The following is a 136,932-nucleotide window of genomic DNA, read 5'->3' as shown; positions in this document are numbered from 1 at the left end:
CCAGTACATTTGATATCGTGCTCCATCTAAGTAAGACCTTAGGGCTTAGAATGGAACATGTTCTGTCAAATTTACTGTAATTCAGACATAATTATGCAAAGTAGGCTTTTTTTTTTTTTTCTTTTTGGTTCAGTGTGAGCTTTGTTGACTCACTCTGTTCTGTTTCACACGCAATTCTTTGTTCGCTTAGATAGACTGAGAAATGAGATTGATTTTCCCTCCTCCCATTTTCTCTATCTTATTAGGTAGTTTTAGCAGGGTTTTTCAGGATCTCAGAAACAATCCATAGGTGAATGAAACTGACCTCTATTTGTAGGTAATAAACTACTTCCTTGCTATCTTATTCTGAGCCTTTCCAAATCTGTGGCAAGATCTGTAACACCGGTAACTGAAGAAAGAAATCACCACTGCTATTAAAAGTATATTCTAGTAATTGTGGAAATACACAGTCTGTGTTTACTTGTGCTGCAATACAAAGAACAAGTATACTGTACAGCATGAAATAAACTAGTTGCTGTTCCCCCAAGCTTATACCTAGCTGTGCAGGTTGAAAGCATAATTCATAGGGAATGGGGTTCCTCACTGCAAAAGCAAAGGCAGTGCCAGTGTCTACCAGTACACTTGCTGAGAGATTAAACAGCACTCTATCAATACCAAGTGCAAAATGTAATATATAAGCAATACAGCAATATTAAAAATAAAATAAAATAAAATAAAATAAAATAAAATAAAATAAAATAAAATAAAATAAAATAAAATAAAATAAAATAAAATAAAATAAAATAAAATAAAATAACAAACTGTTTGTGTGGCACAACAGGATGCTTTACTTACCATATTAACACAATTACAAATGTTAGCAAGATGTGTAGCAACTGGAAGTGAATGAATTACAAAAAGTGATTTTTATCTCAATCCAGTTATTATGTACCAGAGGAAGACTCTGTTTGGTGTCTTTACAGTGATTGTTTCTTGTTGATTGTAATTTAGAGGCCTATTATCACTGATACTAGTGTTCAGCATTGATGTGTTTTCTGCATCTTGGTGCAAGAACTAGAAATAGGTAAGTTAAGCACTACAGCACACTGACCTGTGAGTTGGAAAACTTGAACTTGTATCTTCCCATGTGTTTTCATTCCATGCAATGCACTAATAATTTCTAAATATTTATTAATTTTAAAATAGTGGAAAGTTATTTTGTTTGTTTGTTAAATTATTTCCTTTGAAGAAATTAGGTCTTTTCAAGCTGGTTTACTCCATCTGAATCAATAAAGTCCAGAAACAAAAGAAGAAGGTAATAATTTAAACTGAATGAGAATATGTGTTGAATGTCAAAACACAGATAAAAAAGGTCATGTGGCTATTCTTCCAATTTATGACAATTCCACTTTAAAAGAATTAAAAATCAAGGTCTGAAACCTTGAAGATTCAGTTCCCCAGCAGAATTTACTTTTCCAGGGACATGAAGAAACTAGGTGATATTTCAGATATTTTAATCTAATATAATCAAAACCAGGACATTTTAATAAAGTCTCATACTTTAAAATAAGACCTCCCAGCTACACTCTTTGATCTGTGTTACCATTGTAATTGTGTTAATATATTGCTCGTAATTCATCCAAAAGTCTTGGATATTAAGCAACCCCATCCACCCAACTGTTGGCAACTGGAACACAAAGTGCCCTTTTTAAATTTGTTTCGTCACATATGGATGACCACACTTGCCTAAATAAGCTATAGAGAAAATAATGACATTTTTTAAATGAACAATCGTAGGAAGGTCTTAAAAGCATTTGTTAAGGAAATTACAACCTTGTTCTTTTAACTATCCCATATAATCTAAGAGAAAATTGTATTATTCCTATAAAATGCAATAAAATACCTTGATAAGAATGTGGAAGATACATTAATCTCTATTCAGTCCTGGAGGTATAGAAATGCAATTTCTATGATGTTCTCTAGTTAGTGCTGTTAAATTCTATGGTGCTTTTCCTTTAGGGAAAATGACACTGAATATTGGAGAAAGCCTTCTAAAGGTGAAATGTCTGTGGCAGAATTCCCCTTACCTAAGAAATGTAGCTGAGATCAGATAAATATTCCTGTGTTGGTGTGTACTAGGAACCAAGCACACAGGACTCTTTCATTTCATATCATCAGCTCTAACATTCTACATATTCCAAGTCTATGCAAATTTAACCACATATTAAACAACAACCAAAATTCAAATGATGAAACTCAATGATAATCAAGCCTAGGAGAGGAGTAGGTGGCACAAACACATTAACAGACCACTGGTTTGTTGTACAAGGTTTACTAAGCTGATTATATTTTTCTTTCCTAATGTTAACATGACTTGCTGACAGAAGCACTGCCAACAAGTGACATCCTTAGGATGACAGAGGCTGTTGCTGGTTAACTCGGGCAGAACAGACCACAGAGCATACAGGAATATAGTTTCCATGTTGCATACCTAATTATTTCCCTGAAACCATTCTGTGAAGCAACTGGGCAAAAACCAAAAAGGTATAAACAATACTGTTCTCCTCACCAAAATGCCAAGACAAAAATGACAGGATAGATCCCAGAAAAAACACTGGGATCTGAATCAGCAAAATGACTGTGATTTAAAACATGAAGTGAGACCTTCTGGGTCAGAGTCACAGAAGTGGAGTTGACGTCACTAGATCCTCCTCAACATCTTTTATCCCGTTCAGAAATAAGGCCTGAGCTAAATTCTACTGAAACCAGTTTGCACAGCAAGATGAAGGCTTTCATTAGCAATTCTGCCTCTGTGGGACAACCCTCCAGCTCACTAGTTCTAAAATACTAGTTGTAGTAAAAAATTAACTTAGTCAGTTTAATAAAGATGATCAGTAAAGCCAGAGGTGGTCTTTTTGCATGGAAAAAGGGCCTTTTCCATATTCAGTGCTTAGGGTAGGAGCAAACTACTATTTTCCCAGATTCCTGCTGCCCCATCTGCTCAAAAGCAAAGTCCATGAATGCAATAAAATATAAACGTTCAAGTAATGTAATATCCACATTTTGAAAAAAGTATTTTCATTTCTCAGTTCAGGTTTTCTAGGTAACCAACAATATTTCTAGAACTGATCTTTCTATAATCCACAACAGGTTAATGTGTTCTGACATAACAATAAAACTAATGGTAGAACTAGAACAAGTTTACATTTTTGACAATGCATTTTTACAAGTATACTTTAAAAACACAGTGTATTAGAAAAATACTGCTGCCAACTTAATGGAGGCCTTCACCTGGTTTGAAATGAGAATTTATGAAGGGTATTTTGGTAAGTTTTATAAACATCATTTTATCCCTTTTACAGAGGATAAGAATTTCTTTATCTTATCAGAGAGATTTGCTGAGGATCATAAGCTGCAAAAAGACTAAAAAGGCAGAAAATTTCTCAGAAATAATTGCAGCAAAACAGCCTGAGTTCCACGAGATACAAATGGCACTCTGTGTCCTAAATAAAATAAGAAATTAGGAGGAATCTGAAATCTGCAGCACTATTTCAGTTGAGTGGACAGCTGGAAAAACAACAGCAACTACAACACCCAAATCTGTAAGGAAATGGCTGTCTGATATTTGCCCTCTATTCTAATATGCTCATTCTCTGCTTTCTGCAGCCCCCCCTTTCTTCAGCTATGCAAGATAACAATTTCCAAGAACCATAAAAGAGAACAGAACCACATGCATTTAATTGTGTTATAAATTGAATTATGATTTATGACAGGTTTTACATTTCATAAGTAAGATATTATGCAAATTCTCAGCAGACCCTTGCATTTAAAAGCTTGCACAAAATATTTTTGGTAGCTTCCCACTTGATTTTATTTCTGAAATAGACAAAGTGAATACGTGCACCTGTGTCTCAAAGACCAGACAGTAGATTCTTAATTATGTTCAAAAATCTTATCCCTGAATTATGGAATGTGACATAATTCATTTCTACATTAGCAAAAGTATGCTTTAGAAGTGACGAAGCATCCCTTACCATATGCTTTATGGTTCTTGCATTTGCATTTACAAAGAAGGAACAACCATCTTGAATATTTTAATAGCTGGATATATAGCCACAAAATGTTTTTCTTTCTTATCAACCCTTCTAGGTCACTTCAAATATAATCTAATTCGTTTACTGTACCTGCTAACGTGTAAAAAGAAAGGTGCATTAAAATACTTATGCTGAAAAAAGTTGTCAATATACAAGAACTAATCAGAGCAAAGCTCCAGCTGCCCAAGCATTTTGTTTCTGACAATGTCCACTAACTCTGAAATGCTCAAGAAGAAAGGGCAAAGACAAGGCAAATACTGAGTTATACTTCCTTCTGCCATACTCTGAAACCTTAGAGCTTTCATCTGCATAATTAAAACCCCTCTTAACATTAGCCCAGTGTTCTGAATTAATTGTAAAATGTCACATCAATTAATTTCCACCCACCTGGGCTGTGTTGTGCATTGATCCCCTGAAATAGGAGGCTCAGTATCAGGATTTTAAACAGAGGAGTGATAGAGTTGGCACACAGATTGCTGTTTCATAGCCGCATCTTTTGGTGTAAGAGGAAATGATACAGTGCAAATAGCACTGAAAGGCACAGTGAGATAAGTGCTTATAAGAAAAAGATTGTGGAATAGCAATGCCAGAGGTGAACAAAATAGTAAGGAAATCTATCGCAAAATATCCTGGTATCCTGAGGTTGAAATGCATTTCCTGCGTTCAATCCATGCGTATTCACTATGCCTGACTCACATCCATGGAGGTTTGTTGAAGATAAGCCTCCTGGACGATATTAAGCAAATGTATTTGGGGGTGTTGAAAGTGGAAATATAAGCCTCTTCCTTTTCCCACACATCTCTGTTTAAGAAAAAAAGATCAAGTAGTTGTTTTTTTTCACAATTAAATCACCATATTGTGGAATACAATATGATGAGGGCTGGGATGCTACTTTGGCAAGCAGACCAATTCAAACTTCTGGAAGAACCACTCCAGAGCAGCATTTATCCCTCAGTGTGCATGAAATTCACTCCACGGCAGCATGCTGGCAACAAACTAGGAAAGGAGATGCCTTTTAAACTTTGTTAGTGGGATGTAAGCAAATCACCGCTTTTTATACTGCCTCTTCCATGATGTGCTTTATCATGTCCATGGGTGTGAGGCAGAATGACAGATAAAGACAGAGAGATCAGAAGAAGAATGATGGATTGGTGACATTCTTCAGAGCCTGAGCTATCATTTCACAATGTGATGTTTCCAGATTTTTTTAGGGATTTTCCATTCTAGGCACACTGTTCTTCAAAATTACAATCCATCAATTAGAGTATTGTATGGTGGTGGAAAGCAAAATCAGAGAAAAGAATTTTCAAGAAATGCCCTTGGCACATTAGAGCTATTGAGGACCACAGAGATGATGCTAATTTCCAAACCCAGCTAGGAAGAATATTAAGGTCACACAGCTGTGTCCATCTATACAAGACTACACATGTTCCCCGTGTTGCAATTACATCACCAGCACCTCTGGCACTGACCGTGCATGATGAAAACAGACCAGAGCACTGAGCAAGTGCAGGAGGGAGCCATATGAAATGTGATTAGCCAAAGCCTCAGTAATAATACAAGATCACAGGAAAGCACTGCTCCCAGTACTTCCTGGAATGGTGCTTGACATAGCTGATGCTTGTCTAAATTTGCCTTTAATCAAACTCAGCATCAGACTAGTGTTTCCTCTGCTGTCCCCGTTGCCCGAAACAGATGATTTCCATAGAAAACAGACCAGACTTCCGAATCAGGGTCTGGCTGCCTGAAAGCTGCTGAATGTTTGTAGAGGCACATAGCTGGATTCACTGCTTCAGTAGTCAATGCCTGGTAGGGAGAAATGTGTGCACAGTTTTGACACTGTCCCATGCCAAAATGAGAATTGGATAAGTGCTGAATCTTTCCATTTACCCTCAGCTACGTCACTGAATTTAGGAACTTCAAAAGGCCTGAACAAATCAGGACTTTGAGAATCTCGGCCTGGAATGAAAGGTGGTCATTAAAAATTAAGTTATATTCCCAATTAAGAACATCCTTGTCTTCTCATTTCCTATGAACACAACCTTCGGCATGTGTTTGGAGAGTCTGATGTACAAACCAGTGCCTTACCACAGGAGCAGCAGTGACAGAACAGTAGGGATGTGTGTTGGAGACCAGCATCCACAAAATACATCTTTTCTTTCAATATTTTTCATGGACAACATATTGACACAATATTTTCATACTATCATGACTAGTATCAAATGCTGTTCCCAGACATTATTTGAATTAAAAATAAAAAAGTGAACTTCTATTAATACCATATGGAATCAGATTAGCCCTGCTGCTAAAATATTCATGAAGAAGGGAAATCCTTCCATCTTCCCCTGTTCAAAGCAATAGCAAAATAGACATAAGCTGTGTGATTACCAGCTTGTGGGTGATAGCATTCAAGGTCATGTTGAATTACTAATCATCTAACCATCCCTTGGAAACACACAGCCACATGCAAAACCCACTCCACCAGGTTGTGTTACAACAAAATAGCAGTAACAGGGAAGAAAAGGCATTTCTTAAATTACTAATGATTTTGTTTGTTTGTTTCCAGAGTTCACATGATATTTACCCCACAATTATAAGCATAGCTTAACTCTTTTTTTTTTTTTTTTTTTGTCTTTTGTCTTCAGAATCAAAACTCTGCTACAATCAAATGGAGGTTTAAGCAACCACAATTAAATAGTGTGATTCAATGTTTTCAAATTCTTAAGTGTGATGCTGCAGGGCATGTCTCAGGATTAAAACAGAGGAGAGGAACTCAGTGGTAATTGCTCATTTATTCCTGTCTTCGCTGCCAGGCAGAAGAAATAATGCTCAGTAAATTCATGACTTTTCCTTGCCACTGGATCACATGGGGTTAGAGCTTCACTCTCAAATCCTCTGACACCAATTGCATAGCTCATCAGAGTCATCTTTTTGTGCAGAAGAGCATGGGAGCACATTTTCTAGGCAGCTGGGCTTTCTCTTAATATTTGGGACTTTAACTGTCTAAGATAAATGAAGTTCCTAGTCTACCAGGATTTGTAAGTAGACCTATTGCTAGTGAGATGGGGCAGTTTGTAGGAAAGGTTTTAAGGAACTTCTGTAGCATACGGTGCTGCATAGAACTGCTCTGGTTTTATCACCTTTCAGGCATACACGCCTGCAAAAAGGAGTAAGAGTTTGAGTTCCAATTAACAGCTAACACCAAGCACTTGGGCTGACCCACATACATCCTATGGTTCCACAGGCCAAGCATTTTCCAAAATTAATTTCCCTTTTAAAAAAGTAGTTCTAGTCCTTCAAAGATTATAAGAAAAAAAAAAAAAAAAAAGAAAAAAAAAAAAGTGTTAGTTTTCATATTCTCTAAACTGCCCAAATGAACCCCAATATAGAGGCTGTTGACGTTTTTTGAATTGAACCATTTTTTTCCAGAATCTGAACCTTTCTTGACTTGAATGCATTTTTGAGACTTCAGTCCCCCCAGAGTTCCATAAGAAATGGCATTTTTATTTTATAATCAGATTTTTTAATGACATATTTTGGATATGTTTCCAAATACCTGTGCTTAGCATTGATAATGTTATTGGATTACTAACAGTATTGACATTTTTAATTGCATCATTAGGTTTCAGAGCACACAGTTGAATTGCTATGCTTTTCAGTAGGCCTGCCTGTCTGTGCTGCTTGTCCTACAGTTCCACATGCCTCCAAACTCTGTCTATTCACAAGAAAAATGGACACACCTAAGAAAACAACGAAATAGCCTACAGAAGTTATCAATATAAAAATCCACCAAATAATGAAATACTGAAATTGTGGACAAAAAATATATTAAAAAAAAATAAGAAAAAGAAAAAGAAAGAAAAAGTTAAATTAAATATAAAGGCAGTATATGTACTACCTCATTCAACTACCCTCTGTAAGTGTCTCTGTTTTAACTATACATTGAGCTGCTATACAATTTCCTTTTTCCCAGACCAGATTGTGAAAGAACATCTAAATTCTGCAAAATTTATGTTTCACTCTGCTGCAGATCATGAAGAGCTTTAATGCACAACACACGAATTGTCATGTTCTTGTCTGGAGAGCAATCTTGAAATCATTAGTCAGTTTGCCAGCATAAGGAACATAACAGAATCTGTGAGATGCATATGGTAGCAACTTTAAGTCTTATGACCAATCTGTTTTTTATAACAGTTTGTGAATACCTTTTAAGTAAATTAGATCTATTAATCTGTCTCTGGTTTTGCATGGGATCTTTGTCTCATGTCAATTGTTTCTTTGCAAATTTTGATGTTTCCTGTTTCAGACATATGTGCTGATATTAGAATACCAGAGTAGAAAGGGATCATTAAAATAACATTTATCATCTTAAACACTTATTGTTGGTTTAGGAAGATATCTGGTCCTTTTAATATCTTCTCCTCAAACAGAAATAAATGACTTCATTTTCCTGGGAAAGTCCAATCTGTTTTTTACAAAGTTTTGCTGTAAAGCTGCCTATACTCTCTGCTTGGTTCTCATAATGCTTTTTATTGGTGTTTTTTTGTTGTTGTTGTTGTTGTTGTTGTTGTTGTTGTTGTTGTTATTGTTGTTATTGGTGGTGGTGGTTGTTGGATATCTTTTCTTTTCTTTTCTTTTCTTTTCTTTTCTTTTCTTTTCTTTTCTTTTCTTTTCTTTTCTTTTCTTTTCTTTTCTTTTCTTTTCTTTTCTTTTCTTTTCTTTTCTTTTCTTTTCTTTTCTTCTTTACTTTTCTTTTTCTTTTCTCAACAGCCAACTCCAGAAAGTCAATTTAGCCTGTGTAACAAGACTGACATGCTGCAGGGAAACACACCTTGTCAGAAAACCCTAGCTTAACAGGAAAAATAGTTTGTCTAAAAGTGTGCAACACAACTTTTGTTTGCTCTAGTTAAAACGTAAATGTCTCTGTTCTAAGGTTCTTTAAATTAAACTTATTAAGCTATATACCGCATCCTGGAATGTAATTAATGTGTGGCTAAGCTTTCCATTTCCTTTCCAATCCCACAGGGGATACATTTGATATAAAGTTATTTAATATTTTAACAGAAGGTACAAAAACTAAGATAAAGGAAGTTTATTATAAATTAAAAATTATATAGAGCTCTGTGAATCAACTTTATTTTATTTTATTTTAATTTTTTTCTGGCAAGAGCAATTTCTTCTGCATGTTACACTCCTTCTGCCTATAACTTACGTTTCAAGATCCTACTCCCTAATATCAAGGACTTATACACAGTTCACCTGATTTATGGGCACAATCATTTCTGTCTGTAATTACATGACCAATAACATTCACACAAGGGCCATGGGAGGTTATTTAAATTACACAAATGTCATGCCCGATGTAAATGGATGCCCAGATTCTGATTTCATTGCACAGGTTGTACTGTGCATTAATCTGTCAGTTGAGCTGCTGGAATCAAGGACTTTACTCCAAACGCAAGGTTTAACTTCATCAGAAGAAGTGTCAGGTCCCAGAAATTCTGTAGGGTATTTTATGCTAAGGGGCTAAGTAAGAAGACTCTTAGAGCAGTTTTATGGCAGGATGATGCAAGTGCTTATAGGGTAACATGCCATGAAACACTTTCATTAAAAATAAAAGGTAAGGACAAATGCCAAGCTGTAGCATTCCAGCTTGGGCTATATCTCTCCCAGAGTTCACAGTGTAAGCTGTATCACGCTGGAAACAGAGTTAATAGCCACAAGTGCTGGAATCCAAGTCCCTCACTCATATGAACAAGCAGGTCTACAGGGTTGTTCCTTTGGACCTCCAGCAGCTTTGAGAAAATCAAATTGTCTCACAAATCATAGGACAGAAATTCCTTACTGCCAACACCATGCTCTATTACTTGCAAAGCTTTAAATCAAAAAAGGAAGCAACAGTCAAGGTAAGGGAACTTTTTTGCTTACTTCTCATGCTTAGAGTTTTAAGGCTGGAAAGAGAACTACAAGGAAAACAGGCATCTTAACATTTCTGCCTGGATACAAACTTCTGGCAACATCATAAAGAAGTAAATATTGTATGGCTGTCACTTTCCATGAGACTTGCAGCTATACAACGGTTCGATCTGAGTAATTCTTTTGATTGCGTGGGATTGTTCTCATGAATAAACAACTTGGGGCAAAAACAAATAATTTCATTTTTCACTTTCATAGTAGGAGTTTATTGCAAAGACCAGCCCATGACACAGCTCAGCAGAGCTTTACAGGGCTCAGAGAGCTGCATACACCGGACTGAATTGTGCTCTGCCTTTTCCAACATTGCCTGTTCACTAAGCCAGCAGTTCATTGCTCCTGAAACAAAGTGCTGGAGTTCATAGGCAAGAACTTGAATCCAACAAATGGCAAAATTCCATCGTCTTCAGTGAGGCCAAGAGTTTGTCTGTTCATCTCACCCCTTTCAGTGAGGTTTTGTGTTGACAGAGGTTTGATCTACCCTTGCCTCCCAGCAGGTAAGGCCAATGCTTGGCAAACATGAAAGATAATTTAGGTTGATGTCTTGGATAAATAACGTGGAAACACAGAATTACATAATGCATAGAATACGAATAGAATGAGCCTAAGTACCCAGACAGTAGCAAATGTATTAAATTGTCTGCACATTGCCCAGTGTCCAAGTAGATCACAGCAAGATGAAAACTTTTCTAGAAAACAGAAGTTCCGCTTTCTTTGTTTCAGGATTTCCAGGATTTTCAATATGTGGATGTTAAAAGGACGGATACATGTCCAGCATAGAGGGGATAACCAATTGCACAATCTAAAAAACAAACCAATTGAACAAAATAAACATCATTTGAATTTGCCTTTGTAAAAAAAGATAGGTTTACAATGCTGAGAATTTCAGATTGCATTTCTTAAAGTATCTTCTCTGCTTCACGCTAGTATTATGTGAAATTCTGCAATTCTTGCCTAATGAGCAAGTGTTCATTAGTGTGTGTTTTAAAGCCATATGCTGATGCAAGACCTTCTCATTGTAAGGAATGAGTAAAATGAACAGTAAAATGAGACTGAGGTACTGAATTTAATTTAAATCACAAAGACAGCAACACTAGCTAGTGCAACAGACTTGCGAGACAGAAAAAAGCACTAAAGCTGTACAAAAATTAAAAAAAAAAAAATCATAACGTTACTAAACTATTAGGATCTCTTCCTTATTTACTTCCATATTTTTGCTTCTCTGTTCCCACACTCTTAGCACACAGTATATTTGGCTGTTGACTGTGTGGCATTGAGGTATTCCAGCTATCAAGCCTTACTTAGTTGAATTCCTCGTTTCCGTTAATGACACTGCTTGCACCTAGAAAAACATTCGGTCTCTGAGTCACACAAGTAACCCTTAGTTTCACAAAGAATCCTGTCTGTCTCAGTGCGATTTCTTGTATTAATATGAATTACACAGCTGGCCTCCTCCACTGAATATTATTTTACATCCACGTGTAGGAGGCAGCAAGGTCAGACAGCTGGGGCACAGGGGGACGTGTGGGAAAAGGGAGCTCTAATTCATGGCTCAGCTCTTGGCCAGGCTCCTGAACAAAGATCCCAGAGGCAGAAACAGCAGAGAGGGATGGAGTGATTTGCCCACCTTGCCTCTAAGATAATCAGGGAGCATCACGCCTGTTCATAGCAGGTACATGCAGCACAATATAATTCATTTTATTCTAAGTCTGCTCCATTGATGAGTAAAAGGTTGTTTTGTTCTACTCTTTCAGGCGTTTAATATATGGCCAGAAATGAAACACAGATTATTTTATCAGCAATAATACTTCGATAGATTCTATTCATGAATCCAGTTTCCCTAAGAAGATGATGCATAATTAATTTCCACCTAGATAAATAAGTTTAGCTATGGATCTACAGAAGAGCGCAAAGACAATTTAATCAAGGAAAGCCATCAGTTGTATGGACAGAAAAGATCTGAGATGTTGAGGCAAACACAGCACTGGTGCAAAGAACGAGTGCAAAATAAATAAAAGATCTAAGATGCAAAGGTAAATACAGTATGGGTGCAAAGATTTCTGGCTAATCACTATCTCCCTAACTTAAATATGTAATGAAAATGAGTTTAGGGTCTACAGAACTAGATTCTATCATCAGTTATGTCATCTCTGGTACATTTCTGAGAAAAAAACAAACAGTTCTTTAATAAAAGCTTGATAAACCCTAAATATGAGGAATGCAGAGACAGTGATCTTGTTGTATTACTGTCTTATCTGAAAAAAAAAAAAAAAAAAAAAAACACATCTACCCAGACATAAATTTGGCTTCGACACACAAAAGCACAAAGTCAAAAAATATTTCTTTCACTCCAGTGGAATTACATCTGACCAGCATTTCCAGAAACGTCCTACAAAAATCCCCCTAATAAACTCAGTGGGTTATGAAGTAATGTTGGACAGCAGACACAGAGCAGCAAGAGGTAATAATATATGTTGTTGGTTTTATTTACTTACTTATGACACAAGATTACTGCTGGAATACATGCTGGAAGGAGAAAATGCATGGACATACAAAGACATTGCTTTTCTACCTTTTGGATCACCTTAGAACAAATTGGAAGAATAAATGGGAGCTCTAAGAGCGTGAAAGTGACTTCCTTTTGTGGAGTACATTCTGTGAGAATGGGTGTTGGAAGACAGCAAATACATTTTTATTGCACTGTTCAGTGAGTATTAGTAGTATTGGATAAATGCTTAAAAAGATATTTCGCAATTTTATTAGAGCTAAGACAGACATCCCTCTATCAAACAGTAAAAAATATAAATCAAAATTAAGATTTTTTTTTTCCATACAAATCAAGGTGCTATGTTCAATGAGGTACTGTGGAAGAAACATGAAATCTGGCCCTCCCAGCCCTGCCCATGCACTTTTTCCTGGCAATAGACAATATACTGTTCCTGTTGTCAAACAGAAAAAGAAATTTATGTGGAGTGAATAGACAGCCTTAAATACCTCCAGCAAGCTGTTATGAAGTTATTGATAACCTATCCTACCTATTTAAGTATATCATCATTAATCTATCTAATCTGCTATTTATTTAACCCTCATCTCAATTTCCCAGATGCTTTGTCATTTTTCAACAAAGAACAGATTTTATATATATATATATAATTCCTGTGCATATCTTCCTGGCCTTTATGTAGCTATAAACGATGTTAGTGTCAATGAGAAGACTTCAGCTGACATCAGTCAGAGATGCTCTGTGCTTTTGATCCTTAAACTTTTCATTATTTATTTGTAAGCATTTTTTTTTTCCCAAGGAAAAGGTTTTTGTTAGTGGTGAGTTCAAACAACTTGTTACATTTCAAAACCAAACAGAATGCTTGGTGTTGTTATGCTGAATGGGAGTGGAAAGAAGGAAGAGAATTCATGGGAAAGGGTCAAGAGCTACAGATGAAGCCAAAGCAAAAATGCAGCAGGAATCGTGGAAATCACCACTGATAGAATGCAATAAACTTCCCTGAAACAGCATGGGCTACTCCTAGTTCTCACCCTGCTGACGGGAACAACACACTGGTTCAGAGAATCTGAGGAGCAAAATGCTGTCACAACTAACTCTGCAGCCCCACCTAGTCACCGAACATACCCCGCAGGATGTCAAAGCAGGCCCAGTGAGTTTTGTGCAGAGCCAGAGCCATCGATGTCTTATCTTTTTTCAAATCGCCCTTCAGGCATCACTTTTTCCACGTCCACAGACCATTGCCAGCAAGGATGCCACTGAGTAACGATTCAGAACTGCAAATGTGTGACGATTTAAGACCTGGCTCTCCCATGGGTTTCACAAGGCTGTCAATGTCTGATTTGTGATGGTGGTTTCTGAGGAGCAGGACTGAGCCTTCCTTTTTCCTGCCTGGTGCTGAGAACATGCTTGGCACTTAACCAAGATGCAGAAAAGTTGCTTAGGTGGACAATAATTTTGGAGAGGCAGATGAACGAGGATATACGTCACTCTGAAAATTCCGTGGCATGGTATTTCTGATCGACTTTATAATCCTTTGCTGCATGAGCTAGCATAGTTTTATGTCCAATGGAAACATTAGGCCAGTTCTCTACAGAGATGGAGAAAAAAAAATGAGCTGTTGCATTGCTTGCTACTCCCTGTTAACATTAATCTGTGGGTGGACCTGGACATCTGAGCCCACGCTGACATGAGCTGGGGCAGATGTGTGCCTATAATAAAATTGGCATACATTCATTTTACTGAAAAGTGAGGGAATGGACTCAGCTACACCAGAAGGGTCTGTTAGCAACTGCTCAGCAAACTGATTTGCTGTTCAGGTCCACTGGGAGAATTCTAAGCACCCATAAAATACAGTATTTATCTCAATATCCACCAAAGATTGAATCCAAAATGGTGATCTTTTGCCACAGGTTGGCAGTATATTTAGAGCTTTGTGTTCCAACTGCACAGACTCCAGTGTGGAGGTCACTGCTAAATGAACCCATTTCTGCTGTGGGCTTTGGCTTTTAGGCTGCAGAGGGATTTCCTCTCAGAAAACCCAATATTTTCCTGAAGATTTGAAGAAGAAATTCCAAATGCAAAAGCAATAACTGGATGTTTAACCGAATCCCACTTGGTAAGGCTGTTATTATTTTGCAGCAAATGTTTACAGCACACAGCAGCCAGCTCACTGAGATGTGAGGGAAACAATGGTCCTTGCTCTATGGAGCCTGAAACTCGACTGACAAGCCACAGCACAGAGGTGAGACAAATCTGTGGGATGAGGTGGGAGGCAGGCACGATGGGACTCCAAAAAATCTCAAAGAAACCCCAGTCACGGAATCTGCTTCCCAAATATTTATTATGGTTTTCAAAGCTTCAAAGATAAAAAAATAATTCCAAACCTAAACTCTCATCCCACACAGACAATGCTTGTACTTACATGCTGTTGTCTCAGCGAGCTTTTGTTTCCAGCAGAAAACCGTATTGCATTTGAATATAGTTGCCAGGAGTTGAGTTAGCAGACATGATGTTGACAGCAGAGAAGGGATGCATGTAGAAGATCACAATTAATTTACCAAAAGGCTGAGCATGGCTTGTTCTAGCCTGTATGGCTTAGGGTCAGAGTCAAAGAAAAAAGCAAAAATAACTTCACCATTACGTTCACCATCAATGTATTTTTGAGAGGAGTTCGACCTTAAGGGACATACTTTCCAGACAATTTCAATGCAATACTTTCTTTTACAGAGATTTTAAGCAAACCTTGAAGGATTTTTCCACTCACCAATAATTGACAGAAACACTAGCAGATAGTACAGATCAGCCAACAGGAGCTTGTTACCTCTGATAACTCTCTTTGGAAACCTGAGCCTTCAGTTTCACTTTTTTTTTTTTTTTCATTTATAATGTATTCCTAAACTTCTTGGACTCTAAAGAAATAGCTTTATGTGATATTTTTTTTCTTTCTATTTAGCATATTTTTTCCCTTTCCAGTTACACTGTTTGTACTGTTTGAATTATTCATCTATGTAGGATCCAAACACTCCCTACAAGTTTCTCTATCCTTAACTCACAGTTGTGTGTGGCTTTTATATCGCTAAGTGTAAAAGACCAAGTTTTTCTTTATGCAAATCCATGATATTTTCTCAGCTGGCTTTGCTAATTATTTCTCTGTCTATTCACACAAATTTATTACTACAGGGATGCTGTTAGTGCTTTTATTTCTGTTAAGCTGAAAAAAAAAATCATGAGCTTCCAACACAAGGGTATTATCTAGGAGCAATTCTTCCCTAATATCCCAATTACCTGCTAAAATGTAGTGTTGGGAATTGGCATAATTGTTCGATCTAAGCTTGCTTTAAGCAACCAGGGGTAGGCCTCAGAAATCTCAGGGCCTGCTGTAGCTGAGCAAACCAAGCTGCCAGAGTAACTGTGAGAAGCTCCCACTGCAATGACTCCCACATCACCCAATTAAGGAACTCAGAAAATATTGTTACCAGCAGCTGGCCTCAAGGACTAGGTCTACGTGACCGCTAATCACAAAGGGGGTTGTTTTCCTAACTTCTAATCAAAAGGGGGGTTCTTTTCTTGCAGGTGGTGTTATTTTCTTAACGGTTTGTCTGAGTGCTTTTGACCAATAATCTTGTGTGAAACACTGTCCACCCCTGTAAAATTCACTATAAAAGTTGGGCTATACGGGCAATAAAATGGGGAAGCATGATCTGACTCGGCTGGTGTCTGTCGTGCTTTCGTCCGTGCTTCGCAACAAATGGCGCCCGAACAGGCTGAGACCTGAACTGGACCTGAACAGGACATCGCAGCGGGAGACCTGAACAGGGCCTGAACAGGACATCGCAGCGGGACAGACATCGCACCGGAGCAGGACATCGCAGCACCGGAGCAGACATCGCAGCCGAGCACGGACATCGCAGCGGCGCCGGGGCGAACATCGCAGTGCAGCGGGACACCAGCGCAGCGGGACACCAGCGGCGCCGGCACATCCGAACGCAGGCAGAGCAGGAGACCAGCGGCGCCGGGCGCCGGGACATCGGCGCGGCGCCGGGACCAGTGCCGCCGGGGACCAGCGGCGCCGCGACATCACAGCGCCGAGACTGAGACATCGGAGCGGCGCGGGACATCGGAGTGGACATCGGAGCGGACATCGCACCGGCGCTGCACCTGACCAGACACCGAGCCGCACACACTGTACAAAGGACTCACGGTAAGACACGGGGAAAGGAAACCGTGGGGAGCGTGGGAAAAGATCCGCGGGGAAGCGCGGGAAACGGAACCGCGCAGGGACGCGGGAAAAGGAGCCGCGGAAAACGCGGGACATTGAAATAATCACGGTGCGATGCGGGACATCCGAGATGGAGTTGCTACGGGAGACCAGAGGCGTCAGTGGACAACGGTAGTCGACTCTCACCGTGTGGCGAGTCGGCACAGAGCAGAGGGACGGACATCAGGACCCTGCAGCCTGTCTGACGTAACCATGGAGGCAGCAGCGGCTGTGCAGCTTCTCTCTAGCATTCCTTTTCTAAGAGGTTTACCTTGCAATGCAAAAAAGACTATTCGTCCCCAGATCGGTGTTATAACTATGTTTCTGGATAACATTCCGTGGGGTTGCCACATTCTACAGACTATTAATGACGAATTAGCTCTATTGCGGGGCAGGAGTGCAGAGACGCAGATTACACTGCCAAATGACCACCGGCAGGCTGTTTCACAAACAGCTTCTAAGGTTGCAGCTGGCACTGCCTGCAGCCGTATAGCAGACGTTACACTCTCTTTCCTAACTAGTAATCATGTGTCTCATCCATTTGTGGTGAATGGTCAGTGGCAAAAAGAAAAGGGGGAGAGTAAGGGGCGACAAAGACAGAAACGGTACCAGGAGGATGCCACTGACACTAACAGCACGGGTAATAGGAGTAGTATAAGTGACACAGGTGTGGGGCGGTGGCGGGCGCTGCCGCGCTGCGGGGCACTCTGCCTGCTGCTCGCCCTCGCCGGCCTGTGCACTGCTGCCGACAGTGTTAGAGCAAAATGTGAAGACTGCTCAGATGGCAGTGATGAGAGTGCTTGTGTGAAGAAGACGTGTGCTGAATCTGACTTTGTGTGCAACAGTGGTCAGTGTGCGCCAAACAGACGGCAGTGTGATGGGGATCCAGACTGTGAAGATGGGTCTGACGAAAGTGCTGAGCTGTGTCATATGAGAGCATGCCGGGTAAATGAAATCAGCTGTGGTCCTCAGTCAACCCAGTGTATCCCAGTGTCCTGGAAATGTGATGGTGAAAAAGACTGTGACAGAGATCCTGATTGCAAGGATGGAAGTGATGAAATTAACTGCCTTTCTGAGACCTGCAGGCCAGACCAGTTCAGATGTGAAGATGGGAACTGTGTCCATAGGAGTAGGCAGTGCAGTGGTGTGAGAGACTGTCTGGATGGCACTGATGAAGCAAACTGTAACAATGTTATTCAGTGCTCTGGACCTGGCAAATTCAAGTGCAGAAGTGGAGAATGCATAGATATCAATAAAGTGTGTAACCAGCAGAGAGACTGCAAGGACTGGGGTGATGAGCCCCTGAAGGAATGCATCATAAATGAATGTGACTGTCCAGCTGGGTTTGAGTTTGTAGACAAGAGAAACTGTGGAGATATTGATGAATGTCAAAACCCTGGTATCTGTAGTCAAATCTGTATCAACCTGAAAGGTGGCTACGAATGTGAATGTAGCCGTGGATATCAGATGAATTCTGCTACAGGAACCTGGAAAGGGCCATACAGGTATAGAAATACAAATAACACCTGTGATTACAATGACGCTGCTAAGCAGGGTTTAGGGGCTTATAGCATGGAGACAAGGGGTAACAACTACAGTGTTTGGAACAATTGTACAGCTTTGGCCTTACCTCCTGATGTTTTTCTGATTTGTGGTGATAGGGCCTGGCAAGGTATTGCTGCAAATGCTATCAGATGTCCATGTTACTTAGATAAACTCATTGTATTTGCTCCTAGCTTGTTACAGTTGTGTGAGATCACCAGACATAAATGGGCATTGCTTGCATTGGATTGCAATGATAATGTTGAATTGTGTGGGGTTGCAGCTAGAGCGGCATTGGCAATTTTAGTGCCTGGAGTGGCATCTGCAGCCGCACGTAACAACTGCTTGGCTGTGGGGATCGGCTGTGGTGTGGACACCCCTAGGTGCACCCTGAGCGTTTTGTTCGGAGGGGACTCCACTCTCAGCCGCTCACCACAGGAGCAAAGATCTCCTGAAACTGCAGACAAACAGTATGTTTTCAGCTGCTGGAGGGATACTAACTGGAGTGTTAATAATTGTATGTGTTATTCTTAAATGTCCAGGTATTTTGTGTTGAAAGTATTTGTGTAAGGGTAAGGTTTTAAAACAAAGTGTTGCAAGTCATTTCACGAGGAACACAATGAGAGACAATACTTGTTTGTTTGCTTATCATTCTAAATTATGTTCTTGTGGTATGATTGAGAGTGAGATGTGCCAGAGGCCTCTGGGTGTGCGATTGTGCTCTGTATGTGTGATTGTGCTGTGTACTGTGTGAATGAGAGCGCGCTTTTGCCACAGTGCAGGTTATTGCCTTAGTGCAGGTTTGCCATAGTGCAGGTTATTGCCTTAGTGCAGGTTTGCCACAGTGCAGGTTATTGCCTTAGTGCAGGTTATTGCCATAGTGCAGGATTCCGGAATATGGCCCTAGTACAGGTTATCATTGCCATAGTGCAGGATTCCGGGATATTGCCATAGTACAGGTTATTATTGCCATAGTGCAGGATTCTGGGATATTGCCATAGTGCAAGCCAAAAGCATAGGAAATTGGTGCCGGCAAAAAATCATAGAGAAATGGATTTATTACAGCGCTTTTTAGAAAAAACGGGGAATCAATTGTAAGCAACTAGCAGAACGAGTTGCGATCGGTCGAGCAAAATCAAGTTTCACTAGTACGGAGTCATTGTTTGAAGTAGCCACTTGGAGAAATTTAAGGGAATGTACTGTTTAGACCTTTTCAACTCACAAATTCATTACTTTCCTGAAAGAGCACATGAGAAAGAGTCAATATGGTATCAATCCTTTCAATCAATGGTTCACTGATTTGTTTGAAACAATGCATAGATGGTTACTGGGATTAGTCAAAGGGGGATTAAGGATTCTGTTCATTGTGGTGTCAATCATCATTACACATAGTATTATGTTAAATGTGGTTAAAGGGTTACTTGCAAAATGTTATAGGGATTTTGAAGTGGTGCCGGGAACAGGTACCCAGTGGATCACTGCAAAGTGGACTGAAGCAGTTTTAGAATCTGCACACGCTGAAGACGACCATGAAGAGGTTCCTGATAATCATTCTGACAATGACGTGGGCTGTGACACCCTTTGATCACCATCAAGTGATTAGGTTTAAGTGTGTTACTATTAGATTGTGTTACCATTAAGTGCTTACAGTAATTGTAGTGTTATTAGGGTTAAGTTATATAGTTGTGTTATGTTATGTATTTGACATCTGCTGTAAAACCAAGTACTGCTTGTACAAAAAGAAAACGGGGGAATTGTTGGGAATTGGCATAATTGTTCGATCTAAGCTTGCTTTAAGCAACCAGGGGTAGGCCTCAGAAATCTCAGGGCCTGCTGTAGCTGAGCAAACCAAGCTGCCAGAGTAACTGTGAGAAGCTCCCACTGCAATGACTCCCACATCACCCAATTAAGGAACTCAGAAAATATTGTTACCAGCAGCTGGCCTCAAGGACTAGGTCTACGTGACCGCTAATCACAAAGGGGGTTGTTTTCCTAACTTCTAATCAAAAGGGGGGTTCTTTTCTTGCAGGTGGTGTTATTTTCTTAACGGTTTGTCTGAGTGCTTTTGACCAATAATCTTGTGTGAAACACTGTCCACCCCTGTAAAATTCACTATAAAAGTTGGGCTATACGGGCAATAAAATGGGGAAGCATGATCTGACTCGGCTGGTGTCTGTCGTGCTTTCGTCCGTGCTTCGCAACAATGTAGTTTATATCCATTCTGAAATCTAAGCTTCAGAGCCTCCTGGCTCACTGGTTCAAAGCCCAGATCCTACTGATCATTACTAATAATAGCAGCAGGCTCATTAAGAGGTTTTGTTGTACTTCGATTAACTTCACAAGGGGAAAATTACAACACAATTGCCAAAGTTTTTTGCTCGTCTTTTTTATTATTATGTTTTATCTTTTATTAAGGAAAAATATTAATGGAAACAGAAAATGCAGGTACTCCATTTTCCATGGTGCTAAAGGTCTCCTGAGAAAGACAAGTGCATATTTTGTACTTTCACATCCATTTCTAGTTTCTGGTAGATGGGAGACCTAAACCACACCTACCAGGTCTACAATGTAAAGGCAATGAGAGAAACAGAAAACATTTTGCAATGAAGACAGAAAGGACGACCAATTCCCAAATTCTGTGGTTTTTAAGCCCTTGGTAAAATTTGAGTTTATAGCTGTAACAACAGAAAATAAATAAAAGGAGCAAAGAACAGATGAGGAATTAGAGCCAGTAGTCGCTATTGGGAATGTTAAGTCAGATGTTGTTAAAGCACAAGCATGTTATGGTATTACACTGATGTCTGAGTGAGCCAAACCTACAGCAAATGAAAATTTAAGAAATTGTGCACACTGCCATGAGCAGAGTTCCTTGTCAGTTATTCAAACATTTGTTGGTTTGATATCTTATCTTAATTCTGGAAAAAATATGCTAAAAGAATACTGTTAAATCCTAAATGCCTTATATTCATGAGACTAAGGCATGGACTCAGAGCACATAACTGGATGTTCATTAGTTTTCAAACATTTAATTTTCATTCAGAGGAAGAAATCAGAAGCTTCCTACAACTGACATTATGTTGTTTCTTTTCTAGATATACAAACAGTGCATCATCTGCAAAATGACTGGTCGCCTAGCTTAGTTCACTATAGGTTTTAGTTCCTTCCAAGTGAGTAACAGTCAGCTTTGCTTTCTTGAATAGGCATCACCAAGAACCAATTCCTGCTTAAAAACAACCATTCCTTGCCCTACAACTGCACTGCAACAGAATTAATAGCATGGACATTACTGGACAAAGGCATTAGCACTTTACTGATCCTTCTGAGTAAAGCTGACAACAAATTTTTCTACTGCATAGAAAATACAGTGGGACTAATTCAGGGAAATATTAGAACAACAACAACAAAGCTGAATCTCAAAGTGTAAGGGAATTTCAGCACCAAAATCCAGTTTCAGATTTTGCCTTCTTCCTTGATCACTGAAAATTAAGCCCTGTCAAAAGCCTGGGTATCAGTGCAAGTCTTTATGGTAATCAGATATTTCAAGTTACCATATTCCCAGGTGCACTAGGATTTACTTCCACCTGCTGCTGAAATAAGCACTGTGCAGCAGTGAGCTTCAGCCTACATTTCTGCAGTCTGTTCAGTTTTCTCCATCTTCGGGCTCAGCTGCATTCCCTTCCTTTTTCAGGCTCTTCCACTCATCCCCAAACAGCTGCTCACAACCCACTCCTTCCTTTCTTGTTCCAACGAGGTCCTTTTAAGATTCATATTCTTTTTGATCTCTGGGCTCTCAGACTTGGCAAGCCAGCTGTGCAACTGCCTGGGGCCTGAAAAATAGCATTTTCCCAACTGATTATTGAGTTTTTGTTATTTTAACTCCCTTGAAGTTGTTTACCCCAGGTATCATGTCTCAGCTGCTCTTTTGTTGCCCATTGGTTTCCATCTTCACCCAGACTAAACAGCTTTCTTGTACTTAATTCTATAAATAATCTTCACACGCACAGACTGATGCATATAGGCTCTTCATGAAAGCGGTATACTTAATTCCCCCAGTTCTCCAAACCACAGCAATTAAGATTAGCTACCTAGAACACTATGCTAACGATTCCCAGATTTATAGGTTAGATCACTGGTGGAAAAGACTTTTGTCCTGCAGGCTCTCTGACTCTTGAATTTGCTTTCCTTTGTCAGTCTTCTCTGCTCTCTGTTATTCGTATGAATAAAGGAGTGAGGGGTAGGCAAGTCATCACCTGGGGTATTGTCTAGGTGGATAACTTCTTTAAAAATAAAGATCATAGCAACCAGAGCCTTCATACTTTGGAAATTCACCTGCCAGATTTCCCCTTTGTTCAGCATTTTCTAGTTTTCCAGCACTTGTTTCTCTGTCTTTCTTCCCACACCCCTCCCAAACAGATAATATTCTCATAGCGTTTCTTTTTACAAACCATTTTATACCAAGAATATTTTCCCAAGAAATTCTGAGGTTTCTTACTTTTTTTTATTTATTTAATAATTTCTTTAAATTAAAATCATGAGAATGAAAGAGAAGATAGGGCTGCAACAACTGCTGTCATTAACTTTATCCTGATTGGGTCTATGTAATACTATATTAAAATCTTTTGTGTCTTTTGATGACACAAATACGGCTCTGTCCTCAGTCACTGCTAAGAAGGTGGCACACTTCAACAGAAGCAGTGAGGGGAAAGCATAAAAGCCTTCCTAAAGTCAACTGGATCCTTGTATAAACTAGAATAAACTTATTTTGTTAATGCCCAGCACTCTCTTTTCACTCAGTGCCAATCTCAACCGTTTTCTCCTAATTCAGCACCAAGGTAGAAGTGAAACAGCTGGAATAGCAAATGCAGGATTTTTATGGTACTTTATAAGAAACTGTTGGAGCCATTGCCAAATCCACCCAGACAAAACATCCAACTGTTCTATAAAATGCACTATCTCACTGCAGAATTAGGAAATGTTCCTTTGCAATGCAGGAAAACTATTCAACTTGCTGGTATTTATAAATAGCCACGTATTGCAGTCATGAGCTTCTGAAGAACACATTCTTTCCAAGAAGAATGTCAATGTTAATCCACTGAAGAGTGAGTGGGTGAGTGCGAGAGACAGTGTGAACGTGTGAGCACAGCGGAGCAGGGTGCCTGGCAGGAGCCATGCTAGAAGAAATGAAGTGCGGCTCTTGCCTCAGCCAGCTGCCAGGGCTTGCTCACCTCCTGCCCCCGTGCAGTCCCCCAGCTGGATCCTCCAGCCTCCTGGCACCGGCATGGTTTTAAGCCTTGTGCATTTCACAAGCTGCACTATCTTGAGAGATGAAGATAAGAAAGAGAGAGATGGGAATGTAGCACATCAGGAATAGCTTCCGTTGCATCATGGACCGTATCTGTGCACTGACACTATGGCAGGAAGAAAGGCCTTTTCCCACCTTTGAAGGCTTTCTGTTGAGCTGCTCTTGGAGTAGGATATGGAAGCAGATTGTGGGATGGCCTTGAGAAGTCTGTCCTAGTCTTCATATTCTTCTAGACAAGGGGACTCCTTGTAGGAAGTCATGATCTTCTCCTTAGCAAGAAAGGAAAAGATCCATCAGCATGGTCTGAGTAGCAAAAAGAAGTAAGAGTTGTTATCCATGCGTGAGGCTTCTTATAAAGGACAGGACAACCTCCCTTCTTAGTTGAGCCATTAATAAGAAAGTCTGCAAAGGGATTCCCATGAAATGGACGATTTCCACCAGTCACACTGGTATGGTTACTCCCTCATTCTTATCTTATCTAGATTTTTTTCTGCGTTTTCATTATACTAAAATGTCTAGCAGTGTTAAATAAGTAGCAAACCTCATTTATTTTTTTAAAATGAGAAAAGAAGTTGCAGGTTACTAAAAATATTGAAAGCTCAAAACCCTAAAACCCATTATATTACAATAACAAGGCTGAGGTCTAGAGGGAATTTTTTTTCTGGGCTTTCAATTTGTGGCAGAGATTTTAAAACTATTTTAGTAAAGGAAAAATAATCCTCATATGAGAAAAAATTAAGAGAAATTAGTTCAGCACTGGACCTTTCACAGACACTTGGTCATAAAACAACAAACAACTCGTCATTCTTAATGTTATTCTTCTCTAGGGAGCTGAGAGTTTTGTTTGCTGTAATAAAGTTTTATAATTGAGCTCAACTTTACTGGAGCAGAGCTTTTTTCTTAAGCAGCTGAGAAATTGAGATATTCTGATTTAAAACTATGCTTGCAGCAGAATAAACATGCATGTGGTATAACCAGGTCCTTCTCTTTGGAAAATGAAAAATGAAATTCTGTTGCTTTTATTTTATAGTTTCTCTTTCAAGGAAAGGCATTTTATTTTCATTCCTAATATATACCGGGCAGAGAAGATCAGATGGTGGATATTACAATGAAGCCTTCTTTGTTTACAGAAAAATTGTGCCCATGATCTGCTTAGAATGTCTAACAGTTTGATCATAAAGAAATGGAGGTCTCAGGTGAAATTGTTGTTAGTTGTGCCCAAGGTTGATTTATTTTCTCTCCAAACTGAGCTGATTTTATTGGAACTAGTAACTGAAACTTATCTTGCATCTTTTGCTATGGCAGTGCAATGAAAGAAATCCTAATGCACTGTTGTGTCTCAGAAAACTCCCCATCAGAATGCAGTCTTTCCCTCCCATGCCTGTTAATTTTTGGGACTATAATGTTTTATTAGGAGCTACAGGTAGCAAGATACAGACATCTCTTCTTAACCTTTACAACTACCTTTCTCATCAGAGCTGCTCATTTGTACCAAATCAAGAATCCACTTACAGCACAGACCAATACATAACAGATACAAAGGCAGAATAAAAGTCTTATTTATGCAGCTTGATCTCGGGACCATAGTGAGGTTTGTGGTGTGGCTGGGTAATCAGCCCACAGGTGCAATTTAAATACCATCTTACCCAGTACATCAGATAGAAAACCTCAGAGATAATCGTTCTTGTCTAAATTGGGCTTGGCATGCTGTTTTACAGCACCCGTTGGAAATCACAGAGGATAAGCCTGGAAAATGACTTTGTCTAATGAAAAAAACATGGCATATAAGTGCTGCTTTTATACAATCAAAAAATGCTCTGTTGAAAGAAAAGCACTGCGACAGCTAAAGACGTGAACCTCCCAAAGCCCATCACCTACTGGCTCACTAACCAAAGGCCAGTTCCTAGCTTAACCTCACTTCCAGAGGAGCATCAGCCCCACTGAAGTGCACTGCAAAACAACCTGTGAGTTTGGGGTATATGATTTTTTCCATGATTGGGGTATATGATTTTTTTTTGAATCCCAGCTATGCTTTTTACAACAGCAAAGGAAATCTGGGGACTTGAGGCCTGATTATCATTTATACAGTGGTTTGCTTCTAAGCACAAATCAAAACCTCAGCAGGAAACGGTGTGCACCTTCTCCTCCTGTTTCTGCTAAAGGCAAAGTATGTAAAAACCATGCCATTTTCCCACTGAAAATAATTCTTTTTTTTTTTTTGAAAGTAAGTTTGAATGGAGACAGAATAAGAGTATTCTCCAGTAGACATGAGTTAATATGACTGATTTCCTATTCCCATCACTACTCATGCAACATGAAGTTGTCTCTGTACAAAAGAGAATCATAACTTCCCTCAGACATTTCTATCTTTTCTTAACTCATATCCAACCAATCATCTTTTCTACCTTACTTTATGCTCAGCTAAACAGAACAACAGCCTTATTTTTAATTCACTTTTGGAAATGCATTCAGACTACTCTTCAACCCAACAGCTTGTATCTATTCCTTTTGACAATGGCAAAGAGTGGAAGGTTTATGTTCTTTTAAGACATTTTTCCTGCAATTCTCTGAACTACAGCAAGATGTCTGCCTCATGCACAGAAACCCCAAAGCATATATGGCAGAAAGACATGATTTGACCTCTAGAAGAGAAATCTTCCACTTGGCATGACAAACCAATTCATGTTCCAAGTCCATATTTTCTTTCTGGTTCTTGCAGTCAGAAACATCTTGTGATACTGAGTAACAACAACATAATCTGAAAATTATGCACAGATGAATGAGCTCGCTCATAGCTGTTATTCCTCAATCTATGACTTACACATTCCACGTATTATGCATTTTTTACCTGCATACTGTTCCAAGGGATACACATGTGGGCACGTTTTTGAAGGGACCCTGGGGTAATGTATGATCCTACTACCCGCAAGTCTTATGATCCATCCTGTAAAGGCCTATTTTTGGTTTGAGATTTTCTCCATATCTTAAGAAAATCTAACTTCTTATAATTGTTTCTTGATTAAATTTTGTTTTCTAGGCATATTAATACATATATTTTAGGTGCTGCTTAACATAAAGTGTTAAGAACAGATTTGCACCCAATATTAACCACTTGTTGTATCCAGACATTAGCTAATAAGCCAAAATTCATGTGTTGCAACAGGTTATAGTAGTCTGTGGCTGCCCTCAGAGGCCAGCTGAAATGAACGGAAGACTCTTTCCCCTCACTGTTACCTGAAGTAAATCCTGGGCTCACCAACCTTCCCAGAGCAACCACAAAATGAACCACAGCCATTTAGTCTCACTTCCACTAAAAAAAATGAGAACATCAGTTTCTGCAAAGCAGCAAGATGTATTTGCTTACACGAGTGCTCGCTTATCTCTTTGCTCAATGCTCTCAGCCCTGAGATATTAAAAGGAGCAATCCAATTCTTTTGAGGAGAAAGACTGAGCTACCAAGATAACTCGCAGGTGTTCCTTTTTATCATTTGATACTAGATTCTTTAACAAATTGCTTGCATGAAACCACCACTACCAGTGCCAGCCAGTCTTGAAGAAAATTATGAACCCTCAGAACTGAATCCTCTCTCATCCCTGCTGTTCTAGGTTAGGTCAGAAGAATGCTAATGGGACAGCACGAGCACAGCAGCATTGCATTTGTCTTTCTTCTGGCTGCATTTGCAGCCCGATTGCTTTCTCTGCTATTGCACTTCTTTTGACCCAGACTGTTGAGTGTGCGACATCAACTCTAAAGAGAATAAGAGTAACGATGCACAGATAAGGAGCTCATCAGATTGTACATTTTCCCAAAGACACAGGAGGAAGAGAAGGAAATATTTCTCAGAAAAGATCATGCCATTTTTGTTCCCCTGGATTCTTTTGGGAACTGGCTACATAAAAATAAATTGTCTTACACTTTTGAATTTTCCATACCAAAGGAAACCTGATAGGTAAAATTAATTCTATTCACATGGGAAATGAACTTTATTATCTCCCACTACAAATGCCACTCTCCTCTGTTCTTCTTCAGGCCTCCAAGTAGCTCCTATCTCTTGTTGAACTTGACCACCTCAAGTTCTCATCCCCATGCTGCCAAAATCCAAACAACTCTACTTAAATTATCATTCATGCTATGATTAGCTCTGGTCCTCAAGTCAAAAATACCTTCAAACTGAACACATAAGCCTTCAGAGCCTGAAGTCAACCACTTGCCCCCAAAAAACAAACAGCAAGATCCAAATCCAAAATGTGTTTGGAGAAAAGACATTCTCTGATCTCATAGACAATCAGGGCTGTCTGCATACTTTTCTGTTCACATCATCTTCTTTCCTCAGTAACGCTCTGTGCTTTTCTTTCTCCCATGCTGAAATATAAAACCATAGCTTCCCACATCTCTGTAGTACATCCTCTCAATGCATGCCTTTGCCAAACTAAAGGCTCATTAGGACTAGTGCTGCCTTTTCGTCACCTGCGAAGTGCCAAATATATTTTTGGTCACAAGAACTACAATTTTTGTAAAACGGTCTTAAAAGTTTTAAGCTAGACCCAATTCAAGTTCTACAATCCCTGTCTCAGTTTTACTTGGGACATAACTGGATTTTTCCAGGAAGATTTCCCCCTCATTCTTGACTTTAGAGAGATGATTATTCATGAAGAGTGACAAAGTAAAGTAAAAGCTGAACTCAGGACTTTACAAAGAAAATGTTCTGGATGAAAATTTGTAGACTAAATATGTATATATGTTTTGTAGCAAGTCAATAAGAGTATCAGCACTGAGAGAACAAAAGAATAAAAACAGAAACAGAATATAGTACACTACACAATCTGCTAATTTAAGAAAAAAATATAAGCTAATTAAGATAATGATCCCCACAGATAATTTCCCAATGAAATTAGAAAACATGTCCCTAATTCAAATACGATTCTTCAGTGATGTACTCGGGTACTTGATTCCCTTTGCTCATCTCCACAAGCTGTAGTATCTCCAATGGAACAGGATTAAATCAATTTGAGAAAGACTTGAGAATGTCCTTCTAGATGGGACAGCAATGACTCGTGTGCATTCACTTTTAAAGGGTCTTCCTATGGAGACGTATTCTAGAAATTCATCTGAAAATACTAAAGCTTCATACTTAAAGCAGATTCCTAAAAATTGCATTCCTGTTTAGCTTGTAGTTATACACTGTTGTTGAAAATTAAGGTGTTCTTCATTCAGTTTAAACAATTTCAGAATAATAGCAAACTGATTATCAGCATTATAGTTACACATGGGTGTGCACCCCACACTTTTAAACACAGTTTAGTTATGATAACTGTTTCATTAGCATGATATGCAAATCTGATCTCATGCATCAAGGTATTAATGTCCTCACTCTTAATATGAAAATATCTATCTTTTATAACCACTTTTCTTCTAGGACACAATACAAGGCTGATTTTCCCCCAGTTACTATCAGAAGATGATGTGTAGTAGGGATGTCTTTGTAGAGTGCTCCATTTCTCCAGGTCACAGTTAGCAGCTGACTGCCAAGCCAGCTGAAAGATAATGAAGAGAGAGAAGATTTCAAATTGGATATACATCATTTACTTAAATAAGGAAAATGGATGATGTTTTGCTTTACTGTTTGGAAGAAGGCACAGAAGAGCCTCATTCTCTGAAGGTTCAAAGTGACTTGAACAGGCTTTTCTGCATCTTCCTTCCCATTTTTCTATTCTCTACCTGAAATGGGAGGGACAAGATGACCTTCCTGCTAACACTGGCCTCCAGTTCAGCTGCCCACGACCTTTTCTCTGCCCTACAATACCTAGCACAAGTTACCTCCAACTATTGGTAGGGCTGTTAAATGCAGCCACAACAAACGTGCCCTGTACTGTCACACTGAGGAATTGAATGAAGGAATATTCAGTCTGCTCCCAAATTCTTTTAAACTTATGGAGTCTGTTTTTGACACAACTATGTTGCTACTATATAAATCCTGATATATTTATGAGATATATATATTTAGAGAGAGAGAGAGAGAGTGATGGGTACGATAAACAAATCCATACGTGAACTAGTTTACTTTCCTCATAGACAGGCACTCTCTGGCTCTCTTCACCATTGTATAGCCAGAGTCAATTATAAGCCTTTTATGTTTCCCTAGCAGGAAGGTTAAAATTCAATTCTCTTTTATTGCAGTTTGCAAATATAATATACTTTCCAGCTGGCTTGGAAAAGCTTTTTAGTTAAATCATCTTGTGCTACACTGCTTCTTAGGTGCTGGTACTTTCCTATTCAACAACAAACTGACAGCCCTGCACTTCCAGGGTATTTATTGGTCTGTTCCTTAAATATAATAGTTATTTTACAACTTTTTTTTTTTTTTTTTTTTTTTTTAACTGGGAGGAGGGTGGGGGGAAAGCATGCAACCGTGCTTTTAGATTTAAAATGTCTCTTAAAGATGGTAAATGCTGTCCTTTGTGCCTCTCCCCAGTAAATCAGTTGCTTGATTCTTTTTGTTTTCAGGGTTTAAAATACTGCTACTAACAGAAAGTAAAGTGATGTGTTAGCACAGCAGAGCTTGCTGTGTTATTGAGCTGAGGCAAGGAGCCCAGAAAACCAGATGAAAATGATCCACTGAAATCTATAATCCTTCCTTCTACCCTCACCACAGCTCCATAGCATGAGATTATTCTGCTTGTTAGAATAACCACTTATCTACCCATGGCCAGTTCTGGTGTCTACTGGAATGTTAAAAAGGTTCACTCCTAATTACTGTGCTGACTCAATTCCTTTTGTCCAACTCCAACTTCAAAGAAATTCATTATAACTTATCCCCCAACCAAGGGAAGTAAATGGACTTATTGGAAGGATGAATATGCTCCAAAAGTGTGAGAGAGAAATAAAGAGGAGAAATTGAGGGCCTTTCTATAGGGTCTTATAAAAGCTGAGAGCCCTGACGATGAGTTAATTATTTCTGCTACCAATGCTGCAGCTCACAAACCCAGTCAGCTTTTCCTGATCTTCTTGCAACAAAGCTGTCATCTGGCAATCCTGTTTGTTAAAGGTCTGAATAATTTTGTCTGATGTTGACTGCATAACTGCTTGGGACACAGACTGATTCTTCTCTACATTTTAAGAGTTAAATGAGAAGCACCCAGTACATAAATACTATGTACAATAAACTTAACATTCAAGGCACCTTTGTTGGTTCTTATTTTCTATGACTCAACAAATTTGAGGTGCTGAACACAGCTATGAGCACAAGAGAAAAAAAAAAAAAAAAAAAAAAGGTCAGTTTTTCTGTTATAGGACTGTCTTCCCATTTTGTAGGAACCCACTGATGCTGACACCAATATACTGTGCGTAGGTTTCCCCTCTCCTCCAAGATGCTATTTTTGTGAAAGTGCAAACCACCACCCTTCCAGCAACATCTGTGGGCTAGAAAGACTGAGCATCTTTGGCATTTTTACAAGCAGAAATGTACTGCCCTGAAAATGATACCAACAGCATTAATGATGCTGAGGGGTATTGTAGAAAGTTGCATTAATACAGTAACTCCAGAAAAAAAAAAAAAGAAAAAAAAAAAAAAGAAAAAAAAATGAAGTCCAGCTAATAAAACACTTTCTGTAGGAAAAAAATGTGACATGCACTTTCCAGATGCCTGTCCTTGCCTGCCCTTTTCCTAAACGGTCCAGTTAATCTTCCTACAAAGTTTATTATGTACACAAAATCTCCCCTGCCCAAGAGTCTTAGTGGGATGATTAAATCAACATCTTACACAATGTCTCATTTTAGGAAATCTTAATTAATGATTGCCGTGTTACATATTAGGGCACCTAGGTGGAGAAAACATCACATTTTTACCTTCAGGGCTGTTATGTGTTTCTTTTCACAGATTCGCCACACATGGTTAGGCACAATTAGCACCAGCAGGTCACAGGAGGCCTGGGTAACAAGCAAGCACAGCACCGAAATGGGTCTTTTCTCCTGAGAGTCCCTCTGAAGGTCAGCGTTGGAGTGGGCAGCAGAGAGGCCTCACAAAACTGCCCATCCGTACACCTCCCTCAAGCTGGATATGAGGAAAGTGAGTGCAATTCCCCAGTAGCTTCCCCAATGGCCAAATATATTACTGTAGGATCCCTGATGAGGAATTTCTTGCTGCAGCTCTTCCTCTTTCTGCCTCTTTATTATTACTGTTTGTTATTTCTGCCACATCAGCACGCTGTAGGGCCAGTCCCTACATTTTCCCCCTAACAGACACCCTACAGACAACTGCCAAGGGTGAGTAGAACAGTTCTTGGGGTGTGTTAAATCTGAAATGTTAATCCATGAAGCTTTAGGGAGCTACTTTCTGACCGTATCCTTTCTGTAAGCACAGCTGGTAAGCTCCATGTCAGAGCTGGGACACCCCCTGCCCCCCTTTCACTTCTACTTCTGAAAAACAGAAGATTAAGCTCAGCTGAAAGAGTTCGTTCCTCAACATTGAAAAATGCATTAGCTTGAATTTGTAACAGAAATTCAAATCTCTCTGAAACATAAAAATAGCGCTCAGCTGTGAATTCAACTGCAAGTTACCAAACAGAAGAACTTGCACTATAACCAACTACAGCACGAGATGAAGGCATCCCCGGCCCCTTTGCCTTTAAAATGCCCTGGAAGCAGTGGCTTTCGGCAGAACACCTTATCTGCTCTCGAGAGCTGTGACTCTTCATCCTTTCGTTATGAAGACCCAGGGGATTGCTTACTTAGCATACACCAGAGGCAATGGATAGGGTGAGCAGTCACTGCAGCCAGAAAACCCCAGCACGGAGCAGAGGCAATTACCCTCCGCACGCAGAGACCGTGGAGCTGAATCGTGCTGAATAGAGAACCCCTCCAGCTGGCAGAGCCATGTGTGGCTGGGAAGAGCAGCCACTTTCGCTCCGTTGAGAAGCAATGCAGTAAGTGACTCTGATATTGCAGCAGGCACTGGTTCCCGAGGTTAATAAGGAGCCGAAGCCTTGCAGCTTTTGCTGCGTGAGAGACAACCTCCGGTCCAGGACCAGTGTCAGAGCCACACGGTTTTTGTTGCTGTTGTTTCTAAATTGAGTGAAGGAATCGAGCCGATGTGCAGTGACACTAAGCGAATAATTTTGCATTGTGTGCATGTGTGTGTATTGCAGGGGAGTGCTTGCTGTACAGTCCTGTGCCGAAGTAGTACTGCTAGGTTCGTGGCTTTTTCTATAGTCATGTTTGACAGCATTTAAACAGGGATGCTGCTTAATAACTTATTGTCAGTGTGTGTTTCTGTGTTCTTTAACTATACAGCATGATTCCTGTGCTTGGGTGCAAACTATTTTCTGTACTATTATGCTAGATTTGCTGAGACTGTGTCACTGAATAATGAAAAATCAGAGATTGCAACTATGAGAGTGAGTGCCTTGGTGAAAATAATACTTTAATTTTACTTCATCAGATACAACTAACTTCTAGTTTGAGGTAAATACTTCAGTGTGGTTTGAAACTGCAGATGCTTTTTTTTAAGATAAATGTTTATAAGCAGTACTTTATCATAGCATAGCTGTGGGTTTCTACAGATTCAAGCGTTGTGTTTCTGTACCCTGCAGTAGCACAGCTTTCTAGCTGTAACGTGTAGTAAAGAGAAGGCATGATTTAAAGTTTGGTTTATTAGAAGAGAGGTTTTTACATAGCTTGAAAGTGTTTGTCAAGTAAGAGTTTGGGAAATAATTGCAGGCCTTTGGAAGAAAACATAGAGCATTTAAATCAAATTTGACTGTGCAGTTTTCACTGTTAATTTTGGGACAGAGCAAGAAAAGAAACCAGATGAACATAGCTTAATGTTCATCTGGTTTCTTAATACAGCTCTTTCAGTGACTTACAAGACTGGTTTAGACTAACTGCCTGTTTTGAGAATAAGTGCCATTTTCAGCTTCGGACACATTTAACTACTTGAGGTAAAGCATTCTCTATTATTTCAGAGGGCAGTACATGCAAGTCCCAAAAATTAGGTATTCTTTTTCGCTGTTAAGTCAAATGTCAATATTAAATAGTTATCGATCTCTTGAAAGGGCACTCATGAAAGTAGTCTTTAATTCTGCAACTCAGTTTTTGCCTAAAAATTGGAGCTCATTTAGTTACTGTCAACTACTAGGAAATATACAGGAAGTGCTCACATTTTGAAGAAAATCCATCTTGATATATCCTTGTCAATTAAGTTTTGCACAAAATTTGGTGTGTCATGTTATTAGAAGGGATACTTCTTGCAAATAAGACAACTGAAGCTCAGTTTCTGCTAACAGAGTTTTTGCAGGGATGCTGCTAAAGATGTGTAATATTTAGTCCCAGGCACAGCTAAAGACACTGAGGAATTAATACCCAGGAATTACAGCTATGAGTTACTACACCTTTCTACTCATATGCAACATGCATGTCTTAAAGACTTCACTCCTTGAGAGAGAGGGACACAGGTGCTGATCATGGCTATTTCCCCTGACAATGCAGTCGAGAATTTTCTCCTTTCTGCCTAAGACAATCCTTGTGACTTATGGTGCTATTAAGCTGTAATCATTAAAATAATGAACAGTTAGTAAGTGATAAATATTCTGCACTATTTGTACAACTTTGAAGATGGACAAATCTACAAGGAAGGTGAATTGTGTCTGACTCTGATCTGCTCGCCTCTTCCGTTTCTCTCCTATCTCAACTTTTCCCATTTCCTTTCTGCGTGCAAGCATTTGGTAGGTGTTAGAGCTGCTTACAATTCAGGACCTTAACCCATGATCTGTGCTTTTTTTCCAGCAGCAGGTCCATGATCAGCATGTCATCTACCTCTGTCTTCTTCATCCAGATATCTAGCTAAACCAATAAGGAATTTGGAACATATGAGGATTTATTATAAGATAGTTCTGAATGAGATGTATAAACCTGGTGTTGATTATCATAAGGAAATAGCGGAGATTTTACCTGTAATCAGGATGTACGCAGAACATGCAGTTGAGATGATATTATCATCAGACATTTTCAGGTAAACTAATCCTGGTAATTTAACAAGTCACTGTTTTCAAATGATTTTCTCACAGGAAAAAATATACAAATGAGGAGGAAAGAAAATGCAAATAGGAGTTGATGTTGGATTCATAATAATAATCACAAGAGGAAAAGAAAGATTATAGCTGTTTTTATGCCTTCATGCAATTCTGAGTCCCTAATCAAAATGTGTTCCCTGAACTGGAAACTTAGTTATTTACCAGATATTATTGTTCATGTCAAAATTAAAATGGGAAAACATTAAGCATGTAATCTAATATCTCAGCCGTCTAGAATAAGTATATTAGTAAACAAATGTTTTCACTTCTTCATCCTGCCTTTTAAGTTATCCTGGCAAGAGCCTTGCCTCATAAGTCAAGTTCACTTCATTGCACTGAAACCTTAGAGAGGCGCACACAAAGAAAAGTTTACTAATTTTAACTTACACTGTCAGTAATCAATTGCAACCCAATTTAATTAACGTTTAGAGTAATTCATGTCACTATCTTGCTACCACTTTTTCACTTGTAGAAGCACCGACAATTCTTTACAGTATGAAATATGACTGCACCATCTTGACATCTAAGCATCAGAGACAAAGCTTCTAGTACAAAGCTGTAATGAAGAATATACCATAGGCAGATGAACACGCTCCATAATTTCAACGCACAGTGAAAATGAGTCAGTTGCAACAGGAACCAATGGTGCAGACAATGTTAAATTAAAAGACACGACATTCAGCACATTCTCATAGAGAAAAAACTTAAAGATATTTGAGCAAGAGCAGTGAATTTTTCTACCATGCTTAGTAGAGCTGTCATGTTTATAAAGAAAAATATCTTACAGCTAGTGAAATCCAAAATGTGCCACATATAGTCAATACTTTGTTTCTGACTACAGAAGAAAGAACACTTTCTTCCCTTTCTGTTATCCAAGGGTAGACTTTCTGATGGCGTCTAACTACTTAGGTATGCTACATAATAATTATTTTATTCATATGTATGAAAGCAAATTACTTAGAATCTTTGTTATACTTATCTGCTGTGAGCATCAAGATTGAATTTAATTGGGATTTTCAGATATATGCTTAGACAATCTATTTTCAACAACAAAATGAATATGCTAAGTATTACTTGCTGGCATTTCTTACCAAAGGCAATTGTTTAATGCTCTGCAATAGTTACAATTCAGAATACTTTCCTTGCCGCGGTGACTATCTGTACTTTCCACACCCACACAAGTCCACAGAAGCTCCTGTGCATAAAGCAGCAGTGCAGTAGTGTTCAAGGAGGATTAAAGGACTAAGATCAAGTACCTCCTAAATACTGCTGCCTGAGCTATTGTTTTAAGCAAGAACAAAAATAATATACCTGCCTCTTCCAAATGCTGTGCAAAAGGAACAGATATGCATCCAAAATACACCTGAAATTAGAAAGACCATGCTCTACATTTTGCAAAGTACCTTCAAAGCATACCTAGAAGGCAGTTTGACCTTCAGAAGATACAGAAGAATTAGTACAACGATTCCTCCACCTCTTGTACATGTTCGCTAGAGCTTTAGGAAAGAATTCTGGCATCTGTCTTTCTGGAGGATAGTTCAAGAGAATGAACTTTAAAACAAGTCTGTGAAGTGCATATCCTAATAAACTAGATGATCAGTGACAGACTGCTAATCAGACATCTGATTTGCACAGAAACATCTGGAGGAAAATTAAATGCTGTATGCTCAGTTTTGAATCTTTATGAGTTAGTTCATGGAATCTTTAACGATCTTTTCATCCCTTTTGAACATAAACAGAAAGGAAAGAGAATGTCAACTGGACAAGGGTTTACTTGAACAATAGCCACAGAGATAAGTACACTTTCCCAACATTATTTTAGCATTTAAATTTCAAAACCATTTCACCTAGCCCTGGCAAGACTAAGCCTCTGGGGGTCCTATCCACAGATACTCCGAATCCACAGCAGTCAGCGAGGGAAAGATTCCTAGACAGGAAAAACATCATATTCCCAGTGTGTCAGTCAGTACTTTGTTCAGAGGGAAAGGAGGAAACAAGACAGAAGGCTGCTGAAAACACAGATGCTCACATTTCTTCCGCTAGAAACAGAACAAAAATTTATTTCATTTTATGATAAATCACAGGTTCTCTCTTAATGTCATGCTTTAGACTTTCAGTCAGGGCCAACGGCAATAAAGAACCACATGCTCAAGTAAATATAAACTATCTGGTGGAAAAGCCTTTCTTCCCCTTTCTGCTCCTGCCCCTTCTGATTGATTTCATGATTTTTGGAAGAATTTGCTGCCTTATACCTTTAGCCTGCATTATAAATGGATCCAAAGTAAGCTGATGTCACCCATCCAGTATTACTTTTTTTCTCATGTTCATATTCAAGCTCCCATGGCCTCTGCCAACATCACCAATCTATCTACAACTCCTTACCAGATAACCATATCACACTGTACATTGCAGAACTATTCTGGATTTTCATCAGCCTAGTTTAAACTTCAGCCCTCAGTCTGAGCATAATCCACCTAGGAGACCAGCTAAGAGATATAATAATAGATCCTTTTCTTCTACCTTCTTTGGAGGCACTAAGTATTTGTCATACTTAGCTTTGCCATATTGATTCCTTGACCTCCACTCTAAAAATGGAGCGTGTTGTCAGTTGCTCTGCCCAAGTCATTTTGTGATTTTTTTTTTAATGGGGAAAATCAAGGAAAAGAACATGTTATATCAATGTGGAATATCAACATAACACAAGGACTATAACACAAGGAAGTGTCTATAATGGAGCCGTGCCATGGAATTAGATCAAAGGTGAGCTTATACACATGTACCAAGTGACCCATTTCCTGTTAGATTTCCAGAGAAGTTCAGGAAGAACTGGAAATAGGTTGGGAAGGGAGGTCATTCCAAGCTGACAACTTGTCAGGAAAGTATCTCCCATTATAAGAAGTCCAAATAAAGACAAAACATAATTATCCAAGTTTCATGACTTTGAGTAATCCAAAAATAAAAAGACTGAACTCTGAAAAAAAAATACTGCATTCTTTTTGTCTTCCATTTTCTGGAATATTTTATGATTCATGCTTCAAAAATGTTCACCTACAAGCACATGAGAGATTTTCACACAATATGATCACAGCTTCAAAAGCATCACCTCAAATAAAAATCATACAACTTCAAAGTTAGGTAACCTCTACATTTAGCAGCACAAATTCACAAAACATTTTTTCATTTCTGTCCTTACCATTTTACATCCCTGTCTCTGTGTCTTGCAGCCAGTGGAAATGTTTCCTAAGGAAAGAAAGTGAAGGATTTTCTAATGCCTGCATCTGCAAATCACCAGAAAATATTGTTTTCTTGATCACATTCTGCTACTGAGTTCAATCTATCATCACTGAATTTTGCAAATTGTAAGCAAAAGGCAGCAGGAAAGGAAATATTCATTAACACATACTGATGCAGCTCTTGTTCAGTTGCAACAAACCTCTATTCCAACAAACCTCTCCATTCTCTTCTCACATGCTGTATTTGATCAGCACATTGAAGATGACTAGCATTATATTCTCTCACCATTCAGACTGTCACACCACTACAGCATTTACAATTCTCATCTTCACATTCACCATGGGTATATTCTGGAAAGAAGCAAACTCTCCTGTTCAGAAAACACCTGCTCTCACTTCATAACATTTTCCTGCTGCCATACATAAGTAGCAATCTCTTTTAAGAGTTGCCTGAAGAACAGGAACAGGTTGGTAATCACATTCGAGCAAGTGGAAAAAAAAAAAAAAAAAATGAACCCATAATTGCACCTGTAAAGGAGTTTTCCTTCACCATTCTTTTGCTTTGGGTTTTGATCCCAAATCATCAGGCAGCAATGAGGAGACTCATTTGGATCAGAGCATAACAGACTTCTAATAAAGGTAGCTTGAGAATATTTTAATAACCAACAGCTACTCACATTTGCAAAATCCTGGTTGTAGCACAATAAAAAAATTTAAAAATGAGAGAAAAAAAAAAGTACAAAAAGATCCTGACCTTGCAAACACTCACCTTTGTGAGCAGTTCTCTCTTTCATAAATAGCCAGCCTTTCATCAGTGGTTTTATTTGCTTAAGTCCTTGCACATGCATTAAAAATTTATAACAGCCGTTACAGACAATGAAGTTATGTGTCACCCTAGTGTTTTCTAATAGTGGTTTGATTTAAATTGTGGTAAATGAAGGAAATAATAAATTAAAAGAGAAATGAAAACAATGCTACCACAAAAACTTTGGTTACACGTGAAATTTAAGTAGATGGAATAACTTTTCTCATGAAGAAATACCATGCCTCAATAATGCTTTGTATCTGTACTCCCCAGCCTGGGACTTGATGTCAGCTGCCCTTTAGACACCCTTGGTTCTCAGAATGTAGGCTGCTGGAGCAAGCCAGCAAGGGGATCTCTTTTTTTTTTCTAGCATTTATTTCATATAATCTTCATAAAACTGATATTTTTTAAGAAACAGTAAGTGCATAAAAATGAAGCAGTCTTTAAAAGAAACAACACACACAATAAAAGCAATAAATCAAGGTCTGGAAAAAAAATGAAAGCAGAAGATATTCCTTAAGTTTCCTTAAACACTATTTAGTACTAAGGCATTTATTATCTTTAATCTGTAAGAAAAAAAGCAAACCTGTAAGAAAAAAAGCAATGTGCCACCCAAATGGTTCCCACCTGGATATACCCATCTCCTGATGAAAGCAGCTAACCATTTCAACAGCAGCTAAGGGGATGCTGTGACCAATTCAAAAGGATGCTGCCTAGTTGTTAGGAAGCACAGCCCACGCAGATACTTCATTGTCCATAACAGCAAGAGGTTAAATGTCAGTAACATACAGCTGGAGCATTTTATATCTAAGTGTGTACATGTACACACAAACAGAAATGTAAACCTTAGGGTTCATCCTTGGTCCTTTCCACCAGCCACCCATTAAAATCACTGCTAAGAAGGACTTGAGAACCACTGGAGCTCACAAGCAACATGATTTTTCTAACTCTTATCCACAGTATGGTAGGAATATACTAAGTTTCTTATGAACCAAAGAACATTCAAAGCTTTTCTATTGTCCCTTTTTAACACTTGGCTGCAGATGTGGCATCTCTGAGCATTTTTCCTTGAGCTGCTGCAGGACTGGAGAAGTAGTACCTTACAGGCACCACTCCCACCCCTGCCGCAGGTGAGGGAAGTGAGATTAAATTCAGCAGAGGCTGAACCAAACGAAGAAGTGCAATTTGAGTCAACAGAACAGTTTTCTTTTGATTGCCCCACAGCTAGGATTTTGCTCCAAAAGTGATGTGTTTTCAGGTGATAGTTAATCAAATAGTCACTTGTTCATTAGAAAACACCTGAACTGTCTGCTAGGCTTTTTATTTTTTGGCCACTGAAGTATAAACATACCAAGCACAGAAGAGACACTTCGCACCTGCACAGCCTCATCTCCCAGTTGTAGGAGGGCAAATTGCTCCCCTTACTTACAGTCACTGAGATCTCATCAAAGCACTTGAACACCATACTTGGTTTAAAAAGCCCCAGCAGCACAGGTGAGGAGAAAGGCTTCTTCATCACTTCAGGCACAGATCTTCTTGCTACCTCTTGTCCTTTGCACCCAAGAGATCACTGATGTAGACAGCACAGTCAGTTTTTGTCAGATCTACACAAAACAATGTCATTGACATTGTAATTCTCTCACGCTTTCCCTCTTTGGCAAGGCTCCCTTTTTTCCTCCCTCTGCTGCTATTTATATAGAAAGTTGTCATTCCTGTAAGCAATATGCTCCTTTGTCATTCTCCAGCCTCATGGGAAGGACTTGTGGTTTCATGGACATTTTGGTATTTTAATAGCAGTCATTCCTGCTCCAGAGTCCACCCTGCAATGGGTGCTTCTCTGTATCCACATGAAATGGTCACAACTGGGCTGGTGACCAGGTTGGGGGACAGATCTGGGTTAAAACTAAGCTGAAAAATATGGTTTGCTTTATCCCAGATCCATACCCTGATCCACCCAGTTTGGTGTGTGGTCTCATAACTGTTTTGGCCATCCCAAGTGAGGGATAAGGCATAGACAGTAATGAATAGTTCCTGACAGGTGAAGAGACTGGACTGCTGCACAGGGTTAAACCCCACTATCAGCAGTCTTCCTTCCCATAAAATTCCTGGCTCAGCTCTTCCCTCACCTGCTCCTCTCTGAGATTTGCATGCTGTTTACAGTCAGATTAATGAAAAACACAGCTTTTAAAGCATCTGTGATATTTTCCTCTGTTTCAAATATCTGGACTTGTATATGCAGTAGCTAAAACCTATCAGCCTGTGCTTTGCTTCCAAACAGGAAGGATTGTCTTCCCATTTACGTACAATAGATGTGCACAATAGCACCATTGCTATCATAGCAATCTTGTCCCATGGATTCAAAATTAAAATGCATGTACAAATACACTGCTCTCAAGACCATTTATATATGCTCCAGTGGCATCACTGGGCAGCTTGATAACAGAAAGCCTCACTGAATTTTCTTAGCTAAAATTCACAGAAGTTACAGTTTAAAACTAAATTTGCAAGACTCTGTAAAGGAAATGCAGGTGCAGTCAGCCTAGGTTGAGATTTTTAAAAATTCTTTATATATTTATTTTTTAGGAAGTCTGATTTACTGGTTTAGACTTACTTGGTTTTCTCATATGGGCTAAGAGCACCCAGGCAGTCCATTACTTTGTCTCAGCTGACAGAAGGTAACTTCTAAAGATTCATTACCCCCATTGCTGGCTGCCTTGAAAACATAACCCTACCATATTACAAGTATTAGACTATAAAAAGTTCCCTACCATACCTGCAGTTATTGCCATGATATGTATTATGGGATAGTAACAGCTGAAAGATATCAACATGAAGTTTGCTAGAAACAGCTCTAACACAGCTTTGTAAGCTACTTATTCAGGTGAATGAAGAGCTTATGCTTGAAACTTTCAATCTTCCTATGTCCAGGAAAGTCTTTCTAGTGCACTTCAAAGCCTTGGCCAACTGGAAACAGACTCTACAGGAAACTGCTGTAGGATCCACTTGGAAGCCAACTCCAGCTCAAGAATTCAAAGAAATTAATTTGGCATCTATAGAGAGAGTAGAGTCAACACTTTCTAAGCATGGGACAGAGAAAGATTTGGCAAGGCTTGTGCATATTTTATTGACATTTTACATCAGAAAGGGGCAATCCCAGATCTTCCAACTCTGTAAACCAGCTCGGTTTGTAGTGGTCTTGAAGGACCCCTTCCTCAGATGTATGGTCTGTGTAGCTTAGGCCACAGTCTCTGTGGGTAACTGAGTGGTAGAGACCATCAGAAAACAGACAGGCGCCAAAAAAAATTATCATTTTCCATGAACCCATGCTTTTCTGCACTCTCCACTACCCACCAACCAAAGATAAAGCTTTTATATGGACAGTTGTCAGAGAATTAGCATGGGAATGTAGAGAAAGGGAATAATTACGCCTGCTTCAGGTTATTCAAACTGAAACACTTTTTAGAGGAATCTTTGGGAAATAGAAATCAACAGTGGTTGGCATCATGCTCAGAACATTGCCTTGGGACAATGAAGCACACAAATGCTTTGCTGATATTTTGGATGCAGCACAGGAGAATTTTCCAAGTGATTTTTCATCTCACAGCAAGAAAAATGTTACTTCAGCTTTAAACATTTTCTTATTTACTTGTGGACATGTATTTGCAGCTTAAGCAAGCATCTGCAAAACATGAATGCCTACAGCACTTTTTAAAATTAATAGCAGAGGAGGAAATAACACTGCTACTCTAAGCAAAATTTTATCTATTGGATTTGGTAAGAATGGGATGCTCTGTATAAACAAAGTCTTGTTTCCTTATTTGTGTAGGGATCAGAATGGCTGTCTTCAGCTTGCTTTTCTCCTGAAAATTCATTCCTGTAATCTCCTTATGCTCCTACATTAAAACCTAGGGCTCAATTGAGAGGTCACTTAACTGACAATTTACTTTATCTGTAAGTTAACCATACAGAATGCAGTGTAGCAAGCCACCCCACAAGCAAAGAAAAACAATAAACAATAGCAAATCTGTACTACCTCACCTACTACCTCATTCCTTTAAAAAAAACAAACAAACAAAAACAAACAAACAAAAAAAAAAACCACTATTTGTTACTATGTCTTCTTTCTCTGTTCCCTTGCAAGTTACATGTTTATACTGAGTTGCTGATATGCCAAACAGTTTGCTCAACAACCATGTCTGTTTTGAAGAGATCCTTGTTACTTTACAGTGGTGAGCACATAACTGCACGAATAACTGCATGACTGGAGGATGGTGAGAGTCTAGGCACATCCAGGAAGAACCAAAGCAAAGATCTGAGAGAGGCCCCTGCCCTGTTTCAGAGCACACAGGATTCCTCCAAATGGCTCAGCATCAACAGAAAGGGTCTTTTTCAGTGCAAGGCAGATGGTGTCACAAAACCTTATCTGAGAAATCACACAACAGGTAGCTCTAGGTAACTCCTCAGAAATAGGGACACCATTTACCACAGTAGGAAATCTTCATATTGAGTCAGACAGATGTAACTGCAACTAACAGCACTGGCTTCTCTGAAACACTGACCAAACAGGATATTCTGGGCACATGGAGATGCTCAGAAAGGAGTAGTTCTTGCCATGAGCTCATCTGTCGGCATAGGCAGCTGGACAGCTATTAGAGGAAGGAATAACTACAGGAAATTTCTTTCAGCTACAGGGAATTTCAGTCAATGATTCTTCATGAAAAACTGGGCAATGCAGTCCTGTGTATTGTACAGGGCATTTTTGCTCCAAAAAAGGCAGTTATGGAGTCATTCCCCAAAGACTACGAGGCAACATGACAGCTTGATCATCTCAAAGAAGTGCAGAATTCTTCATTCTCTTTCTCTCCCCTCACAACTGATATTCAATACAAAGCATTCTCCTGTTGCACTACCAGCTGCACCAAAATAGAATCCCAAGAAAATAGTCACTTCCCCAAAATTCCCATCTCAGTCACTGTTATGAGCTTGGAGGCAGAGAACTGAAAACCTCTGAAAGGATTTTGCTATCACTGTTTCCCTGGACAAAGATCACAGACAATAACCACTACAATTAGTGTTTCAAATCTGTTTTCTGGGAAAAAAAAAAAATGAAGAAGAAAAAAAGACTTTGCATCTAAAAATAATCTCGTGATAAACAATCTCTTTTTCAAAAAGGTTAAAAACATTTGTTATTTTGCCTTTCTTTCCATTAAAAAAACAACCCACAACTTCTGGATAATCTGTTTCAGTGCCTCACTACCCTCAGAGTAAAGAATTTCTTTCTAACATCTAACCTAAATCCTTCCTCTTTTAGATTAAAACCTTTCCCCCTTGTCCTATCTCTATCTGCAAGTGTATATAGATTTTGTACTGAAAATTTTAACAGAGTTGAAAACTTCTTGTCCCATCAGTACAGTAAGTCTCATTCTAGCAGAGCAAAATTCAACCTGACCCAATTTCACGAGATTGTGCCTCAACCTGGTGGTGCAACCCTAGCTCCTAAGTGACCTCAGACAGGAAGAGGCTGCAGTGGAAGGAATTCTTCTGAAGAAGCAAACTAGAGCTGCACCTACCCCGCTCTCCCATATCCCTGTCTTTTCCCCCTCTTTATTATAGGATACAACACAGTGTCTCACCCACCAAAAGTTTGGAAAATATAAGTTTGATCAGGAAAATAAAAGTTTATCCAAGAGCTCTACTAAATTCACTGGGTTTGCTGAGAGAACAGGATCTTCAAACAGCAATGGGATATGATTGCAAGCAGACATTAATTTTATTATCCAATTGCCCAATTTTACTTTCCTGAAATATCTGATTCTACTACACAGAGAAAGTCAGCATTTTTAGAGCAGTTTAAGCCATAAAATAGACTAATAGCATCAGAGGGAAAAAAAAAAAAAAAAAAAGAATACCTGTTCCTTCAAAATATTTGAGTGATTAGACTCAATTTCAATCTTTCAAACACATGATCTATTATTTAATCTCCCCCCTTACTTGATAGTGGCAAACAACATCTTTTTACTGTAAACTTTTGTTTTCCTCCGTTATTGATGCATTTCTCTCAACAATAATGGATTTTTGCAAAATGCTTCTGTGAGAGATAAGAAAACAGGAGCACTTGCAAGCAAGGCTTCAGATGGCTGCGCTAGTTCTCCCCAGTGCAATGTCATGTCACTGCTATTAAGCATATTCCCGCCTTGAAAGCCAAATCAAAGAGAATTTTAAAACAATGAATAAAATTATGAGGCCAAAAATGTAAGGGTGAGGAAGGCCAGATATGATCCAATACTCACTAGGATAAATGAAATCAAAATTAGGCTCTCTTCACTGTGATATTAGGATCAGGATGTTCTTTCCCATATTTTTATTATCATTAAATAAAGGATCTCTAACTACAAACTTTTGTCAGAGGAAAATGAAGGTAGTGCTTGGATAGTCAAAGTTGTACAATTTTTTGGCTTTTCTCATAGGATACATGGGATAACGATTGCTTCTTTTTTCCACTTGGCCTCTTTGTAAGATTATCTTCATGAGCTCCTGCTAGGATTTGATGAACTGAATAAAAAAAGAATGGTCTGCACAGAGTTCCTGGGCAAAACTGATTTCTTATAGTCTTTTCTGGTTGTTTTAGCATTTTCTCTTTTCCATACAACTCTGCCTAATATAAATTTGTACTTGAGTCATGTATCATTCAATGAGCACATGAAAAAATTGGCACATAAGTTATTCAATAACCAGTAAAGTTCTTGTAAAAAACAAATTTGGCAAGTAAGAAAGCTACGTCATGTTTGAATAATTACTATGTCTTCAAAATAGCAAAGATAATTCTACAAATTTCTTTTTTTAGATTTTTAGTTCTCAGTAACTTTCTGAGAAGCTATTATTTAAAAAAATGTGAGATTAGTGTGAGTACAGAACAGAAAATATTATCTGGGGTCCTTTTCTTGCAATTATTCTCAAGTATGCTGCATGTGCTTATACAGCATAATAACTGCTATGACTCTGAGAGGGTGCTGTGAAAATCACTGGTCCATAAATCCTTGCTGGTTACTGTTTAGAAAATGAGTTTGTGAAGGAATAAAAGCACTTTTTTCACCAGATTACAAAAAAAGTAGGAAGAAGAAATAGTTTCCAATCAAAAAAAAAAAAAAAAAAAAAAAAAAAAAAAAAAAAGAGGTTTTAAATCAGGTTTAGCAGGCTTCAGCAAGGCCAGGCCTGCCTGCAGGCACCATGCCTCATGGCGACATGGGGCTTTGCCTTGCAGGCCTGAGCAGGCTGTGGCTGCCATCAGGCCACCCACCCCCTGGCAGGGCAGGACCCTGGGAAATTCAGGCTCCCTCAGGGCTCTCCAGGCTTTAGGGCTCAGATAAAAGCTCCTGGCCGGCTGGGGACCATGAGTACAACCTGTGGCAAACAGGTTGGCCTACCCGAGGCCCCACATAACTGACATGAAGCCAAGGTGCCCCTCAGCAAATCGGACTGGAAATAGCTCTGGTGCCAGGTCCTGTGTACTTGGCCACACAATTGTCAGCTCCCCTCTCCTCTTCTACACCATCTGCATTTTTATACAGCATGAGGAAATATGTAGAAACATTTTTTGTTTGTCTAATAGTGGTTCCTGACATATTTCCTTGCAGGCTGATGTTGTTTCCCCTGCTTGAGTGGCATAGCAACAATAAATACATCTATTATTCATTAAATGACATCAAAGTACATTAATATGCATCAGCATTTCTGAATGACATCCACATTGCAACGATACACAACACTTCTCACCTCATTTGCCTTATTAACAGCTAAACATTATAGTTTGTGGTTTAAAGTTTGAGTGTTGGAAGGGGAGGCAATTTGTTTCACTGTGCATTGCAAATGAGATACAATTGGAGAGCTCATGATAGCAGGAGAGCAAAAGCTTGTGCTGCTGAAGCACAGGACCAAGGACCAGAGAAGATACGTCTCTCTGCAGAGATACACTCATCAGGTCAGTCTGTGGTAAGGCAAGAAATTTAAGGCCACCACTGAAGACTTCAGTCTATGGGTTTGTCTACAGAGCCCATCAAAGTGCCTGTTTGCCAGCTCTCAGCTTGCCATCTACGTGTGTGCAAAGTAATCATAAATCTTTACAAGGTCAGAACACTACATTTTTAGACGCTTCGTATACCAGTAAATATTTCCAGGTAGAACGGAGAATCACTTAGGTAAAAGTCAAACCCATAAAGAGGAACTTTCTTTTTAAAAGTGAAGCTATTTAGTCCTACAGAGCTCAGTTTTAACATATTTTAAAACAGGATTTAATAAAATTCACCAAGCTCAGAGTGTGAGAGATGTGGAAAAGGACATTTCTAAAGTAAAGGTCAATCCATAGATGCATGCTCTTTGTGATATGTGCTGGCATTGTTTTGTTGTTGTTGTTTTGTATACAGAGAAAAATAGGAAAGATAGGAAAGGAAGGAGAAGTCAAGAGTATTTACTCTTGTGGCTTCCCTGCTTGCTGCCTGGAAGCAAGCCTTAGCATTGCTGTATTAACTGGCACCACAGCCTACATTTGCAAGATGGAGAGCTCTGCATAACATTTTCCTGACTGCCACTGTATGTCAAACTAGATGGAAGATGATTTATGGACTTTGCTGTTTACGGGGATAGATGAGAACAGAATTATGCCTAGTTCACTGTGTCCCAAATAATTCCTTGAGGTTATGAAGTCTGTATAATGCCTTGTTACCATAGTTTTATTCTTGCATAAAATCAGAATAACAGAAAATGAACTACTGAAGCAGAATGCATAGGAAACATACCAAAACACATAGTGCTGTGGAAGGTGAATTTCTCTGTAGCCAAACCACATCAGTACTGGAAGCCATGAGGATCTACCATGTTTTTACTTCCAGTTAATATACAGTGCTTCCACTGGAACACTCCTAAACTGTATCTGTTATTGTATTATCTGTGCAGCATTTGGCACACTATCTAAAAATAGTCCTGCAAATTTTAGCGTATAAACAAATGAATTTGAGAACTAAATACTTTCTCTTCTTAAAAGAGGAGAACTCAAACCATCCAACAACAGCTAGCAATATTGTGTCCTGGTAAGTAAATTGAGAAGGATCCTTCACTGATCTAGAAGCAGGATGCAATACAATGAACAGTAACAGAGATGCGGTACTCTTACAGCAGCATGGAGATGACTGCTACCATTCTTGAAAGCAGTTCAGAGGCACTATAGACAAGATCCTACGAGATTGAAACTGGAAGTTACATGTCAGAGATACAGAATAAGGCTGACAATCAATATGCAAATCCATTGTTATTGTTTTTACTTACTGTATACCTTCAAAATATGATTATGGAACTCCAGGTTTTTAAAGGATGATTCCCAGGGGTCTGCTTGTACTGTCTGCTGAGTCTTGACAATGACAGATCTGCCATTCAAGAATTTAGGCTGATCCTAAGAGCTAAGGCTGTTTTTGTCATTTATTAATGTTACTACACTTAGAAACTTAAAATGGAACATGAATCTACTTGTTAGAACAGGTTAGAGGTTTCATTTTGATACATAAAATTTTGCTTTCGTAGACATGTGATAAGGCACTGAAAAAATAGCTATTGTTTGGGGCAAATACTACTTAAATGGCTAAATGAGGCTGCAGTCTCAGTAAGTGTGGGGTAGGATTTACTCTTCAGTTACGAAATGGAAAAGTCCAATATTTGTAAATGAAATGCTCTTTAAAAGAGTTAGGAAAAATTCCTGTTCTAGGAAGAAAAGCCTTCCAAAAAGATTTCTGTCTACTTGGTCCAAGTCCAGAGTTCTTTAATGGTTTTGTAAGCAGTAATGTTTTTGTTCTGCAAGACAAATTCCCATTGATTTTAGTTTCTAATGACTGCTAGGTCAGGCTTTCTCTATATTTGCTTAATTAATTAGTCTGACCTTCCTTCCATGTAATACAAAGGATGACAAACTTCCATTTTACCAGCTGTTTGAATGTTATTCTAAAGCACTTATGATGTCAAAGGCTTTGTATAAATTTACTAAGCATCTATTTCTAGTTTGTTGTTTTTTTTTTTTTTTTTTCAAAAAGTGCCTTGTCAGTGTGAATTTATGATTTATATATTTTCAGCTCAATCTGATACCCCTTGTCACATGGATTTAAATTAACATGTACACGCTGACCTACAGGAAAGATAGCTACTGTTTCTTGAGATATGAGGAAGTCATTTGAATTCCAGAGAAGACTTCAGATAAACATATTAATTTTTAAAGTTGGAAGTTTCCTGCAATGCTTCAATTTTCTGCTTTGCCATTCAACGGTGGAGGTGGAGATTGGAAAGAGAAGTACTGGATCCAGTACAAAGACTGCAGCGTACGGACTAGTCTAGGTGTCATCCAGTAAAACAAGCAAATACTTAGAGGCTGCATTTAAGTCTGACAGTATTATTTGGACTTAGGTAAAAGTCAAAGGCATAGGAATAGATTGGCTCCTAAATTGTGCCTGAGCACCTCTGTTCTCATTAAAGTCAATGAGAATTTAGGATTTAAAAACCTAAGTGCAATTAGGTATGTTGGCCTTGTGCTTCACTTCTCGGGGCTGCCATAAGGGCATATTATTGTTATGCATTTACTGGAGCCCTTACATGAAAAAATTGTTCCGAATAGTTCAGAGAAACCACCTAAAATTAAACTATCGCCCTGACTTTTGTATGGTTACAAATCAAATTTATTTTGACAACAGGTTAACATAAGACATGGCCCAGACAGAGAGCCTAGAGCTAGACAGATTGTATGATTTAATGCTCTGCAATTAAAAGACAAAACCCAGAGTTGCTGCCTTTCAAATGTGTATGCTAAAATTTTGCCAGGATTCTGTTGTCTGCATGAATGCCAGTAAACTGGAGCAGTTGCCATGCTACTTCATGGAAAATTATTTAAGGCAATGCTTTATTTAGTCTGCTTAAAGGTGATGAGATAAAACACCAAGCTGGTATTGCAGAAATTATTGTAATATTATTTTTTTCATTTATTAATGCTGAGCTACCTGTACTACAGCCAATTTCAAGGTACTTCAGAAGTACACTTCTTATTCTTTGGCTAGAGAACAAAAGCCTTCATTCTAGACAAGGGTAAGATAAATAATATTTTCATTCTAGGAGCCTACAGAAAACTACTTTTCCTAGAATTTTCCATGCGTAGGCAGAGAAAACAGTCTTGATTTTACCGTCTCATCTTACAGGTGAGATATTAACTTCTTTTTTTGGCCATATCTGACAAATGACATATAAGCCAACCTTTTATCAGAACAGCTGGAGTCCCAGGTTTGAAGATCCCACAGAAGAAAATCTCAATTCCTGTCTACGTGCTTCTGTAATGCAATGAACTGCTTATGATGATACATTTGGATTTAGCCTTCCTCATACTACTGACTTAGCATAAACTATTTTTCCACCTGTCCTTCTAAAACTATCTGTCATTTTTCTCTTTCCACCAGGCCCCCTGAAGTTTGCCAATATAATTACCCTTGTGGTCACTACCAAACCTGCCCTGGGCTATTATGGGGGAAGTTTTTTAACCTTTCTGACTGAGGGGAAACACTGACTGTTGTACCAGAGATTTGACATTGTAGTAGAGGGAAAAGAAAAAGGAAAAGCAGCAGGGTACAAGTACTCTCAACTCACATCTGACCTCTACCCTGTACCTCTTTCTAGCAGCTTAACTTTATACAATCACTGGAAAACATTCCTTCTGCTCACAGGGGAAAAAGTTGGGTTTTGATTCTAAAGGCCCCAGACATGTTGCTGTTGCCCCATGGTTGAGTTTATCAGGGCAGACAATACCTGACTTGTGAAAAACCACTTCTGTTCCATACTGCTTGACCCAGTGAAGAGAGCCAGTTAACTGCAAACCCATCCTGATTCCATGCTACAGCATTGTGCTAAGTCCTTAATAGAAACTGTTTTCAGAATCTATTTTAATCAATTAATAACAGTTGGACCCTTTAGTGTATAGTTACTGTAGTCTTATTATGCATTTAAAATTCAATTATGGACAGGAAAATAATGTTCATTCTCTACCGATCCCTTTATACTCAAGTGGATTGAGCCTACTTCTCATCTGCATTCAAAGTCCCAGCTGCTCACTGACAAGCAGATTCAGTAAGCTTTTTGTATCCTGTAGCAGTGCGGCACTGCCGTCTGTAAGGCCAGAGTGTGTGGTGGGAGTGGGAATGGCTCCTGGCTCTTGAATTCTCAGCCTGTTCCAAGTTCACTCTCAGGGTGGTGATTCATGAGGTAGAAAAGAACCTAGATCCAGTTCCCAGGCTAAGTTTTGCAGGGCTAGAAAAGCTTCTGAGGCTTAAAAAGTATATATTAACATTAAAAAAATAAATGGGGGAGAGGAAGGGGGAAGGAAAGCAGCTTTTAGAGTCACTTCCTATAGCAGAGCAGATTCTTGAAATTGTGAGCTATCCAACAGACTGGGGGGAGAGCAACAAAGGTGAACATAGAAGCGCACTGTGAAGGAGTTTTTCTAAACATAAATAAATAGCAAATGATCACACTTTCACTGCAAGAAGCAGATTTGCAGGAGGAGCAATTTATGGTGATCTAAGATCACCTCAGCAATTGAAATGTCTCTGTACATAGTTTCAGCAACCAACAAGCCACATCTGAAATTTAGGACAGAACAGCAAACAAAAGCTAACTACATGAGACTAATGCAAGGAGCTTGCTATCATAATTAGTGATGTCAGTAGACCTCAGGCAGAAAGGTGAGAGGATTCCCTGCTGATAAGCTAGCTGATACATGTACCAGAGTGGTACGTAGTAAGGATGTCCCAGGTTTCTTACAAGCAGATCTGTGTTTGTTCCTAAACACTACACTTGTATTGTCATTTGATGGAGATATACAGATAGGCCAGCTTTGTTTCACCATTAGATTGCTAATATAGCTTCAAGGTTATATTCATTAGAAACTTGGCAAATGCTTTAATTGCTATCCACTGCAGTAGGTCACTAAGAAAAAAAAGAAAAAAAAGCAATCAAAAACAAAGAGTGTGGCATTCAGTAGGCTACTCCCTAGGCTTAGAGAGGTTATAAGTTGGGAAAAAACAGCCTACTGGGACTTTAGGCCACCGTGAAGAGTTGTCACTTCAAACTACTCTTCCAGTAGATGCTGAGGGGACAGTTTGAACATCGTTCTTTATTGTCAAAGTTGCTACCTACCTTAGGGTTTTATGCTGTTACTGTAGCTTGCCAACACTTCCTACTAAAAACTGCATATCAGTAGGACTGGCTCTCAGATGATTACTGGCATTTCTTTTTGCAAAGTCAAAACTCCGCTTGGACTTCATTTTCAAGGAAAAGAGAGTTTTATTAGTTGGCAGGTGAGGGGAGGTGATACCAAGGGGAATTTGTTTTGGGAATGCAGTGTTCCAGTTAGAGCATCCTTTCTGGCAGAAAGGCTTTCCTCAAAGACAAAGTTCAGCAGTGTTTACTGAAACTGCTTAGCTTTCAGACCCACCTTAGGTTTTATGGAGGCTTTGGAAATGGTGCTTGTCACATCACTGCATAATATGGGAAATGCCAAGTGTAGGCTGTCAGCCTTTATGGCCCACTGATTTCAGATAAGCATCTTGGAGACACAGGCTTTAGTCACGCTGAATATCACATTGAGCCTCCCTTTCCTCAAACCTCACTGACCAGGTGTCCATGTGAGTAATACCTGATCACTGCCATATGCCTCAGAAAATAATTGCCCTTAATTTTCCTGCTTGTGACACTTGACAGAAAGATGCTATTTGTCAAGCACAGGTAAATCCAAAAATACTAATTTAAAGCAAAGCAATAAGAAGTTTCTATCTGCCCACAACCTGTCTGAAGTCAATGCAGTTTTTATGAGGCATTTTATTAGAAAGAGAATTTCTCTAGAAATCAACCTGCCTACTACTAGCCCAGTGTTTACAGAACTAATATAATTCAAGGGTGCTCACAGTCAAGTAAATGCAGGCCAAACATTATTCTCTGCTAGGGAAGAGTCATTCAAAGAAGGGTGCGATGTGCAGATTATATTTTAGCATGCCCATAAAGTCTTATTTTCTAGCTTAGTGCTGTACATCTCTCTGCTTTTGAAAGGTTTGCAGTTACAATGTTCATTCAACCCAGGAAAGATGCCCTGAGCAGCTTTAACATATGAGTCCCATTATTTACCTAGCATATCAGTACAGGATGACTGACCTTGGTAACTTTACATGCATCAGAATGCTTATGAGCAGGTTCTCTACCCTCCTTCCCATGCTCAGTCTTCTTGAGCAAGAAGCCAACATATATCTTTCCTACTCTGAGGCTTGGTGTATACAAAAACTAATTTTTATGGCAGTCTGAGGCTATTTTCCATTGCTGTCTCCCCATAGTCCCTGAAAAGCCATGGGTGCAGTTTGGGTAGTCACATAAACAAATAGAGAACGTTTGGCTAAATCTCAGTTTGCAAAGTTCAGTTTGCAGAGCAGGCTCAAATAGAAAGCACAGCATTGAATTAAAAACCATGGTACAATGGTGGAGATTTCTGATATTCAGGGAGCTTCCTTGTATCTTGCTTAATATATTAGCTTTAGTTATTAATAGTTGCCTTTGGATGGTAATTGTGAACATAGACACATTCTCAGAGTGTTCTTATTACACCTATCCACCCCTTACAGATAGTCTGAGGTCTGCCTATTCTCTCCCCTGTTCTTCAACATCGTTTGCAGGGGTCTCATATTTTTTTTTATTAATGCAGAACAAAAGTAGATAAAAATCACAGCTTTTTAGTAAAGATAAAATAATTTTTCCCCCAGACATTGGGATCTGATAATTCTTTACATTAATCTGCAGTGACAGGGGAGAAGATCATGAATTTTATTATTTTTATAAAGCAGGTACTGTCAGAAATACTGCAAAACTGATAAGAACCAGTTGCCCTTGTTCACCTCCTAAGAGAAGACTTATGTTGAACTATGATGGAGTTACGAAGGCTCTTTCCTGCACTTGACTCTTGCCCCTCCTCAGTCAAAACCCCATTTTAGGAACACTGAGTGTGAGTGTGCCTGACACAAGAATAGGAGTCACTTCTGAACTCGGCACTGATAGAATAACACCAGGCAGAACTGCAGCTGAGCAACTGAAAAGCTGGCACTGTTTTTGGGCCAGTTTGCTGTCCTTCCAGATGCTCCTGGACTCAGCTGGTGCATATTGAAACTGTGGGAGATCTGGAGTCATTCCTTACCAAAATGCACAGTGCTGGGATCATCTAGAAAACCTTGCAGGGAAAACAATCCAAGGGGAAGGAAAGAACAGCTCATCCAAAACCAATTTCAGATCTGTATTTGCACATATATTAAAATTTGCCTTAGAAAAAAGCTAGTTTTGTAAATGAGAAATGACTGCAGTCCAGTTGGCTCCTACCCTAGCACAGATCTTAGCATGGAAGTACACCAAACAAGGCAGGAAAATTTAGTTAATCCTAATGGTATCATCAAAACTTGGTCCCTGCAGCATTTAAAAGATCCTTGGCTGGATGCTCTGTACTGAGTTCCACACCTGGAGAGATGGGGACCAGAGAAAGGTAATTGTATCTTTCTCAGGACGTACTGATTTGGGGATGTAATGTCTATCAATTAGATACATGGTTGTTTCTGTCCAAAAGTCATGTTCTGCAACTAGCCCCTACTGCCTGCACTTTCAATTAAACAAACCTCCAAGAGCACAGATGTGAAATGGGCCTGTGACAATAAATGGGCAAACACCAGTCAGGGGGCTAGTGGAGACCCACTGGTACGCATCTCACCTTATCATTTGGGGGATGGAGCTGTTTGAGCTAAGCTCCCTTTCATGCATGAAAAGCTTTTGAGGAATCTCAATATTGTGCTGTATATGTGCATAAAAACAGACAGGTAACCTAGAAGCAAAGAACAGTGCCTGGTTTTAGAAGTATTAGTGCTATATTACTTAAGGATAGAGACTAAAACCGAAGCTGGATCACAGAGTTCTGAAAAATCTTTAATATAATTTTAAAACCTTTTAAAAACCTTCCTAAACAGAATAGTCCCATCTTCTCCAGGGACTTGCAAAGCAGCTGATAATCCCTAATCCCTTTGACCATTTTAAGTGTTTAAAGAGAAGTCCTTGATGGAAGGTGTTTATTCCTTAGCCCACTAACTTGCTTTCAAATTATGATCTCAGTCCACCAGAAACCAAAATAAGGAAGGTGGACAGAAGCAAGTTTTCACCAGCATTAGTTCTGAGACATTCAAGCACATTCAGAAGTTAGTGTGAGCCCTGCAAAAAGACCTTCAAACTGCTGAGTCAGTTCAGGCAAGCCCTTGTTGCTCGCTGTACATTAGGTTCGCTTTGAAAATGTTCCTTGTGGCTAATGGCGCATTAATAAGGTATTGGCTGTATAGCACTGTCAGATGCTGTGCCAGAAAACCAGCCTGTTATAAATTGAACAGGTACAAAGGTTCTGGCAATCTGATTCCCAATGACCCACTGACAAGCTACTGATGTAGCTGAAGATGTGGAGATGGAATGTAATTGCACACAATCTTTTTAATCAAGGACTACATTTCCAATAACCTAGTGAAGTGACAAAGAAAACAACATCAGGCTGTAATACATGGCTTGAATCAAAGCTCCTTTGGTACAATCTTAATTAAAGAGTGCCTCTGACTACAAGTCTTACAGAATAGTCAATGAGCTTCCAGCTGAGGAAAGGATCTTTCTCAATTTGATGAAATGGCTGCACATGTATTTGGAGAGAGTGTAATCAGGAAAAGGAAAGCAGAAACACAGGATAACACTCAGGCCATGGGCTGCACTTGGTAATGCCACCAGTATAGGTTTGGATGAGAGGGAAGCAGGGAGCTGGCATTAACCATCCCCCAAAACACCAAGCACAAAGCTGTGGCCAAAGCCATCACTAGCAGAGGTCAGAGCGGCTTCAGGGAAGCTATATCCCTGCTTAGCTTGCAGCAGCCCACAGGGACTTGAGTGCTTGAGGGCTGTGGGCGTTGAGGTGATCAGTGGAGCATGTCCCAGAAACAGGCATGAACAGCAGACTTATTGTGTAGCTTCACACCACCCAGCCAGTCTTCAGTGTCCATTTGTTCTGTTCTGGTGGGCACTAAATCGATATTCTGCCCACCTCATGCCACCAAAGGCCATTCAGAAAATGCCTAATTGCTTTACCATTCTCAGAGATCATTTTTGACTGCTCTGTCTTTGATTTAATACAAACTGTATTCTATTCCCATCCAACTGGCACAACTCAAACATGCTCTGCAACTAAAAGATACTGAAAGTGTAGAAGTTTGTTTTCCTTTTGCTGTGTAACCCCATTAACATAATGACCTGTCTCAGAAGTCAAGTAACTTTAACAATATTTACATGATCTGCCCTTTGCCAGCCAGCCTCAATGCTGAAAAACAGTCTTGGGCACATTTGATTTACTAGCACAGATACAGCCCACACGTCCCATGAAGGACAACAGACAGAGACCATAAACAGCTGGGACAGGCTCAGGACCCTGACTGATCCTCGCTCTCCTAAGCAATAGCCCATTTATCCTCTAACCCAGCCTTGCTCAGTGACGCACAGAATTTGGAAGCTGCTATATTTGTCATGTACCTGCTGGAGACTAGAGTTCAATTATCCTTAAACTCTTATCAGGATCTTCCACTCCTGCCAGCGCTGCCATGGAAATGTAATGCATGTCCTGCCTCAAGGTTTTGGTTCATTTGTAATAAAAATCATCTGGCCTCTCTGAAGGAAAAGGCAATCTATCCCCACTGGGAGACAGTTGAAAAAATAATCTATCTGGATGCCAACTGGATCCTCATCAGAAAGCTTTTGTGCAGTATTCACAGACAGAACTGTACAAAAAAGGGGGCTGAAAAGTGGGAGATTGGGATGTTGAACTGTTTGCTCGCACTGATTCCAGAGGGTGCTCCAGGCACTCAGCACCTCCAAAAATGAGCCAATACTCAATCTCCCAGTATTTAAAAAAAGTTCTCTTGAGAAGAGAAAACAGGGAAAAACTAGTAATATTACTAATTTTCCTGTTGGCAAATTATAACAAGAATTGGCTGACATGCTGCAACAAGTCCGCCTTTCCAGCTGGAGACCGTAACACCGAGCTTCTTGATGCCTCCCATAGCACTGAGCTCTGCTCCTGAACCAGCCCTAACCCAAACTCTCCTCAGAACACCTGGGGCCCTACCTTCTTGTTTCAGATCCTGGGATTGTTTTCTCCAATTCCTCATACCAGTGAAAAGAGATAAATCTGTTTAAGTAGGGCTGTTTTTGCCAATGTTTTCCAAGGTTTCTCCTTAGAGATATTTTCTCCTTACTCAAGAAATTTCTGGCTTCTGGACAGTTTCTTCTGTAGGTCAGTTTTTGTTCAGTGACCTGGCAACACATGCTGAAAAATATATAACAACATTTCCTGATTTGCAGTCAGATCTGTATTATTATCAGGAGCATCTCTAAGTTCCATAGCTTATTCCTTCACTCTTTAAGTTTCCTTTGCAAAACTTTTTTCTTTTTTTTTTTTCTCCAGTTTAAGATAATACGTATTTCAGCTGGCATTGTGCCTCTGATATCACCACAAGAACAGAAATATCACAGTAATTTGTCTTCTGTGGACTTAAGCAGTTCTAAAAAGGAACAGATAAGAGCAGTATCTTTCGTGGGAGCCCAGTGTAAAGCTCTATAATTTTGTTTTGTTTTCAACCAGAACACAGAACTCTGGACTTTAAGCTCTGTTCATTCCTATACTTATTTTTTAATCATATCCCCTCAAATTTCTAAGTATCTGAGAAAATTGATTCAGAATCCTTTTAATCATATATTTGGACTGATGAGTACTTGCATACACAGAACTCCTATCTTTTCCTATAGCAAAGATAGCTATAACTCAGTTTTGAGCGTGTATTGTTAAATGAATGCCTTCCTGAACCAGGATTTTCTTTCATCAGTGGGAATTTAGCTTTTCATATTAAATAAGCTGTTCAGCAAAAAAGCAGAGCTACGTGATTCCGTCATGCCAATGTCAGTGGCAGTTATACATATGTAACCCAGTTATTTTTCTAAGCTTTCGTCCACAGTACTTTTCCTCATATCAAAATATTTATGCTGCCTCAGTCTGAGCCAGGCATGTTGCTTCTGAAGACGAAAGGTCAAAAGATGCCTGAGAAATATTCTGCAAGTTAGAGAACACTGGACATCTCCACCACAAGGTAAATGAACATTCAAGCAAAAAGGAGCTGCTATTCCACCTCAAAGTGCAGCTTATGCTTTTGTGAAAATATCATCAGATCAAGAGTGGAAGAAAACAGTGCTTCTCCTTTTCCCTCCCTGTCAGCTTTGCTGCAATGAAAAATATCCATGTGGCTATTCTTATGATTCTCCTGGGGAACAACCACAGTTTAATTTATAAAATAACTGACAAGAACAACAGGCATGTTTGTCTCTGTCCATACGATTTAAACAGCATGATGTTTCAACAGCATATAGTCCATTAAACTGTGTTCACATAATATCTATTCAGACCTTACAAGCCTTGGCTTAAAGGCCAAATCCATTTGTTTCTCTACAACTCCTCTCTTTGCCACTCACCATGATTAGAGAGGATGCACACACTGTGCATCATACCACTGAGTGATGAGAAAAGCAGCCTCAGACTCCTTATCAAAACACATGCTGAATGAAGGATGGACTTGCTGCAGACAGGCATTGCTTTTTGAGCCCATCTAAACTTTACATGTCATAGGCATTGCTTCGAATCATCTACTAAAGGATTTTCAATGCCTGATGAATGCTCCCAGCAGCCCTCCTGGGTGGAACTGAGTATTTCAAGAACAAGGATGGGCAAACCATGTTGCAAAATCAAAGCAGCTCTCCCACACCCATGGCAGAAACACAAATGGGGAACCAAAGAAGGGGTCCTGTCTGCTTTCCTTTTGGAAAATAGCTGGACTATTGGCTCACACATCGCTCAGAGGCTGGCCAGCTGAAGACAGTACTAGTGAGATATAAAAAACCAACCAACCAAAACAAAAAAACAATCCTCTGAACTGGGGATCCAGTGCTCTCTCATGGATTGTATAACAGCTAATAGAAAAACACTTCATAACATCAGCCCTGGCTTACCTGCCTTAGTTTAGCTAGTGTACATTGCTCAAGTCCTAGCTCTTCCTAGCAATGTGCTCGGTAGCCAACAATCCCTAAGGTGCACCCTTGATTCTGCCCTGCTTTTACCTCTGAACTAAGAGTTCCAGTCTTATAAAGCTTCCTAAATGTTCTCAGGATCTCACTTCAGCAAAGTTTAATCAAGGATTATCCACACCAACTGAACTTTAGAAGACTTGAGAAGCTTTTCTCTCCAGAGGCCAACTCTCCATCATTTAGCTCAATAGCCCTAAGAAGCAACTCCCTCCCAAATATTTCTCTTCTTCTTTGGCTAACAATACCGCATGCTCCTCAAGTGAGAAATCATTATTTGATTTAGGATGCTCTGAAATTATAAGCAGCCCACAGTTATTTTAAGTGTATGTTGCATCTTCTTCTCAATGAAGATTAATGTTACACTTACGACGGGGTTATGCCAGAAGGAAACATTTGTGCAACAGCAATTTTTAACACTTTCTTCAGATTGATTTATGTGTTTATTTGTTTTCAACTTTTTGGGCACCCGTAAATGATGTCTTTAGTCTTCAGAGGGTGTACTGACATCAAGTAATTTATGACTGGCTAAAAGCAAGTTTATTGAGGGAAGATTATTTATTGCCTGACCATAACCAAGGTGGCTAGATTGAATGAGCTTGCATAAACTAAGCTGAGTGTAAAGATTTGAAGTCAGTACTTAAAACAATAAATAAAACAACAAATGTTTTAAACCCAACAAATAGTGGGTTAAAAAATAGTTTAAACCTGTGTGCTACAGGTACGTAGAAGAAGTCATGCTCATAGAAGCCAGAGTTACTGAAATAAAGTATTGATTTTCTGCTGAAAGAACTGTAAGTATAAAAGGACAATTAATTTTTAAATGAAGGTAGTGGTTATCTTATTGCTCTCTGGATATAGAAAGAAGCCCATCTGTCTATATCAATCTACAGCATTTCACTTTGTGCTCAGAGGCAGTGAGTTTTTAATCGAAACTAGATTGTTAAGAACATTAGAGTATGATTAAGTGTCCAGACTCCTCTTTTATAGATTTGAACTTCAAACTGAAGGCAAGTTCATTTGACACACACAAAATACATCCCTGAAACAGCATTTCGGCTTCCTTCACCTGGGGTTTGGGGTCGTTTTTGGCTCATTCTTCTCTCCAGCCTTCACATCCTAACTCTCACAGTTTTTCCACACCAGCACCTCACTCTCACCATCTCTGTAGGCATCCTGAAGACAATCAGGCACTGCTACTGCTTCAGTTTTAATTACCACTACCTCCTCTCGTACAGCTTTGACAGATGTCTTGTCCTACAACTGTCTGCTCCAAATAATACCAGAAACTTCAGTTAGCAAAACTGGGTGGGGAAATGTGTTTGTCACCCAACAACTTTTAATTTTTTTTTTTTGGTTGAAATTGTGTGTAAAAAAATACCATCCCCAGTCAGACTGAAAGATCAAATTCACTGTTCTTAAAGTGTTGCTGTATCAGCTCAGATCAACCATATTAAGTTATTGAAATGTTTCACTTAGATTCTGACCATTTTTAAAGAAAAACAACTAAAGAGGCAGACTCAAGTAGCAGTATCAATTCAGATCTGGTTCATCTTTCACTACGGATTAAAAGCATGGGTGTTACTTAAGAAATGTTACTTTGGGCTCGAACATTGCTCTCTGTACATCATAAATGTTCAGTGATTTTTGCCAGAAAGTCCCACCTCGCATCTGACTGTATGATTGCCTCAGGCTGTCACTGAAGTGAGTCCCTACTGCTTAATGACTCTAACGCCCACATCCTGCGTGATGTGCAATTGTGATTTTTTTTTTTTCCAGAACACACCGGTGACAAGAACTGCTTCCAGGTCTGGATGGACGTGAACCTGAGTGGAGCCTGAATGCAGCTGAAACCACACTGACTAACAAAACTTTTAAAATATGACTACAGTAAGGATTTTAACTCCACAATGCTGCCATGCCGGGATGTGACAGGCTTTCTACCCAGGTCTGGAAGGTAAGAATCTGCCTGCATGTATGAAATTACATAGTTTCCCTTCCCTCTGCACATTTACTGTTTTGGGAAAAGAGCAGAGAATATTAAAGAAGTGTTTTGAAATGTATTCTATGGGTTGAGATGAGTGGAAATATAATTAACCAGTGTAAAAACTGGTACGGTCTACACAAGCGCTCTGCACTACATGGTACATTATTAGCTTGTGTTTAAAGTGACAGTGCCAAGATTTTCAGGTCTGGGGAGAAGAAAACATCTTTGAAAGTATTTTACCTTGGTATGAATGAACATGAAATTCAGCCACACCAATCAGCACGAGCATTATATAGAAGGTGTAACAGCTGACATACAAAAGAGGATGCCAACATTAAAAAAAAATAATAAATATATCCTCTTATCTGTGGCAGTCCATGCAAAAAGTGCTAGGAAACAAAGGTGAAGACCAAATGCTTGGGACAGATTCTCCATTGAGTTGCATGAGTTCTTCATCCCCAGGCCACAGTCCCTGCCTGTTATGCCACACAACTCATGGACCACAGAATTTCCTGACTGCAGCAGTGGTCAGACAAGAGGCAGGGGGAGCGAGAGCCACCACACCAGATGATGCCAACCCCTCTGAAGAGATACAAAGGTGCCTGGTCCTGGCCAGGAAATCCACATGGAGCCAGGTGCACACAGGCATTTTTGGTACTGAATTACCCTGACCACTGCAACAAGCTGGCACATCTCCATCCCTGGGGTGCTGCAGGGACAGAAATTTCTTACATGAGTCACTGCAAACAAAGGCTTTGGGCTGGGATCAGGCCACCAGAGTTTATAGGTGGTCTTGTCTAGATGCAAGAAAGTAGTTCTGTAAGTGGTTATCTGTGATGCCCATCTATTCTTAGAGAGATTATATCAAAACACCTTGGGATCTGCAGAGGTGAAGACACTTGAAAGACTGCTAACCTGCTTAATAAATTTGAGTCTGGGGTTGCTCTTCATCTGATGGCTTTTATTAAACCAAATGGTTTTCAACAAATCTGAAGAAATTAAAAATATTATTCTACAGCTGGGTACTCACAACCTGGAAAAAAGTCATTTTCTAAAATTCAGCTCTTCAGAGAAAACTTGATCAGTCAAGTGTGAACATTAATAATTGTTTCTGCTAATCTTTTTTCTTTTCCCCTCCCCACACGTATGCTGTCAGCATCACCAGTAGTTATAAGAGCAAAGCATCCAGCCTACTAGTCTGCAGCAGGAGCAAGAACTGTTTTCAGTAGAACGATGCTGGCCTGATGGATTTCACGTGCAAAACTGGTCTGCTAATGCACCCAGCACATCCCCTGTGGCTGAGAGCACTAATGGGATGTACAGGCAGGGCCTGACTCAGTTTCAAGATAACCATTCCTGGTGAAGATGTGAAGACATCTGAGCAAATAACTGCTCTGTAGGTGTCCCTCTCTCGCTGGTCCGATCCCCAGAGGCCTGATCTAGAGCAGCAGTATGTTCCAGCAGCAATAAATGAATTTGGAAACAGCAAACTGCCCCAGACACAACCTCATGCCAGTACCTAGACCTGCTCAGTGCTAATGGCTGTCCCTACACTGCCAAGCATGCTGAAATGGGATTGCAGTAACTAACAGTGCAGAACACCACCAAATGCCTTCTGACAACTGATCTGCCATGCGACTCGAGCACGGGCATTACACTGGCACTGCTCTGACAGGCTGGGTCTGCAGGGGAAGCCCTCCCCTCCCACAGCGCTGCTGCATGGACAGATCCGGGTGAGCAGCCAAGCTGTGAGTGAGATCGACCCAAAGCCAGGCCCTTCTGGCCAGCCCCAAGAAATATGTTTTCCATCTCTATTGACTTAATGCAGAATAATAGCCACACCATAGAAGCCTTAGGTTTACGGGGAGAACAGAAAGACGTATAATTTGTCTAACCACAAGTTTACAACGCTGAAAATGTTGACATTTTGACAAAATATATTAGCTTAAGCCTGAAAAAAATCAGACTCAAGCTGTCACTAATTTCATGCGTAAACTACAGATCAGATGCCATATGCTTTCACTCTGATCTCTAGTTAAAGCTTTTTGCCTGGCATGTCCTTTCCTTTCAGTAGAAGAGGGGGCTGCATGATAGCTCAGGTGTTTCATAGGAAACATCCAGACAGTCCTATGAGGAAAGAAGCACTTTAACCACATCTCCCATGAGACTGTGATGCCCTTTGAAAAGATATTCAGAGGGTTGGATCTCCCAATGAGAGCTCAGAACACCAAGTAATTTTTTTTAAGGTACATTTAATTGAAAATGCAACTTCTCAAAGATTATTACTGATGGAAATTTCCAGGTAGTTCTGAGTTAACTTAGTGTGAAATAACAGCACGTGGTACAACAGGCAGAAAGTCAGAGGGAAGAATCAGATCCATTCCTGTGGGACCTTCACAAGAGTACTGAAAAGGACAAGACTGCATTAGTAGTTTAACAAATTTTTTCTTCTGCTCCACAAGAAAGTGTCCACACTTAATACTCAGCCTTGCTGACAAAGTCTTTACTTTTACTAATTAACTAATTAAGTTTTAAGTTATAATGTAAGGTCTCTTGGTTAGCAAAATAGGTCTAAAAGACTCTGCAGAATTGTTTTCTCATTATCAGTGCTATTTTCTCAGCACTGGAGACTCTGCTGGAAACTATGAAGTCTCCTAACCAACCAGTGACCAAAATTCCTCGAAGCCCCCAAACCTCAATGAAAATCTGTGAAATTTTTATCCATTCCTTGAATCCACTCTTCCTCAAACACAGCCCAGAATCACAATAACTACTCATATCCAATGGTGGTGACTCCTGCAATAGATTTCAACCCAATTTGGCTTCCAGGGTCTTCTGGACCAGCAGCAGGATCTTCTCCTATGGCAACTCATGCCAGCAACACCAGTAAGAGTCCTCTCTGTTATTAAAGACCTCTAGTCAGGCCAGGTGAGCATCACAAATCTTAGCCCACTCCCCAGAAACTTCTTTGTAAGCCTAAACTTGGTCTGTCCTAAGGGTCGGATCAGTAAATGCACAAAAATATCTGCTTGGTTTCATGCACTTTTGTCTCATCAGCATCTTTCAACTCCCTGCTGCAGGACTGGCTGTTGCAGTAATTTCTGTGCTTTCAGGAAATAGAAATCTGCTATCCTTGTGCTTAAAATAGACTAGAGAGCCCAGCTGAATTATACTTGTTTGTAGGAGCTGGCGAGACTGGAAAACAACTTGAAAAGAAGTAAATTATGAGAGCAAGTCTGTGATTTTTATTTTTTTTTTTTTTAAACAGAAGGTCCTCAGTTCACCCTGGGAAAAATTCTCAGGGCATAAGAGTTCGGTAGCTGCTGGGACACCCACAGCTGGCACAGCAAGATGGTACAAGAACACAGTGCTACAGCCAGATGTGAGTTGCTACTGAAACAGCCCTGCCAGCAGCATCACATCCCTGGAAATGGAGCTGGGCAAACTTGGCTGTGTAGACCAAGCCTGTGCCTGGGATTTCCTCACTGCATTAATGCAGTTCTAGAGAGCAACTACACCATCTGATACCCAAGTTCCACCCAATTCCCCGTGTCGTTTAATATCTTCTCTTCCCATCTCTCTTCTCTAAATTAAACAGGGATCAGTTCTCAGATTGGTTATTTGCTTTGATGTGACAGACATGGTGGTTTATTTTAAAGAGGCATTCCATGTTCTTACTCTTTTACAGTAGAAACCCTCAACAATTCTACCCCCCACCTTGACCAGGGGTGGATGTCAGGAAGAGTTTCCCCATCCCTGGGCAGTGACTTATTCTGTGAGTCAGCTCAATTCCTCTCCCCATCATCATGATACTGAAGCAATCTGGGGTACCAGCTCACACACTACCCAGCAGCATCCCTGCAGAAAGGTGCCTCTGCTGAATCGATTCTGCTTATGGATTCAGATGAGGTCAGAAGAGACCTTCAGCAATGCACACATCTGCATTAAATAAAATAACCCATGTAGGAATCACATAATCACCCATAGCTCTCTGGGTGATAAAACACACTCTTAAAAGGATATTGCTCCTAAAAGTAATGGATTGCCTAAAGAACCTATGAGTAGCAGAGATTAAACATTATGGAAAATAAGTATGCATAATTTTCACTTTGCTTTGTGCCAGTGAGAGACAGGAAGTGTTTGGACAGAGGGAAAAATTGGGATAGAAACAGTCTGTTCTGCCATTTGTCTGGTCTTCCACATTAACAGAGGAGAGGAAATATTTTTACGACTAGGAAATAACTGAGATGAGAACAGTGTCTGGACCTCTTAAGAGATGATATTTCAAGTGGATAGTGTTCATTCACCACTGTTCCTTTTTCTTTTAACACCTGTTTCTATTGTCTAGCGTCTTAGCAAGAAACATTCATGGGCTAAATGAAGATGGAGATTAGGGTTCTCCTGCTCACAGCTATGCTAGCCAAGGCATGACATCCCCAGCAGGTTTGTTTCCCTCCAAGAACACACAGATATTCCAGATATTGTTTCCAGTTGTACCCAAGGTTCCCCACGCTCAGGGCAGCACTCAGTGTCTAACGCTGTTTGTTTTGCAGGTGGTCGATGATGTTAGCAGCAAATATAAACCCAGATGAGGAGCGGCAAAAGCAATGGAAGGACCAACCCCAGAACCCGTGTACGTTGATGTGGACAAGGGACTGACACTAGCATGTTTCGTCTTCCTCTGCCTTTTCTTGATTGTGATGATCATTCGCTGTGCAAAAGTCATCATGGACCCGTACAGCGCCATCCCTACGTCTACCTGGGAGGAGCAGCATCTCGATGACTGAAAGGACTTCACTAGACTGAGCCATAAAATGCTGCAATCCAGGAGACCTTTCCCTACCTGGAAGGCAAGCACAAATAGCCATTTTCAGACATGCAGGGCAACTGCAATATCTTTAAGAGCACGTAGATCAGATGATTCTTGCTCAACAGATCAGGATATTGGCAAGCCATTCTCACAGCACAGTTAATACTATGCAGCAACACATTTTAATGAAAACAGTGATCATTGTAACTCAAGTAGCACAAGACTCTCCAGACTTCTGCTGTAGCACAGTTTGCCCTCAATATCTCCCACAAATCCAGGGCTTTGTTCAGAAAACAGAATTTGGAAAAGCAACGAGAATATTTTATCTTCCCTGAATGTTTGCTTCAAATAACTTCCCAAGTCATTATATTTGTTTCGAAAAAGGGACAGTTTTTGTATCCCAGAGTAGAAGCACTAAAACACCATGGCTAAGGAGGGTGCTATGATCAGATTTATTCTCAGATAACTTGGTTGTTGGCATACACCCCATACAAGCAGTCACGTTTCCAGTGATCAGAGTACAGAAGTACTCAAGCTACAGTTCCTAAGAGGTCATGGAGTATGGTTGACCCTGCAGCCTCCCCTTGCTCTACCCTACTCCTGGAAAACACTAGATATTTTGTCACCTGCCATAGGTCTGTGGATTAACCAGAAGTACTAGACCATTTGCAATGATCTTGATAGACATTAGAAATTCATTGAGCAGAACTTGGACACCACTGGCTTCAACTACATAGAGCGTGCCATGATTTTCAAAGAGAAATTCCACATGATACTTCATTGGTCTTTCCTTTCGGGCACAATTCAGTGGTATCACACACAGATTAAAGACAATAAGCAAAGACATGGCTCCTAGCTTTGTCAGATTCTTTAGCATAACAGGTACAGTAGCATACAATAATATGCATTCTACCTCGAACAACTTCAGCACCTTTAAAAGAAGATTTTTTCCACAAATTTGTAGGTTGATTATCTGTACATTTCCTTCTCTCACTTCATTAAGAAAGCCATTATGAAAGAAGGCATAAACATACAAGGGAGCTTTCGAAATTTATTATTTACCTTTTGAAGAGTGGTGTTTGAGGGATTCCTGTGTCTGATATTCCTCAAGTTCTAAGGTTTGACAACAGCCACCTTTTTACTGAGTACATGTTGGGCCTAATAGATTGTAAATAGCTGCTGAAGCAATAAGGAATAGGTACAACAACTACAAGTATCATGCGTAGACAAGACCTGAAAGCACAAGTTTGTAAGAAGGGCATTTCACTTCTTCCGTTCTAAATGACTTCTAGATTCTTGCCATAAGACAAGGTACAGTGGTTGAGAAAGGCAGAAACAAAGGTTGGAGCAAAGGATTAGGATGCAAACTTCATAGGTTACTGCTCTCAGCTCTGACAGATTTGTTTGACCACCATAAAAGTCAAGTTTCTCTGTGCCTCAGTCTACTCACTTGTAAAATTGGTACAATAACAGTAACTTGTCTCAGTTTTGTATCGTACCACCATAAAAAGCACTTGGACAGCCTTGGACATGAACATAAGGTATTGATTTACAGGTCTTCCTTGTGAAACTAAAGGGGGAGAAGGTCCAAATCTCAGTATAGTGAAGTTCTCCCCAGGCATAGAACTTGTCCAGCCCTTCATTCGCTCTCATTGAGACTGGAATATCCCTGGTCATGCCAATGGCACCTGGCTTTATTGCCTATTCCAATGATTTCTGAGGACACTGGAGGAAAGGTGCTCAGCAATGATTAAAGAACAGCAGGTGGTGAGGTACATGAAAAATTTTGCATGCACCTTCCGCACTAGGCTCAGTCACACAATTTCTGGTCATCTCTGTTCTAGGAGATCCCATTCAGGAGGCAGGAGATTTGAGGATCAGCTTTTATCCTGCTATTCTCTAACAAGAGACCTCCGCTGCTTCAGTTACCCCCTGCAGTTTGCTCATCAGGCTGTTATTCAGCCTCAGTTTCTGATAGCCAATTAACCACCAGTAATTGAATATTTTCACAAGTGTGAATGCTAACGTTCACCATAATTTGAGAAAATATGGTCACCTCTTATTCATGAGTGTGCCTATCTATAGGATAGGAACTGATGCCCTAGCTCAAAGGAGATTGTTTCTGTCCTCTGGGCTAAAGTTTAGAATCCATTTTTTGTCACTATCCCAAATTTGATGCCAGTGGGGGTACAGAATAAACAAAACAAATAAAATAAACCTGTTTCCAGGCTAGAGACACTTCCATTTTTTCAGGTTACCTGGCTACTTGAGGAGTATCCACATGCTTTGGCTTTACTGTGCATCACCAATAAGCCCCTGTTCAGCTAAGGGCTTACGCACAGGCTTAAGTTGAAGCCCCTGAGCTGGCCGCCTGACTCCCCAGGGACAAGGGTCAGCCACACGCTGTGTCCTTAGCTGGACAGGGACAGTAACGCACAGCCCTCGTAGGAACAAAGTCTGTATGAGAACAAACCATGACAAATGCTGGGGAGGCAAATTAACAAGTTAGCTTCACAGAAGTATTTGCCATTATTTCTATTTCCAGCTAATGCAAACCAATTTCTTTTTTTCCCCCCCAAAAAAAATATTTTAGAGGAAGGATCCCCCTGGGTAGCTCAATTTTCTAAAAAGGCACTTATCTTTCTGATATCACCTATCAAGTCCTGTTCATGACTATCTAAACACCAACAGGATTGTTTTTATAAAGATAACGTAACCCTATCCTAATTTCTGCCTTCCACCAATGATTACCAACACAATCTCACCACTCAAATTTAAAGCAATACTGAACATCATGGCAAAAGCAGAAGTTTCATCCTGCTTGCCTTTGAGTTGGGACCTGCCCACCCAAGACATGTTTGTTACTCCAGCTCCTGCCAAAGCTGAGCCTGTGGGCCCGGTTGGCAAAGCTGTGATCCTGGCCGAAGGAAGTTTTGTGTTAGCAGGGGCTGCATCACTGGGCTTGGCAGTAATTTCAGCTGCATGTAACAAGTGCCTCTGCTAGTTTTATTTTTAATCATTATGCCATACTACCAGCAATTGCACTCAGAGGAAATAATGCAAATTTACTGCAAATGTATTTACCTAATGCAATAAACAGCTTCTACACTGAAAGACTGTGTCAGTTGTGGTTTGTGCTGCTTGCCAGGATCTCATGCATGGAGAGCACAGAGCATCTGTGGGGTCTCTCTGAAGAAGGCACAGAACAAGGAACATGCTGAGTGAAAAGCACCCAGAGCACTCTCTTGAGAAAGATGGAGAGGGAAACTGCTATTTCTCTCACCTCATGAAAGGACTGAGCTGCCTCAGAGCTGGGCACTTCATGTATCTGCTCACCCCTGCAGCAAGTTCTCTGGCAGAGGGATCTTCGTGCCCACAACCCAGCTTGCCACAGAGATAAACCCACTGATAAATCATTAACCATGTCCTAGTCAGAAACAGACTGGAGCCTCCATGCTGCTTTCAGAGCAGCTACTAGGGCAAGTAAAAGATCAGACCTGAACTGAAGCCAACAGTGGCTGAATTTGGGCAGACACCCCAGAAAACAGTGAACATAAAACCTTTTTTTTTTTTTTTTTTTGAAAGAAACAGGGACCAGTGCCAACCAAGAACCACACAAACACTGCTGCAGCATACAAAGGTGTCCCCAGCTCGCTGGGCCCTTGAGGGTCTCAAAGGGTAACTTCAGTCCACACAGCTAGAGCTCAGAAGCGGGACTTGGAGGGAGAAAACACCATGCTCAGACTCCAGCAGTCTCCACAGCACACCTGAGGAGGTGAGCACAGAAACCCTGCCTATTGACCAGCCTCGCTTTATCAGCCATCACTGGTGCCCCAGAAGAGAAAAGGTGAGCATGAGATGAAGGCAGTGCCTTTTCCAGACAGCCACAAATTCAACTTCCCCAGAGCCAGACTGATGCTGGCCCCTTGCGTTATCTGCACACAATCCTGTTAGCACATTCGGGCCATATTCAGTGCATTCAGCACCATCACAACAGCTTCAGCTGAGCTGCTCATGCTGTGAAAGTGCTGCCTAATGCAGGCCAGACAATTTAAATTCCTCTTTTCCTCTGCCTCCCATCGCTGTCTCTGACCCTGTCAGCCCAGATTTGCCAGCCTTCAAACCACTTGTCTTAGCTGTCCTGTGGTTTTACATCTCGGGTGAATTGATTTAAATAAAGGATATTAAATCCTGAATTTTAACCATGTCTTAATGCAGCCATGGGAATTCTTGATTTCAATCTACATTACTTTGCATTTGCACTTAAATATATTTTCTTTTAAAACAGTTAATACCCTCTGGCCAGCATTCTTTTTTGCTAACCAGGAGAAAAACAGTGATCACACATACATTTTTAAAACAATGCACAGCTTAAAACTCCTAGATGCATTTATGCTGAGGGTTCAACTCAGTCAGCTCACAGTAGTATTAGGAAATGTTAGTTGCAAAACTCTGTGTTAATGACTGGGACTTGGCCAGGCAACTCAGAAGAAAATCAGAAATCAGTCAAAATACATTAAAAATACATTAAGCATGCTGAATCCATAAGGAAAGAGAACTTCACTAAAATATATTTTATATTTAAAAGTAAATGGATTTTTCAAGGAGCAGCCATGCTACTCATAATAGGTTTGTATAGGGCAAGATGGGGCCAGTGCTTCAGCATGTTCTTCGCATACTTCCAAAGATTTCCAAAGCTTTAAATCAATTTTAAGGTTCCAGAAACACTCTCCATGTCTCTCACTAAGCAGTGACCATGTGAGCATCCTGGACAGAAGCTGCAATCAAGCCTGAAAAATGGCCTCCCATATTCCTGCTTAAGGCCAAACCTATGTGAATATCATTATCAGCAGTGCCCATTTTAGCAAAGTCACTACCTTGACCCTGAACAGCCACTGAAAAAGCTTTATACTTTGAATAATTACTGCCTGGTTAATAAAAAAATTAAGAGTATTGCTGACCTAACTGCTTTCATCAACACTGATGTTTTTCTCATCATATCACATCAATTTCTAATTAGAACCTCTGCAGAAAAATATTTTTGGTGAAAAAGGCCAGTATTTCACACTGAAAATCCAGTGTTTTGTTTAAATTCAGAACTATGCTTTAGGGTTTTTATTCTGTTCTTTTCTTTTGGCACACAATTATACCACAGTGCTATCATAAATTATACCCAGCTCTTTCATTACACACCAACCAGCTGACACTTTGATCTAGAAAAAGATACATCTTAAACAGTATCAACCAGAAGCTGCCCTTAGCTTTTTTTAACAGCAAAATAAAACCAGATGGATTAAGGTACAGGAATGTGATTCACTGTGTCATTATAAGGCAGCATGATCCTGAGGCACCCCCAGGCCCTTCCACCCAATGTCTCCCCACTGCTCACCCCCAGGATGGCGGTGGGGAATTGCCAAGAAACACTCACCGGCATGGAGGGAGCTCCTGGCAAGCATTGAAGCTGAGGTTTCCATCAGCTGTGCTTTTCTGTCTCCTTTGCCCAGGGAAGCAGCATCTCCCTTCCCATGCAATATTGTAAAGCTCCAAACAAGGCTGCCAGGATGGGTTCTACTTTTCCTCCAGGCCTCTGAAGACACAAGAAGGAATTTCTTCTCCTACATCCAGGTCATAAACGTGGTGCTATGACACAGCAGAGGAGCAGGAGCTCTGGGTTTGACTTTTTTCCTTTCGTTGTTGTTGGAAGCCAGTATACAAGAAACCTAATGAAAGCAGACTTATATTGAATTAAAAGTAATAAACTCTGGAAGCAAAGAGAGCCATGCTCAAATCTAATTGCGGCAACAGCTTCCAGAAGCACAGAGGAAGCTCTCTGCAGAGAGGGACAAGCCATTTCAAATGTCCCTTTAAAAAATAAACTCCTCTCAGCACCAGGTCTGCACACTTCACAGGGAGTCCCCAAGCATCCTCATGCTCCAAGGGCCTCACATTGAAGCCTCAACTTCCTTCCACTCCTGCAGATGCCTTCCCTAAAATGAAAGGAGGTTTCCAGCACCCTTGGGTTTTAAAGGTCAAGCCCACAAAGTGGACACAGCCGCCCTGGATGAGGCCAAGTCCTCAGGAGGTGCCCAGAGCACCTGGGTGTTTTCCAGAGCTTTTTTTGTGGTACTACGGTACCTGTAGCATTGCTGGTTCCTTAGCAAGTGAAAACAATGCAATTTTGGGGACGTTGCCATGCAGATATACACTCACCTCAGGCAGGATGCCCTGGTGGGGGGGGGGGGGGATTGGTACTGTGGGCGGCCTAGGCTTGCTGGGCCTGCTCCCCGTCCCCACAGTGCGCACCAAAACCAGGCTCACCTCTTTCTCCTGAAGGTGAAACGTCACCTTGGGCATAAAAACCATTTCTCTCCTTTTTTAGCTTCTGTGGGACTGTGGCATCATGACAAAGCCACAACGTGGGGCAGCCACAGCTTTGCATCAAGGACAGCATGAGTTATTTCTAAATCCAAGAGGGAAGGTGTCAATTTGTGGTTGTCCTTTGGGGTCAAAAGAGAGCATAAAGCATCCTATCAACTGACAACCGAGTACAATAAATTAAATATCTATCTAGTAGTCCAATTCAGGGTATCCACAAGAGCTGGAAGAAAAATATTACTTTTTCTTGATAAACAAATAGCCACTGTTTTCCTGGCCAGGCCATCCCTTCTGGTAACAGTGGAATGTCTTTGGCTAAAATTTTAAGTGGATTTAGGGATGATCCTCCCAGTTTCATGCTTGGAAAGGACCATTATTATTGCACACTGAGGCTGCCTGGAAGAGAGCCCGTTTCAGCAAACACACCCCGTTGCAATGATTTATCCACTCTGTCACATTTTTTCATTAATCTTCATTCCAAATTCACTTTTCTCTCCTGCCTGGCCAAGGGGTCACATTCCTGATGAGTACTGGATGACATTAAATATCGGCATGGCCCGATGCCATATTACCTAGGCTTTGAAGTGGATGGGCCCAGACCCTCTCCTACAGGGAGCTCCACAAACAAGACTTTTGAACTCAAAAGCTCCATATAGCCAACCCTCCTGCTGCCCACCAACCCCAGCATGAGGAGCTCCTGGCTCTTGGGATGCAGCTGCAGTGTGGGATAGGAAATGATGCTGTGGGGGCACATTGCCCAAAATTACCCGCAGGCCTCAATAGGAGCAACCGGGCAGCCGTGGAAAACAGCTCATCCTATTGTCCCTGCATGAAGCCAGCAGCCTCATCAACCCCTTCACTTTGAGGAACAAGCAAATATTTAGCGAGTTTCCCTTGCACCGTACCAGAGTTCATTATCTGGTCTCCCGAGCTCCTTCAGTCAGTAATACCCTCTAATTGATGTGATCTGGCACTCGGCCACAGAGTTAAATTGATTTGTAGGCCAGCAGGACGTGGCAGATGCCCTTTACACTTGAGACAAGTGTTGTGTGGCTTTGTTTGCTGCCCGCTACAAGGAGCTGCCATGGCACTGGGTGGCACAAAGGAGGGGGGCAGCCTCCTCCATGTCATGGCCCCTGGGGGGTGACAAGGTGGGACAGCCACCACTGGGTGCCTGGGGACAGCACCGGCCATCATGGTGATGCTGCTTCCCTCCCTAACACCAGGGAAGCTGGTGCACAGCCTTTGGTACAGTGCAATTTGTTTTCACTCTGTTTAAAAGGTTGTTTAGTGCCTTGTTGTTTTGCCTTCTTGTGCTTTCAGTTGCATCGATGATCACATTTCCCAATTGCTTTGTTATGTGTTAGTTGAGGGCATGCTCCTGTAGCTCTTCTATTCGGAGGGGTTCACAAGTTTTTAGCATCCATCTGAAACTCACCTTCATCAGAAGATGAACACTGGAGAAACCAGAAGTCAGCATACGATCTCTGCTGGTATCATCAACCCAGTGCTCTGAATATTTAAGTTTATTTGAAGTCCTTTTTATAGCTGCGATAAAAATATTAATACAGAAGAGATAAAAATCTCACTTTCTCTTTAAATCACCCTATTCTCATTCCAAGAACATTAAGCTAGCATTGAAAACCTTTTCTTACCACACCACAGAGCCACATTCATCTTGAAGGTATTTATTGATAATTAAAAACAGTAAGATTCCAATCACTCATATAAAAATAATAAATCTGAGTAAAGCAGCATGTCTGTTAGAGGCGGGGGGGGTTGGTCCTTCTTCTCCTCCTTCTTCTCTTCCTCCTCGGACACCACCTTACTGCAGTCATCATGGACCTGAGATGGCTGGAAGGATTTTTCCTGAGCACTGTCCGAACCCCACACGGTAGCCACTGCCCTGGCAGTAACCTGGTGCCAGAAAAGAAGGGAGAGGTTGTGCTATGAGGACAGCAGGGTTTTACCAAGAATACACATGTATAAAGACACAGAGAGACCAAAAATGAGTGTAAGTATCCTCAGGTGGATATTTGAGGTTAAGAGTACAGCATTCTTAAAGTTTGACTGAGAAATAAAAACTTTCAGAAATGCAATGGTGGAAAAAAGTTCAAATAGATTGTTTAAAAAAAAAAAAAAAAAGTGAAACACAGCAATATACAAGTTCAGTGAATATGATCAAAGAACAAACAAGATGTGCAATATTCCTGCTTTCAAACCCAACCTGCAGCATCATCAATCTAAGCTGATTTGTGGCTGGCTCAGCCTTGCAATTACTAAAATAAACCTGGGTTCTCTCTCTCCAGCATTAGGCCATCAGGGTGCTTAGAACCAGAGGGACGGTCATTAAAAGCCCCCAAACAACAAAACCTAAATCAAGCATCAATATTCCACAAGAAACTCAGTAACTAACACAAAATATCTGATTATCCTCTTGTGCAGACAGACACCACAAATGTGCTGGCTGCTGCTGAAGCTACTGGTCTGTGACAACATGTCCCACTGCAGGAGGGTGCAGACCAATGGGAAAGGTGACACGGTGACACAGGTGCCACTGCAGCCCTTGCTGCCATGGGTCAACCCAGCATCCACAGCTCAGCTGCAGGGGAAGGAGGGGCACGGACACAGCGAGGGGCTCCGAGCCCATCTGGGAAGACTATTTTGGGAAGAAGCAGCCGAGGAGACCTACTGTAGCTCTCTGCTAGCAACAGCTGATCAAAGGAAGGACACAAGTGGCACATGCTGTGCTGATTTCATAGTTAGAGATGGGTTTCCTAAAATAATGGAATACATCATCTTCCCCGCCTGTGATAAAAGCCAGCTGCCTTTGAGAAGCTGGGAGGGATGTGAACACAACAGAGCTCAACCCCCGATCCCCACCCGCAGGGGGGTCAGGGGAGGAAGAGGAGAATGGGGTGGGCTCAGGCTGCAGCAGGACAGACCCTGCCAGCACCAGCCCACCAGCGCTGCTGTCACGGCTAGGCAGAGATGAAGTTTTCCCTAGGACAGCAGTGTCTGTAAGTACCTGTATAACATCCATCCCACAGACATCCTCCCAGTACCTGCTAGGCCATCCTCAATCCTCAACATTACCAGAGTAAGACGCTTGCTTTGAGGCTCAGCTCACTTTCCATTTTTCTCATCAGGCTCCATTGCCAGCTTTCCTTTGAGCACTGGCTTATTATTTCAGTCCAGTTTAGTTATCCCTGCTGTCAACTGTGATTTAGAGCAGCACCAAGGAGCGGCACATTTCACAAAGCCAGCTCTGTGCTGCCGGCAGTGTCAGCCAGAGCAGTGTGCCAAGGAGCTGCGGTGAGGTTTGTGCAGCCGGCTGCTGCACACCCTCAGCGAGCCACCGCTAACAGGGCTCCCTCCCCGGGATGTACTTTTTGGAACAGAGTATTTCTCTCATTTTGTGCAGTAGGGCACTGAAATGGTTCCCATGAGGGGAGAAGAAATGAAAGTGAGCAAAAACACTAAGTTGAAATGGGAGACTAGAAATTATGGGCTGGGCACTTGGCAAGAGCTAGTGGTGCTGCGTGGGGAGAGGATGCAATAGCAGCAGCCCTGCCTCAGGGGTGCCCTAAGGTGCTGGATCTGCCATACATCACTAAACAGGATCACGTCCCCAGCTGTCCCCGCAGGCAGTCCCAGCAGCACGTGGCTCTCGTGAATGGCGTGATGCCCCCATCACCACAAACTGCAGCTGGTTTGAAACATCACAGCAGGCTGCTTGACGTGAGACCATCCTCCTGGGGCAGCGGTGCCTTCACCCAGGTTAACAGCAACATCATCATACAAAAAGGCATTTGGGATTCTTGCTCTGGGCATGAAGGTCAGCATGGGTCACAGTCTAGTCTCATTGTCCCTCAGCTGGACACCACGTGCCCACAGCTCCCAAACTGCAAGGTGCTCATTGCAGATCAGGATGTCAGCATGGAACTCCAAAGAGACATTCATACACCTGTTCCCTAATTTAGGGTTGCTGGCATAGTTACTTGAGAGAGACCTGCACCTCTAGAGGGCAATGGACAGCAGCATCAGACATCTACACACTGCAGCATGAATATACAAAGGCTTGTTTGAGGGCTGAAGTATGTCAGAGGTACCAGGGACTCCCTGGTACCTCCATCTCCATCTCCCTCCAGTACATCTCAGTCTCCAGCTGTCTCAGCACCTTGCTTTGCAAAGCTGGCAGCACCTCACAGAAACTCAAACCCAGTATAGGGGCTGCCAAACAGGAGGCACTGGGGCTGCGGCCCCACTGGGACAGCTCACACAGCCATCACTGGCAGACTGGAATGCAGCCCTACTTATTTTCTCCACAGAAAGGTCCTTGCTTTTTGTTAAAAATGTTTCTGAAAGAACAAGAATTTTTAGACTGCTTTGGCAAAATTCCTGAAAGTCTTGGCCAAGAATAGCCCATAACCACCACTCAGATCCATGTTGAGTGATAACTACAGCACACAAAAAAAAGCTGTTTTCCAGCAAGGAGTTGTGTGGGAAAGTTTTGTGCATTTTGACTAGTTTCTAAAAGCTAAATCCAGCATGTGTCTGGCAGCTGGTTTTTACCCCCAGCTGGTTTGCAGTGTTCCTGGTTCCTATCACCTCCTGCCTCAATTGAGGGTCATCAGAGACAGCCAAGCCCTGGCAAAGAGCTAGAACAGTGGGGCAGTGCACTTCCAAAAGTATAGCACAACATAACTCTGATATTTCACCCTAAAACAAACAAACAAACAAAACCCCAGCCATTCTTCCAGCATACATACGCAGATGGGCAGGCCCAGTGGCCATTCCTGCGTGCAAACCCTCTTTTTCCTCATGCTGAATATCTTAAGAGGGGAAGTGCTGCAGATCCAGAGGTGTGTCTGGAGGGCTGACCTGACTGTGATGTGCACCTACATGCATGCTGCTGGTTTTTGTCACTTCATCCATTTCAGCATTGCCATGAACGCTGCTCCAACATGTGTCCTGCATAACTGCAGGTTCATGTTTTGCTTAGATGTGCTTCTGCTTTACCATGTTGGGCTTTCTCCAATTAAACACCTCTGTGGTAGAAACACAGCTAGGTGAAGGACCTTTGATTTTACCTGCATTAACTAGACCAGGCAATGATAGCTTGCAGCACATGCCACAATCTTATTTTGCCACTTGCATCCTGCTGTGAGGCTTAGTGTTGGCATCTGGATCACTGCCTGGGGAGTTAAAAAGTTTAAATGAAGATCCTAAGGGGTGTGAAGTAAACGCCTCGTAGTACAGAAAGAAAACAAAGCCCATGCTTTCACAAACACCAGCACTAGGAGATGCAGGCATATGGCAATGCCTCTATGGACAAATCCCATCTATTCTTATTACCGTGTGGGCTGGATTAAGTAGGCAAAGACCTGTGGACGCATACTACATCACACTTTCACATCCTTCCAGTTACTGCATAGACATTAGTCACTCACATTTTCTCTGGCCTACATCACATTTGTAAATGTTTTCTCGTCACTTCAGAGCCAGGCGTGTTACTGGCTGGGTCTCAGAGTGGGAGCTGCTGATGCACAAAATCCCACCAAAATTCTCTAAAAATTCAGTAGACAACGTAGCAAGACGTTTGAATAAGTTTCACATGACTGTTCTTGTCAACTCTTTGCCACCTCAAAGCCGTAACGGGGTTGACAAGACGAGAGGAAAGGAAAAATAGATTTGTCTTGCACTGGACTGTGGATTAAAAAGAGGAGGGAGTTGGATTTGGATCACAAAAGGCCATGTTAGATTTCAATGCATAAAATCCTTAGTTTCTCAAAATGAAAATTAAAACCATGGCCCAGTATGAAAGAGTTCTCAAGTGCAGCCCTTTTCTGAGGGGACCTGGTCAGCTGTTCTAGTAGGCTTCATGCTACTTCCCACGTACTGAATTTGCAACCCATTAAATTGGATACGCATAGGTCGCCAATGAAATATTATTTTCAAAATGACTTTTTTCAAGACTTGCCAAGCCTTGTAAACTTAGACCATGGTGGCAACAATACATCAGCTAATGCTAGTCCCAGGGTATTTTCACCCATAAAAGCAAACCTACCCCAACATCCCACTAACACTCACACACAGACATAGCAAGGTCATTCACTCATTTAACAAAACAAATAAACTAACCCAGAAAGCATTTATTACAGGGAAACTTCTATCTGCCTCCTTTTACCTAGTGGTAGGTGGGATAGAAACAGCTGGGGCTGCACAGCAGGCACATGGAGCACAGCTCGTGTACTGGCCAGGGGCTTGTGCCACTGCCATCAACATCTGGAAACATCTCTTAGGTACAGTGTAAGAGCAGGAGCTTGGCCATTACCTGTTAAAATGATTTCATCTCCATCCTGCAGGAATTTACGAGACTGTCCACTGCCAATGGGGATTTCTTTTGTCCCGTTCCAAGACAGCTCCAGCATGGAGCCAAAGCTCTCAGGTTCCTGCAGCAAAAGTTATCAACAAATAAACAGCTCTTTAGCACCTGTCCCACTGCTAAGCTACTTGTCGCTGGAGGTAGATTCGCAAATACATAAAATTACAGAATGGGCTTCTGCTGTTGATTTGATTCATTGATACACTGTCTTATTGTTTTGCCTTCACATTTTATTTCCTTGCTCACTGTAAGCAGCCATGCCTTCCAGCTTTTATCTGCTCTGTTTAAAATAGTCCTAAATCCTTTAAGAGAAGTTTGAGCCTGCTACAGAAAGAAGGGAAACAAATATAGGGCACTCAAGCAAATCCAGTGCTTTCATGTATCCTGTGTTTCACAGTTTTATTTACATTTTTGTTCTTCAGAAGAGCAAAGCTGGCAAAGGTTTGTACATCTTCAATGTCAATTTGCAGTGCAATGAGTTAGAGGAAGCAGAAAACACTTCAGAAGTGCTCAGAATGGAAGTACAGGTAACCCTGTCTGGAAACCACTTCCCCTGAAGCTGTCTTCCAGACAGTGTGAAGAGCATTTATCTTTGATGTTTCAGCAAGTGCCAATACCTTACTCAGATATTGCAACAACTGTCTGTACAAGGAGAATAATAGCTTGTGAAGTTAGGTCCGTATATGTTGTATTAGAAAATCTACAAGTTATACTCATGCACCTTTAATATTTTCTTCACAAATAATAATAATTCAAAAAGCTGTATTTCATAAAGTAAAAACAAGCTTATGTGGATGCTTATACACATAAATTAATTTGCATCTAGAGTTAAATAGTTCTTAGGGAAAGGAACACGGGAGAGATTAAAAACAACAACAAATGATTAAAAAACATCTCTCAGTGTGATTTTGGGGTTGCCAAACCATTAGCACAAAATGCCTAGGAAGGAACTGCAGGCATTTTCATGGCTGCTCAAACCAAACAGGACTTTGACCCAAAGCCCTGCTCAGTCAGTTTTGGGCTACTGACCAGGTAGCTGTGGCTATCAGTATTTGAACACTCACGGGCCCACTGATGGTTCCTGATGCCAGGAGGTCGCCAGGCCTGAGGTTGCACCCGCTGATCGAATGGTGAGCCAGCTGCTGCTTCATCGTCCAGTACATGTGCTGCAAGAGGGAGGAGGAGGCTAAAGCAATGAAAGGCAAGCCTCTTGCATGCCTATGTACGAGGTATTGCATTCTCTGGATGATGCTGGTCAGATTGTCACTAAAAAAATTCCCTTATTTAACCTTCAGCAGCCTAAAAATAACATCCACAGCTACTCAGTGCTATATTTTTAATAGTTACTGTGGCCTGGCTGATTGCTTTCTAAATGATGACAAGGAGCTATTATGTGCATATAAAATTCAGACTTTACCTTGCAATTTAGTCCCTTAAAATCTCTTTCAGTTAGATGTCAATTCTCCTTTTCTTTCTCTTTAAGGCCAGCACTGCTAACACAGGATTAATGGTCAGGCCCAGTAGGTTCACAGAAAAATCTCCTAATTGTTGATTTGCTGACTACTGATTTACTGATTAAGGTAATTGCTGTAGATGCACAGAACTACATGTGAATACAAAATTGCCTGAGACGTGCTGCAGCTGGTCCACACGCCCCCTGGCTTACCATGTCCCCATCAGCCCACGCTGCCACAGCCACCAACCACTCTGCCCATGCAGCACCCAGGATAGCCCTGGGCTTGCAGTTGTGTCCATGTGGAAATTACCAGCTGTGACTGCGAGGCTCTCTTCCACCTTGGCACAGCAAAAGGCAATTGCCTTTGCCTGAATCCTAAGCTGAGCAGCAGGAGGAGCTGCTCCCTTGTTCAGTGCTCGGGCACCAAAGTGGAGCTGATGGCATCAGCAAGATTTCCAGCAGAGGCAAGAGACTGAGGTCTTACCTTGAAATTGGATCTGCATATAGTAGTTGGCGTGCTCATTCCTTCTCCTGAGGAAAATAAAAAATAAGAAACAGGAAAACAACTCGTTTGTGTTGGATGACTGATGCTCGAGTCTTTTCATTTTACAGATGGATGACTCCTTTTATCATTGCGATCCCTTGCAGCAAAGAAGCAATAACATTTTCCATTCCCTTATGAAGGCCAGCATTTCACAGAAAACAAGCGTGTGGCTGGCACCAGGGTAACATCAAGCTACCCATTTCCTATTCTCTACTCTACTACAGGAGCAGCAACTGGACCTCCTGCTCAGCAGGGCCATTAGCTGGGGGCTGTGTTGGGCTTAAATCTGACAGTCGTGGACAGCTGCTCATTCCATGCCCTGCAGGCAGCCCCCGCAGGGACCCTCCTCATGAGCTGCTCATCTGCAAGCCCCGGGTGGGCAGCATTCCCTCCTTGGTGCATTGCTGCATGGCCAACAGGGAGCACAAGGAGCTTCCTTCTTTCCCTGACAGAGGCAAAAAGGAGCACTGCAGAGCCGAGAGCAAATTGTCTGGAGTACCCGGTGGGTCCTGCAGTCCTTAATTGGCAATTTCAGCTTTATAACTTGCTCAGCTTTGCCGTACCTTTAATGGCAACAAAGAGATTGATGTCGAAGGTGTAGGGTTCTGCATCCTGAAGGTAGGGCAGTGGCTTGGGATCCTAATAACATATAAAAGGCATGTCAGTCTAAACAAGCAGAAAGGAAAAATTCCATGAGCCGTCCCGGTGACTTTGTTTATGCAGGCTGTGCTGCACGCCCCATTTACTTTACCACTATTACTGTTCAGATTATTGCTTTTCTTGCTCTCATGCACATGGTTTTAAGACCTTTCTGAGCTGATGTGATATCCACAGATCCAAATTCCCTTTTTTTTGCACTTGGGCTCCAAAATCCCTCTCCATCACTCTGGTGTGGATGTTAATCCAAAACAAATACGGTGCTAGCACAACTTTGTTCTCTGCCTGCACAGAGAAGATGGCAAATTCTCTGTGAGACCTTCATTATCTTTTTCCATTTTAACGAAACGCCTACATAACACAGACAACTGGAAATGCTTCAACAAAGTGTTTTGGAATGAGTCCACTCTCTCTCTACTGCTTCTTGAATGCTAAGCACTACCAACAAGCTCTCTGATCAGTTTATTTTCAAGATATTTTGAAGGAGACAATTTTTCTGCCCTGCTCAAGTAGGCAGGAAGGCAGTCAGGGTGCCATGTGGCCATGCCAGTGACATCAATCAGCATTTGACTCAAAGAGCTCAAGGTTTCTCCGTGTGTGTGGAAGCAGGATCATGCTTGTAAACTCTCCGAAGTTTCAAGTCTTCCCCTTGCTAACCTGGACAGGATTGGGCAGCACAAATGGCATGAGAGCTTCCATGGTGACAACCCAAGGTGAGATGGTTGTGCCAAAGCTCTTGCTCAGGAACGGGCCCAGAGGAACATATTCCCATTTCTGGATGTCACGAGCTAGGAAGGAAAAATTGAAAGCAATGCCATTTAACACAGTAATTGTTGTGAGCTTTCACACTGGTTGAAGACACAGATCTCTGCACAGCTACTGAACCAGCTGCATGGACTTGGAAATGTCACCGCCACCCATTTCCAGCCATTGTGCCCAAACCCTGATTTAAATCCATCCCTTTCCAACCCTCAAACCAAATTTCTCAGACAGGCTAGATTAGGAAGAAAAGGCAGGGATAATTAAAGTAAGCCAGGCCATCCTCAGATAACCACATTTTCCTCCCCAGTTTAGTTAATGCTTTGACACCCCGCCAGGGGTCCATGCCAGTCATAGGGCTAATTTCACCTCGATAACAATGCTTTTGTCTGCTTAAATCTCTGAACAGAGAGAGGGATTTGTGATTGTCAAATCCTTTCCCTAATCCTGACACTGAAATCAATCCTCTGATGAAATCGTCGTCCTTAGGGCTGCTCCATCCCTGCTCAGAAGAAACTAGATGGATATTAGCTCCTTCATAAGTAAATAAATCTTCATTAGGCAGCAATCACTGGTTCTACTGATTGATCAAAGACAGGTTTAGAAAGAGCTTGAGAAATGCAGGTAGTGTTTCGTTTTGATCCCTTTCAACTATACCCAGTGATTTCAATGCCCCCTAATCTGCTATTGAAAGACATCCTTTATCCATATCTAGGGTTTCCCACGGTGCTGTGATCCCCCCCTCCAGGCAGATGCCCGCAGTGCTGGTTACCGCTCCAGTCGTTCATAAGGACCATCCCAAAGATGTGCTCGTGGGCTCTGCTGATAGGGATTGGCTCCCCGTACTTGTTTCCAGGTCCCACAAAGAATGCCTGAAGTCAAAAACCAAAGTGTTGTTTAAGTTTCTGAAGTCAGAAATCTTTACCATACAGAGGGTTACATGTGTGAACAACCAAGGCTGGGCAGGACGTGATTCTGCATCATTTCCCAGACACAATTAGACAAGGAACGTGGCCTACTCCCTCTCTCCCCCCCTCCTTAAGGCTGGCAGCTTTGAAGTGCTTGGGAGCATTGTGTTGCCAAGAGCCAGCCATTAAACAAGGACCTGACTGCACCAAAACATGGGAGTAAAATGGTCTTCCCTAATCACAATCCAGATGATATATATTGTATAAATTACAAACAACAAACCTACAAAACGACAAAACAATCCTTTAGGACCAGGCTAAGCCACAAAATGCACCTCCCACAGATGTTTTGTTCCAACACACACAGCACAGGTTTTCTCTTTGTAGCCAGGGCGAGGTGCTTGGATGGCACTCGCAGCAATTCCCGGCTTCCTCAGCCCTGGATTCACAGCACGGGCGGTCTGGGCTTCTAAAATCCCCCTGTCTGCTAAAGGATCCTGGCTGCAGGGCAAAGGCAACTGCTGGCCAGATAGCAGGCGGTGGTGCCTGATATGAAGAACATGCCGCATGCTTCCAGGTTGCTCGGGTCTGGCCAGACAAGCTGTTTCCAGCCTGAAAGCTCAATTAGCAAAGCACTGAATGAGCTAAAACACCCTCCAGCCATCAGACAGGAAGATTTCCATGACAGGACTCTTCGTTGCCTGCTACACAGATGTATCAGATGAAATGAATGAATGGGCCTCAAGACATTAATTTTAGAAGCAGCTGAATTTACCTTTTCTTTCCTGTCTTTAATGTTTCTCTATTACAATGGCAAGGCAAATAGCCTGTCTTACCATTTCTAACTCAATATCCAGACGCTTGCAAGCACCAAACACTGGAGGTTTATCTGTGGGCAGAAAGAAGAGTGGTTTATGAGCGGGAAGCAGACAGGGCAATGAAAGCATCATGCAGAAAAAAACGAAGCAGCTGATGCTGCCTGGCATGCAGACATAAGATGGATTTAGCTCTGGGCTTTCCTTTGCTCTCTGCCCTCACCCAGCCTGGGCATCCCAGACACTTGCTGCCTACTACTGGATGATGTGGGGGAAAAATAAAAGTTAAATAAGAAGTAAGAAGCCACATTTAAAGCCTGCCATGGACTCACCATTGTCGGGTTTCATTTGTCCCACAGGTCTCCGTATGGGTGTCCCAGACACCACGACAGAAGATGCCCGGCCATGATAACCCACAGGTAAGTGCAGCCTTGTGAAAGAACATCACAGAGCATGGGTTAGTTGGGGGAGCATCACCACCCTGAGCAGCTTCTCGGGGCAGAGGCATCTCAGGGTGTGAAGTTTGAGGCCTGAGCTCTGATGGATGGGCACAAACAATTGCACCTTCCCTGCTCTGAGATAAAGATGGGAACAAAATACAGTCCTGCAGCCATGTAGCTGTGCTTCTCTTGTGCCACTGCTCCCCTAAGTTTCTTGGAGCTCAAACCCCAGTTTCTTGACATGTGGCAAAACCATTTCTTAGGTGAATCTGCCCTTGAACCAGAGGTGTGCATTGTTATTGGTGCACCAGCACAGGCTGGGGAAACAGGGCTTTTGGTTCTTGGGAAACGGGGCTTTTGGTTCTCTTCTTGAGTTCTTGACACACTCACAAAGTTCACAGTTTCTTGTCCACTGTGAAATCAGTATTTTGCTAAAATACCCAGACCTTTAAAAATGTACATATACTGACAGAAGATTGTGTAAAACAAGGTGCCCCAGGGAACCACCTGTATGACCCACCAGTTGGGCATCAGCGCGTTCTCCTTGCCCCGGAACATGATCCCAACGTTGGTGGCATGCTGTCGTGAAGAGTAGAAGTCGGTGTAATCTCCTGAATGGAAAAACAAACAAACAAACAAACAAACAAACACAAATGTGGATCAGCAATGGGAAAGCCCATCATCTGCAGGGCCTAAAGCGCACGATACGTGATGCGAAGAGCAGGGGGGGATGCAGAGAGTGAAGCGGAGCCATTCAGCATTTCACATGATTACTACGGGGCTGTGAGGAATAGCGTAAGGGTGGTGATTAATGTGGTTCGCCTGGAAAACGATGACAAAACCGGCTGTTTTTTTGGTTTCCAGCCCCCGGCGGCGAAGACAACCCAGGGGCTGGCGCGGGGCGGGCGGCTGCTGCCCTCTGCTGCCGCCGCTGCGAGCAGCTCGGCGGCCTGGCGCTCGTTTGCAGCCTCGCTGTGTTAATTTGCAGCCTCGTTGCATTATTTTGCAGACTCGGTGTGTTATCTCGCAGCCCCAGCAGGGGATACAGGCAGTGCTCGCTCTCGGTACAAGCAGGACTGGAGCACAAGGACATAAACGCTGCGGGAAGCTAAATAACGCGCAGCTGCAAGGTGCTGGCAGGGGGATATTGCCAGGGTCGTGCTCTCACTAGCAGCATGCACGGGGTCTGCAATCCTTCACCGAGCTGTCTGCTGCGGAAGCATGGGCCTATTCATCCCCACACTTTTTGTAGAAGGTGTCACGGTTCCTGCAGGAGAGGGCAGGCTGTCCCATAGCCCTGCTGCGCCCCGCGGGAGCCAAAAGGCTAGTGAAGCAGTGCTTGGTAGGGGAATGGGCAAGTTCACGCAATCCTGGGCTGGTCACATCTCTCCAGTGATTTTGGTCGAGCTGGTTTTGATTCATACATAAATTTCTGTCAAAACCATGAAGATGCTTCTCACTCCAAAACAGTCCGCGGCCTGATGTGGGCTGGGATGCAGGGTAACGGCCTGGCAGCGGGGACTCACGCTTGTTTATGAGGCTGTGCCTGAGTAAAATTTTGTAAGATCTGGATTATTTTCTGATGACAAATGGGGACAATGTTTGAGGTTGAACTTGTGTTTCCTGCCTGGCTCTAATCACAAAGGTCTTTGGTGATGCAAATCTGATGACAAGAGTTTGTGGCACCAGACAACCCTGATTTAGTGAAAATCCAGGAATTTTCTGGCTGCTGTTGAGCTTCCCTGGGCTTTTCTATTCCTGTGCTGCAGACAGCACCTACCATTCATTGCATACAATAATGTACTTCTGGCTCCTACAAAGCCCGCTCCCTGTTGCAGCTAGGATCTGTCTGAGCAATCTGGACATAAAGCAGCTCCTCTGGGCAAGAGCAAAGGGCAGCACCGAGCAGCTGGCGGCTCCAGGAGGCTTACCGATGTGTGCTGGCAGGTGCATGGTAGCAGAAGCCTGAGGTACAAATGCTCTGAAATAAAAGACAAAGACTTCAGCTCTCGGCAAAGTTGAGGCTCTCACCCTGAAGTGGTTTACAAGCATGTAAGGGACTGAGCGTTTCTCTCGAGCAGCTCAATCTCTAATTTGCTTTGCCAAACCTTGCAGTGATTCCTTTCTAGTTCAGGGTATACAGGAAAATTTAGACTTAGACTGCACAGGCTGCTGCTGCTGAGAGGGTTATGACCAGAAGCAGCACCCTTCACGGTGGGCAAGGGAGGTGAGAAATGGATGCAGGAGCAGGCTGTTGTGCAGAAATGTGCTCTGTCCTCTGCCCTCCTTGGTGAGGAAGGGGCGAGGCTGTGTTTTGTGTCTCTGGGGGTGTGCAGGGAAGGTCCTTGTGGCAAGCAGAGCTTCAGCAGCTTCCTGGCATGTGTGCCACCCAGCAGGACAGGGAGGAGTCCCCTGCCCTGCCCTCCCCTCCCGCACCAACGCACCACCACGTATCTTGAGCCACTTTGCCCCAGCCGGCTGGGTTTTGGCAAAGTGAGATGGCTTCAGGGGGGCAGCTGGAGGGCAGAAGAGCCACAGCCTGGGCAGACAGAGCTCTGCTGGGCAGGTGGGAGGCACAGACCAGAGGCTTGGAGGCTACCTCCCGCGTGGAGGCCATGGTTGCCACGCTGTGTGTGGAGCCCCAGGTGTCCCCAGAACCCAGCTCGTCCCTCTGTAGGGATGCAGCAGATCCGGGCACACCCCAGGGCGTAATCTCCATGTTCCCAAGCAGGGGTTGACGCCCCGGATCTGCGGGCGGTGAGAGGATTAACCAGCAACATAATGAGGAGTGGGCAGCTCTCGGCAGGCCCCAATGCTGGGTTAAATACCCCTCAGATGGCGTGTGGCCACCTCGGGCCCGGTGCTCGCTCACCGTTTCCTCAGGCCCGCGTTGTCCCGCAGCGTTGGCTCGGTGGCCGACAGCAGCGTCTGCAGCAGGGCCCGGGCTTCCCTCCAGGCTGCGGGGCCCAGCCCCATGAAGGCGTTGAGGGTGGGCTGTGGGGTGACAGAGAGGAGGGGGAGGCAGATAGCAGACTGTGCCTCGCTTCATAAAAACACCCTTCAGGTCCCAAATCCCCTGCTGCCCTGGCTGCCTCCACAGCGATGGGTTCTCCCTCAGAGAAGAGCACAACTGATGGCACAAGCCCATGTTCCCCGTGAGGGGAAATTTGCCCCAAATTTGGGCTCTGCCGCAGAGGCATGCCCCCCAGCACCAAACCCTGGGAAATCTGGATTCCTGTTTCTGCTTTAGACTCAAATCCAAAGTTTCAAACTGAAAGCTGCTAGTGCTGCTCTGTGCTTTGCTAACCAACCTGATGGAAAAGGCCTTCAGGTGGTCTGAAATATTTTGCTAATTTTGGATGTTTCTCTTTCACCCCTCCATGTCACCCAAAACTTGGGTGGCATTGCTTCATCGTGCTGCTCTTTGACAGTTACACCAAGCTAAAACTGGCCCAACAGAGCTTCAGTGCTGAGTAAAAGCCACCATGTCCAGTTCACGGCCTACATCTCATTGCTCATTGCTAACAACTCTCATTAATATATCTAAAACACATGCAAAAAGTCAAACAAGAGACTCTGATAAATACCTGGTCAAAGACATGCTGGTGTTTGGCAAGAGCTGGTCCATTGAACAGATGCTTGATGACGCTGAGATCCAAAATCTGGTCTCCAATCGCTACCCCAATCCTGTGCCGAGGCTGCAAAGCGGTGAGAGCAGGGGGAAGAGAAGAAGAATTTATGCTTGCACCCAAAAATCCTCCAAAGAGGGCATGGGGGAACGCAGCGGTCACAGGGAGCTGGATCCATCAGGGCCAGGAGCTCAATGTCACAGCCTTTTACTACTGACAGCTAGCAGAAAAGGCTGGCTGATGAAAAACAATAAGGGTTGGAGGCAGAGCATCCTCACAGACTCCTCCCAGACTTGCAGGGATGGAAGAGCACATTCCCCTCATCCCGGCCTTTTGGGGGAAGGAGAGGAAAATGAAGAGGTTTCTTTCCCTGCTCCAGAAGTATTTGCCCATTCCCCATTAATGACAAACGTTTCAGAATGAGTTCACGTATTTGAAATAGGTTGTGAGGTGGGAAGATGCTATTTCTCCTTCAGATGGGGACCTGCAGCATAGATGTACAATGGGCACAAAGGATTGATCTCATCCCTGTGTGTGTATTATTAGAAAGAAATTGGTGTTTCTACACTACAGCTCCTCCTGAGCTGAGGAAAGGTGCTCTGTGCTCCACTGCTGTGCATCTTGCTCGGCCACGTTATCCCTGCATAAGGTCGAAGGAGGTTACTCTGCCTGGAGCAACCTCATAGCACGCCAGCAGTCCACCACCTGAAGGCAAACCCTGGTGTAGATCCTGGTGTAGGAAGAGCTTCCCGTGCATATGGGAGATTGCTGTGGATGCATTTGCCTGCCAGATGCACGCAGACAAACAAAGACCGCGTTCATTTGCTGCAGTCCTCGAAGGGCCCGCGCCAGGCGCGTGCTGAGCCTGCGGTGCCGGAGCAGTGCAGACATTCCCAATGCAGCTCTGCCACAGCTGGGTGGAAATTATAGAAACGCTGCTGTGCTCAAAGACAAAATTTCAATTTTTCATGCCTTTAAGCAAGTAGAGACTAACTGGTCACAATCATTATGAAAAGTAGATTAACAAAATGGGAAAATCATCAATGAAAATCCATGCTATTAAACCTATTTTTTAGCCTTTAATTTCTAAGCAAGTTTCCAAGTGTGATAATAAGTATTTATTCAGCAAACATTCCTGCAGAAAACTCTAAAGGTCACATCAGGTTAATTTGTAACTGGGATAGACAGGAATTACATCGACTGCTTTAACTTGAAATCACTGGAACATTGTGCCACTTTTAAAACGTTATTTTCCCAAATAATTTCTGCCTTTTAATAAGATCTTGGCAAAGATGTTTTCTTCAGTAAACGGTCACTGGAGAGGGTGGAAAAATAATCCAAACTTGTTAGATAACAACACACGCATCTAGGAAGAGATTAAATGAACCATCTCATTTTATCTTGGGAAAATACCAGATCAGAAAACACAATCTTTGGGCTTAAATTCTTTTTTGAACCTGTATTGATAAGTGGAGACAGCAGCAAGCAGGAGATAATAACAAAGTTTCAGTTCACAATCCTCTAGTTTTTCCTTCCCAGAAATCACTCTCTTCTCCAGGGCACATTTCAGTGGCTCTGGCAGGTTGGGTGTCTGCAGGTCTGAGGTCAGCAGTCAGCCTAACTGGGCTCAGCACGTACGAACTGGGAGCTACCTTCTTTGGAAAAGGCTGAGCCACGTTTTCTTACGTGATGGATAAAATACAAGACCTGAAGCTGGCTCAAGATGTAGCCTTTGGGCATAGCAGTTAGGACTTTTGCACATTTAACACATTGCTGCAATGCTTATGCCCAATAAACCACAACTGGTCAGCTGCAGATGGAAATGACACAGTCTGTGCCCTGCTTAATGCTTCTGCACCCAGCTCCACCAAACTGATGAAGAGCAGGCTCTTAAAAGAAAACAGAACAAGGCACTCACTTGAAAATACAGCTATTTCAGGACAGAATTCATTTTCCCCCTATGCTAGTTCATATTGTGCAAACGGGACTGGATGCTACAGAGTTAATGGCAGATGAAATAGGTATTTAATGTGGCTTCTTGAGGGTGAAGGTGTAATTATACCCAGTCACAAAGAGAATGAGGAATTGAGTTCAAAAAAAAGTCAGTGCAAACAGTGATGTGAAAGGATCAGATTTAATGATTTTACAAAAACAAACAAAACACCGACAGTCAAAACCACATAAAAACTCTAGGATGTATTAGCTAAAACACTCGTCGGGAATACTAACACTTTCCCTTTCTTTTCCATAGTTTCAAGGAAGCTGTCATAAAAATAACCACATTAAGCAAAAAGACAACGTGCCAGCTACTGCTCTCAAACCAGGAAGCCTGCACCAATGTCCCAGCCCGTGAAGTTTTTCCTTATCCCACGCTGCTGGGAATTTCTCCTCTTATTCATAGGCTCCGAACAATTACAACAGCCCCAGTGCAACGCATGTTGTTACTCACCTCCTCCTTCGTGGAGAAAACACCATAGGGGAGATTTTGGAGAGGAAAATCTGAGTCCTTGTCTACCTGGATGAAAGACATGCTGAGTGCCAGCAGTCCCTGCTTACGAACCTGCCAGGCTGCTGTGCTTCTACCTGGAAGGAAGAACCTCTCCAGATGTCGCAAAGGGGAGCACAGAAGCACCAAATCCCACCCTCCGTCCTCGGCCCCAAACCAATCGCAGCCCCGTCTCCATCCCACCCCTCTGCCTGCTCCTGCTGGCAGCCGCCGCAGTTAATTAGTGCCAGAGGTTTGTGTGAGTCAGCAGCTGGTAACTGTTCCTGGCGAGAAACAGGCTCTTCCTGCTTGATAAACCCTTCCGTGAAACCAGGGCCGCCTTTTACTGGCTGCATCCTTGCGGGTGGCCGAATCCCAGCAGACAGCTCCGGCCGGTGCGGTCGGAGCAGGGCCATGCTGCTGGTTCACCTCCCGTGGGTTGCGTACCTGCCAGGGCGATGGCGAGATGATGATGCCCACGTCAGATGGAGCAGGTCTTCTCCCAGGAGCACTGCAACCCTGAGAAAATTGCACAACTTGCACCTGAAACTGCACTTCACGTGCGTAGCAGTTTTGTAATGCAGGACCCAAGCCCTGTTTTCCCCAGATAGCCCCAATTGCTTAAAAACACGTACAAACAACAAAAAAAGAACAGGGAGATTTTGCCTTTTTCTGCTCCCAGCCCCAGCTTTTTCCTACCCACAGGACATCCATATTCAGGAAAAGTAGAAACCAATGAGGGAATATCTGTAGAATTAAAACTAAATAGCAAAGACCACCCCTTTTCAATAAAAAAGTTAGATGCTTGCGACTGCCAAGCCAAAGAACTGAGTCGCTGCTCAACTTTTTAATTTTTTTTTTTTTTTTTTTTTGGCAGAGAAGACTCATTAGAAGAAACGCAGCAAGCTGTAGAGCCAGATATTCAGTGTAAGATGACACAACACCATTGACAACCACCCATCTGTGACAGCTCTTCCCTCGTGGAGAAGAAAGCTCACATGGTGCTGTCTGGCATGGGGTCTTATTTAAAACAATACAATTCCTAGCACTGACTCCTGTAAAATTTCCTGTAAGCAAATTCAGTATCTTAGGCGCCACTCCATTCCAATGATTGTTTAAAATGTTTAACACAATGAAGAGGTTTTGTGCCAAGCTTATAGGAACTGTGCATATGACCTTACTCCAAACAAGACCTTGGAAGTATGTATCAAACACTGCGTGCATCTTGAAAAAACAGATTTATTCAAGTGTTTTGTGGTGCTGTGAATACGCTGGTATTAATTAAAGTGTTCATCTGCTAACCTCAAGCTGATGACAAAATATAAAGCATTACTGGTTATCCAGATTGAGAGGCAGATCAACCACCATGATAACGTGGAGCTAATGCCAAAGCAAAGAAAGATGACACAACTCTTATTGTTAGGGAAAGAAGGATTTCCAGTCCAAATGCAAGCTTATTGAAAGATATGGTCTTGATATATATTCTTAACTCCTATCTGCATAAACCAGGCCACAAAGGTTTTTAGGTTGCTTTGAGAATGATGTGTAGAAACAGAATTGCCTAATACTGACCCAGGCCGAGTACTGCCACCACACTGCAAGTCAAGTTTCCTCTTGGCACAGTCACATTTCCTACCATACAATCAAGGGCCAGAAGAGTTGTTGCTTCACAGCAGGCAGTGGTAAAGAGATTATGTGAATTCCAAGGGCAGCCGCTTTCCTACCCTTCCTTCTTCCAGTCTCTCAGATAGCAGAACTTACAAAGCTCAATTCTTTTTCCTCCACTGTTAAACCTACAGCATCTTCTCTGCTTAGCCCAGAAGTGTCACTGTCAGATGAAAGGCAGACTAGAGGGACACGTATGAAAAAGACACTTTTAGGAAGAGAGACCAGAAACAGTGAATAGAGAAGAAATCAAACTGAGAAGGAAAGCAGAGACAGCCATGAAAGACGATGCTGCTGCTCTTCCCTTGTCTGTGCTAGGTCAGAGAAAATTTAGCAAATGCTGTGAGGAACTGTAAGATCTTTGACCCATAGGAGCAGACCATTACTGAAACTTGCTGGAGTTATTTATACCCTCCTTTACTATTAAAAAAACCCACACACGTGTTCCATAAATTGTGATTAAACCATTTTCGCAAGCTCAAGATAGTTCATTATTATTGGGTCTTGCAAATCACTTTCCATAGCTATCTGATAGAGAAAGCTCCTTCTGCTGCGTAGTGTTTATATGCTGAATGTAGTGCTTTATCTACTAATTGCCAGCCATAGCTTTTAAAGAGCATTCAGAATTTTAAAGGATGCAGTCAGCTTTGATTAAAAATTTAACATTTTAAATAAAGCCATGCAATCTCATTTATTTCACAAATGCTCAAAAGCAGCAGGCAAGTCACCAAAGTGAAGTTTCAACTTGGGATCAGTACCATCTGGAGAGGAATTGGTTTTACTTTAGCGTACTGTTATGTTCTGTGATAAGCAACCCTGGCTGAATTTACTGTGCTACTACACAAACCACTCAGCCTTTGTCATATGGATGAACGGGATGGATGAATAGCTGAGACACTGACTCTGATCTGAGAAAACAGGCAGACGTAACTAAAAGGAAATTAATGAATACCCCTGACAAGATCATAAAAAAATACCCTCTACTCCCACAGGAGGATTACTTACAAGCCTGTAGATCCACTAAGGAGTGTAGGGACGGTGATTGTGCAGTGTTCAGTGTTGAAACCTACAGATTTCAAACCTCAAAAGAACAGCTCACCAGAGAAACTGTCTCAGGAACCATTCATTCTCTCACCCATCTTCATCTTCAAGGAAGTTTGGACAGTGCTCCATCAGACAGTGGATCACAAACCCCACAGCAATATCATTTAGGACCATAGTCACACACGCATGGATCCACAGCCTAATCACTGACTTAAAGCTGGAGACATTTGCTCTTGTAGGCACGTCCCCAGCTAAAGTGCATTGTCAGACATGAGTGACACTGCACAGGAAGCGCAGAGAACTCCCTGTGCAGTATGGATCAATATACAAAGTAGAAGCAACTGCGTACATCTGAATAGCAGTGCATACCAAAGTATACAAGATAGAAAGCTTCTGGAAATCGGAGTCTTACCTGTAGTTGTAAGTGAATAGGTAAAAAGTTCTCTCTCTATATATAAACCAGAACTTAGCTGGCATTGGATTAGGTACAGCCTACGGATCAATGCATTGTAAGTAAAGGAAACACCAGTGGAAGGTCCCATGAAAATAAACCAGGAAAAATCCAGATGACAGATGCTAGTGACAGCCACAGGGGCTCAATTTTTTTTTTTTTTTTTTAATTTTATTTAATCAAAGTTAAGACGTGGATAAACATAAATACAGCACAGGTACTTCAGATCATTCTTCATATTTGTGTACAGACAGACTGATGGATGTAATCCCAATGAAACCTGCAGTCAGTGATGTGCATACAGCCTTCCCCCCATACACACAAAAACAAAAACCAATTTAAAAAAAAACACACAGACAATCTCAGCACACGCTCTCATTACAAATGATTCATACATAAATAGGTAGAGGGTGCAAACAAGCTAATATGCGAACATGTATAACCTCTCGTTAATGGGGAAAAAAACAGAAGCAGCCATAATGATTAAAATACATTCAGTTACTGATAACTAGTTGTGCCATACAAGGCATTATCAAAAAAAGGAAATTGTGCTGCAGAGAAAAGCTATATACAACAAGAAAATAAACTGCAAAGTTAACGCATGCATGTTTTAACCTGGAAAAGCACAGCCCTCCAATATTTTCTCCATGTTTGTTATAAAAGCCCTCTGCACTCAACTAAAATTAAAATGATCTTAAAGGATAATACTTGTAAAGTTTTACTTAAGTCTTTAGCCACAGAAAACTGCAATGAAAATAAATGTTCAGTCATTTTCAAAAAAAAAAAAACAGAAACAAAAACAAAATCTATTCATCTGATGACATGCATGATTAAAAGGTCTAGGCAAGATACACTGCTCTACATTCCTGATGACTAAGGAAAAAAGCTCAAGTCAATTTAATCTGCAGATGGTCAAAGGATTTTGTATTCCAGCAGAAGCAGCAGTTCAGATCTTCTGGATCTTTTCCCCAACAACTACAGGATTCTCTTTTCTGATTTTCTCAGCAGCATCAGCTTTATAATTGTAAGAGCAACTGTGTACATCTGAATAGCGGTGCATACCACAGTAAACGTTTCCACACCGACACTCGAACCCTGTGGACACAAATATTAGTTTAGCCATTTCAACATTCTTAATTAGACTGGCTTGTTTTAAATCCTGAATGTGTTCACTCACTATCAATAAATCTCAGTCACCAGTGTCAATCAGCCAAAGAGCCTCTGCTGCAGAAAGCATAAGAATCACAAACAATATATTTAAGCAATTACAGTAAGATTTGACTTGACCATCCCCTCCTATCATGATATACTAGTACAAAACACTCTTGGAGACCTCCTGCTCATTTAATTTGCTAATCTTCACCCCAAAGAACTCAAGCTCCTCAGGCCCTTTCACTGAACCACTGCAAAAGGTGGTTAGCGAAGGGCAGCAAACATCAGCCAATTCCTCAGCTATGCAGACTTCAAAAGGGCAGTATTTGGAATTATAAATTTCACTAGGAAAAAAAAAAAAGGAAGCTGAAAAACAAAATGCATACATGAAAGACTAAACCTAGTACAAGCCAGCTGAAAACACCTTTGCCCAATTTTTATTTCAAATTTACAGCATCAAGAGATGTCCAAGCCCCATTTCTGCCCTAAGAGAAGACCCTTTCAAAGGTCCAAAGCCTACATATCCTTTTCAGAAAGAGAAGTAAAATTGGTATTTCTTACCAGTAAGTCCAACCTTCTTCCTGCACATGAAACAGCGATTCTTTTTCTGTTTTGGTTTGTCAAGTGACTTGTCTTGTTCTTCAGGTGTAGGCTCTGCGTTCTCTGACACTGAAGCTAATATTAAAAAGTTGATGAGAACAGTGGAAAAGCATCTCTCTCTCTCTCTCCCTACCCCCTCTTTAAGTCATATGATAAAACTAAATCCCACATTGTAAATTTAGGCTCTGGGGTTAGCAATTTTGCTGCAACTTTCATGTCTGAAGTATAACGTACTCACAGCTCTGGTACTAGAACTCCTTCCCTCCAAACCTTCAGCCTAATTCATGGAGAGAATTCACTGAACACTCATACAAAACCCACAGTACAACAATACCATAAAGGAAAAAAATTGATGTCCATCCCTTTATACATTAGAATAAATAAAAATTAGGTTTGAGATTCAGTGTTACCAAATTTTGGAAGAAAATGAACATCCAACACCAAGTGTTACCTATGTGTGCTACTGGTCTGTTTCTTAAGATCTGCTTATAAAAAGTATAAGAAGCTTTGCATATTATTAGGATTGGTTCAGAAAAACATTCCCTTCCAAATGCTGAAGCAACGTTATTTTTTGCTGAAGGCTGCAATACTGAAGCCATACAACGTGCAGTGTTTCAGAACAGTCTCTACTACTGTGATGCTGCTGCTCATATACACCTGGAGAAAGCCCACACAGGGGCTCGTCACTAATTAGAGATAAGATACTAATAGCCAAAGATGCACAGAAATATAAGGGGAAGTACACTACCCTGAAACTCAGGAGGTAGGTAAACGCCTATCTCATTTTAAAGAGACTTGCTGGGACAACCTTCAGACTACCTTTATATTTTCCCATGTCTGAAAGGGACAGGTTACATGGAAGATTATAAACAAGTAATTGTAGTATTTGCCTTACCTAGGTAAAAATAGATATTGGCTGATTTTCCTCAAGTATTTGCACATTCCTTACATTACAAAACAGAAATAGAAACCAGGAAAAAAAACAACACTTAATTCCAAGAAGCGCTAAGATCCGAGCTCTGCCAAGCAGCTATTGCTGTATGACAGCAGGAAAGTTTCTAGTAAGGTACACACAAGCTAGAAGTATTTGCAGCAAAAGAGGGAAAGAACAAAAGCAAGCTCCAGCTCAGAGGAGCATCAGTGGGAGCAGAACTAGAACCAGTGTGGTAAAGAATAAAATACAGCACCAAGCCCAGACATTTATCAGGAAATAGCTGCAGGCATCTCTGTGCAGCTGGACTTTTGTTAGGCACAGGCTGTCAGATGCATCAAGGACCTTGCTAGTTCTGTGCCAGTTGACAGTGACTCTGCTCCATAATCCAGGTGGTTTTTGCTCTCCCCTCTCCTCGTGCTACTATTTCATTTTTTTTTGCGGGGTAGAAGGTGGTTAAGGAAGTAGCACTTTGTCTTTTTGTATTGTATCAAAACATGGTAGAGACAACAACAGCTAGAAAAATATCTGAACAGCAGAGACTTTGCAGAAGTGGGTAGTATATTTCAAATGTTAAGATGGCAAGGACAGGCTATTAAACCATTTTAAAATCACCATCTATGTCGCAAGCAGCAGCTTTTTCTTTTCCTGAAATTTATAAAATAATAGTTTGCAAGTGACTTTACATGGCTGTTAAAGGGCAAATATGTGAGTGGACAGACAACATTAAAAGGTTTGCAATATAAGTATAAATGCATTAAGGATCAAAAGATGTAAGTATCAGAAGTAAGAGTTACTGAAATGAACTCTTGCCATATTATATGGAACAGACATTCCTATGTTCATTAATTTGTTAAGAAAGCTTTATGCCATAAATTGGCATTTAGGAGCTAAAACTCTCAGGCTTGCATTTCCTCTTGCAGCAAGATCCAGTTATTTCAATATAAGTTTTACAGAAAGCCTTTAACTGTTAGCCAGATTTAGGAAAAACTGGCACTGTTCCCTGCATAACAAGGCTCTAATACATACATAGATCTTCTTTGTGCATATGAATCTCACACTAAAAAAGGTTTAAAAATATTTAAGGGCTGCTGCTTTCTGTGGAACCGAGTGGGAAGATTTTTCTACTGCTGCCACGAGTCATTTTGTACCTACTGTAGTAACCATAAATTTTAGATCCGTTTGCTTTTCCATGGAAGCCAGAGATTTAACTCAAAATCCTCTTTGATAATTATAGATGTCCTGACTACTAAACCACCTTTAGATAATAAGGCACCAGTGCTTAGTGCTCCGTCTATAAACTAAACACGATAAACACAATAGAAAAAAAAGCCAGGTAAAGTGCAATACCACCCTGCTTGGAGCTCGCAGGAAATATGTTGCAACCACTCCCAGCTGCTGTACTTTGTCTGGATTCCAGGATGCTGCTGCCTGTGTTGCTTGAACCGGTTCCCTCCCTTCCCCCAGCCCCAGCTCTGCCTTTAGCTAGAGAACAGAAGCACTGGCAGTACCAGTACAAGCTGCCAACTAACCGAAAAAGAATAAAGCATGAAGAAACACTCATTTTTCTGCAGGTGACAAGTTGGCCTGCCTGCTAGACGCTCCTTGTTTTACAGAACATGTTCCTAGCTGATCAAAACAACCAGAGCCTGGATTTCCTCCTAGAGGCAGAAGCTTTTGCTACTGCTTTGCTTGTGCCAAGCTTGCTTGAACTTCAACATACTCTGACTGACCATGAAAACAGCACCTAGGAGATGAAGCACGCTTCAGTCCTTGTATCCCTGCAGGCTCAACACAGAACCGAGAACATTTGTTGCAAAGCTCCTGACATTTCTTCTGTTCTCTTCTCTCCCCCTGCTCTGGATGCTTTATGTTTGTTGCCTCTCTATTACCAGGCAGAGTTTCTGAAAGAAAAAGGTCATTCCCACAGGAAGGGGACTAACAGCTATATTTACCTTTTAAGTGCATTTCATCAAACCTAGTAAGAAGAACACAGTCTCCTCCAAATGAATGCAATACTTAAGGTTAACCCTAACCAGAAGATCACTACTAACATTTTGACAACAAATTGAAGTAATCAACCTAAAATATGCTGCACCTACAAAAAGGTAACAGTAGGATATTGGTGCATTCCAGTTTTGTGGTGGGTTTTTTGTTTGCATTTTTCCACCCACGTGAGCTAAACAGTGCAGAGGGATTGTTTCAGCCTCAGATTAAAGACAGGACAAAAGGAGAAATCAACTTTCTTACATCACTTGCACTTCACACTAAGTTTCTATGCAGTTTAGAAAGGCTTGCTTCCTAAATTTTATCCACTTGGATCAGACCAACATTTCACTAGCACAGACAAAATACTTCTTTGAAAGCTGTGTAAAAAATGCAAGCACATTCCCCTAGTTTTCCTCAGAAACCTTTCACCTACACTCTTTTGAACTACTTCACTCCCCCTTAAAATTTCCATTATTGCAGTTAAACTAAAACTAGCAGCTGAAAAAAGCATCCAGCATCCTCTAACTTCTCAAACTGTTACCAAACAGCCTGTTACAACTTACAATGTAGGGAAAAGAGTTTCCCCTCCTCATCCCATACTTTTCATCTTGAGCCTACAAGTGAAGACGAGAAAGATAAAGTCCAGCAGATATTATGGAAATGAAAAAAGACTGGATTCAAATTCAGTTCTTTCAGCCAAGGACTGATGGTAGCTCCAGCTTTTGCTTGAGGTGAGACTCTTCAGATGTCAAAGCATCTGAGAAACTATCAGAGAACCCAAGCTTCCTTTATCTGATTCCCAACTGCCTCTGAACTGCTGCAGATCTTACGCAAACTGGGAAAGCAAGCCTTACTTCCAAAACTGAAAGCTACATTTATATTCCATCATAAGGCTGAGGTTTCCCCTGATTTTTTTCTTTTTTTAAGTAATAAAACTGTGTGTAAAATTTTATATTTAAAAGATGTGGGGTACGCCAAGTTTTCACTGATACTCTACAGGAGAAACTCTCTAATAATAATAGAAAGTGAGGCTAAAAGTGATAAATGTTTTGTGACAAGAGGTAAAACACGAAAGATCAGTTACTCCCATAGAAACCTGGAGAGGAAGATAAAAATGAAAGACTGGTAAGAACAAAACTAGTACATGAAAAGAAAAAATATGCAAAGGAAAAAAATGTATTAAAGCTACAGTATTTATTTGCATTTTTTTTTTTAATAAATCATTTACTAAAATCATGGACTACAAACATGAGCTATTTCTTACAAATGTGAACTAGAAAGCAAAGTTCCCCAGAAAAAAACACATCACTGAGCTACATGAGTAGCCTTAGCAGAAGAGCAGAAGTTAAAAAAATATATATATTTTACTATGTACATAAGAGAGCTTGTATGCAGTTTTAGTACGGAAGCACTAAGTAAAAGTTTACTTAAGATAACAGAACATTTAAATAAAAGCACACTTACCCACAGAACTTAGTTTAAACCTCTATCATAAACATTTAATCTCTCCCTGGATCATTCAGCTGGTATCCCAGGCTATCCTACATAATTTTCTGCATCAAAATTATACTCTACATCTAAATCCCTGGTACTGTCACAAAAACCTGAAGTATCCATCAATTCCTTTCCAGCACTGTTTACTTAAACAGCCCTGATAAGGCCCACTGCAGTAGATGCCGTTAGTTCACTAGAATTCACATTAAGTCCAAGTTATCTCTACATAAAATTCTGTAGCTACTCATTGGTTTTAATATTAAGCTTTTTTATTTAGTCAGCAATGATAATTACTACAATGTTTTACCTCTCAAAAACCTAGAGCAATGCCAAGCCAGGTGATTTCATTGAGAAGAAAAAACACGCACCTTTTAGCTAGTTATTCAAGTTGGTTAAGCTTGATTTTTCAAAATACTAATAGTGCATATTACATTATTGATTGAGTTTTGCAGTGCTAATATATGGACCTTCCTAATTCACAACGTGCTCAAAAAACAAATTGTTTCTCTTGGTATTCTGTAGTTTTCAGCCTCAGAGGCTGAGAGCTCACCCATTAATATAGCTTGTACTTCGATCCCAATGCTCTTGAGCTGCAAGATCTCCACTAAGTACATGTTAGAATAATCCTACTTCCCAGGACAAGTTTCATTTACCTTTAAAAGCATCCCTGAAATATAGAGTACACATCCTAACCTGGATAGTCTTAAGACTGTTAATCCTAGAGCAGTGAAATGCCTCTTTATTCGCTTGCAGGCTTGCCAGGAGGCAGCCCCATTAACCCACTGGCTAACAAATAAGGAATCCTGACCGGCTAATTATAACAGTGCTGTAATGAGTGAGAGGTACAGCATCTATGAGACATTTCTTCAACTGAACTCAAGAAATGCTCCAAATAGAAGAAAGCTGCTAGAGAAGCTCGATTGTACCTACTATAATGTGTTTCATTTTAGGTCACCTTTAATGATATGTTCATAAGAACATTAAATTCAAAATAAAAATATCTATTAGCCACTATTTAGCACATGGGCTTTTTGTGGTGTTCAGTACCTACGAGCATTATGGCAATCACTAAATGTAAAGACCAAATTTATTAACGTATTCTGTAATTTTCCTTTATTTCTTTTGAAACACAAATTCAATGAAGAGAAAAATCTCAACTGCTCTTTGGGATTTTAGCTTTGTGGTTTTAGTTTCTCTGCAAACAGCAAGGACTGTGTGCACACAGCTCAAGTCCATTTATGTCTGCTTTAAAATGATCTAGGAAACCAAGCATTCAGCTAATCTTTCATTGATTTTATATACTACTAAGTTCTAATAAATGTTAAGTAATGGGACTTCGACCAAACAACTGCAGTAGACTAACTTATTATAGCAGTACAAAACAATTTGCTTCAGACAAGTATTCTAATGAAGCAATATTTTTCAGAATAATAAATGCTGAACAAGTGATTGAATCAGACAATTTTATTTTTTGTTCCTCCCCCGCACCAACATGAGTAGAATTATAAGGTCTTCTGTCTGAGACCAATTCCCACAATACTGAGACTTTTTTTTTTTTAAATATTACATAGCTAGACAATGCTAAATAATTGGTTCACACATTTCTGTTACATTCTTGTCAACAGCCTAAAATTCAAATTCTGAACGATGTGAGAAAAAAAAAGAGTCTTTAGGATGCAGAATTGTGACAATTCAATTAAGTCCACTTAGCATCCATTATAAGTTGCTTTCTTTCCAAACTTACACTTTTTAAAGTAGAATATTAAAACTGGAAACACTACATTTCCTATGATTTTCAGTTAAGGGACAGCACAGAAGCACTCTTCAGAAAATGGGGCTGACCCTGCCACCATGAGTTATAAATAGAGATTGTAATTTAGAACTGCAATTACGTGCTGATGTTCTTAGTTTAGAAATCATTAAGGTACAAAGAAAAGGACACAGCTGAAGTACTCTAAACACCAGACATTGGTTGACCCTTGAAATGCATACAGTAAAATAGGAATATACCCTTGAAATCAAAACTTCTAGCTATGAAACCATCTTCTCCTAAGGAGAATTAGAAGGAGCAAACATTTATCCAAATGGCTAAGAAGAGAGACATTCTTCTGGAAATTTGTTGGGGAAAGTCTTTTCACTGGCCCAAGTCACCACACAGTACCAGAACCAAAGATTATATTTTAAAATAAAGTACTCTTCCTTCTGCCTCCAAGTGAAAAAGCAGTACATGCTACAAACTCGGAGTTCTGATTTACAGCTAAGCCGAGCAAGCAAGATACATATGTAAACAGAGACATTAATTCAGGCACTGGATGGAAAACGAAGATCATGAGACTAACAGGTTGTGGAAACTTTTGAAGTAGTGAGGGAGAAAAAAACATGACGGTCAAAGGAAAAACAGCTTACAAAAATTGACATTATATTGCCTGATACATGTTATGTCAATACCAGAATAAACCTGTAGTAGCAAATTTGTGTATCTGCAGTGCTTGTTCTACTTCTGAGGTCCCCTGCAAGGGATATACCTGCATAGGAGCTAGGTTACAGTTGATACGCAGCACATCCCAGTTTCTCTATAGTGCTAAGCTGAAAGTAAAACTATTTTTATTACTAAGTGGTGTATCAGCTGAAAGCATACCTTGCAAATCTACCTCCACTGGGCAAATATATATGACTTGAGAAGCATAAGCCTTTTCAGCCCTTGCTCTTCTGTCAAACCAGGTAGGGTCAGATGTCATTGATCTATGTATTAAGAGCATGCCTTGTGTGCATTGTGAAAGCTGAGGCAACAAAAGCTTTCAGCTCCAGAAATCTAAGTAACAGCTATTAGAACATACATCCAGAATACATCTTCAAGACTAAACAAGCATTTGTTCAATAACTGACTTCTCAAAGGCTAGTACAAAATGGCATTAGCATTACAACCTTTTCTCTGAGTTTCACAGCTACTGTTTGTGTGACCAATGATGTGGCCTTTACTCAGCACCGAGGAGGTAACAGTCACAAACAATGACTTTACTATTTTGCTTTATAAAAAGGGAGAATTCATGTTCAGTATAATATCTGCAATACTGGAAGTTCAACAAAAATCGTATTTATCAGCTTTAAGTGTAATTGTATGTTCTATTTATGGGAAAACCCAAACAACTATTTAAAGACAAGTCCATAGAAACAGAGCTCTACTCACTGAAGCTTTAGCTGTGTCAGCAAAAGAAAAAGCAGAATACTTACTGACTTACCTTAAAATAACTTTTTTAACATCTGTAGATTACAGGCCTGAGCAGACTTGGTATACTGTTATTTTTGCATTTTGCTAATAAATGCTATCAAACACTATAGTTTTAAGCTCTGCAAGCCTGTACATAAGAATCAATGAGGAAAAAAACACTTTACATTGTAAGAACAATAAGGATTTTAGGCCTATATAGTTGAAGTGATCCACTCAGTTATTTTCCTTCAAGCAACCAGAGTGCATAGTTCTGTAATTTTATCTTTGGTAACATTAATTTCAGTGGTTTAAAATATTACACCAGAGCCAATAAAATTCTTAGGTGAAAGGCTCTTTTGTACGCATTTCATGTTTATACTAGAGAATAACACTGTTCTTAGCTATGACATAGCACCCTCTTTAACAAATATGCTTAAACTTCTGTGATATTTGCCCTACTTGAAAATGACTATTTTGGGAAGTAATATATAGTCAGAGCTCTATCTGCATGCAGCAGCTGTGGCATAAAGACCTAACAATAGGTTTATTTATGATGTGCATTTCCAACCCCAATTAATAAACCTGCTGCAACAGATACTGAAATCCACAATTCAAGTTAGAAATTTCCAGTTTAAGGCTCATATATTAAAAAATGCTTATTTTGCCATCTGATTTCACAGAACATTTGGTTTTGAGAATGAGCCATCATTCCAACAGGAGTGTATTATGAACACAGATTTAAAAACATTATTCATAAGATCCATCTCTGAGAACTAGGCACCAACCTTGCAAGTCTTCTGTCTCAGGTACTGTTTTGTCCACAGCCGTACTATCCGGTTGGGATGATGCTACAGATTCTGTTAAAAGTGACTGACTTGACACAGGGCTAGAGGGGAAAAAAAAGTTATTTTTAAAGAAGGCACATCCATACCCTAAGAGCATTCATTAAAAAAATACTTTAAGTCTTGACAAGAGAGCATGCCAAAACTTTTCACTCTGAAGTTGCTTTAGTAACCACTAAAAAAAAAAAAAAAAAGTGTTACGCTAAGAATACCAGACAAGCTGAGCTGATGAAAAATTGAACATTTTTGCATTCACTGCATTCATAGTGAATATAGTAAGTCAGTTCAACTACCAAAAAACGTTTGCCTCTTCTCCCCCCCCCCCCTTTTTGTAGTTTGGCATGCTATCCTTCCACACAGAAGCAACAATGCAACATTCGCAAAGATTTCTAACATACGCCATCGAGATAATTGTAGAGGAGCTACTTCTGGTATTCCAGTGATTCCAGTGAACAAGAAAATTGCAGCATGTCAATGTTTCCAGCAATAAAGAATCCGCAGTTGTATGCGGAACCCCTTACATTTTTGCAGTGAAAAGCAGTGGTGGCCAGATTTCTCAACCTTGTCAGCTAAAATCAGTGTGTCTGAAAACTCAGAGGTGAATACCCTGGACAGTTACGGGAGACAGATTTAATTCTAGCAGTTGCAGACAAACTGTTCAGCAGCACTTGTGCTGTGGGACAAGGCCCAAGTGAGGGGTAAAACGATCCACCTGTCCAATTTATTTCTCACCTTCCTCTCAGGGATTCACTCTGAATCCAAGAAATCAGATTACCCAGCAGTCTATGAACCAACAAAGCCCTACTAGTAGTCCATGATGCAACCAGGGCACCAGAGCTGTAATTTTAATTGCCAAGTGTTACATAGAGGTCTTGAACTGCAGACTAGGTCACCTACGAAAGTTCATTTTCAATTTAGCAGACATTTCCTCAGTGTATCATAACTCTGAAGTACGACCAGAGCCCCTACTTTTACTTTGGAAAAAAGAACAAGCAATACTGATTTTTTAAAATGCAAGTCTCAGAGCCGCCATCCATATTTTCTTCTGTAACTGAGCTAGTGATCAAAAAAATACTTTTTAAAAAAAGTGAATACTGTAAAGGTTAGGTGGGAAAACAAGCCCAAGGCACTGTAATTGGTTCACCTCTGTGCGTTGACCTAGATGATTTTATATATGTATATATACAATTATCTATGTATAAATATATATATATAACAGGTGTTTCTTTTTAAATACAGATTAAGTGTTATAGCAGGGTAAGATATATACTTTCTACCTCAATTAGAAATCCCAGAATAGAAAGATCGAATATAGCATCAAGCATGGCACCTAGCACTCAGTTCATACGCAGGACCCAAGCATGAGATAACACCTCCTATAAAAAGCTAAGGAGCAGAAAACAGTCTGAACAGAATCAGTCAACAATAACAGATGAAATCAGATCCTGCTTACCCTTGGCCTGTCCCTTATTACATACTTTCATTTAGCTTCCATAGTGTAACTAATGTTTTTCACTGCAAAAATTTCCAAAGCACTTTAAAAAAAAGTTCCTGTTGGTTATGTCTTCCTAAACTGAAATGCAGCTACCAAATAAATATTTAGCTTTCACAAATGGAAAGCACTTTAAGTCTGAGGGATTTACAACAGGCTGTTACCTCTCCTTGAGTAATCAGGTTGGAAATTAGTTGTTTAATAAGACATCAGTTCAGCGGTACCACTTGTACTAAGAGTCAGACATCTTTTCCTCTGTATGTTCCACTTTTTGTGAAACAACTATTCCTTAACACATTATCATACGTTTATTTACGAGAGTACTAGTCAATAGCTTTCTGCCATTTTACAAAACCCTCAAATTTCTGGGATGGAAAGAGCTCTCCTTTGGTAAATATACAACCAACTGCACATTGCAGAGCCGGAAGACTAGCCAGACAAGTCTTTGTAGAACAGCATGAAGCTGGCAATACTCCTATTTGAGGCTAAATTCTAAAGGCAAATTTGCATTTGAATGCAAGATGTAGCTAACAGATAGGCCACTATTTACTGAGATCCCATGCTTTAAATTTCTCAGTTAAATCTTGCATGTTTTCCTAATCCAGGTCTTGGCATTTAATTATGCAGAGTCAGAGCATAGTTAATTTCATCATGCTGATTAAAACATTTTTATGTACAAAAAAAAACCAGAAACCACTTACCTTGGCTGCATAGATGGAGTTGATGTAGAATCTAAAGTTGACTGAGTTTCTTGGGCACTGCCTTCTGTGCATTGAACTGGTAAGGACTCAGTTATACTACTGACAGAAGTTGCTGGAAGGAAGACACTAATGTAAAAATGTGGTACACTACTTCCTGGGATTACATAAATTACACAGTGCAATTATTCTTCGACCTCTGTGACATGAGCCAGGAAAGTAACTGAATCTCAGTCAATACCATAATGAAAAATAATTTTACAAGAAGTAATTTTGCTTGGCCATGTTTTGAACATGTTCCAAGCCCCAAGCCCCCACAAGTTCCACAACACAAAACCGTAGAGATGGAGCTTTAAAATAGTTACTATTTTCTGCTACCTCAAGTGTCTACAAACAGCCTTCTCAGGATTAACTCAATTTTTCTGACATAAGTTTTATTAAATAAAACAAGATGGATCTGTGAGAAACAGTATTACTGAACCCTAACATCACCTTAGGATCCATTCTAAAGTTGTAGAACCTAGAACCCCAGATTTCAAGCAATGAAATATATTGCTTAAATATTAGAAGTTAATATTAAAAGTTGAGGAAGTCTTGAGGAACACAACATGAGATTCTTGGTGTCAGTATCCAGCTGAGCCAGAAGAGACATGTCAGGTTCCAAAGGGAAGCACTTCCTCTCTCTTCTTCCCCAAGCAGAAACATCATAGTGAAGGTAAAATAGAGACAGGGTTCCTCTTTCTGAGAGAACTGCCATGAATTTTAAGGGGGAAAGAGATCTCCTAGCTTACTCCTGGGGAGCAGTATAGGAAGAGTTCCCCAACCCACAGAAATAAACACAATCTGCTTTGTACCAAAGTATATTGGGCCAAACAAGGATAACAAACTATGACATTAGGAGAAACTTTTCAAAAGAAGGGGAAGTTAATCTTTTAGCATCAGGCTACAAACCTAGATGCCTGTATATTAAATGTTTTTCACAAACATTCCCCAAGCTAGATGTTCTCTCTATTGTCAGTAATTTCAGGAAATGTGTTGATGTAGTGCTTTCCTGCATTTTTATCATGACATTGGAAACAACATAACATACATGTATCAAAGCAAAGTATATTAACAAGTTCTAAGCAGATTAATCACAGCACAACTGCACTGTGAACATTTCACCCAAGTTTAATCTAGCAGGTAAAATACTTGAATAGGATAGAGTGGTTTGCTCTAATGCTCCTATTCTTTCAAGCGTATTTAGTATCTGGACATGGTCAAGAATCAAGCTACAGCCTAACTTTCCATTTCAAATTTCAAACAGCACTACAATAGCATTACTTACCAGGAGGACTAATTCTACCATTACTGTTCTGCCTTTGAAGATGTTCTTTGTAGCACACTGAACACATGCCATTTGTACGAGGGTTCCCATAAAATCCGCAACCAGTGGAACAAAGCATAGGCACTTGGCTACGGTTGGTTTCTTGAGCCATTTTCCCTTCTTCTACACACCTGAAATTGAGAAATTTCATTTAGAGGCCTCAGGAAAAACTTTTACAGTTCGTGTTTGGAAATCTGGATTTCCCTAAGGCTCATCAAGATCTTCTAGAAGAGACATTTATGGATAACCTTAAACCTTCTTAACAGAATTACCACAAACACCCCTCTTCAATGGTATTTGAACCTCCTATTCTCTAATGGTCCAACTTGTAGATGAGTTATTGACATCTGTCACTCGCTGAGATTTATTTATTTTTTACCAGTTGTGAAAGAAAAAAGTTTCTCACTAAGAAACTAAGTATCTCAACATATTAATTATTCCATTCAAGATCAATTTAGGTCTACCATTTAACACTCCCAATTAAAAATTAGATTGAAGCATAGACGACTTTAATCCTTGCAAGTCAAAACAAAGATAAATTATCAGTATCACTGCTAATCAATGCTTCAAGTAATATCAGTATATATATATCAAAAGCAGAGATAAGAAAATCCAGAGGGAAAGAGGTTTCAAGATATTTGCATATTTTACCAGTTGCCAAGTTATAAAACTAAATTAAACCACAGTCAGAAGTACACCAGGGTAAAAACATTTCCTTTTACATAAGATGCATTTGAAGCCAAATGCTAACAAGTTTCCCATTATTTTGTTTTTAGACAAATATCCTCAGCTCCTCTCACACCCACAACCGTTGCATTTTGTTGTTATTTCCCAAAAGCATAGGAAATTGATACCTCAGAAGTAAATCTCTGGGTTGCAAAGCTAGGAGCAACACAGAACCTGGCCAGTAAGGTGCTCTGCTCTAAGAACCATAAACTACATATAAGACAAGGGAGATATACAGGTAGGAAGACAAAAAAATCTCGGTATTTTATTAACCTTAATTGCAGGTTGAAGCTTATTTCATCTGTTTGACTGCACTCTCCCACCCCAATATAAAAGCATTTGATTTTTTGACACACAAAGCCCCCATTGACCTCAAATTGCAGCTAAATTTGATTTTGCTGAAGTATTATACTTGTGGCTAAAAGAGCACTTTCATGCCTGCCTTTCTCCAGATAACCCTTTCAAACAAAGCTGCAAGTAACGCATGTGGGAATTCAATTCTTATGCTGGCTGAGCCCAACATTACACTTCACTCAAATGGCTTAGCTGAAATTAACACGGGTTTTCTCTGCTTTGGTAACTCAAACCACTTTAAAGGTGAAACCTTACACAAGTCACTCCTGGCATAGTACATTTAAGACTGAACGACTAATTAAAAAACATTTTGGACAGAGTATTTCAATGGCTAATAGAGATTCGGTGTCACAAGGCAAGTATTACACCTTTTAATTTTAGACAGCAGCAGATTAAAAAACTCTACCATACTGACTTTCAAAATTTACCATGGTTCCTGCTCAACAGTTAGCTTCAAGCAGCATGCAGGAACTCAGTAACAGCACCAGTTACTGCTTATTTTCTTATTCCCCAACACAACTCTTGCTGAAGGGACCAGGTGCTAAAGCAATCACACAATAACAATTTCTAACACGGACTTAGAGCCTGCCCCAGTTCAATAAACAAATTGTGAAAGGTGCACAAGGATGCCCAGAAGAAGAACAAGAAAAGCTGGACTGAGTTCCAGCTCAGCCAGCTCCCGAGTTCATTAAGCAGTGGATCCAGCCACCAGGCAAAGCACAAACCAATGGCAGGAAGCTCCAGAACACTCAGATCTCCAAGGGAAGTGCCAGGGATTCTTCTGAAGAGTTCTAAGGAAAGCCACAGGAAACGGAAGATCCTGTATTGGTTGCTAATATTTTGGGGATAAAAATGGAGAAAAGAGTATTGAACTGATGCAATGTTAGGAAGTCGAATGAGAACGGGGTTGAACCTCTACAATAGCTTGTGGCATTCAGAAGGGGGCCATCACATACACTGCCCCCACCAGCTCTGCTGCTCACCAGGACCTGCACTGACCCACAAACCAGATCCCCAAGCCAGGAAGAGAAGGAAAGCCATCACAATTCTTCTGGCAGGGCAGTGAGCTCAATCAGTCCATGCACACAAACCAACATAAACAAGCACCACGCTCAGGGGAAAAACTTGGGAAGGGATGTGAAGGATGGCATGCAAACAGGCGGGATGCCACACGGGGGACCACCCCTTTTAGCAGCCTGTGAGCTCCGGGGTGAGATGCTTGATCTGATCTACCTAAACCCTAAAGCCACAGAATGCCAAACCAGCACAATAAGCTCTTGTTGCCGAGCTTCTCACTCCCTCTCCCATGCTGTTCCCTCCCTTTCAGTACAAACAGGCACTGAAACGGATCAAATTTATCAGCCTTAGCAAACCAGCCACTCAAACGAGTTGTATCTGTTACACTTGCTGGGCACAAGAGAGGGGTTAGGGTGGGAGACAGCAGCTGAAGGCACACGGGGAACCACTTGTTCCAGCAACTGAGCGGGCTGAAAGCCTTAGGAAAACCATCAGCCAAAAGCAGGCGTTCAGAATACAAGGGAGTTGAGATCCAAGTGCCATGCCTCGGTGGCATTCCTACCCCACAACTCGGGCAGGAGTCAGACAGCAGCAAGCACTGCAGGGTAGGCCTGCTACCGTGCTCTGGGAGCAGCCGCTGAACTGATCCCTGAACAGATGTTTGGGGGGAGCAAAGACCTCCCCCCTCCAGCTCCAGGCTCAACTTCAGAAGATGTGCTTCAAAACTGTCTCTAATTCCTAAGGCAGGAAGACCCACGACGTCGCCGAGCCCAACCATCACATGTAATGGGGGGCTGTCAGGGAAATTGCACCTTAGCAGGGCTGTGAAAGGGGTAATCCTGCCTGCACAACCCCGGCCCCCGCTGCGCCTTCCCACCCCTTCCTCTGCACTGGAGCCGGCAATCACGAGGTGAGTCAGAGCAGCTCGTTCATCCGATGGAAAAACAGCAATATTTATGCTGCTGGACTGGAGAGCCTGCAGATCTGACAGATGACCAACTCGAGAACCAACACAGGGCACAAAGGAAGTGACAAGGTTAAAAACAGGACAGCCCCTTCGAGTGGCAGCAGGCCATTACTGGGGATTAAGCTGCTGTACAACACATGCCAAGCACATACCCTAGCTGTACTTTCAAGTCTGGTCTCCCAGCTTGGCTTGAGTACAAAACTGGAAGAAACTCCATAGCTGCAGTGACAGTAAGGTCTTGGGACCAATGTGGCTGCGTATATGTCCCCCTTGGAGGTGTCACAGAACAAGCGTGGAGCTTTTAACACTGCTGGAGGGGTTTCCAGGCTCTGCCTGTTCCCTGCAAGCTGTGCTAGCACAATGCTCATAGGGTCACCCTGATACTCTGAATGTAGAATTGATTCATCTTTAAAAAAACAACACTTTTTACAATATTTTAAGCATGTTACCTGCTGTGCTTTATGGTATAGCTGTATAACCAGTCATACGAGCACTAATGCGAGGGAAGTGTACTAGAGGGAAGGCCAAGAGCCTTACACAATCTTCCCCTAACACAACCCCAGAACATCCACTTTGCTGAAGATTATGGAGGAGACGGCCTCTTTTTGCATTAGCTAGAAATTGCTAAACTTAAGCTGAGATTACCTCTGGTAATTTTTATTACTGCTCAATTCAAAAATACTCTTTGTTGCCAGTATAAGTCTGCAGCGCTGTGTGCTACCATGCTAAATCCCTCTTTTCCTACCAATTCAGAGCAAAATCTGCCCATTTCTGTTAGCCTTGCCATATACAGATACCTTCCTGTATCTGTGAGGCCTGACTCACTGAAATCTCACACTAGCCTGCTGACACAGGTCCCACCATTCCCTCCGCTCCAGCACACGTCCGCAGAGGGTCAATTACTCTGCATACCAAGCAGCAACCACGAGGAACCATATAAAGGACATTAGTGATTATAATCATAACACATATACAGAGCTGAGGCTGTGGAAACATGAGAGCTGGTTAAATCTGCTGGACGTCAGGCTCACTGTGAGGAGAGATGCCTCTTCCAATACTCCACAAAGCAAGTAATAAAATACTTACGCACGTCCTTTCCCCATGGAGCAAGCACCATGATACTCGGCTTTTTCTTTTTTTTATTAATTAAAATGTTTATATGATACGAGTTTCAAATAACCAATACTCTAGCTTTACAGGCTTGAATCATTAATCAGTAAGATCAGAGAGCAGCATTTAGTAGGATTAAACACACACGGTTTAGAAATAATCTTTTTTTTCCCCCCTTCCTCTCAACAAGAAGAGAAAAAATCCTACCTCTGCAGTCAGCTCTCTCTTTATCTGTCTTCCCCTAAGGAAAAGATCCCAAATTCAAGTTCTCCTTAAACTCCCTTTCCATTCTGGGATGTCCAATTGAATGGCATTTATTCTGTTTTCCTTCTAAACCTTTTCTAATTACCATTTTTGTTGTCCTGTTCAACACTGTCTACACTGAGGAAAATCTCCAGGAGGTGCACAGTGCACAGGCAATTCCTACTCCACCACTGGCACTTTAAGTTGAGAGCTTGTGTTTGCCATCCCTGCCCCATCAACCACCCCTGAAGTACGCTCCTAAAATCCGTTACTGGTCTGAAAAGGATCCCTCCCAAATGCCAACGCTGAAGCTAAGGAGACCACCCAGCAGCACTCGGCTGCTTTGGCTGCGGTAGCAAACCCAAACGCAGTCTGAAGCGCTCCAACGCCAGCTTCAAAAATACTCCTCAAAGAGAAAGCAGAGCATTTAGTTCAGGCTCCTCTCCTCACTGTCAAGGACGATGGATCAGTGCACTGACAGATTTCAACTGACACTCATCTCAAATCACTTAAAGGATGAGTCCAATTCTTAAACAAGTGATTAGAATATTCCCTCCTCTATCATAATCACCTTTATAATGGAACGGTTCAATGCTGATTTAACAAGCACCAGTGCTAATGGTCATCTTCCCCTTGTGCTAACGAAGCAAGGATGTAACTATAAAAATGGAAATTGTGCTGCTTAAACGTACAAACCTTCATCCCAGTCCCAAACAAAAGTGAGATAAGAAGTTGGGTAGACTAAAAATGCATTTACTTCTATAGCACATGCTGGCACGCTTATCTAATGCCACCTGTATCACCATAGGAAAAAGGCACGTTAGTACGAAAAGTAATAAATAGGAAATGCATTCCTCCACAGGAATTTCAAAAACAAATGGCAAATAAAGGCCTAAGCAAAGAGCTCTGTCGAATCTTGCTGCATAAATTTCCAAAGGGCTGTGTTAGAGGATACCAGTCCCCTGCAGAACCCACAGAAACAGGGAATGGCTGCTCAGGTGTCATGCTGAAAGCAGGACGTTGCTCAGGGTATAAAGCCCTAGAAGTGTGAATCAATAGAGAGTTACAAAATAGTCCTGCTTTCTCTTTACTCTTCTGCTCTCTCCCAAAAGGCTCCAATTTACATTCACAGAGCAGATACTTGTAGCTGCTTTAAGGCATTGCCATGTCCCAGCAACTTGCTAGGGAGCCAAGAAGAACTGGCAGATTTGAATAGGGGCCTCAGTCATTAAGGCTCAGCCCAGCTTTCTGGTTGCAGTCAGACATGTCATTTCATCTACAGCTCACCCTGGCTAAAACACTCCAGCTGGTTCAGATTTGCCAGCGTAGCTGCACGCAGAGTTACACTCTGACCCAGTTTCATCAGAACGCTCTGGGTTAAAAAAAAGTGAATATGGTTAAGGACCAACTGTGCAAGCAGATCTGTAAGGGCAGTGACCTCTTTGTTCATGTAGCAGCAGAACACACAGCTGCTGCATTTTTCAAAACACGGGAGTTATCTAACTTCAACACCCAGAGAATCCCTGCGTTTTAAAGCTTTCAGTTGACTCCAGTAGGCCCTGAGTCCCCCTTCTGCTCAGAACTGAATGCAGCTTTAAATTGCAACTTGAGCTACTGAAGCAGATTTTATGTAATGGCTTAATATTGAAAACATAATATTCAAACTAGTGACCAAAGACTTGCGTAACGTGTTCTTGCAACTCACTTGACAAGTCATCTAATATCTACTTGTGTTCCAGTCTATTCCTGTTGAACAGCTTTTTATTTTTGTTTCATGCATAGACTTATTTTAGGATAAAAACAAGCACTTATATTAGACACTCCCTGCAGAAACTTTACCAAAAAAAATGGAAAGAGTTATAGGAAGTCTTTTCTCCAATTCTAATTCCAAGTAGCTAGCTAGTTCAGATCTTTCAATACAAAAATTATAATTAAAAGTGAAGTCTGGACCCTCAAGAAAGCTACGCTCACCCTACAGCATAAATCCCAGCTTTAAGACGGGAGCAAGACTGTTTACTCACACAGCTCAGAATCACACTGGTAGAGGAAGCCACAACAAAGTGCAGTCTCAGAGACAGAAGGTGGACAGAAAGCACAGAGCACAGGTCTTACAAAGGGAAGGAACATCAGCAACTTTCATAACTGCTCTGAGGCAGAGTACCCTACTAACAGCGTTACATCATTGCACAACCCAGGAACACTGGGTATAGACAAAGCCTCCAGTGTTAAGGAGTTTACATTGTTAACTTCAGCTGCCTGCTGTCCTACTCAAGGTTACACGAGGAACAAGAAAACATTTCAGGACTACCTCTTTGCTCTTAGTAGGAAAGAATAAAGGTGCAGATTCAATACTGGTCTTAAGAAGATCGTTGATAAGGATTCAGCTTTCCATGCTTGTCTGCATACACTATTAATAGCTGTTACTTTGTTTACTTGTGGCCACGTTCAACCCTTGCAAAGTACGGATTACGAGAACCAAAGATTAGCTTCTGTAAAACAAGATACTTTAGAAACTCATTCCCCTCACACAAACACATCAAGTTACTTCCAGTGACCACTAAGTACGTCTACAAGTGGACAACAGAAGCAAGTTGTTCTTGTTTCCAAACCTTTTACTACCTTCACCATACCAAATAAAGTGGCAATCCCATGATGTTCACAACTCTACTGAAAGCTCAATCCTAAAAACAATGAGAATGGTAAGAGGTGTGGTTTACTGACTAGTACAAGGAATCAGATGCCATTTACACAGGATTTCTAAGAGGTAGAGCACAGACAAAAGTTGTTTCATGAGTGTTGGAATTCCAGAAAGCTGCCACAGAGAGCTACAGGCCTTTGGTACCAGATGTTACCCCAGCAGCACCTTACAAGACTATAGAGTATTGCATTTAAAAACTTCAAGAATCTTCCTATCTTGGATGTGTTTCACACAAAGACTAAAGCAGCAAAATACAACTCAAGATACCAAGGTTTATGTGTTTAGATGTACTAAAAATAATGTTTGGATTTCTTAGTTCATCAAGATTAACACCACAGCTTTATTAGCTTTAGGCCCTTGCGTATGGCATGATCCAAACTTTGTGAAATTCAAAGAGACACCAGTCTGGCAGAAAACCCAACAGCTGCTTCTTTAATTCTTCTCCCCTAGCAGCACAATACCCTTGAAGACAGTCCCAGGTAACACAGGAAACTCCAGCGCAGAGAAGTACCTAGCAGCTTTTAGAAGCACCACCGCTAGCTCAAAGCTTTGGCCTCTTCAGTGATGACTGTTAGAAAATCTAAGCTGACAAAGCTGCCTTTTCGGAGAGGTCAACCTACATTTAAAAATAAAAAATTAAAAAAAATGCAGAGAACAAAAATCACTTCTCCCATTCAAGAGAAAAAAATAGCAAGCAGCCCTTGGAGCAGGACACACTTGTTTACAGTAACACAGGACAGGGACCTTCAATAAAGATAACTAGTTAAACATTGAAAGCACCAAGAGCAACACAGTAACTACAGTTATTTTGTACAGAGCAAAAGACAACTTTTGAATGAATTACAGACCAAGAAAAGTAAGCAAGAGAAAAGAGCAGGTCATGTTTCTGGAAGCTGCTTTTGTATTGCTATCTCTGGGAGAAGTCCAAGAGGCATATCTGAGGAACGCAGGGAGGACACCGGCCAGCACCCCACTGGTCACGCTGTCCTACCCAAACCACCCTCAGTCAGCACACAAGCCAAGGAGACACAAAGGCTTCTTTCTCCCAAAACGTGAAGGTGTACTTGCTTAACTTAGCCTACCCAGTTCACCTATGATTTGAGACTAGAGGTAGCAGGTTCATTTTTGGAAGATGGCTGTCTCTGTGACCGGACTGCCACAGAAACCTTACGTGAAGTTATTTTGGTGATAGGATACATAAACATGAACAAAAGAGCACAAGTTTTAGGCAGTGCTGCTCAGGCGCCTGCTCAGGAGGAACAACGATTGAGAAGTTACACCCATTAGAAAACCAAACCATCTCAGTAATTGCTTTCCAGCCTCCCCCCACCTCAGCTCGCACAAACCAGTTTCCACCATGCGTAGCAGAACCGGTGTCAAGCTGCAGGAGCTGCAGGCACTGCTTGCTGAGCCCTCTTCTTCCCCGGCACAAACTCTAGAGAGTGCTATCTCATAGCCCTGCTTTGGCATTGAGGTGCCTGGAGCCAAAGAATCCTGCAGGAACCCTCAAGTTACTCTCCATATTTCTATCACAGCTCTATAAATTAAAAGAAGGCATGTCAGTAATCTGTCAGGTTTCAAATAAATTCTCAAAGTGCTCCAGAAATGACAAGACAGCTACTCTGAAACAGGCAAGACAAAGCCACATTTGGCTTGCCTTGGCACCACACAGCGCACTCAGCCATTTCAGAAATCAGGGGTTGGGTAAAATTAGAAGATCCTAAAATTCCCTACATTCCTTTACGATACCAGACCCAAGTTTAAGGGCCGTACATGGAGGGCAACTCCATAAACTTACTTTCATGCCGTTTCAAAACAGGTTTGGATTTACAAACTGATAAAAATAATACGTAGGAAAGATTCAAACACTTACAAGATTACCCATATAATTACTAAAAGAATAGAAACAGATTCAGTAATCGCTTCTTTTGATATTCAGTGAATAAGTAATCTGCTCACAATACAGCATAAGTTTCACTTATTTTAAGCATATCAAACCCAGAAGAGATAAAAGCCGCTTTAACACGAGTTCCCAAAATAGACAGCTTCTTGCTAACAAAACACCTGTTGCTGAGAACTGACAGTAAGCACAAAACACGTTATAATTTGTTTTTGTAAACAGCACCATGTAGAATTTTAATTAGCTCATAATGCTACAGTTCTGCCTAGGCCTAATGCTCAGGGAGGTCCTGCTCTAATATTAGGGTTCCTAGATGTTAATAAATAAAAGGATCATCATCATCATCACTTCTGGTTAGGGCATCTTGAATTCAACTTAACTTCCAAGAACATTGTGATTATCATGGATGATGTGTTGTTCTATTTAGAATGATGCACCATGTCTAATTTAAGTGTTCAAAATTACACAATACCCTTACTGTGGTTTGATGGGGAATTTAACCTAAAGCTAAAGCCTGTCCAAACAAACAGGGTATTTAGGGACAAGTTTTCTGCAAAAGAGGTATAAGTATAATGTTCCCTGTGGCAAAGCTACATTCCTGGTCTTCTGCAATGCACTTAAATTTAGCCAAGGATTCAAAGGTGCTACTTTGTTTTAACCCCAGTGCGATTCCAGTTCTGTTGTTGTGTCTTTTCAATCAGGAGGGAAGCCAGCTTACATGATCCCAAAGAAATTACTGAATTGTCTAAATAGTAAAACCAATCACCCTGCACAAAACATACAAAAATATTACACAGCTGAGCAGCAGCCACCGCATTGGGCAACTGATATTTATCCATCCCCTAACATTTACTGCCACGTTGCACCAAATATAGGGCTGTATCAGCTAACTGGTCACACTAACCATGAAGCTGTGTGCCTTTCCTTAGTTTCCTTTCAGCTGTCACTTACACTGCTTGAAACACTGCAACAAGCCAGCAACCAAGTGCAACCAACAAACGTGCATCCAATTTGTACTTCCACGTAACCAGTGCAGTGGTTTCATGGTACAGGTAACTTGGGCTTAATGTCAGCACACCAGGAACTGATTTACCTCAAGGACTTTGTTCTTCCAGAGCCTAGAGTGGTTCCTGCATCTGGTTCGTGGTGCAGCTCTACAGTTCTGTGCTAGAAGAGTCAAGGTGGCATTGCTCTGCCGCAAATAGGTGGAACTGTTGAAGTAGTACTGGAACTCAACTCTAGCCACAGCTCCAGTCATAGTGGAAGTCAAGAAAAGATGAAAGCTGCACATGGCACAAAGAGGCCAGGGTGAAAATTACATACGAGATGCCTTATTGCAGCCTTTACTATCTGAGGTAGTATCAGATTAATAGATGAGTTAAATAATCCAAAATTCACCAAGTATAAGGCAATTTCCTTTCTGAAGGTTTCTAAAACTATACTACTTGCTCAGATGGAGGGGTTGTCACAGCATTTAGGAAAAGCTTAAGAACTATTGGAAGAAACTTAACTGAGGACAACTGGCATTTTTCCCATTGCCATCACAGAACAGACAATCAGTTTTTTTCTCCTTCTTTTCTTAGCCCATACAGAACAGACCGCATAGATTTCAGTTACTCAACCTGAGCAGGACAAAAGCCAGAGCTAACTGCCAGCTTTCGAGTAAAAGTCTACGTTGCAGGCATTGTGCTTTAATCACACTTTTTACTTAGTAATAGTCACTTCAGGTACAACTCTGACCTGCGTTTCTGACAGCCAAGTTTGCTATTCGTTCTGTTTTCAGACTAGATTCAACTCCATGAGCAGGCATTTCTAGTACGAGGTCTCCCCCGCTCACTGTCCAGAACACTCAGATCAGCAAGTTAAGAGCACAATAGCCTAAAAATAGCATGGCTGGATGCCACTGTCTCCCATTTAATATGATGGTACCTTTGTACAGAGTTCTTTTTACAATTTTACAAAGAAAAATACAGCCATAAATAGCTTTAAGGGAGGGACTTGTATCCAAAGGACTGAGCTGTTAAGCAGTGCTTTGGGATTCCCCCTTTTTCATCCACCCATATGAGAAGAAATTTGCATTTTGAACAATAATTCTTTAAATACATCTAACTTCTTCTCTTGCCATAGTGATTGTATTCTGCCAGAGAACAGATCGACACATGACAGAGTAACAACACCTTCAGAGAAAGGAAAATTCATGATCTAAAGGAGAAGTACAAAATCACAGAAAACAAAAGCCAGATCTCACTTCAATTACTTTGCCTGGCATACTAAGACCTCTTCATCTATTCTAATGTGTGATACAGAACCTGCTCAGAAGACATCAAACCTCATTTTGTGCAACTGCATGGCTTTCTATCACAGCACTCATTCCCTTTCATTCATAAATACTGGCCAACAGGACTTCTATCAGGAAGCACTGGAAAACAGGACACAATATACCCCATTTATTAAGGCATAAGCTCAGAAATACATGGGAGATCAGCAAGACCAGAGCCCTTCAGTAAGCCCTACAGACACATTCACATGCATCACAGCTTCAGCTGCTACATTACATTAGGCTAATTCCGTGAGTACCATTTGTTTTTCAAGCTGTGGCAATGCACTGGCATTGTCTCCCAGAAACATGTCTCACACTCCTTTTCTGATGGGAACACACACACACACACACAAATTACTACTGTTGAAGAATATTTGTATCCCTTGCATAAAAATCACTAATTTCACTCATAACCCTGGATTTTAAGAGAAGACTTCCTCCTATTTTAATAAATAGCACTGATGCTGCCTAAGAAAACCCAGCAATACCACAACATGCCTTTTACTTCGTATGTGCCACCCTGCACAAGTTCACCAGATAGAGCTATCAGCTCATACAAAGAAGTTTCAGCAAACTCTTCATCTCAGGCCTTGACAGTTTGAGAAATTAAGGTGTCATAGCTGCATCAAGGGCAGAAATATTCCTCAACAGAACAGACTGATATTTCAAGCATTTTGGCTGTGCAGGGGGGGATCTGTGGTAAAAGACAGAAGGATAAGTAGGTAACAACTAATCAGGGATTTATTTAGATACAGAATGACTAGGTATAAACTTAAGACCATGGGTCACATTTGAAGAACACTTTGAAGAACAACAAGCTAACTCTTGCAATAGGATCAAAAAACAGCCAAAAGTTTCACAGACACTAGGTTAGAGAAAAGCAAATGCAGGACGGCAACAATCAACTAAGTGACTGAAGTGTGAAATTAGACTTAAGTTTTGGGCTTGTTTGTTTGTTTTTCTTGTGTTTGTTTGTTGACCCTCCTCCTGCCTCCAAAAAAAAAAAAAAAAAAAAAAAAACAGAGTTTAAAAGCTAGTCAGTTACTCCACTGCTATGCTCAAGAATTTTCAATTGAAATCAAAGCCCTACGCCAAGTTTGACTAGACTTATTAGGAAGGCAAAATATTCATGCACTGCTGCTGGGCCAGTCCACAACAAATCAAATACTCCTTGATCTGAGTATTGGTCTCAGCCTCAGCACAGTTTGTCACACTCAGCTGACAGTGTTTATTATGTAACTAATGACACACTTACCTTGACCTATCGTTACTAATGCCTCCTTCCTGCTCTTCCAGGATACTTTAAACAAAGCCCATGAAAACATACTGATATTCAAAACAACCCAGTTGAGCAATTCTAAAGTCTCTTCCCTAAAAAATTTTCTAGGTAAGTCCGCCCATGTTGACACTGTTTTTTCAGGTATGAAATCAAATGGTTTTGATATCATAAGCCCTAAAATAATTATTTTTCTGGTTACTTTTTCCCAAGATAATAACATTTGGTTGATAGCTAATTCTAATTAGTTCCTACAAAATCACTTAATCAAGGACTGAACACCAATACCCAACAGTACACCATACTAACATGATATTTGGATGGCGGAGGCCCAGCACCAGAAGTCTTGTACATTTCACTTAGGAAACTAACTAGGCAGGAAGAACAACCTGCAAGTGTTTCAGTTTCTAGACACAACACAGGCACTTCCTTTGCCCCTGCCTTGATAAGGCTCTAATGCAAGACGATTCTGTTGCACAGAAAATGTTCTACTACATGGTAAAGTTACATTGAACTAAAGACGCTGATTCCCTATTATAAAAAAAAAAAAAAAAAAAAAAAGAAGCTTAAATTCACACAGCAGATAGCAGAGACAATTTCATCCTTCTTTGCAGCCTCATCTGCCCTGTCCTCAAGAAACAGCATGATCAACAACTGGTTAAATGTTTTCTTCTGACACTCTAACCCAAAGATAAGACTTGTGTATAAAAAGGCATGAAACTGCCCAATTTACTTACAGAAGCTCTGTAGTTTTGCCTGTAAAAGCAGTGATGCTCTTTTGCCTCTCACCTCCCAAAATTTAAAGCCTTCAGTGTCAGCAGCTAAAGCAACTGTCTTCCCCGTGCAGTATTTCCATCAGCCTGATTTTGTACATATATCCAGTGGCATATGCTGTTTAGCCTTCTGCCTTGTCCAAGCTAATGGTGAGAAGTCAAGTCATTGTTTGAAAAAAACAAAACACGCCCAACGCAAAACATTTAAACAGGCCAAGAGCACCTCACTTCTGTCCTCAAAAATCCTGCTATTAAGCTTCCACATTAATTTGATAATGAAGTTTATATTTGTTTCCCTAATCCTTCACATGGATAAAAATGCATTAGCCCTGTGAATCACAGGACGCACCAGCGCGGTGTTGTCTTAAACCCTGGGCTAGTTAAACGTTCAGGTGGTTGTCAGGGCCTGCCAAGTCAGCCGCACTGTTTATAGTTTCGTTCTACAGATACAGGATTATTATATTTCAGACTGACAAATACCATACCCTGAAGGTTAGAGTGCTGTGACACAAATATATCCTGACAGGGCAGAACGGCTGAGCAGGGGTGGTCTTCAGCTTGGAGACCAGAGTTTCGGCTTCTGTAAGATTGCTGAAGCATTAAGTTAAAGGAAGAGCCATACATTTAATGAAACTGTTGCTTAAAAAGGAACTATTTTTAGGAAATACTCAAATGCAAGAGTTCATTTGTTTAAGTAATACTCAAAACATTTTCTTAAGTTGATCTAAATGGAACAGAAGATGGATGAAGTTAGGATTTAACTTGGTTTATCTCTATGTATAATTTAATAGCTAGAAAAGTTACTTTTCTGATGCACAAAACCTGAGTTTCTGTCAACAACCGCACAATGCACAAGCAAATACAACTTCATTGAGGAGAAACAATTTTTACACTGTCAAGGCTTTGTTTTTGCTAATCTCTATTTAACTCAAAAGCCCTATAAACACAGTTGGAAGGGATCTGTTAAAAATATATCACCCCACCCCTTCAATTAAGGGCTGAGAAGCTTATGACACATCTGAGACATCCAACAAGAATAGGGAAGAAAGACTTAATGTTCCTGATATTTCTAAAGGTAAAAAAAAAAAGGCAGGTTTAAAAAAACTTAAACCTTTCATGCCTCTGTTAAATGGATTTTAAAGCAAGGACAGTCCCTTACCTTAGCTGTTTTTATTCCTTTGTTGGTGATGTGTAATTAACTGCTTATTTTCACAAAACCTTACTACAACGTAAACATCACTGGCCTAATCATCTGCCCCACCCAGACCAGGCTCCACACCAGAGGACAGCAGCCATCTCCTCGAGGAGCCTTGTATCTGTCCACCAGGGCCACACCTCCAGTACCAACCTTCTCTGCACCAGCACGGCTGCAACGATCGCCAGCTACTCACCCCTTTACCGCGTCTTTCCTAGGAACTGCAATGAAACCTGTTAGCAGGCATAACTCACGTCTAAAACCATGGACAGATGTCCCTTTTTGGTAGGGCTGAAGGTCTGTGAGATGACATTATTCACCCACTTCCCTCCCTTCTGCCTTGGGCATGAAGCAATTAGCAGAAATGATCCCTGAAGCACTTGGGGAACACGGGGAGGAAGAGTAAGGGAAAAGAGCCAGTTGGGTTGGCTCGAGCCACTAATTTAAAACAATTTAAGCGAGCCTAGTTGGCTTCGCCCCCAGCACCCACAGGACCCACTGTGCTGGGAGAGCAGCAGGAGGCACCACACAGAGCAAAAGGCACTCGGCAACAAGCAGGGCCCTGGAGCCCACCTGGCTGTTTGCAGGGTGGACAGCTGCCCTCCCTAAGGCTACCGGCATGTTCTACAATGACTGCCCCAGGGGAGGTGCACAGCCTTCTCCAGGAAGCATTAAATGGAAGCAGAGCGTGGGGTGACCATGCCAGCAAGCAGAAAGCCACCCATGTCACAGCATCAGGAAGAGGTGCCAGCAGAGGAGGGAGCACAGGTCCTCTCTGCCTCACCAACAGGGGAGACAAGGTCCAGCCCTGCATTCTGTACCCAGGCTGACAATCCCTGTACGAATCTCTTATTCACATCAGAGATGTTATATCCCATCCTGGCGCAAGAAGCAGACATGTAAATCCCACAGCACACAACACATTCACAGCATTTAAGGCTCGCAGATGGAGCATGTGCAGGAGGTTTTTCTGAACAAGAAGTGCTGGAACAACCAATCGGTGTGCGGGGACAACACGCGTCCTGCCAGTGACGGCTCTCAATGCAGACAAGAAATATTTGCTGTAGCCTGAATACAGAAGTTGTACAGCTGTGCCAGCAAAGTGGTATGTTTATCCTTTAGGGCAGATTTGCTTTCTACAAACAGCCTGCGTTAGAATTGTATACATGTGGTGAGAGAGTTGAGCACTTCACTTCTGCATTGAACACATCAGTAAAATTGGCCCCAGATAAGCTCTTTCCTAACTAAGTTGGGGGGCAGAGGGGACCAGGGAAGAACTGCTACTCATACACCAAGCAGTACGATTCAAGTTGCCTGATGCATGCAGCTTTTCTTCTGTTTTAAGCAAAACCAGCTTTTGGCCAAACACAGTGTTCAACAGCACACAAACACCTAAGTTTGCTCCAGTTTGTTTGATCAAGTCTAATGCACGTACTCATACCACGCATTTAGAGGAATGAAAGCAAACTATTCTATTCTTCTTGCCCTCACCCGAGACATGAAACCTAGACACTCAGTCTCGGCCTAGCATCAGTTGTAAAGTTAAGAAATGAATCAAACCCCGGGGATTTAAACGTATATATCCCCTTATGCAAGAGATCTGGCTCACCTCTCGCCTAAAGGACTGTGCACAGTCATTGCTCATTCTACAGAAGCATATTCAAGGTTTAAATATAATCTACAACAAAAAGAAATGCTGTAAACAGAAAGCAAAAGCAAATTAGTAATTCAGACCTATGAGCCACTGAAGTATGGCAAGATGCCAGCGTGTCAAGGTGCTTTGACATATTTTTTAAGAAGTAATCTGTAGCCAGCATTTCTGGAGTAAGCAAAACGGCTCAGTACAAAACTGAAAGCATGGGGTATACTTTAATAGCCACACTTTTGTTTATGTTCGCTACAGGTTTAAACAATAGCTTTCCTTTGCCGCTTGGAAGACTGCTGCTCAGTTTTCACAGCCATTCTTCTGTCATCTCGACTAATCATACAAATCCCGCCAAACTCCTGACTTAGTCTCAACAAGTATTAGGGCCACGAGTATTTCTTTCCAGTTCCCAGGAGCAGCCGTGTAGAGACACAATGTTTGTTTTTTTTTTTTTGTTGTTTTTTTTTTTTTAATAAACAACAGGAAATATTTAGGGAAGCAAGAAAATATAATCATCGCTCTGAAAGCATTGTTCTGTATGTGGCCTCGTCTAACATACTTGTCAAAGATACCAAAAGGATGACGATTAAAACAAAAAAGTCTTCATTCTCATTAAAAGCCCCGACTTCCTGACTCGCCACTTCCTGCTCTCCTCCCTCTCGCCCTCATCCCATGCCACCCGTGGCAAATCACACTTGTCCTCTTCCCAAAGGTCTTTCAGAGGCACCAAGGATCGCTAAAAATAGTGCTGGGAAGGCCTTAGATGACACACCTGGCGCAGAAACTAAAAATAATCTCCCCTCGGAGCAGACACCCGCTACGGTCGGACAACAGAGGATTCCCGAGAGCCAAACCCGCTCCCCCCCAGCTGGCTGGAGGGGCAGCAGCTGCCCTGGGGGCACCACCACAATTGCCCTGCCCGTGTCCGTGAGCACAGCCCCGAAGCCGAGGAGAAAGGAGGCGGCGAGCCGCGCTCCGTGCTCGCAGTTCGCAGCGATCTTTGTTCTGCACGCCGAGGACCTGCCAGGCGTTCCTGCGAGCGAGAGGGAGCAAAGCCCGAGACAACAACGGCGGAGCGGGGCTCGGCGGCACAACAATGGGCCATTTGAGACAACACCGCCCGCAGCAAACGCTGCCGCGGGCCGGCCCCGCAGCGGCTGTCACGGCGAGCTGCCCCGCAGCCGGGCACGACCCCAGGGGCCGGAGCTGGAGCCGCTGCGGCTCCCCCCGGGGCTCCCGGCCGTGCCCGAGCTCCCCCCCCCCCCCCCTCCGCCTCCCCGCTCCCGCCGAGCCCCCCGGCAGCCAGGCTGCTGCCCGCCGAGCCCCTTTTGTTCTGCTTGCCGGCCAGCGGGGGGGCGCTAGGACCCGGCCGCGAGGGGAAGGTGCCTACCGCCGCCCGGCTCCCCGCTCCGACCCCGGCTCAACTTCACTTCTTGCTCCCGCGGGGAGGGGGGGGGGAGGGGAGGGGGGGGAGAGCTCTCCCGGCGCAACCCAGCCTGCGCGCGCCGCCTCCACCGCGATTGGTGGAATGAAAGGAAGGCACCGCCCCGCCGGCCCGGCTCCGCGCTGCGATTGGCGGAGCGGCGCGTCTGTTAGTTAAAGAACTTTTTCCTCGCTAGCAGGTTCGGTTGAGGCAGCGCTTCGAGCACCCCCCCCCCCCCCCCCGGTGCTGTGTGTGTGGGGGGGTGGCTCTTAAAGGGGCCGCACCCCTCCGCCGCCCTCCACGGGAGGCAGCGCCGGGAGCCGCGTCCCCCCCAGTTCCGGGGGTCCCTCCGCGGGGAGCAGCGGCACCTCCGCGGCCCCTCCGTCGCCCCCGGCCGGGGAAGGGCCGGCCCGGCTAAAAATAGGCTCGGCGGCCGCTGGCAGGAGGCTCCCGGCGCTGCGAAGCGTGAGTCAGCACGGCCAGAGGCGGGCGGCGCCTCGGGGGCAGCGGCTGCGGGCGCTGCTGGAAACTTGGGGGGGGGGGGTCGCTGAGGCCCGATGGAGAGGGTCAGGCAGGGGAAGCTCAGGCGCTGGTCTGCAGGGACGTGCTGGGTTTGTGCTGAGCGAGGGGGAGAGGAGAAGTCCTTCACAGGACAGTTCTTGCCTCCAGGGACACGCTGGAGATGGCTGTGCTGCCATACAGCCCCTCACTTTCCCAATGCAGGTTAGTCAAGCTCAAACAGCTTAGCACGCGGTGGTTCCCACCGAAAAGAACAAAAAACACCGTCAAGAAGGACATCTGATTCCTCTAGAGCAGTCACGTAACCTGTCCCGTGCTGCCTTCTCTTGTAGAGCGATGTATCGCCCCGCAGAGCCAAACTGAACTGGAAAGCAGCAGTTCGTACAGCTGTTAGGTTAATGAGCACAAAGCATTGCAAGACTGGAGTTAACTTTAACAAGATTTACATAACTTCCCCCGCAGAACCTAAAACGAGCTGTAAGAACCAGACGTTAACCCTTACACTTGAATCCTGCGCTGTACGTGAGCCAGGACTTCAACAGTGTTTTAGGAAGTCAGCCGGCCCCCTGAGGATAGCTGTGGGGCCGCTTGCAGGACACTGCTGACCAAACGCTATCAAAGCAATCAAATCCAAGCACACAGTTCATGCAAATAAAACGCACCAGGAAAGCGTCCTCCAAGAATCTCAGTGACCAATCTTGGAAAGCTTCAGTGCAGAGCACATTAACTTTAGGCCCATAAAAACAACGTCAGAAGTCACCAATCTTATCACCAGAGCTGCCCAGTAATGGCAGAGGACATGACAACCCTAAAGCCACTCTTGTTGTTTGGGTACTTTCAAAAGGAAAAAAAAAAAACAACTATGTATTAACCTGCAACTGTCTGGCTCTGTGTGTTATTACAGAAGTCTAACCACCTGGCAACTGCAACAGTGATGAAAAATAACTTTTATCATTGAACAACGCAACTCATACTTCTGTTAAACAGGCAGCTAGCAGCTCCTTATCGCTTCAAGGGAGAAGTTTCATTCCTCTTTCTCCCCATCTTTCCCCTCCCAGCCATGCAGCCTGGCCTACTGCCTTACTACAGCTCTGGTGCTCATCAGCCCCTTCCATGCCCCTCTGACTCACTGATCTGGCAGGAGCTTGGCCAGCTTCTGATAAGCAAGAGCATGGCTCACCCAGAGCATCCAGGAAATGGCAAAGCAGATTCTCCTCTGTTCAAGACTGACCTCCTAGATTTGTTAGTCCCTCTTCAAAAAACAAACAAACAAACAAAACACAAATAAACAAACAAACAAAAAAAACACCACTGTCTTACTAAGAATGCTCCAGGAGTAATTTGCTACCCTCGCAAAAGTAATAGAACCCAAAAATCTGTGAAATAGGGGATCAAAACTAGGTTCACAGTTAGCCCTGCCTCACTGAACCAGAATTCATGGGTACACACATCTACTTTTACATGTTGGAAATCCAAACATATATAGAAAATGCTACTCAAGTTGTTATCCCATGCTGAAGACGAACTAGTAGAACTGAACACTAAAAAACTCAATTTATAAGCTCAGTTTCTGCAAACAAGTAACCTATTTTCCCTGACAACACAGGCACATTTGGGAGGAAGTGCAGAGGCATCATTTTTAGGTCTGGGCTCAAGTTAGGCCAATATCTTACAATATCTTTAGTAACACACAAAAACATGAAACAGCAGATTGCAGCTGCGAGTACACTAAACAGGGAAGCTTTGACAGCAGCATAAAAAAGATTCGGTTTGCTGCCACTGAACTTTGCTCTGAGGACAACAACAAGAGAGAGCACCTGACTCTCATTTGACTATTGTAATCATGGAGCAGCTAAAAGCCCATTTGTTCTGCAATCTTACATATACAGAAGACAGCAAGTTTGGAGGACTTGACAGCTCAAGAGATCAAGAACAGAGCCTTTCATCTTTAAGTCACCAGTTCAAACAGAGACCAGAATAGTAGCGATCAAAAGCTACATGTGATGGCTGTTCAGGGATTAGATAAAGAGATGGCTACTGGCTCTCCAGTTCCCAAAAGATCACTGTGAAGCACACCAGCTTTCCTCACAATTTGCACCTGTTTTCCACCATCTTGAATACAACAGAACTTCTGGATTTTGTACACGTTAATAAGTAGCACAGTAACAGAACTGGTGCTTTCACACACTGAACTTGTATTGTAGAAAAGGACTTTACCCTCTCCTTGTCAATTGTGTCAGCATTACAGTATGTGCTGATTTTTTTAAAACAATTACAGCTCTGTCTTTTAGATTATTTATTATTATTAGAAATAGCTTTAAGTTGAATATTTAGTTGAATATTGTTTTTGTATCCTCAGATGTTGCAATACCTGTTTACAAACTCCAGTTCCCATAAATTTGCTGTATAAGATTTTTTGCAAGTATAGAAATTTAGAAGCACATAAGCATAGGAATTTCAGAACTTTGCCATTTAAGAAACAGCTCTGAGAAGTTGGCATTTTTTATCTTTTTTTTAATCAAACCTAAACAAACTGCCTACATACAGAAGGAAAATCCCTGCATGATAAAAGAAACATTTCCTTTTTGTATTCTTACACATTCTTCAATATATCAGTGTGCAGTTTCTTGAAAGTCACTTAGTGGTAGCCTCTTTCCAGCCTGCTTTTACTTTAAAGAGTCTGCAACAAGTACCTGGAATTTCAAGGCAGGACAGGCAAGATGAAAACAAGGTCTCAGTATGTGTTGACTGAAGGTTCTGAAGTACAGGTTTGTTGCCCTGGTACAAATACCACTACCAAAAGCAATCTTCTACACTACCCCAGCAAAACAAAGCTCCATACTTGCAGTAGCATATTACTTCGTGAGAATAAAGTTGCTGGTAGCAAGCCAAAGTCCTAGAAACTTCAGTATCCTTAGCAGCAACTAAGGAGGCCCTTGCATACAAAGAATTCAGCTTGCTACTCCAAGAGTCTAGAGAGTGCAACATACCAGACTGATGAGATTTCAGTAAGCTTGAAGAACTTCCTGAGATTTCTCTTGCTGCTTTGAATCCAAGATGTATTACCGCACTGTGATAATCAAATCTGGAAATAACAGAAAAAGGTACATGTGGTAAATATCAGGTCTTCATCAGAGAGAGCTGGTTAGTTGCCTGGATAACCATATTTACGCACCCAACATTCCCCTGGAAGTTCAGGCAGCTATCTCAAATCACCCAAAGGTTAGCATGTTAAATTCCAACTGCTTCCTTCTGCACAGGGAGTAAGCCATTAAGAAAACAGCTTTCATTTCCTCCCCACCCCCCTTTTTTGTTCCACTCTTATCTCCTCGCTTATAAAGCTGCAAAGCCGTAATGAGTCTTAATCACTCAGCAGTCACCATATTGCTATTATGACTTTTTTTTTTTTTAATATATGTATTTTTAAGATCAGAATAGGGAATGACATCTTGTTCAGCTACACAGCTGAGGACTCCAGTGCCAGATGCCACGCATCACTCTCTTCAGAGTACTTGAGAAGGGATCCAGACATTTTGAAAGACTTTTCCTTGTCATCAGGTATCTCTTGGGTAGAAAAAAATGCTGATTTCCATTGAATTTAGCATGCTCCAAGAACATCTATATATAATCTGTAATACTCTTTGTAGTTTAAATCAAGTATCTTGAACACAAGTCAAAGTCTATTCAGTACTTAATTAAAAGAAAAAGGTAGATGTACAACTACTAACTGCCAAGAAAACAGAGCTGGAAGTTTGTGCACTTACAATTCTCTCAGAAATCAAACTAATTTATACAGCTATTACAGAAGGACACACCTTTGCAGAAACAAGGATTACCTTTATCTGTAACCACAGCAGCTTTTCACTAGTTTGTGTCAATGCTACTCCCCTCCTGATAACTTGCCACTATCTCTTTCAAGCTATTTGTACAAGGTTTTGTATGTGCCATCTGACATCATAAAGTAACAAAAACCTGAAAGGTAAACTTACATTCTTACACTCTCAAAAGTGGTCTGTAACATGCAAGTTTTTCGTCTTTGTCAACAACTCATGATTAGTCAAGAGGTAAGTTTATTTTAATCTGTTGTTATTTTAATATGATTCATACTTTTCTAAGACAAAAGTTATTTTAAGAGGATCCGCAGAAATACATACATAGAGGAAGTTCTTCACTACTGAAGACACTATCTGGAAAGCAGTACAATCAAGGAATTATGCCACTGACGTGTCAAGGATTTGATACTCACTATCATGAGGAACAAAAATTCCCCCAGAACACACTGTTATTTTGGCCAGAACAAATACATACGAGGCAAGAGCCAGTCCCCTTGTTCTAGGCCAAGGGATAATTAATACGAAGAACAGGTGTAGGCACCCCAGCACTAACTAAACAAATCAGGCCAAATTCAAAGAGCAATGCTAGAAAAGTTAAAGGAGACACAGGAAAGAAACTAAGGAATTGACATATTTGCTTCCTCAGCCGCTGAGTTACCATCGTCCACGGTTCAGAAGAGGATTAGCGCTCTGCAAAAGGAATTATTTACGATGACATCAGACAAAATCATTTGCTTAGAAGCAGGAGGAAGAGAGGAGCTGCTTTATTATTTATTTTTTTTTTCCCCTGGAGTTCATAGGGCAGCTCGCAAAGCTGCACCCTTCCCTCTGCGGCGCACACAGCCAGCCTGGCCCGGCGAGGAGGAGGGCACGGACCCTTCGGAGAAGGAAAGAAAGCCAGCACGCTGCCTGCAACTCTTATGCAATGACACCCATTATAGGGCAAGCCTGAACAAACATCCAGGGAATGGACTTCAGAGCACAACTGTGAGCTCCACGTCGGTCCGCGGAGGGGGCGAAGGAGCTGCCCTTGGTTTTGCTGAACGCCTCCACCTTACGTCAGCACATTTGGTGGAGGCTCCGCCGGTAGCAGCAAGGAGACAAATATTGGTTTTTTATTTCACAAGACACCCCCCCCCCCCCCACACACACACACCCCACACACACACAGTCCTTCGGGGGCCGTGGATGCCCGCAGCCCTTATCTCTCGCTCCAGCCTTTTTATTTATTGTGTTTTGGTTTTTTTTTCAGAGCCCAGAGCGAGTTCAGCTCGGTTAAACCCAGCCGGGCTCCTCGCCGAGCGCCACAGGGACGCCGAAAACGAACTTTTTTCCCTCTTAAAAACACCAAAAACGCTGACGAGACGGCCCCTGCCTCTAACGGCGAGGACTCCCTGAGGGGCTGGCAGCGCCCTGCCCCGCGGGGAAGGCCCTGGCGGCCGGGGGCAGCCCTCACCCCACCGGGGGGGGCTCCCAAACGCCTCACGACCCCCCCAACCCCCCCGACCACCGCCCCCCCAGCACCCCCCCAGCACCGGCCCTCAGGCAGCCGGGCGGGCCCGCAGCCCCCTCACAAGGACACCTCTGCCCCGGGAGGGCTCCTGCGCACGCAGCCCGGCGGCCCCGAGAGAGAAAAAAAGATAAAAATAAGGAAAAAAAACGGTCCACGAAGGAGCCCCCCCCCCCCGCCCCGCCGCGCTCCCCTCACCTGCCCGCGGCCCCGCTCGCTCCTCACCAAACTTTCTTTTTTTTTTTCTTTTTTTTTTTTTCCTCTCCGCCTGCCCTCGCCCTCGGAGTGACGCGGGCGGGCGCGGATTGGCGGCGCCGCGGAAGGGAGGCGGTGGTAGAGGAAGGGAGGGGGGGGTGGGGGCGGTGCCTCGGCGGGTTGTGTACGGCGAGGAGGCGGCGGCGACGTGAAACGCAGGATGGGATTTAAAGGGGCAGCGGCCCGGCACCCCGGGTGCTCCCCCCCCCCCCTCCCCGCGTCACGGCACCGGTCCCCGTTACCCCCCACCCCCCTCCCACCCCGGGGCCCTGAGGCGAGCTCGGGGCTGGGGGGGGGGGAGGACACGGCCGGAGCTCTCACACCTCCGGGCTGCTCCCTTCAGGCCGGGTCGCAGCCTGGCTGAGAGGAGCCTGAGAGGCCGCCCCCCTCATAAATAAAATAAAATAAAATAAATAAAATAAAATGTTGTGTCCCGTGTTCTACATTCGCGAAGGATCAGCGCTCGCTGGAATCAAACCCGCCCGAGGGGACTGGCCTCCCGGGGGGCCTGCGCCTCCCCCGGCCCTGTCAGCGCTTCCCCAGGGGAGTCAGCTGTGGGTTCCAGCTCTCCTCCTGGTCCCCAAAATGTTAAAATGTCACCTGGCCCGGCCTTCTTTGTGCTAATTTTATTAAAATTAGGGGCTCCGAGGTGGTGTGCCACAGCTTATTTTTATACTGAATGTTTTTATGTCGCACCCACAGCACGGTCTGGCGTAATTTCTCTGTCAGGGAAGGGTGTGAGGTGAAATTTAAGGATGATGGGGGCTCCTAGCAGATAGGGGGGAGGACGGGACTCCAGAGAGATGAAACAAAGCAAATGAGAGCGGAATTTATCTGTGGATAGCGCAGGGTAGGGGGCCATGATTGCAAGAGGACACGTAAGGATTTCAGCAAAGATCAAGTCCAAGTGGAGATGGCCTGTTGGGAAGAGCTCACCGATGCCAACGTTGTGAACCCAGCAGACAAATCCATAAACCTGGCAAAAGGGCTTAATAGTAAGAAGTCCCCCATTATTTTTGTTAAGAATATCTCAGCTTGGATCAACACCAGAAAATGCTGGTGCAACCAGCGTGGAAATGCTAACATAGTTTCACGGCTATTTTGGTAGAGGTTATTCACACTTGGCTGTCTTTGCTGATGCAATAAGTCCTCCAAATGCCAGGTTGCACGAACAGAAGATGACCTGCATTGCATGTGGGTATCACAGCATTCCCCACAACATTATTTGGAGTGCTTTCATGGTCTTGGCAGTAATCACAAGGAGCTGTGGGGAGTGATGATCACATTCCTCCAAGCCTGTCTATGGTCATCTCTTCTATATGTTTTCTTTTAAAAAATACTTAAATCCTTTTGTTTCATCTTAGACTACTTTCTTTGCGCCAGGTTTCATCTCATCATTTCATTCTGTGATCATTAGAAATATAGATGCTTAGTAGAAGGGTAGAACATTCACAGTGTCTCTTTAGAAAAAGGCCAGCTGATTCTTTTGCAGTTGTGAGCAACCAACACAACAGCTGGCAGGACAGCAGTGGGAATAAAAAGGGAAATTCAGACAGTGAACAAGATGGACACCTCCTGCCAGGAGTTATTGAGCAGCAACACATGGTGGAACAAATGTTAACTTATGGCATCAAATGTCAAGGGGGGGACTGCAGCACATTCAGATGTAATCTTCCTTGATTGTGTTTGAAGCTCATCAATTTTCTGATATGCCAAAATGAGAAAGCTTAGTTACAGTGATTGGAGTAAGTAGATTTCTTGAAGCATTCAAAATCAGCATGTTTGGAATGGTCAAAAGCCTCCACAACTCAAGACCCAAACAGATGGGAAATGGGGAATGCAAAGCTGCATGTCATCTGTAGAAGAAGAGCCTGTAGTCAAACTGTCTCTGAGGGAGAAAAAAATCATGAAAAAGATGACCATGTTTATTTTTGATGTAGAATGAAGTGTGGAGGTTAAAAAATGAATGTACACCTTCAACAACTGTGAATGGAAGATAAAGAAATAGCATTCAGTTTTCTCAATTGAGGACCTTAAGATCAACAGTCTAAAAAACCTTGCTTAATTCACATAGGGTATGGGGAGAGGGAAGTGTCTAATGAGAGAAATGACTGTTAGCACCCAAAGAAGGGCCTCCTTGACTCAGAAAGGGCCAGAAATCAGCCAAAGAGGATAGGAATAGTTTTGATTTTTAAGAATACACAAGTGTTGAGCAGGACATAGTATGACTAGAAGCATGTACAGCTTGATAGGCAATGCATGGAGATGAACATCCCAACTTAATTCTACCAGGCATGATTTTTCTTTGACAAGAGTAGTCAAAAAGAAGCTCCGGACTTTTAAGATGACCCTTGGTACAAGCTGAAATACCCCAGAGAGGGGTGAAAGATTTCACAGGTATGCTGGTGATTTGATGACATATGGCAAGATGGAACAACCCATGAACATTACTACTTCACAACTTATAATGTCACAATTGAAAGTGTTTAATCTCCTTGACCTGCATTATTTAGAGGTTTGTCGTACTTTAGTTTCCCATCACCTTGATATCTCAGCACAATTTATTTTCATATTCTTAAGGGCCATCTGCCTCTTTAGAAAACATTGGCAAAAAAATCTGAAATAAGTTTCCTCTTCTAATTTTTAACCCCTTCTCCCAAAGCTATTTAACCAATGTGCCTGCACAGAGGACTTTTTTCTTTGGTTCCTTTTATGTTTCCTTCAGCTATAGAAGGTTGTTATTTCTTCTTTTGCTAAAGCTTTAGAAATCACCTGAGGAATCTTAGTAATGTATTCATTTTGAGGTAGATTTATCTTCAGAGGCAATAAATAGAAAGTCTCTTCTTCACTTCAGTGGGCTTTGGATCAGGTGTTTAGTGCTAACATCATTTCAGTTCTTATAACCTAGTTGTTTGGGGCCCAGCATGCACCTCCTGAGACTGCTGAGAATTTCACCATAGGCTTTAATGAGAGAGGAATTGGCCCCTACTTCCTGAGAGACAGCCTGTATAAATCCAAAAGAAATAAGCACAAGATTTTCTTGAACAGCTGAGGCTTCAATGAGATTGATTTCATTCTGAACCTCTCTGGATTTTTTTTCCACGGTCACTCTGACCTCTGTTCCACACCTTACAATAACAAGATGAGTTGGAGTTTCAGTGATCCAGACCTACTGGAAATTTGGCCTAGCAGTCCTTTGGCAGTTCCCTTTAATGAGCAGCAATGCCAGCTCTCTCTTTCAATGCCCACATTCAGAAAATTGTAGAATTAGAATCCAAATCCTGCTTGTATTTGCAAGCCCAGAATGCCACTGACTTCAAGGGGGTTGTAGGATTTTAGCCAAGAGCAGAAATTGGCACAAGATCTTTTCAGATTCCCTCATGCTTCTGTTTATACGATGTTATCATCAAGAACTAACAGCAAGCTTCACGCTGCATTTTACTTTTAAATTATATAAAGGGTATCTACTGTGCTGATGTTACATAGTTTGCAAGAAAGATGCACACATGGAAATGAAAAAACACTGATTACCATTAGGATTTCCAGCTTTCAGCATTCGTTTTCCAAAACAACCCAGAGACTCTTTCTCACCAGAAGAATGCAGAAATGAAAAATCCCATTTCTTGGCATTGATTTATGAAATTCTGGAGTCTTGCTCATTAAGTCTGTTTTTAAATAGTTATAATAATAATAATAAATATTTATTAACGCACAAAAAGGTTGATATTTAGCTTTTCGTCTCTATGCACATGTGTCCCAGTCAGAGTCCCTCCCTGAAAAAACACTTCATCTCTTTCTGCTTCTCAAGGGGTGGGAGCAGAGAAGGAGCTCTAGGGAAAGCTGAATGATCACAAGGGCCAACAGGAAAAAACAAAATAGAGATTGACTGCAAAAACAGGTAGGTGGGATGGCAGGCAAAGCACGTCTGATGGTGCTTGCTGCTGCCTGAGAGCATCCAGGCAGGCAGTAGAGCCAGGTCTGTGCTGCCCTGCCCAGAGTCACAGCACCAGCCTCAGAGCCACAGCTCCCTGATACCGCTGGAGCTGGGGAAGGGACCTTGGAGCAATCTAGCTGCTGAGCATCTTTCTTGAGTAGGAAGGAGTGGATGATGGAGGTCCTCCATGCAGCAGAGCCCCGTCTGCTCAGCATTGTCCAAAATGAAGCAGATTGTTTGGCTATACAATTACAAATCTGGGAGCCTCCTTCTAGACAGGCCTCGTTTAGAAATCCAGGCTGGGGCATTTTAAAACCTTAACAACTCCCTACTTAAGCTTTTAATATCCACGTTAAATAGATCATTGAGTATGGCCTGGTATTCAGGAGAACAGTGTGCCATTCTTGGCCAATGAGTAACTTCAGGCGCAGAAATTATTTGGTACCTCTGTGCTTTTTTTTTTTTTTTCCCCTCCTGCATCTGCTTTGTCTATGTAGATAGTGGAGGCTTTGAGGAAGGGAGAGGCTCATGCTCTGCATGTTTAGTCATTAATACAGCGAATGCCAGCCTCACTGAGAGCCTCTGTGCTCCTCAGTCCTACCCTCAACAGCAGCATCTTAACACGAGGGCCTCTGTGTATGCTTGACAATCACCCTGCAGCTGAAACAGGGGTTTATTATTAATCACTGTTTAAACCCCAAATCTGGAGCCCTATATTCTGCAACATTAAAATATCCCTGTACCATGCTTGTGTAAACCCTTGCACAAATAGGTCACTGTACAGAAAGCCCGTAGGCTACCAATTGCTAGGCTGTGAGCACAAAGGGACCAGGGATGCTCCAACAGGACACCAGAATTCCTTCAGCCACCAGGAACCAAAAGCCTCTGTGTACACCATCTGGCCCTACGTGGCTCTGTTCTGGTCCTCGCAAGTCGAGGGAAGCAAAGGTGCTGCCATCAGTGCAGCACTGTGGGGTGATCGCTTCCCAGCAGAGCTCCTGTGGAGGCATTGCAAGCCAGCAGGATTGAGCACGTCCCTGAGGCCATTTTTTTGCTTTTGCAATTTTTGGTTGCCTCCGTTACATGTAGCAGAGCTCTTAGTTAATCTTGTGTCACTGGACTTTGGGATTTAGAGACAAAGAAAGGTCTGGCCTGCTCTGTGTAAATAATCTTGGTGCCTGGCCACACATCCCAGCGTCTAGAAAGCAAACAGCACACTTGACGTGGCTGTCAAGGATCTAGATACAAACGGTACAAATGACAAAAATGTCTGTTCATCCATCTACCTGCCTGCTTAGGAATGCCAAGAGCATCAGCCTACGACGGGTTTGACACTCTTGTTTGTTCTGTTACTGTCCATCTGACCTTGCTATTTCAGACAGGCTATTTGTCAATGCCAGAGGAATCTGCTGCAACAACAGAGGGAATATCCAGTGTCGGTGTTCTCCAGCTTCTCGACACAACCACCTCATTAGAGAAACTGAAACTTTGCTTTGATTGCTCAGAACGAAATTGGTTGTTTTGCAAAGATCTCTGAGCAGTTACTCACTTCTTGTAAAATTATAACGTCTCGAGTCTTTTTTCTAAAGCAGACTTGGATAGCTGGAATGACTTGAAATTTGCAACCAATAAAAAGTTTTACAGCAGAGCAGATCTGATCAGTGTTTCCCTAAGTGAGACAATTAATCTTCTCTGTCAAATTGTCATCAGATTTTGCCAGATTTGAAAACAATAACATGTTTTACTAGAGAGAGTAATAAAACGGGACATTTCCATAGACTCACAGATGTTTAGAATGCATTTGAGATTTGTCTATTTTCCTTAGGAAATTTGGAGCTGAAAGTCTTAATACACCTAGAACACACATTTTGTCCCATAATAGCCGAGTAATTTGTCATGATCAGCTTTGAGCCTTCTCAGGCTTTGGTGGGGGACACGAAAGCTGGAACGGGATGGCTGGTATTCTACTTTAGGAAAGAAGCCAACAAACTTAGAAAATTGCCTGTGTGAGGACCACAGTGACAGAGAACCCAGGAACACCAGAGGCCTGTC

The 136,932-nt window shown here is 41.7% G+C and overlaps 3 protein-coding genes and 1 long non-coding RNA gene across 11 annotated transcripts; 1 reads left to right on the top strand and 3 right to left on the bottom strand.

The window, feature by feature from the left end:
- Window positions 1–21,355: 21,355 nt before the first annotated feature.
- On the bottom strand, window positions 21,356–71,787 carry LOC311442602. 3 transcript variants are annotated; one of them, XR_014696774.1, is made up of 4 exons: window positions 71,223–71,766; window positions 23,787–23,920; window positions 23,575–23,665; window positions 21,356–22,176 (listed from the first exon to the last, which is right to left on the bottom strand). It is a non-coding gene; the product is annotated as an uncharacterized lncRNA (long non-coding RNA). The 3 variants fall into 3 exon arrangements; XR_014696775.1 differs by lacking the exon at window positions 23,575–23,665; XR_014696773.1 differs by lacking the exons at window positions 21,356–22,176; window positions 23,575–23,665; window positions 23,787–23,920 and adding an exon at window positions 64,209–65,827 and having other exon boundaries at window positions 71,223–71,787.
- Window positions 32,301–68,908, top strand: CTXND1 (cortexin domain containing 1). 2 transcript variants are annotated; one of them, XM_084531995.1, is made up of 3 exons: window positions 32,301–32,573; window positions 60,777–60,954; window positions 65,538–68,908. In XM_084531995.1, the coding sequence occupies exon 3, from the start codon at window positions 65,592–65,594 to the stop codon at window positions 65,769–65,771; it is 180 nt and encodes a 59-aa protein (XP_084388121.1). In that variant the 5' UTR covers window positions 32,301–32,573; window positions 60,777–60,954; window positions 65,538–65,591; the 3' UTR covers window positions 65,772–68,908. The 2 variants fall into 2 exon arrangements, with proteins under 2 accessions (XP_084388121.1, XP_084388122.1); XM_084531996.1 differs by having other exon boundaries at window positions 65,333–68,908.
- Window positions 71,788–73,841: 2,054 nt separating the features above from the next.
- FAH (fumarylacetoacetate hydrolase) lies at window positions 73,842–93,400 on the bottom strand. 2 transcript variants are annotated; one of them, XM_084531907.1, is made up of 14 exons: window positions 90,215–93,400; window positions 87,724–87,834; window positions 87,009–87,130; window positions 86,068–86,117; window positions 84,657–84,747; window positions 84,029–84,126; window positions 83,718–83,770; window positions 82,746–82,845; window positions 81,872–82,002; window positions 81,121–81,196; window positions 80,498–80,544; window positions 79,622–79,723; window positions 78,507–78,624; window positions 73,842–74,086 (listed from the first exon to the last, which is right to left on the bottom strand). In XM_084531907.1, exons 1-14 carry the CDS (start codon window positions 90,293–90,295, stop codon window positions 74,007–74,009), a joined length of 1,260 nt encoding a protein of 419 aa, XP_084388033.1. In that variant the 5' UTR covers window positions 90,296–93,400; the 3' UTR covers window positions 73,842–74,006. The 2 variants fall into 2 exon arrangements, 1 of the variants encoding a protein (XP_084388033.1); XR_014696738.1 differs by lacking the exon at window positions 80,498–80,544 and having other exon boundaries at window positions 79,622–79,743; window positions 81,102–81,196.
- A 133-nt stretch (window positions 93,401–93,533) lies between these two features.
- ZFAND6 (zinc finger AN1-type containing 6) lies at window positions 93,534–131,103 on the bottom strand. 4 transcript variants are annotated; one of them, XM_084531908.1, is made up of 7 exons: window positions 130,890–131,103; window positions 128,339–128,433; window positions 107,144–107,313; window positions 105,820–105,931; window positions 103,570–103,670; window positions 95,124–95,237; window positions 93,534–94,505 (listed from the first exon to the last, which is right to left on the bottom strand). In XM_084531908.1, the coding sequence occupies exons 3-7, from the start codon at window positions 107,292–107,294 to the stop codon at window positions 94,357–94,359; spliced, it is 627 nt and encodes a 208-aa protein (XP_084388034.1). In that variant the 5' UTR covers window positions 107,295–107,313; window positions 128,339–128,433; window positions 130,890–131,103; the 3' UTR covers window positions 93,534–94,356. The 4 variants fall into 4 exon arrangements, with proteins under 4 accessions (XP_084388034.1, XP_084388035.1, XP_084388036.1 ...); XM_084531909.1 differs by lacking the exon at window positions 130,890–131,103 and adding an exon at window positions 129,840–130,265; XM_084531910.1 differs by lacking the exons at window positions 128,339–128,433; window positions 130,890–131,103 and adding an exon at window positions 124,797–124,917.
- Window positions 131,104–136,932: the final 5,829 nt, after the last annotated feature.

The sequence above is a fragment of the Aythya ferina genome, assembly GCF_964211825.1.
Source record: "Aythya ferina genome assembly, chromosome: 11".
Classification (NCBI taxonomy): Eukaryota; Metazoa; Chordata; class Aves; order Anseriformes; family Anatidae; genus Aythya; species Aythya ferina.
Note: the sequence above shows the minus strand (reverse complement) of the source record. Positions and strands in the feature narration are given on the sequence as shown.

Excerpts from the sequence above, each read along its gene's own strand:
- CTXND1 (XM_084531995.1), top strand. The coding sequence starts at position 65,592 with ATGGAAGGACCAACCCCAGAACCCGTGTACGTTGATGTGGACAAGGGA.
- FAH (XM_084531907.1), bottom strand. The coding sequence starts at position 90,295 with ATGTCTTTCATCCAGGTAGACAAGGACTCAGATTTTCCTCTCCAAAAT. Across the intron at positions 83,771-84,028 it reads ACAAATGAAACCCGACAATG|ATAAACCTCCAGTGTTTGGT; the intron begins GTGAGTCCATGG and ends TTCTGCCCACAG. Across the intron at positions 74,087-78,506 it reads AGATGAAATCATTTTAACAG|GTTACTGCCAGGGCAGTGGC; the intron begins GTAATGGCCAAG and ends TTCTGGCACCAG.
- ZFAND6 (XM_084531908.1), bottom strand. The coding sequence starts at position 107,294 with ATGGCTCAAGAAACCAACCGTAGCCAAGTGCCTATGCTTTGTTCCACT. Across the intron at positions 105,932-107,143 it reads TGGTAGAATTAGTCCTCCTG|CAACTTCTGTCAGTAGTATA; the intron begins GTAAGTAATGCT and ends TCTTCCTTCCAG. Across the intron at positions 103,671-105,819 it reads ACTCCATCTATGCAGCCAAG|CCCTGTGTCAAGTCAGTCAC; the intron begins GTAAGTGGTTTC and ends TTTCCCCTCTAG.